This window comes from Malus sylvestris, chromosome 6, assembly GCF_916048215.2.
Source record: "Malus sylvestris chromosome 6, drMalSylv7.2, whole genome shotgun sequence".
NCBI lineage: Eukaryota > Viridiplantae > Streptophyta > Magnoliopsida > Rosales > Rosaceae > Malus > Malus sylvestris.
Window position 1 is genome coordinate 23678028 of NC_062265.1, and position 144179 is coordinate 23822206.

The window sequence follows — 144179 nt, forward strand, 5'->3', positions numbered from 1 at the left end:
TAATTATGTAATAAATAAAGGGGCAAATATGTAATAAGTGAGGAGCCCTTATTCTGTAAAAGGGCCTCCTCACCTTCACAAATCTCAAGCTCTCATCCTCACATACAGATGCCTCACTCTCACATTCAGAGCACAGCTCTCCCCAACTCTCTCTTTCTCGGGGGGACTCCCCATCACCCTTGTAATCCATACATACAGTTAGAGAGAAATACAATCAATATCAGTGTGAACGTAGCCCAAACATTGGAGTGAACCACGATGCATCTTGTGTTCTTTACATTCTTGCAGATTCACAGTCGGATTTACGTTGTTCCAAGACCCCTCCGGTTTTGTGCATCAACATTTGGCGCCGTCTGTGGGAAACGACACGAAAAGCTATGTTGGTTCTCTTTCATTTTTTTCATACCTCCACTGTGAATCTGCAAAAACCCAGGAACCAAACAACCCAACACCCACAGAGACACACCCATTCAATCTATAGAGGGAAGGAAAGAACGCAAGTGATGAATGAGTTCTAATAAGCGAGAAATAGTTCTTCCGAGAGACGCAGAGAGGCGATCTTTCAAAGTTCCTAAGCTTTTTCCCTCTGTTTCTTCTCCTCCAATCCAATCTCTATCCTCGTCAATCCCAATCTCCTATCAAAATCTACAAATTGAATCAAAGGGAATATCTTGAGAGAGATGAGGGGGAGAGAAAGATGTCAAAGAAGAAAGTGAGTGGGAATACCATGACGCTCAAGGACTTCCATGGCAGTTCGTTTCCCTCTGATCTCCCTATCATTTCTGCTCATGGGGTAGTTGTTAGGCATACGGATCATTTAACTTACGACCGACCCACCGTGTGGGGAAATCCTACAAGGCGGGCCGATCATCGTTCTTGGCCCCACATGTCTCCAGCCACGAGGCATTCCGATGACAAGACTCCGTTTCTCACTCATTCTGTGCACATTGGCCGAAATTTTGATGAGGACGAGCGCAAGCCACTTGATGGTGGGTCGATGCCACGCTAGACCATCAACGATGATAGCATTCGGGTTCCCTTGACCCGTGCTGAGCCCAAGCAGGCGTTTGTATCTGCAGGGGTGTCATTCGGCGTGCATGGGCAATGAGGAAAGGGATGGCGGGTATATCTGAGCCGGTGCAATCTTTTTGGTCTAGACAAAATGTTGTTCTAAAGTTGGCCCATGACAGTGCACTCGATAAGGTGTCCTCAGGTAGATGGCAATTAAAGCCTTCAATCAAGTACCAGACAAATATCGAGGTTGTGAGATCTCCCGAAACAGAGAGTGGATTGCAGTCCTAGGATTCTGGTAGTGATACTTACAAGAATCCAGATGTGATTGTTGAAAAGGAATATTATGATGCAGCCTTGGGCAACTGGGTTTTGCTGCCCTGTGGAAAAGACGGTGCAGAAGAGTCGGTTTGCGGCTCAGAGCGTCGGTTGTAGGCGGAACTAGCGACAGCGTTCAAGACGGTGCTTCTACGGTGGAAGACCAGCAGAAGGATGAAAATGGTGCCTTTTGGGCGCCGAGAGAGGCCGATGTACAAGGGTATGAACAAAAGCATGGTTGTTGTTCGCATGCAGCTTTACTTTGATGCTCTTTTGATGTTGTTAATGCTCTCGAGGTTGCTGCAATATAATATATATATATATATATATATAAGAAAACAGCCATCTGTTGGTGAAGAAAAAGGAAAAAGAAGTCTGGAGGTAAAGAAAAAGAAAAAAAGATATAAGAATAATGGACAGGAAGTAGAGAGCAAGCAGGGCTGCCCACCCACTCCATTGTCCAAAAAGATGGTGCGTTGTCGACCACCCACATGCAAAAGCAAGGAATAAGGGGAAGCTTTACTCTGCGAGAGCACATGGGAAAGCAAAAGCAAAGCAGAAAAACAAAAGAAAAGTAGAAAAACAAAAGCAAAAACAGAAAGCAAAAGAAGATAAAAAAGCAGACATAATTGCGGTGGTAATGGCATGCAGAAAAGAGAATTATAGGCGTGACCCATTGAGCTAAGGGTCGGATTTATTTTTGAATGATGTGATTTATTTTTCTTATCTTTCGGAGATATCTGTATAAACCCCATCAGAGGGTAATAAAAAAAAAACGGCAAGCCCAAAATAATGGGCTGGAATGTTATGTGGAGGGCCAAGGCCTATATGCCCAAAAGAGCCAGGCCCTATGGCTCCAAATTTATTCGGCAGCCTGCCGCTATTATCACCAGCCAGGTGATCAAAAGTACGCCCAGTACTACAAAAAATTATTCGGCAGCCTGCCGCTATTATCACCAACCAGGTGATCAAAAGTACGTCCAGTACTCCAAAATTATTCGGCAACCTGCCGCTATTATCACCAACCAGGTGATCAAAAGTACGTTCAGTACTCCAAAATTATTTGGCAGCCTGCCGCTATTATCACCAACTAGATGATCAAAAGTACGTCCAGTACTCCAAAATTATACATGAGCATCACTCATGTCAATCATACATAAACATTCATGAGTATCACTCATGTCAATCATACATAAACATTCATGACCATCATTCATGTCAACATCCATGAACATCACTCATGTCAACATCCATAAGCATCACTCATGTCAATCAACATAAACATTCATGAGCATCACTCATGTCAATCAGCTTCGAAAGCTTCATTTACAAAGCTCCAGCTTCAAAAGCTTCATTTACAAAAGCTCCAGCTTCAAAGCTTCACTTTCAAAGCTACACCTACAAAGCTTCAGTGCATGGTATACAAAGACCGCATCCGAACAACCGCCACTTCGGCCCATACATAGATTGAATTTGAAGTCTCTAGCCAACAAACTCTATTGACTGAAGACTTGGGGAACTACATTATGTACCATATATTAGGCCTCAACTGGGCCTTATGAAAAATACTTAAAGGACTTAGTCCATTATTTATGTACTGAGGAGTGAGCCCTTATTTTATAAAAGGGACTCCCTCACTTTCATTAGAAAGCACCCATTATTCATGTATCGATAAATGAACCCTTATTCTATAAAAAGGACTCCCTCACCTCCATTAGAGAGCATCTTCACCAACTGAGCAACCGCATCGCCGCAAGCATCACTCTTAACCCATCACTTATGTATCGAGGAGCGAGCCCTTATCCTATAAAAGGGACTCCCTCACCATCATTAGAGAGCATCAACTCTAGCCCATCATTCATGTATTGAGAAGCGAGCCTTTATTTTATAAAAGGGACTCCCTCACCTTCAACACCACAAGCCAAGCCAACCAAGGCAACATAAGCCACAAGCCGAGCAGCCGAGCAACATGTGCTACTTCTAGTTGAGCATCATTTCAAATTGGGCACCGTCTCATATCGAGTATCAGTTTTAGACGACATCTAGTTACTTCGGCCCACACATAGACTGAATTTCAAGTTTCTAGCCAAAAGACTGTCTTGACTGAAGACTTGGGGGACTACTGTTTGTACCATACTTAGAGCCTCCGTATTTAGACCTCGTATAAATACTCGGGGACTCAAATGTAATTATGTAATAAATGAAGGGGCAAATATATAATAAGTAAGGAGCCCTTATTCTATAAAAGGGCCTCCTCACCCTCACAAACCTCAAGCTCTCATCCTCACATACAGAGGCCTCACTCTCACATTCAGAGCACAGCTCTCCCCAACTCTCTCTTTCTCTGGGGGGGGACTCCCCTTCACCCTTGTAATCCATACATACAGTTAGAGAGAAATACAATCAACATCAGTGTGGACGTAGCCCAAACATTGGGGTGAACCACAATACATCTTGTGTTCTTTACATTCTTGCAGATTCACGGTCGGATTTACGTTGTTCCAAGACCCCTCCGGTTTTGTGCATCAACATAGAATTTTATTGGGTACATATTGATTGTAATGCATATAGAATTGTCGATGCATTAGGATTGTCATGACAATAAACCAAATAAACCACGCTCGTTTAGGATATAACAAATCACCACCTCCATCACAACCCCAAACATATTACATACAACTCAAATCACAACGATACCTAAATTATGGCAAAATTATACAAGAAAAAAAAGTATAGATCATCAAATTCTATGGTGATGCTAAAGAAAATGTTGATGAAGACACTGAGGAAGAAGGGATAGCAAGAGATGAGCCCTCGGGTGAATTTCGACAAACGGGGCACGTTGGATTCATTTTAAGCCATTCGTCTATGCAACTAGCATGGAAGTAATGGTTACACTCTGGTATGGTCCTCAACGCTTCCTTGGCCTCGTACTCACTTAGACATATTGAGCACGTGTTGTCATTGGGTTTGGGCAATCTCTTGCTATCCCCGAGAAATGTCTTCGGGTATGATTGAATGGTTGGGCCATCAAGCCCTACTGTGACGAAGTCAGGTTGCCGAGAAGCTAAGGTAGAGAGGTCCACACTTGGTTGGTGGCGACGTCTGCAAGCCTTTATCCTGCCGAAGACATAACTTGCGAGTCCAATGATGCATAAGAGTCCGGGTATTCCCACACCTACGATTATGCCATATTTTGCACTTCTTGGAAGAGCTGAAAGTGAAATCAATGGAATTGCAATTGGTTAGTTCATATTCACTTCGTTTTCAATGGAATGGACCTCAATATTAATCGATAACTTTCATTAATAACTAGATGGCAGAACATCTGTTTCTTTGGAGTTTGACATATATATATATATATATATATATATATATATATATTTGTCAACATAATTAAGTTAAGAAAATGACATAAATTTGAATATTTTGCTAAGTACAGGCGTTCTTTTAAGTTTTGTTTTATAAATCACATTATATGGTATAAGTGACTCGCTTATCTATACAGTGTAAAAAATGTAATGCATTCAAGTCAACACACACAATTTCTTTGAGAGGACATGATCATGACGTTAAAGATTTTGAATCTGTAAGATGGTAAGCATGGAAATAATTAATAATCCAAAAATCAAAGTAGGCACTTTAATTAAAGCCGCCATGCTACGTGCCATTACCTAATGCCACGCGGTGGATTTGTTAATGACCGAAAGACATGAAATAAGCCCCCTCCCCAAGTATTGACTTATTCAATACGGAATGTGATATCCACACATTCTATTTTACTTTTTATATTTTTTTTTAATTTTCAGTCGTTTGATCGAATGAATTGAAGAAAATCAACGGATAGAAATTATCAAGGATGTGTGAGAAGTAAAATAAGATATGTGAATAGCACATGCTATTCAATATTTATGTACTTGACTAGACATTGTGTCGTACGTTCTCTCTTGATCGAGGTTCATTCAACTCAGGGCATGTTGGCATTCTAAGTCACAATAGTCAACAAATTTCTAAACACAGAAAACGTGGAGTAATCTCACATGAAGGTGGATGGAGTTCAAATGGCAGCACATTTTGCCCCATATATAGCACCGATCGAAGTAGTCTAGAAAGTTAAAAATAGTAACAAAATTGTAGGAAACTCTAATTACAATAAATCAACTAAGTTTAATTAGTCTTGGCTCACTTTAACGAGAGATTCTTCAGTTTGACCAGTACATAAGGTGGTACACCACGTGTCACTATACAAATTGTGAGATATGTGTTAAAAAGTTAATAACTTAAAAAATAAAATTTTCCACCACTTCTATAAAAACACTGGTGTACCACTTATGTTCTAGTCATAATGAAAAATTTGTCCACTTTAACAAGATCATACGACAAATTAATTAGTTTTATGTATCTTTCGTTTTTAAAGTTTTCTTTATTTTGACATGTAAAGTTTATGTCTCTAACTAGGTGTAATTTTCTTATTCTAATTTCTTTCGTATTGCTAAGTTTATAAAAATAAATTAAGGAAATTTGTCTTACTGCCAATTTGAATTATATTGTTCGACAAAACCAAACTTGATCAACGATCTAGATCAAAAATTTTAAACTCTAAAAAACATATATATCGTACTTATGTTGTGTACTTATAGTCACCCAAACTTGTAGATTATAACCAAGAGTGAGTATTATTAATAATTTTGAAGATGTGTTTAAAGATTAAAGATTTATTAGTATAAGCCATGAAAATCAAGAGTAGGGGTAGCAGCTTAATTATATGCAAGTAACCTATAAAATAGTACAATGTAGTGGAGTCATTGGAAAGTTGACCTACCTTCCCTCTTAGCCTCAGGAATATTCGAGCACACAACCCGATCCGCATCTCTGTTAAACCCACAATCTCCACCACGGGCCTCACAATCACGACAATCAGGCGTTGACCAAGTCAACCCAACACCACTCCTAACATCCCCAGACATATCCAGCATCTCATTAGCAGCTGTACTCGGAACCAAAACACTCGAAATCACCGGACACAAAGCCTCTGACGGTGACGGTGACGGTGACGGTGACGAAGATGACGTTGACTGAAGCCATTCTTCATAAGCCCTCGATGGAACAGCAAAGACCGTGTGATTTTCAGTGCTGAGACATGAAATACTAGTGGCCATGACGGGTAACGACGTCGCTTGGCTTGCTCGTGTCTGAGAGGAGCAGTTGAGGAAGGTGAGGTTCTTGAAAATTTCGATGTGAAACGGCGTGCCTTGGAGCTTGAAGACGTCGTCTAGGAACCGTTTGGGGAGGCAGCGGTTGGGGTCGTTGATGTAAAGCGTTTGAAACTCGTAGTCGATGAGTTGAACTATGAAGTTGTCGGTAGCGGCTGGGAGGGTGAGTGTTGTGATCAGGGTTTGGTTGCTGCATGAGAGGTCAAAACTTGGATTGTACCCACATCGTGAGGGTTGGCGGTTCCGAAGCCGGAAAGGGAATCGAACCGGCGGTCCGTCGGAGCAGTTTGATGTAGGGCAGATGGAAGAAACCCTTGTTAGATGGACGAAGAAGATCAAGAAAAGTAAGAATAATGAGAAGAGTTGTACGGTAGCCATTTGATATGGTACTGCTGGAAGTTGTTTGGTGAAAGCTTTAGCTAGTTAGGCACAGGGTGGTTCATAGCTAGCCTAATGCTATATACGCGTGGGTCTTAGAAATGGACAAGGATTCTCTACCCTCCCAGTTCCACTGTCCTCCTGTTTGTGTAGTCACGGTTAAATCACGTCAACATTTTATATTACTATTCATTTGTGTCTTATTATCTCTATAAAAAAATAATATAAAATATTATGTGGCTTAACCGTGAACACACAAAACAAGATGGGACGGGAGGGCACTGGAAGTGAGAGGACAGACAATTCTTGTCCCTTAAAAATAAGGGTAAAAGACTGACACGAACACATAGGTAAAGGTGATGATATTTGTACAAGGGTAGCATTATCTTAATTTTCAACTTTCGAGTCGAATAAATTAAAGAAAATCAATAGATCAAAAATTAACAAGGGTAAATGAGGCAAAAATAGATGTATGAAAATAACTTCCATACGTACAAACAAAATCGACACATTTGTTAATATATTATTAATATAGATTGTGTCACTTCTATCTATACAGTTACACATACATTTAATATAAGACTATATCTTAGAGAGAGACCAAAATTTTTTATTTATTTCAAAAATGCACAAAATTTATCTATGTAACAGGTAAGGTCAATGTCATGATTGATTTTTTTAGGTAAAGCTCCGTAATATTTACACATATTCATTTCATCTTTCAACTGAACTATTTTACTAATAAACATCCCAGATAAGATTTATTGTTAAATATATTCGAGGTTCGTCAGGTAAAATGGATACTCAATCATATTTTGATCATAATTAGTGTAATAAGTGGACTAGTCCAAATATCTAAGGATGTGACAAGACAATTAAATCCTTTGACATTTTAGCGGGAAGCAGTTGGACATGGGGACGTGCATGTGGGCGCCGGTGGAAACCGGGGGAATATGTCATTGGCTTCAGAGTTCAGACTGTATACGTATTGGGATGGCTTGGAAGAAGTAAGCGTTTGATTATTTCATATAAAAGAAAAACTAAAGAAGTTGGGTCTATGAAGGCATTGAATGTCTTTCAAACTGACATGAAGTGAGAGGAAAGTCTAATCTTTGGTTTGTTTTGGAAAGGTTTACACTTTACCAACACCTAATACTTCTTCTTAATCTTCCAGATTAAGAAAGAAGACTGGAATCATGACCTTCTGGATTCCTGGATCTTCCAAAAAATTGATTATTAACAACAAGAAACCATATTTGACAAGATCAAATCTACTTTAGAGTATTTTGGATGGTTTTGGAGAAACTAATACGTAATATTGTAATATAATAATGTCACATCCCAAATGTTTTGGGCGAAAAAACCCATTGCTCTAAATAATCCCATGGGATTGAAACTGCACATATATGGAGGATAGAGTCAACTTATTTCATTAATGAGGTATGCAATTGGTCACTATTAACATTTTTACTGAATACTATTAATACCTAAACAAATAATTAATGGCAATGATTAATATTAGTAAGAAAAAAAAAACTAGCAATTTACGGCTGGTTTGTGGTTGGTTAAACTTTTGAAAGCACCTCCTTAAAAAAGTTGGGGACTGAATTGTGCTTGATAAATGAAAATAAAAAAAAGTGTTATTTTTCACAATCATTAGTCCAAAACAGCAAAAATTAGAAGAAGCTCTACACATGCTTCTTAAAAAGCGTTTTTTTCATTGTAGACAGACGAATAATACCAATTAATGAAACTTTCATATTAACAATCATATCCCTATCTTTTTCTTACTAAAAGTACTTTTAGCAATATAGTTTACTAAACATATGTATTTTTTCACAGCTGTTTATTCTTACAATACAGTAAAAATAATGTTGAGAAAAGCACAGTAACCCGAACTGGCGCCCATGAGTGATTGATCGAGTTATGTTTAATTTTCAATAGTCTTACCTTTTTGTTTTGATTCTAAAATATCTTGATGTTTTTTTCTCTAAAGGCGTAAGCCACGTACAAGGCTAAAGCCACGTACAAGGCTACTTTAACACACCTAAGCGGTGACGTCATGGCGTGGAGTTTGGCCGTGGAATCCATGCCATGGGCATCCAACGAAATTGACAAGGTCAGGGATCGAGGGCTCCAGGCTTCGGTAGCATGGAGGCATTCTAGCTATGTGAGTTCCATGAGTAGGACACGGCGTTGGCAGCTGAGAAGAGTGGAGGGCATCGTTGTGCATGTATGGCGCTGTTAGATGACATTAAGGAATGCCTTTGCATGATTGAATACACATGGATTTCAAGAATTTTTATGAACTCCTCTAATTAAATTTATGTTTGCAAGTATAGTAATTCCTATATATGCATGCAGCGTTATCCAATTCGGATTTGGCCAATACCTGGCTTAATTAATCCTTTTCATGTACGCAGAAATGGGCGTCAGTAATAAAAAATGAGAAGAACAAAAATTGTGGCATTGAAAGTCCGCATAATAAAACAGAAAATATTCATACCATTGACAAAAAACACAAATATTTTTTGTTAATTGATATTAATTGTTTGGTTGGATAAGATATTGAAGTCGCTTACATGACTACTAAAAACTAGACTTGGCATTCGTGTCCTGTTTTCCGTGTTCGTGTCGTTTTCGTGTCATACCTGATATCTTAACGGGTCGTGTCGTGTAACACCCGTTAAAATAAACGGGTAAAATGACCCGACCCGAAATCGACCCGATAATATTAACAGGTAATATGACCCGACCCGTTACCCGTTAAGGAAAATATATTTTAAACCAATAAATAATCAAATGAAAAACATAATACTAAATAAGTATATACATTCCATATTATCACATCCAAAACATAAAAACACAATTTTGTTTTAAGTATATTTTCGCTTACCTAAAGTCTTTAATAGTTTTTTAATTAATGTAGAAGTGTAAAAAAATATAGAAAAATATATATAAACACTCGTAATGACAAGCTTTATAACTTTCATGAAGAGCTTAACTTCGAAATTCGCCACTATAATCATATAATTCATAGATCAAAATTTAACCGTTGATTGTTGTTTACATTTATGCTTCATTGTTCTCATCAAATTTCGTTTTTTTAGATTTTCTTTTTTGAAAACATGATCTATTAGAGGGTGCAGGTAGATGAACGGTTTAGCTCGTTGATATTATATTTAGAGTTTTACGGTTAGTGAAAATATTACTTGATGTTTATAAAGTTTCTACAAATTATATGACATTGACTCATATTTCAGTTAACCGTAAATATCGAAACGTAATATCATCTTCTTACATCCGCCAGATGATCATGTTTTCAAAAAATAAAATTTTAAAAATGAAATTCAGTAAGAAGAATAAAGCGTAAATGACAATCGACGGTTAAATAAATTTAAGGTTTCACTACTACAAAATTATCTATTGCTGGCGGTCCAAAAACTTTTTTCAACGATCCAACCGTCAAACTTATTTGTACACATTCCAAGATTGCATACGTAAAAAATCGTAAAAAAAAACATTCAGATATTACGTAACGAAACAAAAGTTTTCGACGGTTATAAACGAAAAATGACAATTTAATGGTTATTTTATCTCTGATTTTGATACTTTTTTACAGATAGACTCCTCGACCTATAAGAATGTAATGAATAAATTTGATCTTTAATTTAAAGTATTTACAATAGTGAATACCACAAAAACTTATTTTATACTTAATAGAAGTATAATATTAACTCTAAGTGTTTGTTTAATCTACCGTTTTGACACAATATGCATTCTACGAAATTTTTTTCAACGATCCAACCGTCAAACTTATTTGTACACATTTCGAGATCGCATACGTAAAAAATCGTAAAAAACAAACATTCAGAGATTACGTAATGGAACAAAAGTTTTCGACGGTTATAAACAAAAAATCACAATTTAATGGTTATTTTATCTCCGATTTTGATACTTTTTTACAGATAGACTCCTCGACCTATAAGAATGTAATGAATAAATTTGATCTTTAATTTAAAGTATTTACACTAGTGGATACCACAAAAACTTATTTTATACTTAATAAAAGTATAATATTAACTCTAAGTGTTTGTTTAATTTACTGTTTTGACGCAATATGCATTCTACAAAAAATATTTCAACGATCCAACCATCAAACTTATTTGTACACATTCCGAGATCGCATACGTAAAAAATCATAAAAAAAAAACATTCAGAGATTACGTAATGGAACAAAACTTTTCGACGGTTATAAATGAAAAATCACAATTTAACGGTTATTTTAGCTCCGATTTTGATGATTTTTTACAAATACACTCCTCGACCCTATAAGAATGTAATGAATAAATTTGATCTTTAATTTAAAGTATTTACACTAGTGGATACCACAAAAACTTATTTCATACTTAATAGAAGTATAATATTAACTCTAAGTGTTTGTTTAATCTACCATTTTGACGCAATATGCATTCTACGAAACTTTTTTCAACGATCCAACCGTCAAACTTATTTGTACATATTCCGAGATCGCATACGTAAAAAATCGTAAAAAACAAACATTCAGAGATTACGTAATGGAACAAAAGTTTTCGACGGTTATAAACGAAAAATCACAATTTAACGGTTATTTTATCTCCGATTTTGATGATTTTTTACAAATACACTTCTCGACCCTATAAGAATGTAATGAATAAATTTGATCTTTAATTTAAAGTATTTACACTAGTGGATACCACAAAAACTTATTTTATACTTAATAGAAGTATAATATTAACTCTAAGTGTTTGTTTAACCTACTGTTTTGACGCAATATGCATTCTAAAAAACTTTTTTCAACGATCCAACCATCAAACTTATTTGTACACATTCTGAGATCGCATACGTAAAAAATCATAAAAAACAAACATTCAGAGATTACGTAATGGAACAAAACTTTTCGACGGTTATAAACGAAAAATCACAATTTAACGGTTATTTTATCTCCGAGTTTGATGATTTTTTACAGATACACTCCTCGACCCTATAAGAATGTAATGAATAAATTTGATCTTTAATTTAAAGTATTTACACTAGTGGATACTACAAAAACTTATTTTATACTTAATAGAAGTATAATATTAACTCTAAGTGTTTGTTTAATCTACCGTTTTGACGCAATATGCATTCTACAAAACTTTTTTCAACGATCCAACCGTCAAACTTATTTGTACACATTCCGAGATCGCATACGTAAAAAATTGTAAAAAAAACATTCAGAGATTACGTAATGGAACAAAAGTTTTCGACGGTTATAAACGAAAAATCACAATTTAACGGTTATTTTATCTCCGATTTTGATGATTTTTTACAGATAGACTCCTCGACCTATAAGAATGTAATGAATAAATTTGATCTTTAATTTAAAGTATTTACACTAGTGGATACCACAAAAACTTATTTTATACTTAATAGAAGTATAATATTAACTCTAAATGTTTGTTTAATCTACTGTTTTGACGCAATATGCATTCTACAAAACTTTTTTCAATGATCCAACCGTCAAACTTATTTGCACACATTCCGAGATCGCATACGTAAAAAATCATAAAAAACAAACATTCAGAGATTACGTAATGGAACAAAAGTTTTCGACGATTATAAACGAAAAATCACAATTTAACGGTTATTTTATCTCCGATTTTGATGATTTTTTACAGATACACTCCTCGACCCTATAAGAATGTAATGAATAAATTTGATCTTTAATTTAAAGTATTTACACTAGTGGATACCACAAAAACTTATTTTATACTTAATAAAAGTATAATATTAACTTCAAGTGTTTGTTTAATCTATCGTTTTGACGCAATATGGATTCTACAAAAACAATTTCAACGATCCAACTGTCAAACTTATTTGTACACATTCCAAGATCGCATATGTAAAAAATCGTAAAAAACAAACATTCAGAGATTACGTAATGGAACAAAAGTTTTCGACGATTATAAACGAAAAATCACAATTTAACGGTTATTTTAGCTCTGATTTTGATGATTTTTTACAGATACACTCCTCGACCCTATAAGAATGTAATGAATAAATTTGATCTTTAATTTAAAGTATTTACACTAGTGGATACCACAAAAACTTATTTTATACTTAATAGAAGTATAATATTAACTCTAAGTGTTTGTTTAATATACCGTTTTGACGCAATATGCATTCTACGAAACTTTTTTCAACGATCCAACCGTCAAACTTATTTGTCCACATTCCGAGATTGCAAACTTAAAAAATCGTAAAAAACAAACATTCAGAGATTACGTAACGGAACAAAAGTTTTCGACGGTTATAAACGAAAAATTACAATTTAACGGTTATTTTAGCTTCGATTTTGATGATTTTGTACATATACACTCTTCGACCCTATAAGAATGTAATGAATAAATTTGATCTTTAATTTAAGGCATTTACATTTTTTTATATATGAGTGATTGTATATATATATTTTTACATTTTTTACACTTCTACAATAATTATTATTAATTTTATTAATTTTGCCCTCAAATAAAAAACATTATTCATGAGGGTTTGAAGGATTTTAAAAATCTAAACGATAATATAAGTGTAACAATTATCTATTCGTAGAGGAATAATGATAAATCACAAGTGTTTATATATTCTTTCACATTTTTCATACTTGTATGTGTGTCTTCTTAGTTCTTGCATATACAAATACTATACTAGTATATTTTAATTTTGGACAAGAATATGTTATGTAAAATTTATCCTAGTAATGATAATAAGGAACTCTCATAATAAAAATAAATAATGACTAAAACTTTTTTTTTAATTTTTTTATAATTTATATAGAACGATAATACAAAACTGTATATTTAATATAGAATATATTGTATATATTAATATGACTATTGTATTTTATAATAAATCCTTTAGTAATTAAACTTTAAAATTATTAAAATAATTTTTTTCTTAACGGGTCGAATCAGGTTACCCACGTGTTACCCACATGTATACCTGTTAAGAACCCGTTATTAACGGGTTCTTGACGGGTCACCCGATAGTGACCCGATAAGTTATCGTGTTGACCCGAAACCCATTATTTTCGTGTCGTTTTCGTGTCGTGTCACCGTGTCGTATCAAAAACTGCCAAGTCTACTAAAAACACCGATATATACATATACATATATACATATATATATATATATGTGTAAAAAATTGTTTACTACGTTCATGTTTCATGGTTTTCAACATTCAGTACATCAAGTTTTTTTCGTCTCAGAGTCATACCTAAAGTGTAAATTTTGGGACAGTCTCATACATCCGTTAGTCAAACTGTTAAGTCTCCCGTTAACTGTGACGTGGCACTCATGTGGACAATGATTGGGTGCCACGTGTCATCTACGTGGAAATTAAAAATAAATAAATAAAAAATATATATATTAATAAATAAATAAACCCTCATCTTCCCCAAATTCGGAGGAAGAAGAAGAAGGAGAAAGAAGAAGAAAAAAAAAAGAAAAGTTGCAGTCGGAGGAAGAAGAAGAAGAAGAAGAAGAAGAAGAAGAAGAAGAAGAAGAAGAAGAAGAAGAAGAAGAAGAAAACGTGGATGACACGTGGCGTCCAGTCATTGTCCACATGGACGCCACGTCATAATTAACGGCAGATGTAACAGTTTGACTAACAGATGTATGAGATTGTTCCAAAATTTACAAACAGTTTTTTATCCATATATATATAGGGTTGTGATTTTCACACACCCTTAACTACTTTTCTCTCACACCCCTTCCTATTTTTTAATAATTAATTGATATCCTACTATTTAATCTTCCATATCACAACCCTATATATATATATATATATATATATATATATATATATATAATTTTATTTAATCAACCAACCGTCCCTCTACCCAACAACCATCTTTCTTCCCCACCTTTTCTGTTTTTTATTCTTTCTGTGTCTGTCACTAACCTTTCTTTTTCTTATTTTGTTTCTTGATAACATCACTCCCACAGACAGCCATTGACTCTCTCTCTCCCTCCCTCCCTCCACGGTCCACCGGCTCCCTCAATTGCAGAAGCAAGCCTAAATGGCAGCTACACCCGTAGCCTGTTCTTCCCAAAACACCATACCATTGCAGCCTTCGCCTGAAGAACCCAGTCATTCTTCCAAGACATCAGATCCATCGCTGCAAAGTAGAGTAGCCCTCTGATGGCGATTTTGTTCGGCAAGACATGGAAAAGCTCACACATCAACGAGGATCGGTACATGATTCTGTTTGATGCACTTTGCAAAGCCATCCGACTCCCGAAGGCAGCAAAGACAAGGTGTGGGGAGGTCGACGAATCTGGGATGAGGTGTGGCACGAGTATTATTCATAAAGTCACAAAAACAAATGAGACACCAAAAACTTAGGATTCCCACGCCTACCACTATGCTAAACTTCGCAATTCTTGAGAGACCTGAAAAGACTGAAATTGCAAGAATATCTTCATCATGTAAAAATCTTGGGGCACCAACTCATGTTTTAACCTTTGAAACTCCACAACTGATCATGTGACATCATTTTATTTGTTTAAATTTGAAGCATCTTCATCAACTAATATGTTATATGTCACATCTGTTGCTATTAGAAATATTGGATAAGAATTAGTGCATGTAGTATTAGATCAACCTATGGGCATTGTATTCCTTATGCTAATTTATGATTTGAGATTTTGTTCTCACATGATCTCTATATAACATGAATTTTAATAATTTTATTGATCTATATGTAATCGTGTAGTTTTAGATGAGATCGGACAAATGCTTGAGGTATACTTATTGTTTTGCGATTATTGATACTTGATTGTATTATTTTTAGATCTAGTTTGCAAGGATCTTTTTGGGGCCAAGTTCTCATGATATTATTTTCAATGTTGTTTTATCAGTGAAACATCGTAATCTTCTTCTTAAAGAAAATCTACGAATATACTGAGTGAAAAGTACTGTAATTTTGTCCAATAATTTTCTATAAGAATGTGGTAGTTTTCTGTAAGTGTACAGGCTCTGAATGAAGAAATATCAAAGCAATTTGCTTCCAATTAATCACAATAAATGCTTTAAGAACCGGAATATTTTTAGGGGTGTGCTATCCACACATCTCAAATTATTTCTCACACACCCTTGTTAATTTCTATCCGTTGATTTTCTTCAATTCATCCAATCTAATTGCCGAAAATTAGAAGGGTGTGTGAGAAGTAAAATGGGGTGTGTGAATATCACACCCCTATTTTTATAAGAGTAATGTTAGGGAAATCATCTATTTAAATCATATTTTATAAATCATATGACCATGTTGATATTTGGATTATCACTTAAGAGTTAATTAACGACATGTTTATTTCCTATTTGTTACACATTACACAATTTGCAAATTTAGTCTGAAAAGTTGATCTAACATTACTCTTTTTATAACATGCAATTTTGATGTAATTCAGTGTCACATATAAGTTATCAACTCAGCTGTAAGTTTAGCAAGGAGCATTTTTTATCACTACCATTAACTTTAGTATACGCTCACCTCCCTCTTAGTAGCTTGTCATGTCTCCCACTAACTAACCAAAGTTAGCTTCAATATTAATTTTTTTAAAAGAACTAGGAAAATAAATTATACATAACCAAAAATAAAAATAAGAAAACCCAACAAACTCAACCCTGAGAACCGCCCTCCTCTTCCTCTCCCTTCGACCCTATAGCCACCACCACCCCATCTCCCAACGAATACTGCAGAAACAAGAAACAAGATAAGCAGTGAAACGAATATTCATGGAATTTGCACTAGAAATTTGGTTAAAAGACACCATTTTCATTGGTGTCTATTGTCAATTGTGGTTACACTTATTGGTGGCAAACCTCAATGGCCACCAAGCAGCCACTAAATTAGAGAACATGTCCTATGTAGAGGACTCTATTGTTACAAGCACCACCAATTAGATAATGGTAGCACAATGAATAGTTACACCTTTGAAATATTATATAATTTTTATACATTGGTGGCCATATTGTAATTTTTTTTTTTTTTTTAAAAAGGGCCATTAATCTGGGCACCCAAATATATATATAGTTAATAGGCTACATAAAATTGCAGTTTTGCTATAGTCCTCTATAACTAATCACATATTCAAAAAAATAAGGTCTAAAACCAATGAGCTATACTAAAAAATATGAAACTAGCCATCAAAGTACGAAACAGGCACCAAATTTGAAGGAAATTGCCACTTAAAAGACTTCACATTTTCTTGAACACCTCCAATCATGTTTTTTAAGAGTGACATGCTCCTCGTAATGCTTGAGCCTCAGTAATTGTTATCTCTACTTGCAAACACATAAGCACATGGATCAAATGACTAAAATACACACAAAAGTATGCCTTTACAATTTTATTGTTTCCTACAACCTGCATAAAAAGCATATACTTGCGAGTATGAGTCTCTAACATTCCACACAAAAAACTGATGTGGCAAGTAGATCAATTTTTCAGCAGATAAATTCATGAGTCTCAACATATTTCACAAGTGATATACTTGCGAGTAGATAAATTTTTGATCAGTGGATATGGTTATCAATTATGACATCACAAAAACATTCTAAAGGTAAGACTCACTGTTTTGAACTAGTGGCTTGATGTTATCAATTTACGTCAAAGTGAACCATTTATCTAATTTTGGGGTCTTAATATATTACAAATTCAACATCAACACAAGCACCAACAAATTTCAATTTGTTTTCATTTCTTTTTATTCCTTTTTTTTCAACCCAATCAACTTCCTTGAGAAATAAAACAAAAGGTAAAGAGAGGAAGAGATGGACTTGGTGAATATTGATAGACTTGGTGGCTCTGAAAACTAAGTAATAAGATAAATTTGTTAAGTAATTTTATCATGCTTAGGTTTTTTTTTTCTTCACAAGCTATACAATAAGGATAGAATAATCGCCCAAAATTAAAAGCAATTGAGAGCGAGATTGAGATAGAAAGACACAGATGTTACACTTTTATCGTATGAAATACAACTTGATATGTATACTCTTAACTAGAAGATTGAAAACCATGCTATAACCAAAACTGAAGAGAACAGTAATGTCATAGAATGGGGAGAAAAAGAAGGAAAAGAACATACTTTCCAGCTTCACCAAGTATACTCTTAAGGTTCTCCACTTAGTGATCCTCAGGTAGGTTCTCTACCAAAATAGTGCACTATAATGCACAAATTAGATGCTTGAAGTTTCTGAAAAATAATACTTCAAAAAATTAAGAACAAAAACTAAAAAAATTAAAATCAAGTTCGAAAGGATACCTTTGGATCCCTGTTTTCAGTTAATGGAAGAGGATGAATATGTTACACCTTCCCATTCGAACTCACAACCTACAAGAAAGAGATTTAATATTTATGCTTATCTTTAGCATATTTGCCATTCAACTTGCACTTAATTCTATAAAAGAGAACAAACTTAGAACATTACAAGGAGGGAAGACTCCCTCAATGCAGTCGCTATTGACAAATTGTTTCAAACGAGCCTTTTCATTTTTCTAAAAGAAGCAACAACTGAAATTGGAACTGCAAAAAGAAATGCCAATAATTAGTGAAAACTGTTAATATGATAGTGTGAAGAAAAGGAGATTTCTAAGCGATGCACAATAAGCAATATTGTTATAGATAAAAAAAAATAACTAGAACTTATTGATCTAAAAGATTCAAGATTGGGAGTTCAACTTTAACTGTTGTTGATGCACAAAATTAGTGAGGACTTGGGTACAACAGAAAGTGTTAAGCTTGTGACCTTCGCTAGATTGCTCCGGCCACTAGTGTGGATAAGTATGTAAATTGATAGAGACAGGGAAGCAAACACAAGATGTACGTGGTTTACTCATATTGGCTATGTCTATGGAGTAGAGGAGTTCTCATTAATTGTGAAGGGTTTACACAAGTACATAAGTTCAAGCTCTCCTTTTGTGAGTACTAGTGAATGATTTAGTATAAATGACATTAGAAAATATTGTGGGAGAATGATCTCCTTTTATAGAAGAGAGTTTCTAGCTTTGTTCTGACATTGAAACGTGTCGTGTTGTGATTGGCTTCTGATGTTAACACGTGTCATGCTATGATTGGCTTCTGATGTTGACACGTGTCGTGCTGTGATTGGCCTCCTGGTTGGAGGGAAACTCTTCTGGGTCCTTGACGGTATAACGTTGACTAGTGCTCGGTAGTTTTGGGATTTGTCAAGTATGGTACAAACAACTGTAATATCAGTTACCTTGTGGTTAAGGAGAAAATCACCCTATTCACCTTAGTTTCACCCACAACATTCCAAGGCTTCCATTCTTCTCGACCCAGGTTGGAAACAACCTTGGTTAACCTTCTTCGTCCCCAATCTTCGACATGCATAGAGAAATGGAATTAAAATTCGAAATCTAGAATCGATCCAAAAACTAAAAGTTTTTATTTTGAGAAATCACTTACAGTAGGGAACAGCCACGAGGAGATGATCATTTTTACCTCTTGGGTTGAGGTCCAATTTTGGCAGACTTTGCCGAAAATTGGCCAGAAAACCCGCGGTCACCGCTTCTTAGATATGAAATTCAAAAAATTCGACTACGAATTTGTAGAAACTAATTTAAGGGTTGGAAAGAGGATGGGAAGAGGATTCTGGAGGTATAATTTGATGGTTATTGGTGACCGGAGGACAGAGGCGCTGCCGCATGAAAGAGAAGAGGGAGAGAGAGGATACGAGAGGGAGGAGAAAGAGAATGAAAGGGGAAACGAGCAGAGAGAATGAAGGGGAGGAGTTGGACTTTTGTGAAGGGGAGAGAGGTCAATTGTTTTTTTATTTGTTTTATTGGTGCCCGATAAATTCTATTGGTGACCCATTTAATTACAAATGCACAAGAAATTATTTTTTTAAGAAATTAAGCTATTTAACAGCCACCAATCATTGGTGTCTCAATGTTGAAGGCCACCCATATAAGTGGCATCCCACTGTAAAGACACCAAAAAATAGTAAGAGTGAGTGCTTTATATCTATGGCTACCAATTGCAAATGGTGTGCAAAAAATGGTGTCCTATAAGCATAGTTCTAGTAGTGTTGAAAACATAAACATAAAATAAGAATTCAAGTTTTCAAATAACGCTTTCGTTTGCTATCCATTTGAATACGTTCATTCATTAGCTTTGAAATTATTCCATTTTCCGGGAAAATATTTTCCTGAAAGTTTGTAGTTGAATTGATTGTTTGGTTTGTAGGTGGAGGAAATTTAAATTATAAAGGGAGGTGGAGTTTTTTGGCTACATCAAAGAGTTTTTTGGCTACATCAAATGTATCAGGAGTTTAGACGTATAATTGAATCTGTAAAAGCACTTTTGATTCAATTGCGGTGGGTGAGAGAGGAAGATGAGTGTGTATTTCTGGATTGAAAGGGAAAAAGATGAAATGGGGTTTGATCTCAATGAAGAAGCTAAGGTTTCATTGTAAAACTAATTGGCAATATGGGGAATAGCCCAACTTACTTGTAAGTACATGCAAGGTCCATCCTCCCATCTATGTGGAATTAATTCTTAGCATACCATTTCAGGTGTGACGAATTTTCAAGAAAAGTTATGTTATTGTTTTTTTTAATCTTTTATAAAGAAGAAAATAAGAGTGATTTCTGCAATGACCTTCTGAACACTATTTTTTTTATTTTAATTTTCAAGGATAAAAACTTAATACCCTCTAATCTTTTAGTATTATTCTAATTGGTTTCAACTTTTTTAAACATTACAAACAAGTACTCAACCTATAGTAAATGTCACATCCCTTATGCCTTAGTTAAATTTTTGTTAAATTAACTATAACTTTGTCTCTAAAATCAATAGAAGGTCATCAAAGCATGGTCTCCATCAACTAACGGTCATCACCTCCCCCATCATTCTATTAACCTTTAAACCCAACGCACTATCACCAACTTCACCCTACAACTTAAGCCGCCAACATCAAAAAAATAGTCATGGAGGTTGCTAAAATGGTATGGACTGCCATGATGCAGTTGTTACCATCTTCACCACCCACAAAGAAAACTGAAAGCTTTACGAGTCGAGAATCGACGAATCAAATCACATGAGTAGAAACAAGATCCTTGAAACCCTATATGAATTTGTAACCCTCTTCTTTGTTAGTAGATTGCTCTTCTGATGTAATTTCAGTTTGAGTCCATTTTCGATTTAATTCAATACCCCGTTTGATAATTGGGTTCCAAATTATATAACTTATGTTCGAAATTTAGATTCTAAGACAACTAATATTAATGTTGGCAATGATATACTCAGTTAGTGAGTTTTGAATATAAAGGGTTGGGATGGAGTTTTGGTGGTTGTAGGTTAAACTTGGAGGTGGCCAGGGTTTGATATTTTTCGATCTTCATTTTTGTTTTCATTTTATCTATGCATTTGTTAATTTATTTTTTTTTTTTATATTCATGTTTTTCTAAAGATATTTTTATTGTTATTTTAGTTTTCATGTAAGCTAAAAAGTAAGACCTATTGTTGCCACTTGTACACTTGCTGAAAAATCTAACTAGGACTTAACGGATACGACATTTTTAATAAGTTAGATACTTGTTTGAAATGTTTAAAAAAATTAAAACCAAATTGAAATGACACTAAAAATTTGAGGGGTTTTAGGTTCTTAACTAGCAACGGTGCCCGCGCGTTGCTGCGGGATTGGAAATTTATTCAAACATATGCAAATTCATTCACTTCATAAACAATGTTTGAGTGAAGAACTGAGCATTACAAATAAAAAGTAGAATGAAAATTTAACTTGGCAAAGAGACCTCAATGATCTGGCTCAATTCATCATTCAAGACTTGGTTGACTTGTGATTCGCTCACTCTATCCCTAAACAAAAGTAAACCAAACCAAGTTCAGCAAGAATTATGCACGATCTTTGTGAAACTATATAATGAATGATACAACATTGTTAAACAAACATAGACCGGAGCTGATCTTAAAATTCATTTAAAAGGGAAGTGGCAAATACCGTTCGCTTGAGATGCTAACTTAATGTTTCCTCATTCAAATGATATTGCTTTTGAACCAAAGTATGTGGAAAAAAGAGTGGAAACCTGATTAGCAATTACCACTTCCAGCGGTACAGCGCCGCTAAGTTTTACTCTTCAAATCTCCAACAAATAAGCTCCTTTGTAATTTCTGCCTGAGCAGTAAAATAAAAAAATTGGCACAAGACTACCTACCACACTAAGACAAACACCCAACCTTGACAACCATTAAATGACTCCGCCTGACCATTTTGTTATCATGGGTAATCTCTATTAGAAACATTGTATTCATCTTTTTATTTCACCACAATTTTAACACATTGGTCTGCAATGTGATTTGTTTTCTTTTCAATGGACATCGGATTAGAGTTATAGAGTGTTCCTTCTTTTTTTACTTCACATATAATATAGGGATTGATCATGACATCTAGCAACTGATAATATATGCATGCTCTAACCCAAGAATAAAATAAGAACATACAGTGTTGTGAGCTGCAGAGCCACCATACTGCTGCACAAGAGGCTCTGGTACAGATCCATTCGAGCCGCACCAATTGTGCTATCAGGATTTACACAACAATAATTATTCGAAGATTAGAAACAAATTATATAAGGTTTATTATTTACTTTAATCATTTTATTTTCATCTTGACTGAATTATTTTCCCTAGATTACCAGTGACAACTGCCTCTTTTGTAGAGAAACAGATTTTCTGCTTGTCTTGACATTGTTCCGACTTTTAATTAGAGTAAAACTCAAAGACAAACAGAGACGTGCTTATTTTCATTCACGAAACTATCTAGAGGGGTGATAAGAGAAAAATCACACATGGTTTCTAGTTCACATAACTAAAAATTATTGTAGACAACCAAGAACATTAAAAGAGATTAGCTTCTTAAACCGGTTGTATTTTTATATTTTCATTTTCATGTACCAGCAAGGAAACGATAATATATTCCAAAATTAGCAGGTAATAGAGAAATATAAATATTGTGTTCAAGGAATTAATATGATTGCAAATGTAATAGTTCCATATATAGTGAGGTTGGAGAAATGATGGAAGACTCACTGAGATCTTGAGGTCCATAGGTTGAGAAGAGTCCATGGCACTGATCCATATATGGATATTTTGCAAAGATCTACAGTTCAAGTTTTTAAACAAAGAATATCAGCAATTGCGACATTCATTATTTGCAAAAAAATTATTGATTCACATATAAACAAATGAAAGCAATCCAAAAATAAAGGCTTACCACAGGCTGGCTGAATCCGAGCTCGAAATGATTGGATTTGAAAATTGTATTAAACGTTGTGTTTGAAAGATGTAAAAATGGTATCACAAAACATTAACATTATTGAGAAAAAAGAGGTTAGAAAACACAATCAAACAGTTGGTATTTGGCAGCGACACTTAAAAACAAAAAATGCACTTTAACGTCCTAGAGAGAACAAAATTGTAAGCAAAACGTAGAGTATTGAAAGAATATTGTGATAGTCACGAAATAAGTTTATGGGCTTGCGCTAATATTGATTTATTAGGTTCCAAGTTTGTCTCAATTTATCATTTTCTGTTAAACTGAAAAGTGTAAACATTTAGGTAGTCACCAAGAAAAAAAGCAATTAATTGATGCTAAATACAAAACCGGCTGACCTTGAAATATAAACCAAAGAAACTAATTGAAATAATCAAATCCCAAATTCAATTTCAAAGGTAGATAAGAGTCATGCAAAGGTGTGGCATATGACTACAGACCATAATGAAGCTACTTTTATAGTTGTTTACTTACTTACATGATAATTAAGGTCTAGCTAAGCTTCTATACCTTTTTAGTAGCAGTTAGCTCTGCTTCCAAGGCATCCACCCGACAACCAACAGCATTCGGCAATTCCAAAGGGAGTCCTCCCGCAAAATCCTCAAAACAACTCAATCAAAATGAACGTAGAATGAAAGTCAAAAGTAAAATCAAAATGAATGTAGAATCAAAATAAAACACTGGATTTAACACTATAGAGTCTAAAAACTGAAAGGATTAAAACAGTCCACTGCGAACTGATTACCTGAGAATATGTTGAGTGGTGAAATCTGTGAAGTGTAAGATTGTGAATTTAGGACAATAAATTGTATACCAGTATACCACTCAAATAGAAGGAGATCGAAAGCAAAAAAAAAAAAAAAGAAAGAAAAAACAGTCAGTAACAAAACTAACACAAAACTGACCCGGCAAAATTGTTAATATATTAAAAACTAAATATTTCAACAAATTATATACCTTCAGCAAAACCCCAAAATAAGAACACCGGCGTTTCCTGAAAGCAAAAAAAGAACGAAATCAAACAGCCACACACAACATTCGAGCACACAAACAAAACCCCCAAAATTATAAAAAGAAAATTCAATAAAAAAAAAAAAACTGAAGCAAAAGAAAGGATCTCAAATCTGAGAGACATACATACCTTGCATGTTATGAGTTTCATATGCAATGTTAAGGCCGACCTTGATTCTTTCTGGGAAAAAAAAATGCAAAAAAGGATCTGGAAGAGAATAACAAAGAAATTTCAAAATCAACGGGACTCAACACAACAATCTCAAGCATAAGTCTTCACCGTGTTCAGATCTCATCTTATTGAAGCACTTCAATGCGCTGTCCGAAAGTGAAATTGTAGCTGCAAGCCCCTCGGTTTTTGGCACCGCTGAAACACAGACAAATCTCAGTACCACTGCATTATGAACCAAATGTAAAAAATGAACCTGTTTTATCGCAGGACTCAACTCAACAATCTCAAGCTGCTGCTCCTCAGCTTCACAGACGCGAAGAAGCCTTCCAAATAGACCCAAATCCCAGACTCAGAGAGAGACAAATATTTGGAATTTTTCTATACAACCCTCTCACAAAAAGACAACAACGTTTTGGGATGACGATTCTCACAAAAAGAGAACATCGTTTGACAGCGAGAGAGCACAAAGCAAAACGAAAACGAAAGTTCAACCGATGGAGGATGCAGGTGGAAAACGTCTGAGAGTGTGAGAGAAACACAGAGCGGAAAACAACTGAGCAAATTTGCGAAAGAGAAAAGGAAAACGAAAGGTAAAGCAAACATAGTCAAAAGAGGGCATCCAACGATGATGATCGATGCGTGGACGAAATCGAAACCTCGAGAGTTCGTATAGCACACGGACGCGTGGAGAGCAGGGGCAAGGTAGTAATTTCACTGTACCAGATATTATCTAATATCGCAATATGAAATTCAAAAATACTTGAAAATTTCTAAAAAATCTCCATTTTGAGCATACACCATAGAGGGATTCGAACCCCTCGAATTCAACGCCTTAACCATCATATCACTTATGTTTTTGTAATAATATGCTAAAATATTTATATATATGGTTTTGTTTTGAATTCTTTTTACAAGAAACAAATTTGCACATATTCCAAATTTTTTGTGGTATTATATTTTAAATTATGTCAATTAATTACTTAGTCAATGACATGTGGTTTTTAATTTTTCTATTTTTTATTTGGTCACTTACATGGTAGGGTTGGAAAAAATTCCCAAAAATACCGAAATTTTCGATATGGGATTGGTTTCCAAATCCCATTTGTTTGGTAATCCTGAAATCTCAAAAAATATCGAAGTATTCGGTTTCCTATTGACTTTTGGGTTTTGGTTCTTGAAAGTCATTGCCATGATTGCTAACTACTATTCACAATACACTTACTCTACACATAGAGATGATGAAGATAGTGAAAATTTTGAACCGCATAGGAACTCTATGTGGTACTAAATCACTCATATATCTTACCATGCAATGTATAAAGTGTAAAATATTGTACTAATTCATTATATATAAATGATTATGGTGTGTTTGAACTTCTTTCATTAATTACTACATATTTTCTACACTCATAATGTTTGCCAGCTCGCTATATAATTAACTTAAATCAGTTAAATCCATCATGCAATGCATTTTCTTCCAATTTTTTTGGATAAATTAATAGATAATTGACTAAATAAAGATCCTGCAAAGTTTCAATAATTTTTTTTAAGTTTTTCTTATAATTTCCGTGGTTTTTATTCAATTTTTATCGATATCGATAATATCCCGATATTTTTATCTAAATTTCCATGTTTTTAGATTATCGACATTTCTGATATCATCGATATTTTATACCTTGGTGGGAACGGCATGTGAAAAACTCACCGCTATTGCTCAATTTTTTTTAAATTTGTTCAATTAAAAAATGAAAAAAATAAGGAAATCATTTAATAGATATTTCACATATTTGGAGGGAACGGCATGTGAAAAACTCACCGCTATTGCTCTATTCTCATTTTAGTGGATCAATATGGCGGGAAAATGTCCTTATAGTCCTTTAACAGAAATAAAATCCCCAACCCTCTTTCTCTCCCTTTTCTCTCTCCGAAACCCCTCTTCCGTGCTTCAATCCCACACCCGCATCAGCATTCTCTTCGATCTCTGAGTGGCCTAATCCAAGTCGCCCGAAAAATTGGTACCTTTCTCGACATCCCCCTTTCTATTTTTCGAAATCTAGGGTTCTTTCTGTTCTACTGCGAATTAATCCTTTTTTTTTTTTTTTGCAATTATGTAATTGTCGGTTAATTTTGTACTAATTCTGCTTTTAAATTTTGGGTTTTGGATGCAGAGGCTTTGGCCCGAAGCAATCGGTTGTCTTTGCGAAGATGGACAATGCATTCGAGGATGAGGCTGAGCACACCGTTTCGATCCAAGAGTATCTTAAGGATGTTGAGGAACAGGAACTGGTGTGCCACTTTGATCATAATTAATAACTAATCTGTTCATGTTCAAATGGCTTGTGGAATTAATTAGTGTGATTAAATGGTTAAAAATGTAGCATTTTTGTGTTTCTGATATTTTGAAGACAATATTGTGTTTATTAATGAGTAGATTTTCTGTGTTACTTGTTATAATAGGCTAATCGGATCCCAAAGGAACGATTGGCATATGGGGTTGTGTAACTTCTCTTCCATTGAGTCGTCCTTTAAAGATTAAAGATTGTATTTTCACCATGAATTTAAGAATGTTTGTTTCTTGTAAATGCAAAATAAGTATATGTTGAGAATGGCAATTTTTAAAGACAATAAACTTTGTAAGGAGGGATTAAGTTGCGAGGAATTGCTGCTTTTGAGGTCAGTTGAGTTAAGTTTAATAATTTTGATATCTTGGTAATTTATCTAAGAGCTTCTCTAGAGATATAGCTAGGCACAGAACAGCCTGGTTCACAAGTCTTGACTAAGTTAACAATGGTCATGTGTGGTACTCTAGAGCAAGACGATGAGGAAGGATTCATCTAAATGACAATGGATTCTGCTTTAGGGCTAATATAACTATTGAGCTTCAAAACAATGTCCTGTTTCTACATTTGTTTAATCAACGAGCCAAGACAAATCGTTCAAGGATCATGAGCAAAAATCTTCCGGGACTGCTTTGTCTCTCTTCGTAGTCTTGTAATTTTAAATTTGAATAGAATACAAACAACGAGTTACTAATGTTTTCTATTATTTCCAACTTTTTGGTGTTTGATCACTCTTAGGAAGTTGATTTGGTTTTGGGAGGCGATGAAGGCAAGGTGTGTACCTATAATAATGGTTATATGAAGAGGCAAGCAATTTTCTCATGTCTGACATGCACCCCAGATGGGAATGCTGGAGTTTGCACAGCTTGTAGCTTGTCTTGCCATGATGGCCATGAGGTATTTTGATATCTTTACCAGTGTGAGCCATTATCCAAACTCAATAAAATTAAAGCTGGGTCTTTTGTTTTGTGATGTGATTATTATTTATAACCAAACTAGTTGCACAATTCAAATCACTCCAACTGAGAAAGAACCTCATATTGACCTTGTCGACTGAGGGAAGTGATGAATATCCTTAGAGGGTTTGCAATCTTTGTTTCCATATTGGCTTGAAAGATTTTTGTTCTCTCACCAAAACAAAAAGATTTTGTTCCAAAAACACAAAAAGGTGGTTAGTAGCTTATTAATAGAATATGAATTGATTTAAATTTAAGACATAGAGAGGAACATAGATTATATGGAGCAAGACTGGTGGAATTTATTGGACTGGGGTGGAAAGCATCTTAGATGGTTGTCTCGTACCCTCTGAGTCTCAAAAGATACCTTTCAAGTTGAACCCTTTGGTTTTATTTATGTTCTTTCTACCCAAAACTAGTAGCTCTTGCTCCCCCATTCTAAAACTGTTCAATTTTTGGGATCTAGGATTCCTGGTTTGTTATATGTATTGCTTTAAATTTCTATTGTGCAAAATTATTATACATTGATGTATTTGTGCTTTATTTGACTAGGTTATTTCTAATGGTGGCTTTTATTGTTACTTGGAGCAGATTGTAGAACTGTGGACCAAAAGAAATTTTAGATGTGATTGTGGAAATTCAAAATTTGGAGAGTTCTTTTGCAAGCTTTCCCCCAATAAAGATGTAGAAAACGTTGAAAATTCTTACAATCAAAATTTCAAAGGATCATACTGCACCTGCAGTCGCCCGTATCCTGATCCAGATGTTGAAGAACAAGTAGAGATGATACAATGCTGTGTGTGTGAAGACTGGTTCCATGAGGAACACATTGGTCTTGACTCTTCTGATGAGGTTGGTAGCTTGGGATACATGTTTGCCTTGTTTTCCGCTGCTTTTGTATTATGTTGTAGGCGTTAGCTCGACATTATGCTTGTTCATTCTATTAGGCAAGGCATGTTCAAGTGGTTTAATTAGTATAATGGTGATGGGCTTTGGGTCTCTCTGCCATTTTGAACTGCCAAAGTTTAGATGTAACATAAATGAAACTCATTCTGCCATTTTGAACTGCCAATGTTTAGGTGATAATAAACTAAACTCATATTTACGAGCAGGTTGCAATTTGAAGCATTGGATGAACCTCACAGTTTCTCACTGTTCTGCTGATTAATCATTAGAAACAGTGAATCTAATATTTTGGGGATCACCCTATGCTCCTGATTGTAATTTGATCTCTGTTGACGGGCTATACTCTGATACTGTTCCTTATCAGTTAATCAATCAGTTCTCCATTAGTCTGGAGGAAAGTTGATAACGTAATGATAATTTTAGTATAGTTGTATAGATCACCAAGTCTTTAGCTTCTTTGAATCTAGACAGTAGACATTCATGAAAAATTGAAATTTAGTATGAAGACTTATCGGACTGTTTGTATACGGTTAGTCTACATTGTTGGAAAGAAATTATCTCACCTCTCTCAATTGCTAAGGCCACATCCCAACTTTTTATCAATTTTCAAAATGGCTGATATTCTATCCAAAGTACTTTGCTGACATTTTACTTGTCCCTTTATGTACTACAGATTCCAAGAGATGAGGAAGGTGAACCACTTTATGAGGATTTTATTTGTAAGGGATGCTCAGCAGTTTGCTCTTTTATCAGACTATACAATCAAACCATCTTGGCATCTGGCAGACAAAAGGATGCTCCCATCAAGTGTGACAAGGATAAAGAGGTTTTAAGCGATACGCCTTTAGCTTGTGGATCTAGAAGGCTAGAGAATGATATTTCTCAAACTTGTAATACCATTTCTGAACCTGTATCTGGTGGGGATAGATTGCTCCTTGGAGAAAATTCTGGGAAGAATACAGATGCGGGTCAATGCACTACAGATGCCAATCCACCTGTTACTTGCGTTCTTGGAGTTAATCTGGTGGTTGCTTCCCCTGTTTTAGAGTGTAAGCCAATGTTTCTTTCTAAAAACTGGAGGGATGCACTCTGCAAGTGTGAAAAATGCAGTGAGTTTTACATACAGAAGCATATTAGGTTTCTGCTTGACAAGGAAGACTCGATCATGGAGTATGAGAAAATGGCAAAGCTGAAGAGAGAGGAAAAATTGCAGGAACAGGAGGGGGCTGAGTTGACTATGCTCGATAAACTTGGCCATGTAGAGAAAATGGAGATTCTGAGTGGCATTGCAGACATGAAAGATGAGCTTCATTCTTTCCTGGTATGTCCTCGATGATTATAAACTTTAATTTTGTTCCAAGCATTGCTTTTATGATCTAAAATCACATAAGAGACCATTTAAGTTCTGATCAAACTATGTTACCTAATTTTGCAGGGATCGTTTGATCCGTCGAAGACAATCACCTCTGCTGATGTCCACCAGATGTTTGAGAATCTAGCGAAGAAACGCAGGCGTGTAGAGTGAGTCATAACTGGATCTTTACTGCAGTCATAAGCACTAGTTAAATTAACCTTGTATGGTTGCTTTTGGAGTTAATCCTGGTTTCAGTAACATTAAAAAGCCTACGTAGCTAGGCTGTTCTAAATTAGAATGCTGTACTAGTATCGGTGTTGCTACCTTGCAGACTTATCTTCTAACAAATTACGAAGTTTAATTTGAGGTGCTTTTTTTCAACTGCTAGACACGCAATGCTTCTATTGACACAACTGGATCATATAATTTTGTATCTTTGTGTTGCAATCTATGAGTTACCTTCCACACTATTCGCAGTATGAAATGTTCATTAATTATGCATAGTTTCGGGTGTGTGCTTCGCACGGGTGCATGCATCGGGTTGCGTTTGTTTAATCACATGATTGTATATGAAGCATGTGAAACTAAACTAGACTGCAGAAGTAGCAAATTAATCAAATCTTGTGAGAAAAATAGTAGGAACCATACCTAGTTAGCGAAGCTTCTGCATCATTTACTGATTCTGGAGAATTTTAAGTTTTGGTTGGTTTCATGCTAAAGCATCCTGAATGTGTATATGACAGTAAGCGCAAGACTCAACAAATGTTGTGACAAAGTCGGGTGACTCCTAGCCGTTGATATAGTGTGGTGATCATACTGCACCAACGTCTCGGAATCACCCACGCTCACGTGTGACTTGTGACCTCGTAGCATTCTTCTTAGAACCTATGTGACACTTAAATATTGGGGTGGGGCGACTTGGTAAATCTAGGGGCCGTGATTTTCTGATTGACAGAAACTTTTCTCCTTGTAAATTGCAAATTTGTCAAACACCTTTTCAACAAGAGGGGACAAAAGTAGGTAGTTTTTTTTCTCCCTTAGGGTTAGTCCACCTAGGGTTGGAAAAAAATTTCAAAAATTTCGAACCAAACCAAAAAAATCCCGATCCCAAACCAAAATTTTCAAAATTTTAGGGATGAAATACCGAATCAATCTCGAAATTTCGGTACGAAATTTGGTATTGTCTACTCAATCTTTCGGTAATCCCATACTGAACCTAAAATAAATAATATATATATTATTATTATATATTTATATATGTATTATTATACATTTGAATTGTTACTAACTACTAGTAGCAATATAATTGGTGTGGTCTAATGTAGTAACCATAGCTTTTTATTGCCACATTTGCCGGTACAAACCTCTCACAAATATGTCTATTTCTTCAACACGAAATCAAAAAATTGTATTGTTAGTTTTCGAACATATTAGGTTTATAACTTATTTTTTTGCTTTTGGGTTTGTTACTTATTTTATTTTGGTTGCATATTAATTTAACTTGGCATAAATTATTGTTATTTCAATTTGTATGAAATTTGGGAATACCAAACCATCCTAAAATACTGAAAATATTTTGAGATTCCCAAAAATTGGGAAAACCAAAATTTTGGTTTGGGATTGGTCTTCAAATTTTCAAGGGATTCGGGATCCCATTTTCGGTTTGGGATCCCATATTGAACCAACCCTACGTCCACCCATTGGGATTAAGAGGGCAATGGCATGTAAATTATCCTCTAAAAAGTGATTGTCTTTGTGCAATTTCGCCCCTCAGACTTGGGCAAGGGTAATGATGATTATATATATTATATCTTATAAGTTTGTTTAAGTGTGAACTTTGTAAAGTTTACTTTTTGAAATAAAATTCCTGTGAACTTTACAAGTTTTTTTTGTTTTTTTTCCCCATTTGTTTGGTGTGTTTAATTTGAAGTATGCTGTTTGTGAGTGTAGTGAACTTTGTAAGTTTGTTAAGTGTGTTTAAGGAGTCATTTAGTACTACAGTGTGGTAGTATTCTTCTTCACTTATAAATGAGTTATCTTAGATTCGATTCTTGCCAAATGTGAAGTTAAATTACATTATTATGGCAAGGCCATTGTAAAGTTTAGTCCACTCCCTCATCCCCTTAATATAGATACAATCATAAATTGTGTTTTAAGGAGATTGTAGTAAAAATAAGTATTGAATTGTGTTGTGGGGAATGAATATTGAGTTGTAGTAAAAATTTCTTTTTATTTTATTTTATTTTTTATTTTTATTTTTACCTTTGAATTAACCATGCCGATTGATGTCCTTCCTATTTGAAAATCAGACACCCCAAGTTGTGCCACATGGCAAAACTAGAAATTTTCAAATTTTTTTGCTGTTGGATTTTATCAAACCATCGGAAATCCAATGGCCGAGGTGATAGGCATAAAGAGTTGTTGCCTCGGGCGCCCCAGAGGGGTGGGGTCTCTGTTTGCTCCGTGATGTGCCTAAACCCTGCCATAATAGCGAAAGAATTCACTCTTTTATTTTGTTTAATAGAGATTTCCTAGTTAGTATTAGTAACCAGGAATATCGATAAAAAAAAAATCCGGATGATTCTTTCTACAGTTCAATCTTGTATTACCAAAATCAAAACTGACGTCGCCAGCAGCCTCAAGGCTTAGCAAAAAAAGGTTGGGCAGTTTGACAGAGTCAAAAACTTGGGGAGCTGGATGTAGTTTTGTGGGTTTTGGGCAAGGTTCTAAAAAACGTTAGGCGCTAGTCAGGCGGCGGGCTAGCGCCTAGCGCCTAGGCGGCCTAGGCAGATTTAGGTAAATTTCTTGTATATCTTGTAAATAAATGCATATTGACACCTAAAAAAAACTATACTTGTATGGATAATAAAATAATGATAAAATACAAATTAGGTACACAATTTTCATAAGTATTGGATGAACTTGTAGTAAATCCATCATTTGCAAATTAGATACACCATTTCCATAAGTATACCACCATGAAACCAAAAAAGAAAAAAGCACGTAATTAATAAAAAATAGATAAAAAAAAACCTCCTAGGACCGCCTAGCCCGCCTAACCGCCCAACCCGCCTAGCCTGCCTAAGCCCAACTCGATTTTTCCGCCCGATTTGCCCAAAAACGCCTCGGTTGCTAGGCGCCCAGTGCCTAGGCGGCCGCCTAGGGCGTTTTTTAGAACACTGGTTTTGGGCAATACAATTGTCCTTGCTTTGCCTTTTGCTCAACGGTTCAACTTACTCTTAAGAAAGGGAAATGACTGTATGCGCGTTGTTAATTTTTATTTTACGGTTGATCGAGTCTTAATCGATAATTAATTAATAAAAAGTAGTCATTTTCTTACCTAAACAATGGAGACTGTCTGAGTGTAGCATTGAATTATGATAGTGAAATTCTCTTTATTTTTTAACCCCAAATGGAGGAAAATCTTGTATTTTTAATTACAAACTTTGAAATTTTAATCAGATATTGTGGAAGATGCATATAGTTTATAGTTTTTGGTTGTTAGTGATCTAGTTATGTTAAAAAATTATCACTGTTCACATGAATTATTCCAAAGTCACCTTCCATTTTGTGCAAGTCAATTTCTTTTCATGTGTGTTATGACTCGTACGTTTTTTTTTTTTTTTTTTGTGCAATTACCATCGTCTTCTGTGTCGTGTTTCATTGAAGTTTTGAATAGAGACTTAGTTTACGTAGATGAGAAACTTGCATACAATCGACGATATAATGAAGCATGGTGAAAACTTTTTCCTTAATTAGTTAGCAAGGGACTTACGCCTCATTTGCAGACCCAATACAACGTTCTGTTGTCTTTGATTTCAAACATAACTTTTTTCCTGAAATCTGATGACATTGTTCTTCTGTTTGTTACAACATTTGCGCTGCCTATCACTGTATTTAGAGAGTGACTAAAGTTGAACCTCCTTTTAACGAAATAAATTAAGATTACTTTTATCATTGAAAAGAATATAAGCCCCCCTTTTCACCAGATTATGTCTTCAATCAAAAGCTAAATGGTAATCATTTTCTTGCTTTACGATTTTCTAGTTCTGCCCTTGAAATTCTTTATTCTTTCACAAAGAATAAAGGGTAAAGTTATTGGGAACTTTAACGAAAAGCACCTGGTACTGTTCACTTTAACGAAAAACCACATTTTTACACTAAAAAGCCAATCCTGGTACTATTCACTTTACCCTTTATTTTGTCCTTATCATTAAAACTCAAAGTTTTCAAACCCTTTTCATTAGTTTTTTTAAAGTTATTTGCATTGTCCAGCGAATGTTGATCATAGCAAATATGTCACTGTCAAAAGTGGCATTTACTTTAACAAAATCTCAGATAGGTAAATCTCTTAAAAGACTTTTTCTACGTACATTATGGTACACCACATGCACAGTATGAAAAAATGGACTTAACTTTTCCTTTTCTCTTTTCTTTTCCCTCGTGGGGCGACGGATGACCGGTTGTCTTGAACAGTAAAAGGGATAGGGATAAAAATAGAAGCCAGACCAAGTCTAAGGAGATGGAGGGAAATATATATATATATATATTAAATATATTTTTACTTAGTGCTACAGTTTAATAATTTTCTTTTTAATTATATGTGAGAAGTTTTGGTTTGAATTCTGTAAATAACAAGTTCAATATCAATTTATTCCCTTTGATATATAAATATATTGTTGTACCAAAAATTAAATATACTTCACTCCTATCTTGTAAGGATTCTTTCTTTCTTCCAAACAAATCACAGTTTCATACCTTTACAAAATCATAATTTATTCTACAGTCTCCCTCACCTCCTTAATACTGAATAAAGTTAGGGCTCCATCATAAAACTAACTAATTGGCAATATGGGGAGTAGCTCAATCTCTTATAAGGCCATGCAAGGTCCCTCCTCCAATCAACGTGTGACTCATTCTCAACACGCCCCCTCACGTATGACGAATTTTCAAGCCTAACACGTGAACAACACAACGGGGGTGACGTGGAGCGCGTGTGGCCGTTTGGCTTCAAACGTGAGATAACCTGCCCTGATACCATGAAGAAAGTTGGGGTTCTACCATAAAACAAATTGGCAATATAGAGAGTAGCCCAACCTCTTATAAGTCTATGCAAGGTCCGTTCTCCCATCAGTATGAGACTCATTCTCAATATTGTCAATAATTCTATACTATGATGTACTAAGAAAAAGAAATTAATTACATGTAAAATTCACACGATCAAACCATGTTTAGTTATTTTTCAATAGATCCTCGTGATTGCTTTTGGGTTACCGGAAGACGGAATCGGAGAATCGGAACTAGGGATACTTTGATTCCACGAAAATGAGGATGATGCTGGTTAGACCCTAAATTTGATGGAACAAGAAAATGGAGGCATTGCCATAATTTTGGCGAGGGAGAAATGATTTTCAGTTGACAACAAATAAAGGAAATTGTAAATAAGAAATTGAGACGTAGGTAAAACGTAGAAATATATAAAGGGCGTCGGTGACTGCATAATTTTCAGCAATATATACCATGCATTCATGCATAAAACAAATACTGTATTAGATAGTTTACGAAAAAGGGGCATACCTACTGCCTGTGACTGCATATCTGTAAATTTTGGCACCTTGTCGTCGTGTTGGTGGGCAGGGAGGTTAGGTTTACAGATTTCCTGCATGTCCGTGACATGTCGGGGAAGGGGGCCTCTATTAATGTGAACATGAAACTTCTATTATTGATACTGTTATTACACTAGTAAGAAATTGACAAGAGAAGAAAATAACAACATTAATAACAAGCAAAAATTCTTATGTAAAGTTCTTCTGATGTCTCGGTATCTAAGATTCCACACTTTTAGAGAGAGAAATTCAGTAATGCGTCTGATACATACAAAAGTTTTTCCTGAACAAAGTATTGTACTATCAGATTCTAATTAGTCTCTCGATCAAGAGGTTTTTTTTTATACAAAAGATGGTATTTTCTTTCCCTCTTGTTGTATATCCTATATATCTTACATTTTTCAAAATTTTCAATCAATTATTTGGTGAATACAAGTATAATTTCAACTGTTTTATATGAAGAAAAAAAAAACAATAATGAATCAATCAGCCCGAAATTTGGGGGCGACATATGATTATGTTCTTTGATTGTTTTTTAATCAAAACACAATAAATTATATGTTCCAAGTATTATAAAAACAATAAAAAAATAGAATTTAAAAAAATATATCGGACAATAGTTATTGACTCGTGAGAGCTTTAGCTGTACATCATGGTCCCTTAAAATATCACAAACAAACACATATTTACATGACTTGGGCAGTGAGAAAATAATTTTCTCACAATATTTTATGTAAGAAGAATCAACACTCGTGAATAAATAAAACAAGCGTAGGTAATCTTTTTCTTTGTACTTATTTAATTATTGGATTTCACACCTATATCAATAGATGGTCTCCCTTCACATGAAGCAACTATATATATAGTGGTTCTCTTGTTTCCAACTAATGCTTTACATGGTTTGATTTAAACAAAACAAAAAAGTTTTATAATTTCTTGTAGAGGAATTAAGGTGGTTAATCATGGGAAATTGTGTGGAGACATGCACACAAAAGCAGGAGCAAGAACATATTCAAATGCAGCAGCAGCAGCAGCATGAGCAAGAAGATTATGAGAGAGAAAATGATGGTAGATTTGTGAAAGAAAACATTTTGGGGAAAGATGGAAACATAAGAGTTAAGATCGTGTTGACCAAAGAAGAGCTGGGGTGGTTGATGCTTCAGCTGAAAGATAGTGGAGGCAGGAACTTGGAAGATGTTTTGCAGGAGATCCAGAAAAGTAGAGCCAAAGCTATTGAGGGATGGAAGCCTTCTTTGGAGAGCATCATGGAGTGCCCTGAAGTAATTGAGATGGATAGATGAGTCTATGAATATTCCAGACTTTTACTTCTTCTTCTCCTTCATCTTCTCTCTTTTCTTTTCTTTTTGGTTGTCTATTTTCAACTTGTTTTTTTGGTTTTTAAGTGGGTGATGACCCAACTGTGTAATTAAAATTTTTGTGGAATGGTCAGCCCTGAAGTTGTTTGTGAGATATCCATATAAATTGAAGTTGAAAAGTGGTTTATAATCCTCATGGTCCAAGTTGGCAAGTCCTTGACAAACTTTTATCAAGAGAACTACTTTATTTTCCTGTCAAGATTGTTGATATATTTCTAGAGAGGAATGCTCGGCTCCTTAAAAAATGAGGAGAAATTATTTCTCATTTCATTTCGCCGGTTAATAAAAATTCTTGTTTATGATTGAAATAATTCATATTATAAATCATTCTGATCATTTATGCAAAAATTCAATTAAAGTAAGTCTGTTTATTCAATAAGTAATAACAAATATATAAACGATTTGTAATACTTTTACTGATTCCAACCATCTATTTTTATACAGTTCGATGATTAAATGTTCTATATTTTATTAATTTTTTGTAAAGATAATTTTTACAACAGTAGTTAAGATCATATGCAGTGAATTATGTGAATTGGCTACAAAGTTGTATGAGGGAATTCATCCTCATCCTTTCGAGGAGTCAAGTTAATTCTGTTATTTTTATCTACCATTTTCTAGTATCTGGTTAAGGTTCATCAACGGAATTGCGCGTGGTTTCATACAAACGCTCGTCCATAGCAACAAGTTCTCGACTCACATCTTCAAAACTTGTTAGGTTTGGTATTGCAACTCGCTCTTCTAACATCAAATCAAAAACCCGAAGCTCGGATACCAATTGACACAACAGAAGTATTCGGTTAAGGATTAACGAACGAGTCTCCTTTGAAATGACTATGGAAATCCCAAGAATTGAGAAAAGCTCTCATTTAATTGATAATACGATGAAAGTTGAATCAATGCAACCCTAAAAGTCGATTAAAAAGTCTTAGAGAAAACTCTCGTTGCAAAAGGAATTAAAAAGGAATATTACAAATTACTCAAAACTCCCAATAAATTTGAAATTTATTTTTGACCCCTTAAATGATGTTAAAACGCAAAAAAACGTCTTTTGTCACATAAAAGCAGTGAGTTGAACTCATCTCGCCATTTACTTTCAAAAAATATATCATGGACTCAAAACAGACATAGGAAAACCAAAATTCACTAATAAAACTTGGCACTTGCCGTTCGAATCACTTATTCCAACCCCTTATCATATATACCTGTTAAAATTAACCCTGAGAGCTTAGTTAATTTTAGGGTTTAGAGTTGGAATTAACCTTGAAAGAGCTACCTGGGTTGATTTTGGGGTTACAGAATTTCTCAAGTATGTTTTTCTATCTTAGAATTACGGTCACTCCAAAAGAACTGAATTCAAGGATCCAATTATCTGTTAGTCTGTTACGACTGAGGAGATAGTCGGTGATAAAACTAGTTAAAATTCAATTACTCCATCAAACTTCCAATCATAAATCAAATCAAACTTAATATTTGGGGCCCTGTATGTCGAAGTAAGCAGGCAAAATGCATGTGGCAGTTGAATTACGAGTAATGAAGCAAGTGATGTGACATGTCTCAAAATTATTGCCAATTTGGCGGATTTGTATCCTCTCTAGATCCAAAAGATCTGAGCCCGCGGATCAAGTGATCCAAACCGTTTAAATTTGATCAAATGGCTACAATTATTTTAACTTTTAGTGCGGCTCTCTATTTGTAACTACTGGATCAAATTTCGACAGCCCGGATCCGCAGTCAGATCAAGTGGATCCGGAGAGGATCCAAATCCCAGTTTGGCACCAGCATTAATTCCGCACAGATTTGTAGATTAGCTGTCTATTTCAACAATTTAATCAATCATACGTAGCAAGTTGACACGCATAAATTTCAAGGAATCTGTGGCCTTCATGCTAGTCTGCTACACTTGATCTTAGCCAAACGCCGAGAAAAGTATATGATAGCTCTGCTATTAATAGCCACAAACTCGGTTATCAAATAACAAGGTTCTAAAAGTCGCTAGGCGCTAGTCGGGTAGCTGGCTGGGACCTAGCGCATAGGCGGACGCCTAGGCGGACTAGGCGGATTTAAGTAAATCTATCATATTTCAGGTAAATAAATGTCTGTTTCTACTTGAAATATATATAATTTCATCATAAACTATAAAATAGAATGCATATATATCATGAAGTATTGGAACATAATGAAAACATGTGAAATAAGGATATAATGTTTGTTCATTCAAGTATGCAACAAGTCTCTTACAATTTATTGGAAAAAAACAAAATGCAAAATGAAAGTTATGTATTTTTTGTCTAAGTGAGTTGCAACCTAGGCGGGCTAGGTGGGTGCCTAGGCGGGCTAGGCGGGTGCCTAGGCGGGCTAGGCGGGTGCCTAGGCGGGCTAGGCGGGTGCCTAGGAGGGCTAGGCGGGTGCCTAGGTGGTCTAGGCGGTCGGCTGGGGCCTAGGCATTAATTGGGGCGGTTGGTTGGGGCCTAGCGCCTAGGCGGGGCCTAGGCGGCGCTAGACGGGGATTTTTAGAACAGTGTCAAATAGTAATAACTGATGCTAACTAGGTGTTTGATTTATTTCATAATTTCAAAGACATTAAAGTTTTTGGCATTGAATCGAGATATCAAGAAAGAACAAGTTGCTCCAACTTGTACGGTCAAGAATTTAGATTTTTTTTTAGTGAACTTTAACGAAAAGCACATGGTACTGTTCACTTTAACGAAAAATCACATTTTTACACTAAAAAGTCAATCATGGTACTATTCACTTTACCCTTTATTTTGTCCTTATCATTAAAACTCAAAGTTTTCAAGCTCTTTTCATTATTTTTTTTTTTTTAATTAAGTATCATGATCATCTCAATTTTTTCAAACGAATGATTTTTTTTTGTCGAAAGATAGAAATTTATTAAGATTAAATACGAACGGTTACATTTGCATCCTCTGCTAAAATATTGAACATAAACTCTGGACCTAACAAATCCCAATCAAATCTCCCAGTATGCTTAACAGCGTGCGCCGCCACCGAATGAGCTGCACGATTGCACTCACGATTGCACTGCCGAGGGGTGAAGCAAAACCTCACCAACTAGAACAAATCCGCCATTCTCCAAATGTCTTGGAGATAGATTTCAAGAATCAAATCAGCCGTGACCTCCTGATTAATCATTTGAATCAAACCTTTTGAGTCCGATTCAACCACCAAACTACCCCTAGATTCCAAAACCCCACTACTAAGAACCATCTCTAATCCCTGCCTGACCGCCTCCGCCTCAGCCATTATTGCAGCTGCAAACCGTTGCCCACCCACCCCCGCCTACGAGCTTAGGAAGCTCTGCAAAATCACGTATGATTTGAATACCTATTGATTATAGTGGATAATCTTTATCGATGCATCAAACAGGGGCCATGCATTTGTCCAATTTAATTGAAATAGTTAGTTCAAGCCGTCCTGCTAAATGAGAGGTTAAAAAAATTAAAAAAAATTAAAAAAACAAACATTTGAGCACAAACCCCCTATTTTACCTCTCGTATTACAAAACAGTAGCTAGTTGGCTTTTGATCGGTGGACACCCCCACAAAGTTGAACTGAAGACAAGTTGTTGAAGGTCAAGGCCCAATTAACAGATATGTCTTACTGTTTTGCCTATCCAAACCATGTTTGGGTAAAAGTTTGAACTCAATTAATATCAAATTAAGCCCATTCAAAAAACTGCAAACTGTAATTATTTGGAAAACAGTATTTACAGCTTAAGCCTGCATGATCAGTTAAAATCGATATTGCAAGTTCAAATTTCAAGTGTAATTCCACAGCTAATAAAATAACTATTCCGACATAGTTAAGAGTGTTTACCCATATACTTACGGTTCTGTGTTCGAATCTCCCCTACCTCAATGCTATGGGTATAGGAAAAAAAAGCCAGAAAAAACTAATGGTACTAATCAAGAGGGCTAGTAACAATAATAATTATAAAATTCAGAAAAAAGTTGCAACACTGAAAATTACAAATAAACATCTATTAGAATTCTTCAGGGATGCTCTTCAGGACTGGACCTACAGCACATAAAGTGCTAGCTGGAGACGACTCAATAGTAATACGACCTGTCGGAATTTGCGTAAGCTCACGAGCTACATCCTTGAAATCAAGAATGCCTCCATTTTTGCACTTCGAAAGCATTCGTGCCGCTTCTTGCTTTGTCATCTTGACTTTCACTCTAATCGCCCCTCTTTTCACATCTTCTATTTCCTCCTTGATCAGTGGTTCCGAATTTTCATGGTAAGTGCAACTGCCATTAACTTTTTGCTTCCTCGACAAGGGCTTGTTACTAATTAACTCATCTATGTATACAACATTCTTTACGTAGGGTTTCCTAAGTTCTAGCATGTCATCTATATGTTTGATCCTACTGAAGAAAGAAAGCAAAGAATTCAACATTGTTGAGAGAGAGAGAGAGAGAGAGAGAGAGAGAGAGAGAGAGAGAGAGAGAGAGGGAGGGAGTTATGCAACATGTTAGCTAGGGTTGGAAAGTATATATAGAGAGATTAGAGAAGCCATGTAATGTGGTAAGAGAGATTATTGGCAAATGGAGTGTTAATTGGGTGAAGATGTGGTTCACAAATGTTAATTCACCTGGCGGGTCAAAAACTTCTACAAGTGGATGGACGAAAAGTGTACAAGTCTCTGAATTGTGTAGTTTGGTCAAGCATAAGTGGTAGACTCTTTATGACAAAGGGGACCCCGAAGTACAAGCAAAACTAATGTTGGACAAGAAATCAGACCATAGTTTTGGAATTGGTCAATACTCTTCGAATGTGTTAGTATTAACTATTAATGCGAGTAAACTGATAACACTTCGTGAAAGTGTTACAATCAACTGAGAATTTCTCCTACATTACTAATGCTTATCCATTTTTGTTCTCATTTATTGTTCTCGTCTATAATTGTATTTCTAAAACTGATTTTTGATTCCGATATAAAAGATTAATAGTAAAACCAACGTAGTTTTAAAAATACACATTAAATCATCCAAGAAAAATCTTATGTAACCAGATTGAGTTGGAGAAATTCTCTAGCTAGTGCAGAGTATAATATGATATATGTATATTTTTTTCCAACATTGAAAACAAAAGCGCAATCTTGCAGTGATAAAGAAAAAAAAATAATATTATTATTGGTTTTATAAGATCATGCACAAAAGCAGGAAATTTAAGAAAATATAACTTATGTTGTAGAAATTTCAAAGCCAAATTAATTGAAATAATTATATCAGTGCCTCTCATGTGCCCCATGAAAGAAGGTAATATAGGTAATATTAACACTCAAAAGTCTAGTCAGCTGGAAGAAGTATATGATTGGTCATCGTGTGTTACGTTCTGCAATTCTAATTGATTATACGCGCTTTCGATAGTTGTAAAGTCTTACGACTAATGGTGCATGAGGCTGACTTGGTAATTGTCACGATCAGTACTCAACTTGATCAAAGGGGCAGGGTGAGGTTGGACATGATAAACGAAGTTTGTTCGACTCACTCAAATTACAGGCCCTAAAATTTATTCGATACGAAAAGTAAAAGATATCTAATCTAATATTACTGGAAAACTCTCCAGTTCTTCAAATAATTATATTTATTTATGAGGTTTATTAAGAGAAGTAAAGAGCGAGAATCGAATTCATGCTAAGTATAGGTACTCTACTATATATTAAAGTTGATCACGACGGTTATAGTCAATTTGTATTTTCACCATTCATTACATCTAAATCTCAGTATGCCTGAATAGGGTTTTTTCTTTTACAAATTATAGGTTTTTTTTACAAGAGAATACATTCACAATATAGAAATGTTACATTACAATGACACAACTTACTTAAGTATTGAACTTATCACAAATTTGTACTGTTGTCGCATCCACGTCATTAAGAGAAAAATGTAGATAGATTGCAGGTTTCAATCACTTAAGCCTAATGGAATAAAGGTCTAATAGAAGAATCGTTAAAGAAGACTAATTCAATCACGTAACCTATACACTGCCAAATTAAGCAGAGGAAATTTCCACTTGTGCTCTCATATTATAAAGATTGTGATTTGGTAGACAAACTACATTAATATCAATATCAATAGCAACATTCTACTAGAATCCAATGACTTCACCCCATGAAAGTGATTCAAAGACTTTTTCTTCGTATTTTCAGGGAAGTATTAACAAGTACTTTTTGGGTCTTAGTTGGAAAATTTGCAGTAGAAGACAAAAGGAATTTGCACTTTAATTTCCACTTTGGTTTATCCAAGTTTAATTGTGCGGTGGACACGTAATTTGGAAAATTTAGGGCACAAGGCGTCGCAATTTCTTACACGACTTGTAAATCGGACATGAAATGACACGAAAATAACAGGTTATGGGTCAACCCATTAACGAGTTGAGTCATCTTCAGGTTACACGTTAAAAACCTGTTAAGATAACCGGTATGACACATAAATGACACAAATACGACCCATTTGTCAAGTCTAGACATTAGGCATGCAATTTCTTGCATGACCTATTAACTCGACACGAACGACAAAACCTGTTAGCGAGTCGGGTCATTATCAGATCACCTGTTAAGAACCCATTGAGATAACGGGTTTGACACGATATAATCCTCTAAGATAACGAATATGGCACAAAAACGACACGAACACAAAAACACAACCCATTTGCTAGGTTTCAAGACAAGTGGAATTTTGAAAAACGAAGGTTCTAAAAGACGCTAAGTGGTCTAGGCGGGTACCTCAGCAGGTCTAGGCGAGGATTTTTAGAACAGTGTGAAAAATCAATGAAACAACAAGTTTCATACGTACAAAGGTCAAAAATGTGATTGGTGCATGCGGAGTTGAGGATCACATGCAAAGCTCATTTGGAAGTGCTTTTAAAATGGTTGAAAGCGTTTTTAGTGAAAACAAATATTTTTGGAACTAATCTTTATTAAAAATGCAAGCAAATTCCGGAAAAGTACTTAAAGTGTTTCATAGAAGAAGCACAAATTGATGCTTCATGCAGAAAACACTTTTAAGTGTTTTTGGAACGCAAAAACATTTTCGGTAAAAGTAGTTTAAGTCATTTTAAAAGCATTTTCAAACGAACCCGTAGACTACTGCATGCTAAAACAATTTCTAGGTAAATTTTGTACTAACTTAGTTAGGTTCCAATGGGTTAAGGCTACGAACTAATTAGTTGAACCAAAAAACTGAAGCCTGTGCCAACCCTTTCTAGCTATATTAAACCATGGCCCAAATTTTAACGAGGGATGGCCCTGGCCCAAGGCAGGCCAAGCTACCATCTGGGGCCCTAAAAAATCGGAGTGGTGGTTTCTTTAAAATTAAAGAAGAAATCTCGGGTCTAAAACGTTAGGTGCATTTATTTACTTTCCATTTTTTTCAATTTTTACGAATTTCTCTTCATAAGAGTATAAATTTGTAAAATTTGGTCAAATGATCAAACAGTTTAACTAGAAGTGTTGGTTTTTGCTTTTTAAATTAACGAGAAGGTCTCGACTCAAAACTCTATGTGCGCTTTTTTACTTTCCAATTTCTACAAATTTCTTTCCATAAGAGTATAAATTTATAAAAGTTGATCAAATGATTAAGAAGTTTAACCAAAAACAGTTGCTTTTGTTTTTTAAAATTAAAGAGGTCCTGAGTTCGAAATGCTATGTGCATTTTTATTCTTTCCAGTTTTTACAAATTTCTATTTGGTTGTTGATTTATTTTGATCTCGTGTTTGATTATAAGACATTCATTCACATTCGGTACATTTTGACCGAAAGTTAACTCTCGGTCAATGTGGTAAATGAACGGTCAACAGTCTTACATAATTCAATCCGAAAGATCCGTACGTCAGATTTTCTATTCGTGAATTCCTAAGATCCTCAAATATTACATATAACCACATACTATAATTTTATGACGATCTAACAGTCAAATTTTCATCTACAACGAATGCCAATAATCTAAGATTCTTCAATTTAAAATATCCAAGCACAGGATTTTCCATTCCACAATTTCTTAAAGGTCTGTCAATTGATAACTAGCATGCTTATTAAATTTAATGACGATCTAACAGTCGGATTGGTGTCAATTAAAAACCGAATGTCTGTATAATTGCCTTATAATTTGAATAATCGAACCATCATATCAAGTTTCAACAAGCGAACCTTGATCAAAATTTTCCTAAAAGGACAAAGTCAGCCCACTAACCACGTTGCGGTTTTTTTGCCAACATAAACTTAGTTTTCCGACCAATTTCAATTTATACCAAATTTTACAGGCAAGTGGATCTCGGTATAATGAACAATTTTCATACTTGTGACGAAGTCCAAGAAAGGTCGCGGGTGGTTGGAGGAATCAATGCGTCACAGCGCCGCCGTTGTTGTGGAGCCAAAAATAATCACAAGGCGACACGTGGATTTTTTAGCAAGAAATGATCAAAATACCCCTGAGGTACACCGGGATCTCTACGCGTGAGCAGTCGACAATCTTTTTTCAACAAAGTCAAAGATGCTCCAAAAGAGGTAAACAATTCAAAGTCTATCTCATCAAATTCCCTTTTGCAAGGTAACCTCCAAATTATTATGTTAATTGGTTAATTAATGAATTAATTACCCAATTAATCCATTAAATATCAATTAAATCATCCAATTAACCACAAAAAAAATCCCATTCAATCCCAAAGCTAGGCAATGGCCGACCATCTCCCATGCTCCTTACCTTTCTTATTTTCCCCACTTTATTGCCCAAATTAAATTAGATAATTAACTCTATAATCCCCCATTTATTTCTTTCATATTTAATTAGCCAATAAATTGGCTAATTAAACCAAAAATTTAACCCAAAAAACCTAGTGTTGGCTAGCCACTTCCTATCTAAAATTGACCAACCTAGCCCTATAAATAGGCTCCTATTTTCACTAAATACTCATTCCAATCCTCTGACAAAAAATCCTAAATACTTTAAACATTCTTTCTCTCTAAAATTCTAACTTTGGCATCGGAGGTTCTTTGGCCAAAGCCCCCCCATTCTTCGTGGGCGCGTGAGGCTTTTGACCTTAACCTAAGGTGCTAGTTGTTTTGTAGGTGCAAAATGGTCCAAGATCGAGGAGGAGAAAATTTGCATCCACAAATTGGTGTTGTCATTGAGAGTTGAAATCCATACTCGTAGAAGATTCTCGCATAAAAAGGTTTTTCTCTATTTTCTAGTCCATTTGAATATTTTTCATACGTTCTTATTATTAGAATTTTTTATTTGGAAAGGTTATTTGATAAACATATAAGAAAAATATAATGGCTAGAAATTTAGAAAATTCCATAAGTGAAAATTCCAATACTCAATAAATGGGATCGCGGAGATCTATGAGGCAAAATGCGATCGTAAGCAGAGTGGCACCATCACTACAAGGTTCCACCATGGCCCAAGCCATGCCATCCAAGCTTGCATGGGCCCGAGCTCAAGCCTCGCATTCGCATGCACCACGTATTAAGTAGCATGCTCCCGTGACTCAGCCTACTCTCGTAGCCCAGCCTAATCCTACGATCCAGCCTGCTTCCGTAATCCAGCTTGCTCCTGCAGCCCTGCCTGCTCCCGCATCCCTACCTCCTATGGTTTCCCAAGCAACTCAAGTTGTCCCGAGAATATCTCAACTATCTGGAGCAACCATCGAGCTGGGGGCATTTTCACTATATTTCTCTGCAGATTTGACATTTCCTAATTCAAATATTGCAACCGGAGTTTACCACACTTCCACTGCTCAAGGAGGCACATTCATTCCAAGCTCTTCCAATCCAAACGGCGAACAACACTTGTCTCGATAAGTCATAGAGTTGACAAGTGCCATTGCACAGCAGACAACCTTGGTGAATCAACTCTTGTAATGCACCGAGATCCAACGTGTTTCGGACGAGGTGTCCTGAAGTAGGACACGGGCAGACGAACCTCTCCACCAGTGTCCCGACAAACAGCCCCTTAACCAATCACATTCCAAGCGTTCTGGTAGTTTACGCTCTCGCCTGGGTCCTTGGGATAACGTATACTCTCATCTTAGGGCACGGAGGAGCGTGCATTCTCAATCAAGCCCACGAACGAGCATACGTTCACGGTTGAGGTCACACTCTGATTATCAACATGGACAACCTTCTAGGCGAAATGTTCATTCATAACTAGGCTCGCAAGGAGCATTCTCCACCTCACATCGGAGTAGGCAGCACGACAGACGGAGAGAAGCAATCACTCAATCTGACTCAAGTTCAACTGGCAGCCTACGAATGGCCCGTTTGCCTGCCAGGTACATGCCACATACACCGTAGCCAAGACATGGATGAGTCGAGCATAGGTAAGAGCGGCCTAGACCCATAGGTCACGATTGTAAGTAGCCGAAAGTTCCACTACCCCAGCAGAGGCAAATTCAAGAAGAAGTTAAGAGACTTATAACCGAACGATTGCACAATTTCCAACATAACGAGGCTGCTAACGATACGCTTCGACGAGACATGACCAACATAAACATGTCACCATTCACGAATGAGATTGAGCGAACAGATCTACCTCACGGGTTCACTATGCCTCACTTCATTCCGTACAAGGGAGATAAAGATCCAGATTGACATCTCAATCATTATTGCAGTACCATGATCCTCTACAGGAACAACGATGCGCTTATGTGCAAAATTTTTACCACAACTCTACAAGGCGAAGCGCAAGACTGGTTCACACTTTGCCGCTGCAGTCGATCCGGAGTTTTAACAAACTTTCCTTTGTTTTCATTAAGGAGTATTTGTCTAACCGCTCAATCAAAAGGACATCCGACCATCTCTTCAGCATCGTAAAAAACCCTTAGGAAACAATTCGCGACTATGTCAAGAGATTCAAAATGGAGAAGGCCAAGATTATTGGTTGCAATAAAGACATAGCAACGGCAGCCTTCAGAAATGGACTTCCCACCGAACATCCTTTATTCGGAAAACTAATCATGGGAGAAGAACTAACCCTAACAACTTCGTATACTTTGGCAGAAAAACATGCACTATGGGACGAGGCCAAGCAATCTAACAAAAACGAGTCGGAAAAGAAGCATATGGAACGTTCCCCAACCAGAGAAGACTTAGCGCCTGAAACATTTACCGAATTCATAGTTCCAATCGACCAAATTCTTCGCAAGCTAAAGAACGAACCTTGGTTCGAATTGCCGCCACCCATGAAAGACGATCATACCAGGCTGGATCATACAAAGTATTGCGCATTCCATCAAGGACCAGGTCACACTACCAACGGCTGCCTGAAGTGGAAGCAGTATCTTGAAAAGCTGACAAATAAGGGCCGATGAGACGAGTATCTTGACAAGTCAACAAAACGGCCTACACAAGCAGAGGAAGTCTCCATCACCCCCTAAACCTCGTTTGGGATTTTTCCAAATAAGTTTGAAGTCTCAAGCAGCTCGATGAACAAGGCTTCACAAGCCAAAGATTATCTAGTTTGTTATGCAGTTTCTACCTTTCAGCACAGTTGATTTATTTCTTTATTCTCAATGAAAATTCAAGAAGTTATTCACAAGCATGGCTCAACTGATGTCCACAACGACTGCTAAAAACCCATACGGGTTTGCTCTTCAGTGCGAGAGGATAAACTAATTGCTCTTCAGTGTGAGAGGGTAAACCAATTCCCCGACACCCAAAAGGGTCTGCTCTCCAATGCGAGAGGATAAACAAATTGCTCTCCAGTGCGAAAGGGTAAACCAATTCTCTAACACCCAAAATGGTCTGCTCTCCAGTGCAAGAGGTTAAACTAATTGCTCTTCAGTGCGAGAGGGTAAACCAATTCCCCGACACCCATATGGGTTTGCTCTCCAGTGCGAGAGGATAAACTAATTGCTCTCCAGTACGATAGGGTAAACCAATTCCCCGACACCCATATGGGTTTGCTCTCCAGTGCGAGGGGGTAAACTAAATCCCTGACACCCATCTGGGTAAGCTCTCTAGTTTAAGAAGGCCACATAGTTCAAAAGATTGAATGCTTAAAGATCAATTAGGCAGCAAATGGTAAGGGGCAACAGCCACTTTTGCACTTAACAGTTCACTTATCTGACACTTCATCTTCAGCAGCTCCGATCTTGGCAGCTTTATCCTTGATTGCTCCATCTACGGCAGCTGAGAAATCAAACTCAAGTAGTTTCCTCATTTTTGGCAAGCAGCCCAGACATGGCAGCCTAAACCGTTACCTATGCCACGCCACTTCCTCAGGCCCATGTCGAGTTAATCCTTGGCTTCAATCGAGCCGAGCAGCACAAGCAATGGCCCCTGCCACACCACCTTCATGACAAGCCGACTCCTGGCCCCTGCCAGCCAATGTGCCGCACCACCCCGATGGCTGCCTCGTGGCAACACCTCCTAAGAAGAAGACAAGGAGAATTAAGTTTTTATTACATTGGTGCGGCACGGAGAAGATGAAGAAAGCAACGAAATAAGGTCATTTGCACGGGCAAGATGTAGAAGATTGCTAGAGGAGGGGGAACAAATATCCTCTAAGCTTTCTCTCTCTTGTAGGGTAGAATAAATCACTCTCCAAAGTTGATTTAATAACCCACTTAAGGTGGACTTAAATAGGCTTTGAGAGAAATTTACTTCCTTTTCCTAGAAGGATCTAATTTCATATTAAAGAGGGAATCTACATCAAAACAGGAAGCAGTCCTAAGTTTCCTAAAGCAAGAAGATCTCTACACCTGTTGTACTTTCCGACGAGCAGCCCAGCAGGTGTGGGGGCATTTGTGGAGCAAAAAATAATCACACGGCGACATGTGGATATTTTAGCAAGAAAGGACCAAAATACCCCTGAGGTACACCAAGATCTCTACGCGCAAGCAATCGACAATCTTTTTTCAACAAAGTCAAAGATGCTCCAAAAGAGGTAAACAATTCAAAGTCTATCTCATCAAATTCCCTTTTGCAAGGTAACTCCAAATTATTATGTTAATTGGTTAATTAATGAATTAACTACCCAATTAATCTATTAAATATCAATTAAATCATCCAATTAACCACAAAATATATCCCATTCAATCCCAAAGCTAGGCAATGGCCGACCATCTCCCATGCTCCTTACCTTTCTTATTTTCCCCACTTTATTGCCCAAATTAAATTAGATAATTAACTCTATAACCCCCATTTATTTCTTTCATATTTAATTAGCCAATAAATTGGCTAATTAAACAAAAAATTTAACCCAAAAAACCTAGTGTTGGCTGGCCACTTCCTCTCTAAAATGGACCAACCTAGCCCTATAAATAGGCTCATATTTTCACTAAATACTCATTCCAATCCTCTGGCAAAAGATCCTAAATACTCTAAACATTCTTTCTTTCTAAAATTCTAACTTTGGCATCGGAGGTTCTTCGGCCAAAGGCCCCTTATTCATCGTGGGCGCGTCAGGCTTTTGGCCTTAACCTAAGGTGCTAGTTGTTTTGTAGGTGCAAAATGGTCTAAGATCGAGGAGGAGAAAATTTGCATCCACAGTCGCTGCATGAACGTACCATCCAAGGCTAGGGTTTTTCTCCATACGTCAAAAGCTTCTCAGGGTGGTGGTGGTGGTCGACAGCGTTAACAACGGGATGGTGAGATCGCCCTTCATCGGTCCTCTAACTTCGTGTCGTCGATTTGCCTCATATGGTGGTCAAACGGTGTAAATAGTAGGTAGGTTTTACTCGGGGTAAGGCAGGACGTTGACTGGAAGTGGTGACCAAGATCGGCGCAATCGAGGATCGTTGAAATTGGCATTTGAAATCTTTGCAAGGGCAAAAGTCCGAGTGAGGGAAACCGAGTCGTGGGGTTAAAACGAGTCGCAAGAGTTCAGCTATCTTACACGGGATTAACTGCTGTCCCACTAAGGGCTGGTTTGGTGTTGCTGTACTTTGAAAAAAAAAACTGCTTCTGCTGTGCTGTGAGAATAAACTCATTTTTGCTGCTTCATGTTTTCAGCTTTTTTTTCACCCAAAACTATGAAAATAAGCTGTTTTTAAGTGTTTACCAAAAACCTTTTTGAGTTTAGCTTTTTTTATACCCACTTTTTTTTTTTTAAATCACCTCAGAACCAAAGCAGTACTAAATAGGACTTGCTATTTATAGTAAGTCCCTAGATTACTATTTAGGTTCAACTTTCGTTGCTCGTAACTTCTTCATTATAACTCCAATTCGCAAACATTTTTCACCCACACGTTCATGGAATCGAGCTATATTCGAAATACTAAATGTGACGCCGAAAGGTTTACGGATTTTAAATGACTATTTACAAAATTTCAAACTTTGTAACTGAATAATTAAAATTCTAAAATTAAGGAAAGCAAAAATAAAAATAAAGGACGTAAATACTATTAGAACGAATCAAAATATCAATCATAATATATATATAATTGCACAGTTTAATATGAGTTACAATTTCACTATATACAATCTACTAGAATATGAATAATTAATAAAATTGCATATAAAATCACAACAATAATCACTCACTTGATTTCGAAAGATAGAGGCTTGCAGTAGCAATCTCCTAAGACAAAAATACGCCCTTACACCAGTGTAGTAGTTCACAGATGTCTATCTTGCAGGATACAACTATCTAAGTTCTTGCACTCGAACTTGGATTCTTGGCGAATTTTCTATGTGTTTCTCTGTGAAGGATCAAAGAGAGAGGGATGGAATTGTGTTCTTCGTTTATGATATCACAACCATATATATAATGGCTTTTTTTGCAATAGTTATGGCTGTTCATTCTTATCCTTTCAGAAATGACGTAACTGTTTTTTGTAAACAATCTTATCATTTAAAAAAAAAAACTAAATCCTAAAATCAAAAACATAAAAATCGTATTTGTGTTTTTCGTCCATCCGAGCCTAAGGCCCATCTTTGACATTTAATATATACACCCAAACCTTCCAAGTCCAATGCCCAAGGTCCATGGCTTTGACCCAATTCCTTCCAAACAATAAGTGAGTGAACTCACTTACAAAGAGGAAATAGGGAGAGTTTATGGTCGATGTGGGACAATTGTCCCTCACAAGTTCCAACAAATACGAAATACGTAGTTAAATAATGAAATCGGGGGATGGGATTTCACATAACCCCTTTACAAAATTCTTGTAGGAATGATCCCATCGATCACTCAAGATAGGTGACTTCCCATTAAGAGAATCCTACAATACTCCATTTGGACTTTTAAGTCTTTCAAGTTATAAGAATCATTAAAAACATAAAGCTTAACCTAATCTTAATGGTAGGCAGCACTAGTATATCACGGGACATGGGTAAGAAAGTATATCTCTGCATTGCTACTCTGAGTTGTCATAATTTAGTTGTCTCTTTTGAACCTAGATTTTGGGATCTCCAGTCAACTAGGTTGAGTTTCCACTATGACTACTCTGATTACGGGCGTTTAGCTCATTCCCCTTGATGATACAACTTACTTTATAATCAATCTTTTAATAATTAGATCCATTAGGTTGATTGTTTCTTATGGTATGTTATGAAATTATATTTCATTCGAGAGTAGTTGTTTTCCCACATTAAATCGTTGATACATATGCTCCTTGAAGCATATGTTCAAACTTACTAAGTAATTTGCTTTACTAACATTTGGGTACACTCCCCACATTTAAGGTATTTATGTAAAGAACTCCAATCTTTTCATATACCTTGAAATATTACTAATCATAAGAGATAATTTATGAAGTTTAGTGCATTATCCACTATGCATTACAAAGCAAATTACTTTTTCTTTCTTCTTAAGGTGATATGTAATCTCAAGATATAGCTAAGTCATTGATGCGAAGAAAGTTAAGGACTCAAATTAAACCCTCTTTTGACAATTGTAGTATATGTATAAGTAGGGATCGTTCTGGACCAGAGATTATGAGGGATTGCTAATCTAAACTAAACTGACTTACAAAAAGAAACTTAAAAACACTTAACTAGACTCTATAGACTCAAAACACTTAAAAACACAAACTAAAACAGATTCTAACCAATTAGACATACTAAAGTAAAGGGAGATTGGGTTTTGGACGAAAATAAAGTAAAACAAAACAGAAACTAGAACTAAACAGATTTGCACGAAATTGGTTGTTTTGGATGGATGATGGGCTAGCTAGAAGGTCTTTCTCCACACATGACACACTTGCATACAAATCAATCTCCAATTGCTTTTCAATAAACTATGATGCTCAACACCCCAGATTAACCGTGATGCACAAATTAACCCTCAGATTTTCCTTTACTCATTGAATTGGATGAATGCATGCGGCAACCCAAATCATTCTCTAAAAGTCCCCTATATGAATGCATAATAGAGATACAATTAAAGATCATTAAGTTCCATGAAAATCATAAGCGTTGACGAGACAATTGTAACTATGAATGCATGATACGTTTGCCAAGAATTCAATTAACGCGATTGTGACAAGCAACCTTCACTACTCATGAATATAAACTTGTAACGATTAGGTGAAACTTATTTATATCCTAACATCAAATTCATGCATGAAAACTAAGTATGCATCCTTAATAAACATACACAAATCCGTTATGAATAAAATAGATAATTGAATTGCAATCACAACTTATCAAATCATAATTGGAAGAAATCAATTCATATTGCAAATATATTCATGGTTTCGAATTCTCCTCTAGCCAAAAGAGGTTTAGTTCCTCATACTTGCAATTAAACAGAAACAATTGAAATTAAACATTGAAAACCAAAGTAGAATACACCTAGAATGCTCCAGCAATCCAAATTGAATGACTAGCACAACTCCAAGCAATCCTCCTTCCTTGCAAATATGAGGCACCAAGGTGTGAGTGGTGAATGGATGGTCTCTTGTGGTGGTGGATGGATATAGGTGAGTTATGGTGAAGGGTGGATAGTTGTGTAGATGATGTGGTGTCTTTGGATGATGGCCCCCAAATTATGGTGAAGGGTGGATGTATTTATAGGCTAGGGAGAGGAGTGTATGGAGTTGTAATGAGTGGATGTAATGGGTGTAATGGGTGAGTGTTGTGGTAATGAGTGGATGTAATGGGTGTAGTGGGTGGATGTTTGGTAATGAGTGGATGTAATGGGTGTAGTGGATGAGTGTTTGGTAATGAGTAGTGTTTGGTAATGAGTGGATGTAATGGGTGTAGTGGGTGGATGTTTGGTAATGAGTGGATGTAATGGGTGTAGTGGGTGGATGTAATGGGTGTAGTGGATGAGTGTTTGATAATGAGTGGATGTAATGGGTGTAGTGGATGGATGTTTGGAGAATGGATGTGTTGGGTGAAATGAGTGGATGTAGTGGTAGGTGAATGTGTTGGGTGAAATGAGTGTGCTAAAATGGTTATTTATAGGGAGAGGATGATGCACAAACTTCAAATTTCGTCCATTCCTTTTGCTCCAAGCATATGCTATCCATTCCATGCCCAAAATGCTCTAAAATGTTCCAAAATGCACTTCTTTGCCACATTAACCCTTTGGACCTACAAACACACGAAAATAGCTTAAACTACTAAAATAACTACGAACTAACAACATAAATGCCAAGAAACAAGCTAACTAAATCGCATAAATATGCTCCTATCAAATTCCACCACACTTAGCTTTTGCTAGTCCTTGAGCAAAACAAAACAAACAAAACAAAACAAAACATAACCTAGACATTCCAACAATTGCCTCATGGATTTTTAATGGAACATGACATGTTAAAAATCATCATTCCCACAGTTTTTGGTCATCCTTACACTTGAGCACATACTTAGAGTCACCACTTACTAGTTCACAATTAACCAATTAAAACGATGTTTTGAATGTAGTAACATGCCTTAAAGAATTTACTCAATTCCTTACAAGATACTCTCTATTTTCACACACATTTTCTGACTACACACCCTACACTAGTTATATGTGAGAAGATTGATGTAAACATGAAAACGAACACTCACATATATGTATAACAAAGAGGGCAATTTTCTGGAGTTATTCAGCATGTTTAGATATGATCTCATGAATGGAATGCTACTACTTAGATGCAAGAACCAATGACACCATATGCTCAAACCAATTCCAAACTCCACATATTGAAACGCATAACACTCAAGATAAAGTTAAGGGTTGTAATGGGGTTTAAGGGTAATGGCTAACAAAGAAATGATCAGGATAACAAACGTTATGAAAGTAATAGCAAGCAAAGTAATGAAATAGACACTTGGAATTCACTTAATAATGCAGAAATTAACTTTTAAACACAAAGAGAAGATTCAAGCAACACTTAGGGCCGAATTCAATGTTTTCCCTTTGTTGGTGTACTTCTTTTCCCTTCACATATATCTGCAAAGGGTAATACTAGGGAAACCAAATTTCTAAACCAAATTTTGTAAACCAAATAATGTGGATGTTGATGATTGGATTATTACTTAAGTGTTGATTAATGTACTTATTTCCTATTAGTGACACATCATTAGGTTTGCAAATTTGGGTTAAAAATTTGGTCTCTAACATTATCATCAAGCATATAGCATACTTAATTAAGAACAAAACTATTGAGTTCTGTTTCTTTAATTTTGCACCTACGCAGTACAAGATACGTGGAATATATATATATATATATATATATATATATATATATATATATGGTGAAGGTGGAGGGGATTTCGGTCGAACTCAGAACTTCTGCGAATTCTCCTAAGAACATAAGCCATCTCTGAGCATCATCTTCATCCACCAAAATATTAAACACTTGTATTTTTAATTTTCAATCAAGGATGCCTGCGAGCTCCATTGTTTTCTCAATCAATCGTCAGTAGACGAACTGTAAGTTGGTTTCCAATTTGAAATAAAATTACTTTCAAATTTATATTTGCATCATTAATTTTAATTCATTATTTCATCATGTATACTACATCTACTTTTAATTTAGTTTTATTTGTTTATGTTCTTTTAATTGATTCATTCAGATTCCAGTTTCCTATTAATCATAATCTGATATTAATCAAATTCTTTGATCTTTTAGTCTCCTTATACATATTCAGCTTCCGCACCCATTTGGTATCAGAGCCAAGTGAGTGGTAATTGCATTTGCATCTTTATAATCTTCATTATAATTCTCACTTTCAAGCTTCCATTTTACAGTTTATCTTATCTCTCAGTCCTCATAGTCGTTTGTCCAAACTCCCAAACCAAACAGTAAGGCGTGTTCCAAACAATAAGACCCAAGAAAGGCATGAACGGATAGCATGAGCGGGAAAGGGGTTTAGCTAGCGCACGAGGAAGGTGAATGAATATAAGTTTTCTGTATTTTGTTTGCTAGAACTGTGATTATTATGAGTAGATTATTTAGATCTAATTTAATGGCCAGCACTAGCTCTAGAACTAGTTTGGGTACTATACCAGATATTGTTAATGAAGAACAAAAACTTGATTTTCAAACTGATGATAGCATAGACTTTGGAGATTGGAATATCCCCAAGGTTTCCAGTAAAAACATTTATAAAAAGAAATGGTTTATGACCTCATTTAGAAGTGAACATCACGTAAAGACAGTTGAAAAAGCTTATGCTCTTAGTAAAGAACATGAGACTTGTCAATTGTTTTCTCCAGAACAAATCAAATCCCATAGGAAAGATGGTCATAATTATATCCATATTGGATTAGTTCAAATAGCTGTCAAACCATTAACACGAAAAGGTCTTAACACCTCGACTTTATTATGTCTCCGAGATGCTAGATTCACTAATTTTAGTGATAGTATACTTGGAATAATCGAGTCAAGCTTATATAATGGACCTATCCATTTTGATTGCTTTCCAGATCTCACCATAAGTCTTTCAAATCCACATATGCTGAAAGCACTCACCCTAAACATTAAAACTTCAGGATACCAAGTCCTTGAAGGAACCCAGCCCTTGGCATTGATTTATAGAGTTTACTATAAGGTCACTGGCACAAATATGAACTTTCAGGCTTTAACCAAAAGTTCGAGAGATCATACACTTTTGATTCAAACTAATCAAGAAAATGCAAACATTAAAGACCCTAGGACTATTAGATGGTCAAACATTAGGTTACCCTCAGATTGGTGTTTAATCAATGAAAGTAAGCCAGTAGCTATCCAAAACAGTCTAGTTAATTTAGACAACATAGAACAGTACTTTGACGGGACTGTCAAAATTAATTTTGATCGTCCAGCCAGAAGATCTTGTGAATCAGTTCATTCACAAAAATCATTTGCTCCTAGCAAAAATTCTTTTTCTGGATCCATACCAACCGATAGGATGGGTCAAGATCAAGAGCTAATCAATTCATTAGCCAATAGGAAATTAAAATCTGTAGACACTAGCTCATCTGTTACTCAACAGGAATTAGTCAATGACTTAATTAACATAAAATTAAAATCGGTAGAAACCGCTTCTCAAGTTACTCATCCAGTTTATCAACCACAAACTAAAGATCAAGGAGAACAGACTTCTCCTACTGAATCTGACTTCGAAGCAAGTTATGATCATCATCAACTTTTAGTTTTAAATAAACCATTTAAAAGAATAGTAAAAGGCTCAATGCTGATATTGAGGCTGAAGAAAATATTCCAAGAAGGAATATTTTCAGAAACAAATATACACAAGAAGAAAAATTAGTAATTCTAAAGAAATGGAATGAATTCATGGAAAAACACAGATTTGAAGTATTTTTCTTCGATTATGTTGAAAAATATTACGAGTCTGATAAAAAACTTGAGGTAATAACCAAAGAAAATTGGCTAAGACAAGACAAGACTATTGTCTCCTCTAGTCATCCTCCCCAAGAAACCATTTTAATCACAAAAGGTAATACCCAAATTCCTGCTACTCCTTTCAAGATTCCTAAAGATGACCTAGGAATTGCAAAACCCATTTTTGAACAAAACAATTTTACCAATCAAAGCCTTCATATTATTGGTAAACAACTTGATAAAATCGAAACTAAAATTGATAAGATTTCTCAATCAAAACCATTAGTCAAAGAAAAACCTTTGATTAATTTCCCAGAAACTTCTTCAAATGCAGTAGCTTTGAAAACAACCTCTGCTTCCACAAATCTAAAAATTGAACAAAAGTTATTAGAATTAAAGAAAGAAAAAACTATCCATACCATAAACCATCCTGAGGATTCCGACCAGGAAAATTCTACATCATCTTTTGAGTCAGAAAATGATTCAAATTCCATCCAAAAAGTTGAACAGGCTTTCCAACATCTTGAACTAAAACGTATTAACAACAAAAGAGTCAATCTTACATCTCTCACAAAAAACTGGTATCCCAGACCAACTCCTTCTGATATTCAATTTGAAGAAAGGAATATTCAGAACCAATTCTCTGTCTCTTCTGACAAACTCTATGAATGAAATATAGATGGATTGTCGGAACAAGAGCTTCTCAATAAACTCCAACATATTTCCATGGTTGCTAATAGTTATATTACCAATCATAATCTTCCCCAAACCACCATCATTGACTTATTGGTCACTGGATTCACTGGAATGCTTCATTCTTGGTGGGAGAAACATCTCACTGAAGAATCCAGAAATGAAATAAAACATGCTGTTAAAAGAGATGAAGAAGGAATACCTATCTTTGATGAACAAATAGGACAAGGCGTCCCTGACGCAATTAACACATTACTTTTTACAATTATAGAACATTTCATAGGCACACCTAGTAATGTCACTTCTAAGATCCATGATCAACTCAGCAATCTGAGATGTCCAACTCTAAGCGACTTTAGATGGTACAAAGATGTATTCATGTCTAGAGTCATGCTCAGAGAAGACAGTAATCAACCTTTTTGGAAAGAAAAATTCATAAATGGATTACCAAACTTATTTGCTCATAAAATCCGAAGTGTTTTGGTTAATGAAGAAGGTATCATACCATATCAAACTCTCACTTATGGAAATATAATTAATATTATCCAAAAGGAAGGTTTGAAAATGTGTATAGATATGAAAATTTCAAAACAAGTCAACAAAGATAAATCTATCGCTAAGTATGAATTAGGAACGTTCTGTGAACAATACAGATTACCTCCTATTGCTCCTTCAAACAAAAAGAAACGAGCAGATACCCATAATAGGTATCCAAGAAAATATTCTGGTAGAAAATATTTTAAACAAAAGAATTTTAACAAAAATGAATTTTATGAAAAACCCACACATTCCAAATGGAAGAAGAAATCTTCCAAGAAATTCCAACCCAATGACCAAAGCCAGAAAGGTAAATGCTACAAATGTGGAAAATTTGGTCATTATGCTAATAAATGTCGTGTAAAGAAAACCATTAATTAGTTGAAGATTTCTGATGAAGAAAGACTTCAATTAATTCAAGTTTTGGAACTCAAAGACACAGACCATAGTCAGTCAGAAGATGATTTGGAATTATCCTCTTCTGATTATCAGTCAATGAGCAATAGCTCATCTCCAGACATAAAAATTGGTTGTACTGATGCTTGTTGCAAAACAAGATTTCAGTCATTAATAAACAAGAAGAACAGGAAGATCTTCTGCTCGAATTAATTAGTAAAGTTGATGACCCTGAACTTAAAACTTTTTATCTTAAGAAACTAAAGAAATTAGTTTCTTCAGAAGAACCAGGCACTAGCCACACTCCAGTAACTCCAAAAATCTCTCTTAGCACAACCTTGGAAAGGTTTAATAAGTCTAAGAAAGAAATCACAGTTAAGGATCTTCAAGTTGAAGTGAATAAAATAAAAGATGAAATTAAATTTTTAAAATCAGAAAATATAGAAGTCCGTACTCGTCTTGGTGAAATCCAAACCCAGTCATTAATAAACCCTCAAGAAGAAGAACTTGCTAGTTCTTCCTCTAGTTCTGAGTCAGGATCTCAATCAACTGAGAACCTAATTTTAAGTCTTTTACACAAAATAAGAATTCAAAAATGGTATTCTGAAATTACAATAGTAATAGAAGATTTTCATTTAAAAACAATTGCTTTGATTGATTCAGGTGCAGATTTAAATTGTATTCAAGAAGGGTTAATACCTACTAAATATTTTCATAAATCAACAGAAATACTTAGTGCTGCTAATCAATCACCTATGCATTTGAAATATGAAATACCTAAAGCGCATGTTTGCCAAAATAATGTTTGTTTCAAAACCTCATTTGTTTTGATCTAAAATGTTTCTGATTCAATTATATTAGGACTTCCATTTTTAGCACTCATATATCCCTTTAAAGTTTATCATAATAAAATTACCACCAGAGTCTTAGGACAGAAAGTCACATTTGAGTTCTGCCTGGAAACAGACCTAAAAAAACTAAGACACTTACAGAAAAACAATATTTCAAAAACTATTAGTATTATCACTAATAAGTTACAGCATATTAATTTCTTAAAAGAAGAAATTAATCACAAAAGAATTGAAGAACAGCTAACAAATAAGTCTTTGTTAGAAACTATTAATAATTTTCAAAAGAAACTTATTAATGAAGTCTGTTCTGATATCCCCAATGCTTTTTGGCACCGTAAGCAACACATAGTTAAACTTCCTTATATAAAGGAGTTTAATGAGTCTAAAATACCTACTAAGGCTAGACCCATCCAGATGAGTCAAGAAGTCATGGAATTCTGTAAAACAGAAATCCAAGAACTTCTTAATAAAGGAATTATCCGTAAAAGTAAATCACCATGGTCTTGTCCTGCATTTTATGTTCAGAAAAATGCAGAATTAGAAAGAGGAACTCCCAGATTAGTTATTAACTATAAACCTTTCAATGAAGTTTTGGAATGGATTAGATATCCAATTCCCAACAAAAGAAATTTAATCAAAAGACTTTCTCAAGCAGTTATTTTTTCAAAATTTGATATGAAATCAGGCTTTTGGCAAATTCAAATCAATGAATCTGATAAATACAAAACAGCTTTCGTAACTCCTTTTGGACATTATGAATGGAATGTAATGCCATTTGGTTTGAAAAATTCTCTAAGTGAACTTCAAAATATTATGAATGAAATTTTTAATCAGTATAGCCATTTTTCGATTGTTTACATTGATGATGTGCTTATTTATTCAAGGTCTATAGACGAACATTGGAAACATTTGCATTTGTTTGCCAGAATCATTAAGTCCAATGGATTAGTAGTTTCTACCTCTAAGATTAAACTGTTTCAGACGGATGTTAGATTTTTAGGATACAATATCCACCAATCTACCATCCAACCCATAGATAGAGTTATCCAATTTGCAGAAAAATTCCCAGATCAGATTACTGATAAAACCCAACTCCAAAGATTCCTTGGATCATTAAATTATGTATCAGAATTTTATCCTCATCTTCGTCAGCAGTGTAAACCATTATTTGATCGTCTTAAAGATAATCCTCCATCTTGGTCTCCAAATCACACCTCCATTGTCAAACAGATTAAAACTCATGTTAAGACATTGCCCTGTCTTGGCATTCCAACTCCCAACTCTTTTAAGATAGTTGAAACTGATGCATCTGATATCGGTTATGGAGGTATCCTCAAGCAAAAAACTTCTTTCGATACCCCTGAACAAATTGTCCGTTTCCATTCAGGAGTATGGAATTCTGCACAAACTAATTATAGTACTATTAAGAAAGAAATATTATCTATTGTATTATGCATTAGTAAATTTCAAAATGATTTATTAAATCAAAAATTTCTTGTTAGAGTTGATTGCAAATCTGCAAAACATGTTTTACAAAAAGATGTTCAAAACATTGCATCAAAACAGATTTTTGCACGATGGCAGGCCATATTAAGCATTTTTTATTTTGATATAGAATACATTAAAGGCAGCCATAACTGCATTCCAAATTTCTTAACAAGAGAATTTTTGCAGGGAAAGAATGTCAGGAAAGAACAACAATAGCAGCCAGATGAGGCTTCCAGCCACTCTGCCATCACCACCACCAAAAAAGGAATCTATTCCTGATTCCTCATCATCAGCCTTAGCCATAACAAACAGATTTGTTCCCTTAGGATCTCCATTAGGATCAACCGTTGGCCAATTCAGACCAAACTACCAAACGGCTTTAGCCAGTCCCTATGACCCATATTCTTCAATGCCATCACCTTCAACCCAAAAAACACCTAGCTTTGCTAAAACATCCCCTTATGTCAAAAAACATCCTATGGAACAACTTTTTTATATCCCTCATCATATCAATAAACGGCAATCGCCAGACAAAATCGCCAAAACCATTTTTCCCCCAAATCTCCATTACATGCATACTGAAAATTTCAAGTCCCTTCAATATTATCAAGCTATTCTCTCTGCAACTGAAGGAGTTTCCATCAAACCCATTTATAGCACTACCCATCAAACTCCTAAACTTCTGTACCATTCAATCCACATTGGAAAATTCATTACTGAACAAGAATGGGGAATCCCCCTCTACCATACCAAACAATTAGCCATCCAAAATGAACTCATCCCAAACAACAGATATAATTATTTTGATTACATCCAAGCTTGGACCAATATTTTCCTTCACCAAACACCTGATTTTTCTCATTCATGGTTCGTAACCTTTGATAAAAATTTCAAATTAAACTTCCCAACCTGGTTTCCAAATTGGTGGTCCACTCATGGCCCAACAGCCAGTTTACTCCCAGAAAATCTCATGCAATTTCTTTCATCTGGTTTCCAACAGCATTTTGACAGAAGTCGTTTTGACTCTAGAATCACCCTCCTTTCATTGTTTATGGCAAAATACAGAGTCCCTTGGATATTTAAATGGAATTATGAGTATGAAACAGGAGAAATTTACAGAGCCCGCTGGGTCAAGCGGTGGGATAAATTCGACTGTGGCAGAATTATCAGCCTAGTCTCATCGGAATTCCCAAGCTCTCCTGCTCCAGCTTTAACTCCATAAGCAACAGCTTCACATGCATTGCCTTCTGCATCACCATCATCTACCCAAGCATTGCCAGAAATCCCAGAAAACACTCAGTCATTATCGGACATTAGTCCCTCATCCTCTATCAAAGGCAACCAGTCCAAGACAGCAAAATCCTCCAAATCTTCCAGCTCAAAGAAAAAAGGAAAATCTTCCCAACTCCTGAAGATGGCCGATAAGCTCATAGCAAAAGCAGCTTTGCTCCAAAGTTCTAGTGAAGAAGAAGATGTTTCCAGCTCAGACTCATCAAACGTTTCGTCTCAACCGAAGAAATGGGCGGATCGAGTAGAAAGATATCCAGATGCCCAAGATCCGTATCCAGATGCCCAAGACCCCTATGATTTGTAAATCGCACACTAAAGGTCAAGTGAATTCCACAGTAAAAACAGCATTCAGCAGTAGCAGCAATCATTCACCCAACAAGTTACTATTCATGAATAGTAATATTCACTTTTTTACTATTCATTTACCACTCCAGACATCATCATCGTGATTTCACAGTGAAAGCCTCATCATTTCTCAGCCTTTACAGCCTTTGGCACATGCATTAGGCAGAGGACAGCGAGATTCCCGAATCTCAATTATCATCCTTCTCTCTACAAAAGGAGGTTGGATTCAAGGTGGAGGGGACTTCGGTCGAACTTAGAACTTCTGCAAATTCTCTTAAGAACAGAAGCCATCTTTGAGCATCATCTTCATCCACCAAAATATTAAACACTTGTATTTTTAATTTTCAATCAAGGATGCCTGCGAGCTCCATTGTTTTCTCAATCAATTGTCAGTAGACGAACTGTAAGTTGGTTTCCAATTTGAAATAAAATTACTTTCAAATTTATATTTGCATCATTAATTTTAATTCATTATTTCATCATGTATACTACATCTACTTTTAATTTAGTTTTATTTGTTTATGTTCTTTTAATTGATTCATTCGGATTCCAGTTTCCTATTAATCATAATCTGATATTAATCAAATTCTTTGATCTTTTAGTCTCCTTATACATACATATATATATATATATATATATATATATATATATATATATATATATTCATTGACAGACGTAGGTAACTTCTTAGGAAACAAACTTATGTAAGTATGTTTCAAAAATTCCTACATGCAACCATTGCCAACTGATTTAACTTCACTGCTAGATACCACCGCCTGGAACAGGTACTGCCGTATACCAATTTTGCAGTAGTCATGATATATCATTGTAAGTTTTAATCATGTATGTTAAACACGAATATGCAACTGCAAAACATGCAGGGGATGCAACCAAACGCCACACTAAGGGTATTACAAACCAAATTTGATCATCTCTTTCTCATGCAACTGCAAAGATACCAATCGCGTCCTTTGGTCAAACGATGTAACCCTTACAAGAGTTGGAGTAGTTTCAAAAGGCACTTGAAGACTTCCAGTTGGCCAGCCAAAACTAATCAAGAATATATACCACATTGGTGTCTCATTTGATGTAATAAGTAATGTATACATGTCATTTCAATTAATTAATTTATCTTAATAGATGTTGATTGATGCATTATTTATCATATTATATCGTACACCAATGTGGTAATACTCATTAAAAAAACATAATCTCCCTAACATTTTCTTCTCTTTTAAGGAAAAAAAAAATATTGTACGCACGGATATGATGTTCTGCAAGAAAAATATTTGGCTACTCAAGAATGAAGATGAATTACCCCTCAAAACGCTGCGTGGCTAATTCACAGTTCTTTATGCTTAATTATTATGATTCGAACCGTTAATATTATAGATCATTCTGTAAAAATCATATCTCCTAAAATTCAATAAAATATGAGATTTTTTTTCAGAAAAAATACAGTAATTTATATTTTAACGGATCATAGTCAAAAAATTCTGAAAGTCGATCACAGTGTTTTGAAGAGAAACTACTCATCCATCGTGTAGCAAAGTTGAACTTGATTCCGTTATGAACTTCCTATTTACGACCCGATAGAACCCGAACTTGATCACAAGCCCAACCCAGTTTATGAAAAGGGTGGATCACGATTTAGATTGACGTTCCGACCCGGCAACCCGCACCCTTGAACTAACTGACCTTTGTAGCAACTTGTGTTCATCCCCGAGTAGCCAAACAAATCGCTGGTGGCAGATTTGAGCTCTTCTTTTTCAATCGTCGTCTCCGGAGGAACTGGTACTACAGAAGAGAGAGAGAGAGAGAGATGGGTGCAGCCCAGGCGATGAAGAGGATACCTCGCATCAAGTTTCCTCAGAGACACCCCAAACCTTCTGGTCCGTCTCTCTTTTCCTTTTCTCAAACCATTGTTTCGATTTTCATCTTTAATAAATTTAATTATTTATGCATGTTCGTATTTTTTAAAATTTAAGCTGTATTTATGATCCAATTTAATGGGTTTCTCTTGAATGTCCCAAATTTGTGTGCTTTTCTTGTAAATTTAGAAATATATCCTTCTCTGTATTTAAATTAAAGCATAGATTGGATTTGTGATGTCATAAAAAACGCCTAATTTTTTAACAACAGTGTGATTTCAATGGGATGGTTTGTTAAGATTGGCTGGCTCGATTTTTCGATTGAATTTTCCGCTTGTTTGAGCTTGAGTTCATGAAACAGTTCAGATTGGCTGCATCAGGCAAATGCTGAATTAAGGGTTAGGGTAGTGCTAAAATCCCATTAGGAAGTTATTTCATTTAGATTAGTGATTATGACGCGGACATTGACGATGCCAATTGGGAGTTTCTGAATACACGTTTTGAATTTCTGCTGGTTCTACATTGTTTAAGGTCTTGAATTTTACTTTCTGAGGTTGGGGGTGGTGGTGGTGGTAATGCAGCATCCAACATCCAATTTTATCCGTAGTAGCTTGATCTTTAGTCCGTTAGGCAGTTTCTTGCTGATGCGTCGATAAGTAGGTGAAACAAGTGGGAAATCCCATAATGTTAGAGAGATAACATGCAGTCATTTGTTGAAAAATATCAGAAGTTCATTCACTGTTTGCCCTCATGCTGGTAGTCACGTACTCATGTTTGTTGGGTCATAATTTGTTTCCGTTTAACACTTGTAATTGTTTACTTGCAGGTACTGAGCCTCAGACTCAAGGTTTGGCTGGTGATTCTTCTCACACTTTCTTCTCAGGTTCAAAGGCCTCAACCACCTTGGGAGGAAAAGCTTCTGAACAACCCGAACGAACACCATTGTCCAAAGAGGAGATTGAGGCCATGATGGTATGTGGAACTTGTGCTTTTGCTGTGAAATTTTCTACACTATTGATTTGATATATCAACTATCCCTGCAATGAATTCTTGAGCCTTAAGTGCTCCCTTTGTCTCATGATTTGTAATCATTATTCTTTACTAATCATAGGAAAAAAATCAGCTTGGTGAAAAAGAATAATGATTACCTATTGACTGGCTACCAATGTGGCATATATTTATTCAAATGAATTGGTGAAAGTGGTGGGAGTCACCCTTTTTCCCAATTCATGCAAATAAATTTATGTCAAGCCAGCAGTAAGGAGGAAATTCCTCCTCACCGTTTAATAGGCGAGTTCTGTTCGCCTGAAAGCTATGCTATACAATGGATGGTGATTCATTTGATGCGTGAGTCATAAGGCAGTGAAACCGGAATTCTGACTAGATATTGCTCATGAAATAGTGCGGTAGGCTATATTCATGTAAACCATTTAGAAGTTAAAATTTCCATGCAGAAAAGTTATAAGTTAATCTGCATCTTAGTTTGGGGACCAGTTTTGGATGATATTTGGGCTTTCCAGATGTATGATGGCTGAAAATAAACATTGTCAGGGGGAGTAAATAAGTATAATTTCTTGTTCTCACGTTAAGTAGCGAGTATTCGTTGCTTGATGTTCACATTTTGTTATGAGGTATCGAATGTCTGAACTAAACATCTGATCTTGATCAGTTTGGGGTGGGTACTTGTCCATTTTGAACCACTAACGTCAAGATTTTTGTAAGGCTTATGATGAATCATGAAATTAATTTTCTTGTCTGTCTTTCCTTTAGGCTTGCAATTCATTTACTTATATGTTGTAACCGTCTTTTGGCAGTTAGGTGGCATCATCTGAACTTTTGTGGAGCTTCAAGAACATAGGACTATGTGTTGGATATTATTTTGACAATTTTTAAGCACCTGGAAGTATCCAGAGTTTGACGTCTTTACACTGACGGAAGGAATCAATTTCTGTGATACTTTCTCTCCAGTCCCTTCAAAAGACTATGAGAGTGATCATGGCTTTAACAACTTATTTTGATTTAGAAGTGCATCAGATGGAAGTCAAAACAGCTTTTCTCAACGGAGAATTAGAGGAAGACATTTGTATGCGGCAACCAATTGGATTTGTTGGAAGGGGGAAGGATAACATGGTCTGCAAACTCAATAAGTCCATTTATGGACTTAAACAAGCAAGTAGGCAATGGTATCTCAAGTTTGGCAAAGTGGTTACAACAATGGCTTCATAGAGAACAAGCTAGATGACTGTACATATTACAAGTTCAAGGGTACCAAGTTTATTTTCTTGGTTCTATACATGGATGACATATTGATAGCAAGCTCGAATGTGCAATTGTTGCATGAAACCAAGACAATGCTCAGTACCAATTTTGAAATGAAAGATTTGGGGTAAGTTCACTATGTACTTGGTATAGAGATAATTAGAGACAGGAAAAAGAATCCTATTGGGGCTTTCACAAAAGGGGCACATTGAGAGAATCCTGGCTAGGTTTAACATGGAACATTGCAATAGTGCTGATGTCCTTGTGAATAAGGGTGACAAATTTTATCAACAGCAAAGTCCAAAGAATTTGTTAAAGAAAGAAAAGATGAAATTAAAGCCATATACCTCTCTAGTAGGCAATTTAATGTATGCTAATATTTGCGTTTTTGATAAAGCTGTTTTAAGAATTATACTTGGTTATTCATATTGGTGAATAGCTTTTTGCATTGTAATGGATGAGTTAACAGGACATATTCAAGATGATATTACTTGGTGTATGCTTTTCACAGACAATAAAGTGTTGATAGATGAAACTCAGGAATGAGTAAATGCGAAGCTTAACATAAAAGTGATCACATAATTTGAGATGATTATTTATTGTGGTGAATCATACTCAAGCGGGAGAATGTTAGAGTATGAGTGTGATTCACACGGTTTAGTTATTTTAGATTAGAATGAAGAAGTCACAGTGTGTTTATAAGAGTAAATCCAGTTTTGGTTTGGATTAGAACTCTACTTGGGACTTGAGTTTAGTACTCATGATTATACAAGGATTTAGTTTCATATTCCTTGTAGGATTGTTATAGGTGATCCAGAACTTGTAGTATTAAACCACAAGCCCTTGCTTTCACAAAGATTACACTTTTTTTGTTCCAATTGCCTGTAATTTGGAGAGTATCGTGCTTTGCAGAGAGAACTTTGTGTGTGTTTGTACTATACTTGACCAATCCTGAAACTACTGAGCACCGATCAACGTTATATCGTCAAGGATCCAGAAGAGTTTCCCTTCAACCAGGAGGCCAATCACAGCGTGACACGTTTTGACATCAGAAGCCAATCATAGCGCGACACGGTGTCAACATCAGAAGCCAATCACAACACGACACGTGTCAATGTCAGAATGAAACTAGAAACTCTCTTTTATAAATAAAGATCACTCTATCAAAATATTTCCGAATGTCATTTGTACTAAATCATTCACTAGTACTCACTAAAGGAGAGCTTGAACCTATGTACTTGTGTAAACCCTTCACAATTAATGAGAACTTCTCTACTCCATGGACGTAGCCAATCTAGGTGAACCACGTACATTTTGTGTTTGCTTCTCTGTCCCTATGTATTTACATATTTACCCACACTAGTGACGGAAGCAATCTAGCGAAGGTCACAAACTTAACACTTTCTGTTGTACCAAAGTCCTCACTGATTTTGTGCATCAACATTTGGCGCTGTCTGTGGGAACGACACTTATTCCCACTCTCTTCAGCTTTGCCAAGCTGGTTTCCACCATTCGTACACTGTCTTTTGATCAGGCATCCCTCTCCAACATGGGGAGCGAAGGAAACCACAACACACATAATAACACCCATCTTGCACCTAGTGCGAAGCAACAAAAGAATGAAGGAAATAGGGTTGTTTTTCAAGCTAAAGTTGATGAGCTAAAAGCTCAGAACAACAAGATAGCAATGAAGAATGAGGTCCTCCAGGAGCAGTATGAGAAGCTCTTTAAGACGCTCCACGAAACTAGGCGTACTCAAACACGCGAGCTCGTTGCCCATGTGGACATCAACCATCATCTGGGTGCCCCCTAACACGGAGGGTCACCTCCATTCGACATGGGTATCCCTGATGAGGAGCGAGCTAATCATCAAAACATTGATCAACATGAGACTTCTCTCAACCCATATGCTTCGACCCGAAGCAGAAGCAGTGGAGGAAGACACCTCATTGCAGAAGGGTTGGAAGGATCGAAAGCTGTTTATCGTGACTGTCGAGACTTCCTAAAGCAACGTCGAGAGAATCCCCTCCACATATGCTCGAAGATCAATGACCCAAGGGTTTCTGAAAAACTCGGTCCCCTTCCACAACCCAGGTTAGCTGCCAATCTAGGGAAGGAACGACAGGTCCTAGAGGAACATGAAGGTACATGGGACTCTAAGGTATTCGGACAGACTCGCCTTAGAAGTCAGTACGGCAAGTCTAAGAAAAAACCACATGCCCTTGCTCAAACTTTCCTACTTCCAAGAGGCGATGGAGACTTACGAAAGAAAATTCCAGTGGTACATGACTCCACTCAGGACCCCCTTGTCCTATAGCTCATTGAGGAAGTAAACACGTTGAAGGCCGAAAGTCAGGCCGAGATACCTGACTGGAACTAACCCAAGCCTGGCCCTCTCACAAGAAGGATCATCGACACCCCCTTCAAGCGAAGGCAAAACAAAAGCTTGGTTTACAACTCTATACTGGAAGGGAAGACCCAATTAAACACCTTACCCTTTTTGAGTCCACTATAGCATATCGGATGCACACCAACGAAGAGCGATGTTTTCTCTTCCCCTCCACCCTATCTGGCGGAGCTCTAAACTGGTATTGCAGTCTTCCACCTAAGACAGTAGACTCATTTGAGGACCTGAGGAAACTGTTTGTCTCTCAACACATCTTCCAGACCGATCGCTTGCATTCTGCAGATAACTTGTACACTGTTCGCCAGAAGCCAGACGAGTCACTACAAGAGTATGCCGGTCACTTTAGCCATGAGTATTCTCGCTGCGCTAAGGCAGTGACAAGACCGTCCTCAAGGCCTTCACGGCAGACCTACGTGATTGTTTCTTCAAGTACATGATCAATGCCAACACTTGAAAGACTTACTCTGAGGTGATGGCACAGGCTTACAACCACGCATCCGCCGAAGCAAGGACATACTAAGGGAACCCCTATCAACAAGTGGGAAGTGGAAGTCAAGTGGTACCAAGTGAGGAGATATTGACCATTCAGACACCCATTGCATCATCTCCTGCCTCATTTAGCTACTCGCTAAGTCACCAAACGTATCTGTCTCTTGGTAAGATGAAGGATTTTTACTCTCAGCAAGCCTATTACAATAAGAGGGATAAAAGTTCGTATCAAGACAACCATGGGTGAACGTACCATCGACTATTATGACTATAGGGCCAAGCCTCACTCTTTCAAAGTGGAGGACTAGGTACTGAAGGAAATGCTATTATAAGAAGGCATACATATTACAAATGTTTTGACTCTCAACCGCTTGAGATCTTTTGTCACACAAACCATTCGGCAAATATTTAAAGAAGAGGGAATTCAGACAACTTCTTCTTAGTCTTTTGCGTTCCTAGCACTGGAACACTTGGTCTATGCTGACCTACCCTTATATTCCAACTCAGAGCTTCAACATGCGTACTTAACACAAAATATGTGATACTAAGTGTTACAACCAACATAGTTCACATATCAAAAGCATGGATCCTTTCATGTATATCAAAACATTCATAAGCATCACTCATATCAATTAACATAAACATCATACATTCTAACACATTCATACATAAACATCATACATTCCAACACATTCATACATAAACATCATACATTCCAACACATCCACACATAAGCCAACTATGCTTCAAAAGGGTTCAACATACTTTGTTTCTTCGACACTTGCTACAATATGCCTCGACACCTTGCCCTTATTCTCACCAACCAGGTGATGAAATGTGAAGAAGAAACTCATCTTCATGCCACCAACCAGGTGATGAAATGTACAACCCGTACTCTAATATCATTTGGCAACTTGCCACTCATGCCACCAACCAGGTGAAGAAGGAACTCATCTTCATGCCACCAACCAGGTGATGAAATGTACAACCCGTACTCTCATTCATGTCACCAACCAGGTGATGAAATGTACAACATGTACTCTAATATCATTTGGCAACTTGCCACTCATGCCACCAACCAGGTGAAGAAGGAACTCATCTACGTGCCACCAACCAGGTGATGAAATGTATAACCTGTACTCTCCTTCATGCCACCAACCAGGTGATGAAATGTACAACCCGTACTCTAATATCATTTGGCAACTTGCTACTCATGCCCACCAACCAGGTGATGAAATGTACAACCCGTACTCTAATATCATTTAGCAACTTGCTACTCATGCCACCAACCTAGTGAAAAAGGAACTCATCTTCGTGCCACCAACCAGGTGATGAAATGTGATGAAAGGTGATGAAGGAACTCACATTCGTACCACCAACCAAGTGATGAAAGCAACTCACCATTCATTCCACCAACCAGAAAACGAGTGGTACAACTTGTACATGTGAACTTCTAGCATTCACAAATAATAAAAAACCATCAAGTTTTACAACTCAACTAAGGGAGCACTTATGCCCAACAAGAGTTATAGTCACCAACAAAGTCTTATTGCAAGCCGCCAACAACAACTTCAGTGCATGGCATACGAAGATCAAGCTATCCAACCCTCTTACATTTGCTTCAGACATTTCTCCTTTTTAACAATGCAAACACTACAACTCGTAAAAAGCATCACACATTCTTGATCAAGATAGTGTGAAGCAAAACCAATTTATGGTGCCAACAAGAGCTTCATCAATGGAGGGCAACCACAATTCTCAAAAGCTTCATACACTCTTGATCAAGACAGTGTGAAGCAAAACCAATTTATGGTGCCAACAAGAGCTTCATCAATAAAGGGCAACCACAATTCTCAAAAGCTTCACACACTTTTGATCAAGACAGTGTGAAGCAAAACCAATTTATGGTGCCAACAAGAGCTTCATCAATGGAGGGAACCATAATTCTCAAAAGCTTCATACACTCTTGATCAAGACAGTGTGAAGCAAAACTAATTTATGGTGCCAACAAGAGCTTCATCAAAGAAATTCAACCACAATTCTCAAAAGCTTCACACACTCTTGATCAAGACAGTGTGAAGCAAAACCAATTTATGGTGCCAACAAAAGCTTCATCAATGGAGGGCAACCACAATTCTCAAAAGCTTCACACACTCTTAATCAAGACAGTGTAAAGCAAAACCAATTTATGGTGCCAACAAAAGCTTCATCAGTGGAGGGCAACTACAATTCTCAAACATTCGCAGCAAATTCAAGACTGTTCGAAGCAAATTCAATTTATATGGTTCATCCAAACCTTTGACTACTACAAGATGTGGCTTGCATCATAATCTCTTGGTCAACAATATGGAAGCAAAATTTGTATATGTTGTCTCTCCTACATTTTCAAATTTAGTTTCCAAAAAAAAAAAAAAAAAAATTAGAAATTCAACAAAACTTCATCAATGGAGGACAACTACAAATTCTCAAAAGCTTCACACTATCTTGATCAAGATAGTGTGAAGCAAAATCAATTCATGGTACCCAACAAAAGCTTTAACTCCAAAGCTTCACCAACAAGAGCTTCATCAATGAAGGACAACTACAAATTCTCAAAAGCTTCACACTATCTTGATCAAGGTAGTGTGAAGCAAAATCAATTCATGATACTCAACAAAAGCTTCACCCATAAAAGCTTCAACTCTAAAGCTTCACCAATAAAAGCTTCAACTCTAAAGCTTCACCAATAAAAGCTTCATCAATGGAGGACAACTACAAATTCTCAAAAACTTCACACTATCTTGATCAAGATATTATGAAGCAAAATCAATTCATGGTACCCAACAAAAGCTTTAACTCCAAAGCTTCACCTACAGAGCTTCAGCTCCAAAGCTTCAACTACAAAAACTTCACCCACAATAGCTTCACCTACAAAAGCTTTACCCATAAAAGCTTCACCAACAAAAGTTTCACCCACAAAAGCTTCACCCACCACAAAAGCTTCACCCACAAAAGCTTCACCCCCAAAAGCTTCTCCCACCACAAAAGCTTCACCCACCACAAAAGCTTTACTCATAAAAGCTTCACCAACAAAAGCTTCACCCACAAAAACTTCTCCCACCACATAAGCTTCACCCACAAAAGCTTCCCCCACCACAAAAGCTTCACCCATAAAAGCTTCACCCACCACAAAAGCTTCACCAACAAAAGCTTCACCTACAAAGGCTTTACCTACAAAAGCCTCACATTATCTTGATCAAGATCGTATGAAGCAAAATCAATTCATGGTACCCAACAAAGCTTCAACATCAAAGCTTCACCTACAAAGCTTCAACACCAAAGCTTCACCTACAAAGCTTTAAAAATATATATATATATATATATTTTTTTTTTTTCAAAAATTCAAAAATTCAAAAATTCGGAAATTCGAAAAAAAAAATTGCCTAGGCCTCCTCTTCTTTGGGCCTAACAACTTTCATAACAAATATATATGAAGAATGAGTTTTGGGCTACCACTTAGAAAGGAAATGCCTCATTCGTCAACTCCCTCGACCAGAGACTTGAGGGACTCCTACCATATGCTACTACACCTTGATACTCGGAAGTCTCACGACCACTCAATGACTTGGATTTTTCAAGTCTCCAAACGAGAAGTTTTCCTCACTCGAGAAATTAAGGGAGCACTACCTCAACCTACATGCTTCACTCACAAAGCTTCAACATACAATCTTCAACAAAAGGAAAAATTCAAAGAACTGAGTGAAGAAGGTCTTGGTGTATTTAACACAATACGTTGAAATGAAGCAAAGCTTGTTTATTGATATCTCCGATAAGTTACAAATATGTACATATACATGAATCAAAATAAACAAACAAGAGGGAGCCTTCACAAAGGTTGCTCAGGAGAAGTCTTAGCAGTCGGCAGAGCCCCAGAAAGAGGAGGCACCCGAGGGTGATTATTCAGAGCGTCAGTACTAGGCAGAACCCCAGAAGGATGAGGCACCGAAGGTTGATCATTTGGAGCTTCATTACGTGGTACAGCCCCAGAAGACGAAGACAATAAATGCCTTTGGAACAAACCCACAACCTTTGATGATCAAGTAAAATCTGACCATCAGATTCCTGCAGCCGGTCGAGCTTCCTCTTCATGTTTGTAGCATAGTCATGTGCGAGCCTGTGCAACTGTTTATTCTCATGCTTGAGCCCTCTAATCTCATGTTTGAGACTTATCACTTCAATCGCCAATGATTCAACTTGGCGAATTCGAGCAAATAGGCGTTGGGCCATATTAAACACAGAACCTGCACATTGAACACTAAGAGCCAGAGAATCCTTAACAGCCAACTCATCAGACCATTAGGAAAGTAGTCTGTTATCTTTGGGAGTGAGAAGGTTCCTGGCCACCACCGCATCGGTCATATCATTCTTCATCACAGAGTCCCCAACGATAAGATGACCAGTAGGGGATAAGAATGATGGGGGCCATATGTTGTCTTGAGAAGGCATGGTTGCCTCTTCACCAAAGTTCAAGTCAAAACGACGGTTGGATGGGCCAGACATTCTCAGAAATAATGAAGGAGAAATGAGGTGCAATAAATCTCTGAAGTAATGGGAAAATTCCTACAAGCAATAACTCTCTGAATGTACTTCTTGCACACAATTGCTGCCCTTATAAAAGAAATGGCAACATGGCTGTTGGTTTAAAAATCGAAGAGGCACCACTCTCCAGATTCCGAAGAGGCACCACTTTCCACACGCAAAATCAGCTCATCAGGTACCACAGATAACTTTGCCAAAGATCTCTGACAAAGTTTAGACACATAAATTTTGAAGGTCCAGCTACCCTACTATTACCCACAAGGGTAAAGGAACATCAACATTGCTTGATAACTAGAAAGTTCCAATATGTGTCAACCTCCGTGCTCCGTGGCAATGCAGACTGGCAAAAATGCCCAACCTTTACTCATATTCGAGAAAACACTCCCAACAAGATTGCTTGCTCAAAAATCGAAGAGGCACAACTCTCTGAATCTCGAGAGCTAGACTCCCAACAGGATTACGTGCTCAAAAATCGAAGAGACACCGCTCTCCGAATCTCGAAAGCCAGACTCTCAACAGGATTACTTTCTCAAAAATTGAAGAGACGCTGCTCTCCGAATCTCAAGAGTCAAACTCCCAACATGATTGCTTTCTAAAAAATTGACGAGGCACCGCTCTCCAAATCTCGAGAGCCAGACTCCTAACAGGATTAAGTGCTCAAAAATTGAAGAGGCACGGCCCTTCAAATCTCGAGAGACAGACTCCCAATAGGATTACTTTATTAAAAATCGAAGAGACACTGCTTTCCGAATCTCAATAGTCAGACTCCCAACACGATTGCTTTCTCAAAAATAAAAAAGGCACCGTTCTCTGAATCTTGAGAGCCAGATCCCCGACAGGATTGCTTGTTTGAAAACCGAAGAGGCACCGCTCTCTGAACTTCGAGAGCCAGATTTCCTTGGATAAAGCTTGTTTGCAATCTTCACACGCAACATCAGCTTTCCAGATACCACAGACCACTTTTTTAAAGTGCTCTGACAAAGTTAAAACACGTGAAGCTTGCAGCTTCTACTACATTGCTATGACCAAGAAGGGTAAGGGAATAGCACTACTACTTGTTGTTAGGGAGACTCCTATATATGTCGACCTCCATCCTCCACAACCAGGCAGACCTGCAAATAAAAAAAATGCTCAACTTTTCTTCACATCCAAGAGGGCACTCTCAGCAGAGTTTCTCGAAATATTCAGTTTCTTTTTTTCCCGATAATACCTCTATAAACAAGCCACACTAGAGCAAGAGTATCTCATATCATCAGGGTTAAAAGCAAGAGTATCTCATATCATGCTTTTTCCCTATCTTTTCCTTTGACCTTGTTCTTACCTGCAAGACAAGGAGAAATAAAGCAATCAGTCAGCATTTGGAATCAAGCTTCCAGTCAAGAACAGACTGCCTAGAACCCCTTGCCTGATTACTTTCCTGGCATTGCTCTCGAGTACTCATCTTCAATATCTTATGCTTCTAGAGAAAATACCACATCTGCCTGATGAACAGATAGGGCAAGTGAGAATGATACAAGGAAGCATGTGGAGATAAGCGTAACAGAACACGTGCTGATACATCCACTACTTTGTCAACAGCAAAAGTATCCCATATCATCAGGGTCGAATGTACTCTAGATTTGATGGACTTGTTTTGACCCTCAAATTCTTGAGTCGGCCTTATACTCTTGAGGAAACTAGAAAGCCCTCTAACCCAGTTCAAGAATAAGACTGTGGAAAGTTACTTCTTCAAAAGCAAAAGTATCTCATATAATCTCTTCTCCATTTGCTTCTCCTTATCCGTGTTGTTGTTTACGACACAAGGAAAAGGAGAACAATCAACCGCAAGCCGAAATCGAACCTCCAATCCAGGTTGCTTGCTTGGAAATCTGATTGCTTACCTTGTCTGTTACCTACTTCGATAAATCTCCTAGCTTGGCGACTTGGGGGACTCCTACTATAGGGTTTGTATCACACTTGACCAAGCCCAAAACCACAAGTAAGCTTCAAGTGAAATTGATACATTACCTTGTGCATCTTCATCGGTTAAAGATACCACCCCTGGATGGAGGAAAAGCACTTCCAAAAAAGATGCCACATCTACATATGAGGCAGATAAGTCAAGTGAAAATGATACCACACTTCGGTACTTAGAAGTTTCGTGATTACTCAATGACTTGGATCTTGTAAGTCCCCAACCGAGGAGCTTCCCTCACTCGGGAACTTAGGGGAGCACTGTTTGTACCATACTTGACCAATCCCGAAACTACTAAGCACCGGTCAACGTTATATCGTCAAGGACCCAGAAGAGTTTCCTTCCAATCAGAAGGCCAATCACAGCGCAACACGTGTCGACATCAAAAGCCAATCATAGCGCAACACGTGTCAACATCAGAAGCCAATCACAACACGACACGTGTCAATGTCAGAATGAAACTAGAAACTCTCTTCTATAAATAGAGATCATTCTCTCACAATATTTCCGAATGTCATTTGTACTAAATCATTCACTAGTACTCACTAAAGGAGAGCTTGAACCTATGTACTTGTGTAAACCTTTCACAATTAATGAGAACTCCTCTACTCCGTGGACGTAGCCAATCTGGGTGAACCACATACATTTTGTGTTTGCTTCCCTGTCCTTATCTATTTACATATTTACCCACACTAGTGACCAGAGCAATCGAGCGAATGTCACAAACTTAACACTTTCTGTTGTACCAAAGTCCTCACTGATTTTGTGCATCAACAATGTGCAAATTTACATGGCTTCTACATCCATGAACATGTATGTAGGTATGTATCGACTTGTATGTTTCATGTTTTTACTTGATCAATGTTTATATAGTTCGAGATATGTGGTTTACTTAATTGATCCTTGTGTTCTTGATGGTTGTATCAAATCTTTTATTTAAGTTTATTCTAATAGGAACTCCTCCTCATCCTTTCGAGGAGTCAAGTTAATTCTTTTTATACCTACCATTTTCTAACAACCAGTTAAGGATCATCAACGGAATTGCGCATGGTTTCATTCAAACGATCTTTCATCACAACAAGTTCTTGACTCACATCTTCACAACTTATTAGGTTTGGTACTGCAACTCGCTCCTCTGCCATCGAATCGAAAAACCTGAGGCTTAGATACCAATTGACACAACAAAAGTATCCGGTTAAGGGTTCACGAACGAGTCTTCTTTGATAAGACTCTGGAAATCCAAAGAATTGAGAAAAGCTCTCATTTAATTAATAATACGATGAAAGTTGAATCAATGCAACCCTAAAAGTCTATTAAAAAATCTTAGAGAAAACTCTAGTTGCAAAAGGAATTAAAAAGGAAAATTTCAAATTACTCAAAACACCCAATAAATATAAAATTTATTTTTGACCCTTAAACGATATAAAACGCCAACACGTGTATTCTGTCACTAAAAAGCAGTGAGTTAGATTCATCTCGCCATTTACTTTCGGAAAAGATATCATGGGCCCATAACAAACATTGGAAAACCAAAATTCACTAATAAGACTTCAGCGCTTGCCGTTCGAATCACTTCTTCCAACTCATCATATATACTTATTAAAATGAACCCTAAGAGAGCTCTCTGAGTTAATTTTAGGGTTTATAGTTAGAATTAAAGATAAATTACACAAAACTACATCAATTATGGATCGAACTACAATTTCATACCTCATGTTTTAAAAATTACAATGTCATACCTCATCTTCCAAATTCGTTGCAATGTTAGACCTCCGTCAAATTTTCTTTAAAATTCTCTGTTAAATGCTGACATGACTTGAGGTGGACCCACTTCCTAGTCTAACTAGATTAAAAAATTAATTAAATATTAAAAATAAAATCATATAAATATTTTTATAAAAAAAATATGAAACCCACGCCTACTAACCATCACCCTCACCCTTCTTCTCCAGTTAACCCACGTCTTGCCACCGCCGTCTTCCTCCTCAAACCACCAGCAACAACCACCACCACTACTACCCAACGACGTCGTCATACTCCTCCTCCTTCTCAGCTCAAACATAATGAAACAACAAAAACAAAAATCCCATACAAAGCAATTTATCAGAATATGTAGGCAATCTGCTTTGTTTATCCAAATCCATCAAACAAAGCAAAAGCAACACCAATTTCACATCTTTACAAAAAAAAAAATTCAGAAACCCCAACAAGCTAAAATCCCTAATTTATCAAATTTCACCATTATTGATCGTTACCCCAACCACAAAACCCACATGTGGGTTTGCTCCGATTGCGACGATGAGGGTGTCCAGTCCCATACGAGATTCTTCAAGAATCTCTAAATCTTTTCGATCTTGCCTGAAAATATTGAGATAGTGCTTCAAGCGCGACTGAGGGAGGCAGAGTAATCAAGGAAGACGACGCCTCGAACTGGCGCTGCTAGCTTGTTGGAAGCGGTGATCGAATCAGGAACGGCAATCGATTTGGAGCGAGGCCTGCGTGCTCCAGTCAATTAGGCCATCTCTAACTGATGGCTGGCTAGAGGGCTCGTTTTAGCCCTCTAGCCCTCCAAGATCCTCAAAGATATTAATATTTTAATGAGAGTACATGGCCATATTTGCCTCCGTCTCCAACCGAGAGCCAAATGGCCAGAGGGCTCGTTTTAGCCCTGTCACAAAGAACCGTCTCCAACCGAGGGCCATAGGGCCAAACATAATTTATTATTTAAATTTAAAAACTACAACAACTTAAATTTAAAAACAACAACAACTTAAATTTAAAAACTACAACTTATATTTAAAAACTACAACTTATATTTAAAAACTACAACTACAATTTAAAAACGACAAATTAAATATAAAAACTACAAATTAAATTTGAAAATTATTGAAAAAAATTGAAGGATAGATTTTTGAAAGAGGAAGGAAAATATGAGAATTGAAATGGTGTAGGAATGGTGAAAATGTTGTGAGGAATGGTGAATGAATGGTTTAGGTATTTATAGGGAAAAAACATAGAATTTTTGAGATTTTTTTTTTAAAAAAGGCCCAAAAAACCTAAATATATATATATTTGAATCCAATGGTAACTGGCGCCAGCTAGCCATTGGATTCAAAATTCTTTTTAAGAATTCTTGTCGGTTAACCAACATGAATAAGCGGTTTTCTGGCCAGCCCCCGGTTGGCTAGCTGCAGCTTGCAGCCAGCCCTCTAGCCCTTTCCGATTCCGTGGGACCCTCTCAGATTCCACAGCCCTCTGGCCTAGCCCTCGGTTGGAAACGGTTTTCGAGCTATTTTTGACCATCTGGCCCTCGGGACCCTTTGGTTGGAGATGGCCTTAGGAGCGGTTGGTCAGAGGCCGTGATCGGATCGAGACGAGGAGGGTTCAAGAGATGCAGCATTGGGTTCGCCAGTTCATAATTTTCAAACAGTGGCAACAATGGTAGCCATTTGCATGGGCAAGCTTCCAGTGCACAAGGTCGGAAAGCTCGACTCGAGTTCATGGTGGTGGATTTAAGGTGGGAAGAAGAGTGTTTTTCTTTTTTCATTAATTCTTTTCGAAAAGAAATTCTTAATTTATTAATATTTAATTAATTTTTTAATTTAGTTGGGCTAGGGAGGAGGTCCTCCATCTGCCACGTCAACATTTAATAGAAAAGTTGACGGAGCTTTGACATTACAACGAATTCGTAAGTTGATGTATGACATTGCAATATTTAAAAGATGAGAAATGAGATTGATATGAGATCCAAAAGTTAAGTTAAGATGGTAAAATGTAATTTACCATAGAATTAACCTTGAAAGAGCTACCTGGGAGGGTTACAGAATTTTCTCAAGTGTGTTTTTCTATGTTAAAATTACAGTCACTCCAAAAGAACTGAAGCAAGTGATATGACATGTCTCAAAACTATTGCCAGTTTGGCACCAGCATTAACTAATTCCACACAGATTTGTAGTTTAGCAGTCTATTTCAATAATTTAATCAACCAGACGTAGCAAGTTGACACGCATAAATTTCAAGGAATCTGTGGCCTTCATGTTAGTCTCCTACCCTTGATCTTAGCCAAAACGCCGAGAAAAGTATGTGATAGCTCTGCTAGTAATGAACATACTTAATAGCCACAAACTCAGTTATCAATTATTAATATCTGATACCGACTAGGTGTTTGATTTATTTCATAATTTCGAAGACATTAAATTTTTTGGCGTTGAATCGAGACATTAAGAAAGAACAAGTTGCTCCAACTTGTACAATCAAGAATTTATATTTTTTTTTTATGAAGTATCATGATCGTCCCATTTTTTTCAAATGAATGACTTGAATACCTATTGATTTCAGGGGATAATCTTTATCGATGCATCAAACATGGGCCATGATACTTGTCCAATTTAATTGAAATAGTATAGTTCAAGCCGTCCTGCTAAATGAGAGGTTAAAAAATTTTAAAAAACAAACTCCTTTTTTTTTTTTTTGAAAAAACAATATTATTTACATTAAGGGGAAAAGAATGGGCTTAGCCTCACAACATGCTAGCAATAATGTAGTTTAAAGTCGCCTTTGGCGAGAATCGAACCTAAGACATCTCACTTCAACTGAAGATAAATACTACTAGACCGTAATACTATAGCAGCACACACTCCTATTTAACCTCTCACAGTACAAAACAATAGCTAGTTGGCTCTTGATCAGTGGACACCCCCACAAAGTTGAACTGAAGACAAATTGTTAAAGATCAAAACCCAATCCACAGATATGTCTTACTGTTTTGCCTTTCCAAACCATGTTTGGGTAAAAGTTTGAACTCAATTAATTTCAAATTAAACCCATTCAAAAACTGTACAAACTGTAATTTTGAAGACTGTATTTACAGCTTAAGCCTGCATGATCAGGTAGAATTTATTACAAGTAAAATTCCATCAAATCAAAGATATCGTATCAGTTAAAATCGATATTAGTTCAAATTTCAAGTGAAATTCCACAGGTAATAAAATAACTACTTCGACATAGGCTAAAGGCCTTAAAAACTGTAAGAAGTTTGTAGTTCAAACAGTTAAGAGTGTTTACCTAATAGAATTTTACGACTTAATTTTCATTGTACTGCATAAAGGAAAAATATATACAAGATACAATCTTGTTCTACAAGGTAACAATAAAGGACTCACAAATCCTTCCTAATAAAGGATTCCTAATATTTACAATATATTTATATGCCCTTTTTCTACAAAAAAACCCCTCACGACAACACTCCCCCTCAAGTTGGAGCATAGATATCACACATACCCAACTTGACAAGTGAGTCACCAAACAACCTACTACACACGGCATGAGTGAGGATATCTGCGAGTTGCTCTTCTGAGTTCACAAACAGTATTGACACAATTTTCTTCTCAAACTTTGCCTTAATAAAGTGACGGTCAACCTCCACATGCTTTGTTCTGTCATGTTGTACCGGGTTTTCTGCAATCTCCTGTGTGAACTTATTATCACAATACAAGCTTATTGCCTCCTTTGCTTTGAAACCTAGATCGCCAAGTAACTTACGTAACCAAAGAACTTCACATATCCCATGTGCCATACCTCTGAATTCGGCCTCAGCTGAAGACCTTGACACCACATTTTGCTTCTTACTTCTCCAAGTAACTAGATTTCCACTAACAAACGTAAAGTATCCAGAAGTAGAATGCCTATCAATCACATCACCTGCCCAATTAGCGTCAGTAAATCCCTCAAGCCTCAGATGACCTAAATTTTTATACAAAATTCCTTTTCCTGGAGCCGACTTCAAATAAGCCAAAATTCGCATAACAACTGCCATATGATCCACATTCGGCGAGTGCATAAACTGACTCACCACACTTACTGCATAGGCTATATCGGGACGAGTATGAGCTAAATAAATTAGTCTTCCTACTAGTCTCTGATATCTGCCTTTATCCACTCGTTCTTGATCCGGATAAATTCCCAAGTAATGTTTCTCCATAATAGGAGTATCCACGGGTTTACACCCAAGCATACTTGTTTCCTTCAATAAATCTAGAACATATTTTCGTTGAGAAAAGAAAATACCTCTGGACGAACGAGCAACTTCAACACCAAGGAAATACTTTAAGTCACCCAAACTCTTCATCTCGAACTCGGCATAAAGGTTCTTCTCAAGCTTGATAATTTCATCTAAATCATCACCTGTTATTATCATATCATCTACATAAATAATCAAGGCTGTCACTTTACCATTTCTCCGCTTCACAAATAAAGTATGATCAAAATGACTTTGAAAATACGCATTCTTTCTCATAGCCTGAGTGAACCTCCCAAACCATGCACGTGGTGACTGTTTAAGCCCATAAAGGGACTTCTACAATCGGCACACTCCCATTTTTCCTCCGTTGCTATACCTTGGAGGAAAATCCATATACATTTCTTCTTCTAGATGTCCATGAAGAAACGCATTTTTTACATCAAACTGTTTCAGTGACCAATTCAAATTTGTAGCTAGTGAGATAAGGACTCGTACCATATTCATCTTAGCCACGGGAGAGAAAGTTTCCTGATAATCAACTCCGTTTGTTTGAGTATACCCTTTCGCCACCAACCTTGCTTTATACATGTCGAGTGATCTGTCAGCCTTGTATTTAACTGTAAAAACCCATCGGCACCCAATTGGCTTTTTTCCTTTTGGCAGCTCAACTACTTCCCATGTATTATTTTTCTGCAATGCCCTCATCTCTTCATCCATTGCTTCGGTCCATTCTTGACTCTTCAAAGCGTCTTCTACTCGAGTTGGTACTTGAATTGAATCCACATTATTCACCCAAGCTTGGCGTTCAGATGAAAGGTTTTTACAAGACACATAATTGGCTATGGGATACTTCACTTTTCCCTCTGGAGAGAACCTGTCAGGAGGTACACCACGATTTTGCCTTGGTGGCAATTTATATGTACTTATAACATCATTAGTTACATGAGTATCACTAGTGCTTACCTCAGGGATATCCAAAGAAGATGTATTGGACAGTGGCACTGTTGAGCTAGAGAGATGAGAGGAAGCTGCTTCGGCAACAGCTGGCTGAGCATCAGTGCACTCCTCTTCTGCATCACTAACACACGAACTGGCAGCCTCTTCTTCGGTGAGAAGTTGCTAACCATTCACAACAGGCTCTTTGGCAAAAGGAGATCGAGCATCAACTGCATCACTCGGCACGGTACCATGTATTCCCCCTGAAACCGTTACCTTTTGTACATCCAACCATTCAAAAACACCATCAAGATCACAACTAGAACTCTCCCCCTTGTGATCGAAGGGTGGTGAGACGGGAGCATAAAAATATTCTGACTCAGAGAAAGTCACATCCATGGTTATATACATGTGGCGAGTTGCAGGGTGGTAACACTTGTAACCTTTCTGGTGGGATGCAAAACCCACAAAGACACACCGAAGCGCACAAGGATCCAATTTACTACGATGAATCTTGTGAATATGAACATAAGCAACGCATCCAAACACTTGAGGAGTGAGAGTATTGGTAGAAACAACCGGAACATGTTTCGTCAACACTTGGAGTGGAGTACGAAATTCTACAACCCGAGATGGCATGCGATTTATAACATACACGGCATAGGTGATGGCGTATGGCCAAAAATTCTTGGGTACAAACCCACCAATAAGCAATGCATGAGCAGTTTCCAAAATATGACGGTTTTTTCTCTCAGCTACCCCATTCTGTTGTGGGGTATACGAACACGTTGTCTCATGAAGAATTCCTTGATCACGGAAAAAAGTAGATAGCTCACAGTTAACATATTCTCCCCCATTATCAGTACGAAGAACCTTAATAACGGAGGAATATTGTGTAGCCACCATTTGAGAGAAAGAACGAATAATCATACTAACATCATTTTTATGTTTCAATAGATAAACCCACGTCATATGAGTGCAATCATCAACAAATGTAATAAACTATTTAATTCCCGAAGTAGTACTAATAGGGGAAGGCCCCCACACATCAGAGTGCACTAGCGCAAATGGAGAAGATGTTCTATTCATACTTAGAGGGAATGAAGCACGATGACTTTTGGCTAAAATATATACTTCACATTTCAATTCTGAGTCTTCAATACCATTGAACAAATCAGGTAATATATGTTTTAAATAACCGAACGATGCATGCCCCAAACGACGATGCAATAACAATACCTTCTGTAGATTACCATTATGTGACGTATGAACCAAATCAGCTCTTCCAGGAACCACATCATCCACATAATATAGCCCATCTCTCTTAGTGCCACGCCTAATGATCTCCTTTGTCTGAATATCCTGAAGCAAGCAAAATGAAGGATATATTAATACAACACAATCCAATTGTTCAGTGACTTAAGGTACAGACAATAAGTGATGGGACAATGATGGAACCAATAAACAATCATGTAAGGAAAGAGAGGGTGTAAAAAACATTGTTCCCGCTCCAATAACAGCAGCAGTAGTACCATTGGCAATTGCCACACACTTTCTATGAGGATCTTTCATGGCCTGAAACAAAGTTCTATCATACATCATATGATCCGTTGCACCGAAATCTAAAATCCAACCTCTATTGGTCATTGTAATCACACACACGATAATGATACACGGCAATTATAGTACCAAACAAATTACGGAATCACACGCTGCAAGAAAACACACAGAGTTCTCGTTTCAAAATTGCAATTCACACGGCAGAGCAGCAGACTATCCTCCAATTGCTTAAGTACAGCAATAATTCATGTCAAAAAGAGAAAAAAAAAATTGAAAGTAAGAAGTCAAGGCAACAATTGAAAGCTTCAATTGACACCAAGAATCCACGCTGCAATCGAGACAAATGGCACAAAATCCAAGGTGCTACAATCCACACGGCATAGCCAGAAGCTAATAGATGGCACGACCAAATTGTTACAGCAACTGAACACAGTACACCATTCACGGAACAATTGCAAAAGCACACAGCACCATACACGACAGTAGCAAGATCTCACTGTGCAAATCCAATGTACATGGCACAATTCACAGCACCCACGGTTTTTGATAAAACACAACTTACAACAGCAGCAAAACAAAGCTACTGCAATTTGAATAGGCACAACAGCAGTAGAACAAGCCTGCTATAATTCCAACAGTCACGGCCCAACTGATTTCTATAAGAGGTAGTGCAAGAACAAGTCGGACAAGCACACAGCAGAAGAAAAATATCATTTTATAGTTTCTAGCGTTACGGCAACTTGGCTCTGATGCCAAATAGAATTTCACGGCTTAATTTTCATTGTATTGCATAAAGGAAAAATATATACAAGATACAATCTTTCTTCTACAAGGTAACAATAAAGGACTCACTAATCCTTCCTAATAAAGGATTCCTAATATTTACAATATATTTATATGCCCTTTTTTGACAAAAAAAAACCCCTCACGGCAACATACCTATACACTTACAGTTTTGTGTTCGAATCTCCCCTCCCACAATACTATAGGTATAGGAAAAAAAGGTAGAAAAAACTAATGGTACGTACTAATCAATAGGGCTAGTAATACCAATAATTTTAAAAAATTCCGACACTAAAAATTACAAATAAGCAACTCTTAGAATTCTTCAGAAATGGTCTTCAGTACTGGACCTACAACACATAAACTGCTAGCCGGAGACGACTGAACAGTAATACGACCTGTCGGAATCTGTGTAAGCTCACAAGCTACATCCTTGAAATCAAGAATGCCTCCATTTTTGCACTTCGAAAGCATCCGTGCTGCTTCTTGCTTTGTCATCTTGACTTTCACTCTAATCACCCCTCTTTTCCCATCTTCTAACTCCTCCTTGATCAGTGGTTCCGAATTTTCATAGCAAGTGCAACTGCCATTAACTTTTTGCTTCCTCGAGAAGGGCTTCTTACTAATTAACTCATCTATGTATACAACATCTTTTACGTAGGGTTTCCTAAGTTCTAGCTTGTCATCTATTGGTTTGATGTTATTGAAGAAAGAAAGCAAAGAGTTCAACATTGTTGAGAGAGAGAGAGAGAGAGAGAGAGAGAGAGAGAGGGAGAGAGAGAGAGAGAGGGGGGGAGTTACGCAACATGTTAGGGTTTGGAAGGTGTATATATAGAGATTAGAGAAGCTATATAACGTAGTTAGAGAGACTACTGGCATATGGAGTGTTAATTGGGTAAAGATGTGGTGCAGACATGTTAAATCGCCTGGCTGGTCAAAAACTTGTACGAGTGGATGGACGAAAGGTGTACAAGTCTCTGAATTGACCTGTAGTTTGTGCTTGGTAGACTGTCTTTATCACTAAGGGGACCCCGAAGTATAAGCAAAACTAATGTTGAACAAGAAATCAGAACATAATTTTGGAATTGGTCATTACTCGTCGAATGTGTAATGCAAGTAAACTAGCAATACTTCGTGAAAGTGTTATTATCAACTGAAAATTTCTCCTACGTTACTAATGCTCATTCATTTTTGTTCTCATTTATTAGTCTCGTTTATAATTGCATTTTTAAAACTGAATTCTGATTCTGATATAAAAGATTAATAGTAAAAATGGCGTCGTTTTAAAAATACATACATTAAAAGAAAAACTAATGAAAAAACTTGAAAACGTTGAGTTTTAATCAAAAGGACAAAAAATGTGTTGTAAGTGAATAATATCATGAATGACTTTTTAAAGTAAAAATGTCATTTTTCGTTAAAATGAACAATACCGAAAATGTTTCGTTAAAACTCCCTACATTAAATCATCTAAGAAAAATCCTATGAAACCACAGTGAGTTGGAGAAATTCTGTAGCTAGTGCAGAGGAAAATATGATATATATATTTTCTCCAACATAAGAGCAACTTGCAATGATAAAAAAAAATTATATTATTAATTTTTATAAAATCATGCACAAAAGCTATATTGTAGAAATTTCAAAGCCAAATTAATTGAAATAATTTATGTCAGTGCCCTTCATGTGCCCCATGAAAGAAGGCAATATTAACACTCAAAAGTTTAGTCAGCTGAAAGAAGTATATAATTGGTCATCGTGTGTTATCTGCAATTGTGACCGATTATACGCGCTTTTGATAGTCTTACAACTAATGATGCATGAGGCTAACTTGACTTCTTGTCATGATCAGTACTCAACTTGATCAAAGGGGCAGGGCGACGTTGAACATGATAAACGAGGTTTGTTCGAATCACTCAAATTACAGGCCCTAAATTTTATTCGACACGAAAAGTAAAGGATATCTAATCTAATATTACTGGAAAACTCTCCAGTTCTTCAAATAATTATATCTGTTTTTTAGGTTTTATTAAGAGAAGTAAAGAGGGAGAATCGAATTCCTGCTGAGCATAAGTACTCTACTATATGTTAAAGTTGATCACGATATATAAAATATGTTACCAAACAACAACAGCTATAATTAATTTATATTTTCACGAATCATTACAGCTAAATCTCAGTATGCCTGAATAGGGTTTTTTTCTTTTACAAATTATGGGGTTTTTACAAGAGTATACATTCACAATAGAGAAACGCTACATTACAATGACACAACTTCTTAAATATTGAACTTATCACAAATTTACACTGTCCTCGCATCCACATCATTAAGAGGAAAATGCAGATAGACTGCATGTTTCAATCACTTAAGCCTCGTGGAATCAAGGTCTAATAGAAGAATCGTTAAATAAGACTAATTCAATCACATAACCTATACACTGCCAAATTAAGCAGAAGAAATTTCCTCTCGTGCTCTCATATTATAAAGATTGTGATTGGGAGACAAACTACATTAATATCAATATCAATAGCAACATTCTACCAAAGAGGATTGTTTCCTGTTTTGATGTAGATTCACTTTTTAATTGGAAATTAGATCCTTCTAGGAAAATGAAATAAATTACTTCTAAAGTCTATTTAAGTCTACCTTAAGTAGATTATTAAATCAACTTCAGAGAGCAATTTATTCTACCCTACAAGAGGGAGAAAGCTAGAGGATATGTGTTCCCCTCCCCTAGCAATCTTCTACACTTGCCCATGCAAAAGACTGTCTTTCATTGTCTTCTTTGTCTTCATGCCGCACCAAGGTAAGAAAAAAATTAATTTTTCCTCGTCTTCGTAATTTTTGGGAGCCTCGGGGCTTGAAATTTGGCTCGACAGGGATCGAGAAGGTGTGAAAAGTGTCTTGGATAAGCCATGGCACTGTTGTCGTGGGTAGCATGGTGCTACGGTGGCTCAGCTTGGGCCGAGGGCTGGCGGCGAGCCTAAGGCTTCAACGCGTGGCTAGCTTGGGCCAGGATTCTAGGCGCTAGGGCAACTGGGCCTGGCATGGGCCAAGTTGGTGATAGGCCGAAGCAGGCTTCCTTTCTTCTCTCTTTGTTTCTTTTGTTGGGCTCGAGCCTATGCATGAGAAGAGAGAGAAAATGGCAGAGAGTTGTTGGGCATATGGGTCGCTAGGCTAGGCCCGCTTGAATAGGCTAAAGGGCCCTTGCTTTTGATTTGGGTCGAGAGACTTATTAGGCTGAGTAGAGTGGTGCGGTCCAGGCCGTAAGGCCTGGCGCTGCTGCTGGGTCCTATGGTCTTAGGCCGTAGGGCCTGGTGAGCTGAGCCTACCCATCTTTTTTTTTTTGTGCAGTCGTCTAACGAATTTTCCTTGCATCTTTTTTGGAATTTCTTCGAGCATGTCTTCCTCGAGCCATAAAATTGATGATGGCGTGTAACAATTGTATCGTCAAGGCGGGTCTTTGAGTAAGGTAGGCTATTTCAAGGCTGCTCACTTCAAAATTAGCTCAAATGACTCGTTTAGAGACTTTCATGAGGCTTATAGGCATGTCATTTCGTCAAGGGTGCGTGTGAAGCATGTCAAGGATAGTAGCAACGTGAGCCATGTAGTGGGGCTCGGAGAGCCATCAAATTTCACCCATACTACCTTGTTTTGGGATTTACTTTTCCATGCCACATTTCTTCCAAGATGTGCTTTGCTCCATGAAGTGTGCCCCCGCTCAATGTTCTCTGAATACAGTTCGTGTGATGGTAAGGTTCCTCAATCTAAGCCAATTCTTTGACATGGATCTAACTGTCAATGAATTCTGGTACTTTTTGGACATAGGCCACATCAAGGGAGTTTGGCAGCTGCGATCCCGCTATAGGCTATTTGATCATTCAAGCATGGGAAATCATGATTGGCCAAAGAAACTTTGGAGATAAGTGGAGAGTGAGAGTCTGATTCTTCCCCTGAGTTACATGTTCCGACTGTTTTCATCACCAGTAAGTAGACTACTTAGTCTCTAAGCTGCCTTCTAATTTACTGATTATCTTCATCTACTCATGTAGATTCGGAATTCGGCTCAACTCCTAAGACTTCTCTGGATATGAAGAAGGTGGATGTTGCATTAGGTATCTCTTCTGAGTACCGTGAGTGGCATTGGCTGCTTAGTCTTCTTCGTCGGGAGAAAGATAGGCTGCCCCAGAGAGAAAAGATAAAATGGATCAAAGTGAAGGCACTAGCTTGTCTGATCGTCGTTGTGGAGCCTGCTGCAAGTGAATGTGGGAAAAAGAAATCTTTCCTGCCTGTTTAAGATATGCCGGCTGAGAAAAAGCCAAAGACTTCTTCCGTTGCTCGCGAGGGTTCGCCGATTACCCCTAAGCTTGTGATTAACTTAACTTCCTCCAAGGGCGAGAAAGATGAGGCTGCTAGATTTGCGCCAGTGACGCCTGTTGTTCTAAAGGTGGCTAGTTTGATTGCTGATATGATTGTTTAACGTAGAAGATCCGTCATGCCCCCAGTGTTGAAATTTGTGCCAAAAAGTCCGTCGGGGGCTAAGTCTGGTTCATCTTTGGAGATACTTGCTATTATGAAAAGTGATAAGGTGGACTCTGCTGCTAAAGTGGTGCCAAAACCCAGTCCCCTCATTGCTGAGACTGCTAAGAAAATAGAGACTACTTGTGTGGGCAGTTGTGAGAAATCCACCAAACCTATTTCCAGGGAAGCTACTGAGATTTGTGCGCTCTTAAAACTAGATCTGCTTGAAGACATGGATACGTGTGCCAAGTTTATTGATGGCGTTAAAGTAGTTGTTTGCCCAAATTCCTTTGCGAAGCATACGATCGAGTATGGGAAGACTGCTCTGCTTGCTATGATACAAAAAACAACGATTCTAGCAGCCGAGTCTATGCTCATTGACCAATAAGATACCAAGGCTGCCAAGGGGGTGGCAAAGACTATGGTAGCCGAAGCCTAATCCTTGGCCAAAAAGATCAAGAGGTTGAAATCTGAGCTTGTTGCTTTGAAATCTGCCCCTACTTCTCTACAGCTTGAGACTACTCACTAAGAGATCGTGAATTTGAAGACTAGGCTTGACACGATCCAAGTTAAGTATGAAAGTGTAGAGAATGATATTGGATGTTACATACCTCAGATTCAAGATCTTGAGTGTGTCGTCTCTGAGCTTTGTTCCGCTCCGCTGCTTATGCAAAGGATGAAGAGTTGATTGCTACTTATAATCAAGTGATCCACTTCAAGAAAGTCATTGATAAGCTTGAACCCCAAGTGTTAGAACTCCAAGGTGCTTTGAAGATCAACAAAAGTCTGAAGAATGAAGTGGAGGAGTTGCAGCATGCTAATGGTGGTCTGCTCGAGAAGAACGAGCAGTTGAAAGGCGAGAAAGCTGGGCTCAAGGCTTCGCTTACTTAGAGTCAAGCAAATTTCTACAAGTTGGGTCATGTATACCATCTCTTCGGTAGGCCGTCTGACTTTGAGTTTGCTGGGAAGGACTTCGAGAACTTCTCTATGTCTCCAAAAAACTTGCTTGTCTTTACTTTTGAGGCTTCCATTGGTGAAGTAGTCGGAGAATTTGGTGCCCAAGCTGGGGCAGTCAAGGGTGAAGTGTCGAATGATGTTGCTGCTGAGAGTGTCGCGGCTGTTGAAGGTGTGGCGACCAAGTAATCTTGGGTGTCCAAGCTGCTAAAGAGTAGTTTTCTAAATAGCCTTTAAGATTTTCTTTGTTTTCCTTGTTGCTTTTTGCTTTGCTTGAACTCATTCGGTCTTTGCTAGTTGTTTATCAATTTTGCTAGAAAATTTAATAAATTCGCTTCCCTGGCTTTTCTTCATCTTCGTGTGGCGACCGAGTAGTTGTGGGATGTCCAAGCGGCAGGCATGCTACTTTTCTATAAGCGGACAGGCATGCGTAGCCTATGTAACCGTAGGTGTTGGTGTAGAACTTTTGCAAAGTTGTTAGCCATAGGGTCAACAGCCGGACGCCTTACTTACAGAAGCAGACTAGTCCGCGTGACCACTTGGTTGTTAACCATGGCTTTCTTCAATCCTTTGACATGTGTGGCCTGCATCACAACATACTTTATTTAACCAATTTTTTAGGTTGCGTAGTAAGTATCACAACACTTTAGGAATTGGTGTAGATCATTATATGTTTTGGCAGAAATAAAGCTTATCGACTACATAGCATGTCGGCAATGAATGAAGCTTCGTATATGCACGCTAACTTGTTTAATCTTTCACAAAAACGTGCGGTTGTATAAGTTTAATATGACTTACTGCTCAAAGGGCAAGCCATAGGCAGTCTTATGGAAACCGTAGGCTATCATAGTGCACTCGGTAACAGCTTTAGGGTTCCAGGGCAGCCATCCATAGGATGTACTGGTTAATGTGCCTCATTCGTCTTTCAGGCCCGGTTCCTTGCATATTAGACCAAGAGACCCAAAATCCTTCAGTTAGCTAAGCCTTGAAAAAGACCATTGTGGCTACTTCTAAAAATCCTGGCGCAAGCCATCGTGTACCTGGTTATACTAGAGCAGCTAAAGTTTATCATCCTGCCTTGAAGAGCAAGCCCATGTAGGTGTCAGGGAATTGGTTTACCCTTTCACACTGAAGAGCATGGTTGTTCCATTGGGGGCACAATTCTTACGATGAGTCCTTAAGAAGGGCACAATCTTCTTTTAAAGTGCAGGAATGATCAGTTGCTGTAAACATGTAGTTGAGCAAAGTTGTAAATTACTTCTGAATTCCTCATTGAAACACGAGTGAAACGAACGAAAACTTAGCTGTAGAGTATAGACTGCATAATAACTGGATAATCTTTGGCTCGTGAGGTGGTGCCCGTTGAGATGCTTGAGTCTTCGGGCTTTGATGTAGCAAGATGTCACACATAGTACTTCCTCATATTGTAGGCGTTCCACTGATTTTCAATCTAATTGTCGTTTATGGTGGCGAAGGTGTAACTACCATTTCCTCTTACTTTGTTAATCTTGTACGGATCTTTCCAGATAGGATCCATCTTTTTGAAACCTTATCTGCAGGTAGTGATGAAGGCTTTTCTTAGGACTAGATCTCCGGCTTGGAACTGCCTAATCTTGGCCCTTTTATTGTAGTTGGAGATGAGCTGCTGCTGGTAGGCTGCGATGCGAGTGATGGTCTACTCGCGTTTCTCCTATGCCAGATCTAAGCTTGTGGCCATCTCCTTACTATTCTGCTTAATGCTTGGTAGTAGAGTGTTGATACTCGACATGATGACATTGGGAGGAATGATTGCTTCTGAACCAAATGCCAAAGAGAAATAAGTCTTACCGGTTACTCGTCGTTTAGTTATGCAATACGCTCATAGACATCTTGGGAGTTCATCTAGCCATTTTCCATTCTTGTCGAAGAGGGATTTCTTGAGGCAATCAAGAATCGTCTTGTTGGATGCTTCGGCCTACCCATTTTCTTGAGGATACCTTGGCGTGGACATGTGTTGCTTGATGCTATATTTTTGGAAGAATTTCGCCAAATCTTTGCCTACGAATTGCGGGCTGTTGTCTGTGATGATGGATTGAGGGATGTCGAATCGGCAAATGATGTTCCTCCATATGAAGCGTTATTTGTCTATTTAAGTTATGGTTGTCATGGGCTCTACTTCTACCTATTTGGTGAAGTAATCGATTGCCACGATCATCATGCCTCTGCCTCTAGTAGCGGGAGGCATTGGCCCTACCAAGTCGATCACCCACTACATGAACGGCCAATGACTCATCTGTGGGTGTAGTTCGCTGGCAGGCAGCGCTGGTACTGGCTTGTAGCGTTGGCATCAATCGTACTTTTGTATTAACTCCTTAGTGTCTTGAAGCATGGTAGGCTAGTAATAACCTGCGTTAAGGGCCTTATGTGCCAAGGATCGACCTCCGGAGTGATTTCCACAAACACCTTCATGGATTGAACTTAGAACCTTTAAGTCGTCGGGAGGTGCTAAGTAGTGGAGATGTGGTCCAGTGTAAGATCTTCGGATTAGAATGTTGTTCCACATGTAGTAATGTGCTACCTTTATTTGGAGCTTTCTAGACTCCAATCTTTTCACGGAGAGTGTGCCATTAACCAGGTAGTCTATAATGGAATCTTGCTAACTTTGAGTTGTACTAACCTGTGACACCTCGGTTACTGGATCCGTCTCTATGCTTGGCTTGTCTAGATACTCCACTGGTATAGAACGTTTGAGTTAGTGGTTGAAGGCAGAGCTTAAGCCGGCTAGCGCGTCCGTGTGGGCGTTATCTGCCATGAAACTTAAATGAGAGTGTAAGTCTGAAATGTCTCTAGTTGTTTTCGTACTTTCTCTAGGTATTACGCCATCTTTGGATGCTTTTCTGTGTACTCCCCAATAGTCTAGCTGGTGATTAGTTGGGAATCATAATGAATTGCGAACTTTTTCACCGTCAAATCTTTTGCCATTCAAAGGCCTATTAGTAGGGTTTCGTACTCTGCTTCATTGTTAGATGCTTTGAAGACTAGAATGATCGCTTGTTAGAGTATCGAATAGTTTGGGGTAACAATGATCACGCCTGTTCTCAAGCCCTTATAGTTGGATGTGCCATCAACATGCAAATGCCAGAAGTCTCCATTAGGTGGAGTAGGCGTGACTAAAGCGTGCTCAGCTGCCTCTAGGGCATCGTTAGGCCATTCTATTACGTCGCCTAGGCTAGGCACGAATTTTGCTATGAAGTCTGCCAAGGCTTAGGCCTTTATCGTCGTGCGGGGCCGAAAAACTAAACTGTATTGGCCAAGTTCCAATGCCCATTTCATCACTCGTTGAGAAGTGTCCAGACCATGTAGGATTGATTGTAAAAGATACTGAGTAATGATGATGACTATGTGAGCTTGAAAATATAGTCTGAGCTTCCGAGCCACAACAACTAGCACCAAAATTAATTTCTCAATCTTCGAGTATCTAGTTTTCGCATCGAGAAGAGCTTTAGAAGTGTAAAATACCAGTAGTTGAACCCCCAGCTCTTCAGGTATGAAGGTAAAACTCATTGCTACTTCCGAGACTACCAAGTAAATGTATAAGTTCTCCGCTGCTTCCGGCTTGGATAGTAAGGGAGGTGATGGTGAGATACTTTTTCAGGTTTTGGAAAGCTCTTTCGCACTCATCATCCCATTTGTCTCGCTGTGCCCTATTGATAGCTTTGAAAAAAGGCTTACATCGATCAGTGGACTGCAAGAGAAAGCAGTTGAAGGCGACTGCTCGTCTAGTCAAGCTTTGGTTCTCCTTCAAGGTAGTTGGAGATTTCATCTCTAGGATTGCTCAAATTTGCTTGGGATGTGCCTTGATTCTTCATTAGGTTACTAGGTACCTTAAGAATCTGCCTAAAGATATCAAAATATGCATTTGGTGGAATTGAACTTCATCTTGTACTCTCTAAGGATATCAAAAGATTTTGCCAAGTTGCATATGTAGTTTGACCGCTGCTTGCCCTTCATCATGATGTCGTCGACGTAGACCTCCATGGTTACTCCAATTTGCTTCTTGAACATCATATTTACCAATCTTTGGTAAGTGGCTCCCTCGTTCTTGAGGCCAAAAGGCATGACCTTGTAGCAGTAGCTGCCTCGCTCAATCACGACTACGGTTTTCTCCTTGTCGAGCTCATACATGGCTATTTGGTTGTAGCCAAATTATTTATCCAAGAAACTGAGCGGCTAGTTCCCAGAAGTTGAATCTATTAGCAAATCGATTCGGGGAACTGGATAAGGTCGGTGTAGTCTACGCAAACGCTCCATTTACCCTTCTCTTTCTTCATTACTAGCAGGACGTTGGCAAACCATGCTGAGTTCACCACCTCTTCTATGAACCCGGCCACCAATAACTTGTCAATTTCTGCCTCGATGATCATCACTTGCTCGGGTGCAAAATATCTTCTTTTTTGGATCATCGATTTAGCAGTGGGGTCGATGTGCAGCTTGTGGTAAATTATCTTGAGGTCGATGCCATGCATGTCGAAAGGTGACCACGCAAAGACGTCATGATTTTTCCTAAGGAAAACGTGAGTTCCTCATTTTCTTTCGAGCTTAGATATAAGCCAATTCTAGCAGTCTTCTCCGGTTGCTGGGTATCAAGAATGATGTGCTTGGCGTGCTCTTCGGGTTTCCATCCCATCTCATTTGCTAGCACGTGGGTTTGGACACCATCTTCCTGATCTACTTGTTGTAATTGCTATTTGGTAGCTTTGTTGTCCCTTTGGACCTCAGTAGCCTCTACAAGGGTAAAGAACTTCTTTTTTTACTCCTTCAGTATTTGCATAATGCATCATCAAGATGCAGCCTGGTCAGTCTTGATTTCTCCGACTCCTCCTCTTAGGATGCCGAATTGGATTTTTTGATACTTGACGAAAGATGCAGCCTGGTCGCTTACTATCATGAACGTCTACTTTGAGACAACTGGCTATGTTTTCACGTCAAGTGTGATGTGGCCAATGGCAATCGAGGTGTGTCCGTTGAATCCGGTAAGTACCTCCGCTCGACGTATGATTATGTTTTCCATGCCCATCTTCTAAATTACTGAGAGCTGAAGCAAGTTGACTGCACTTCCATTATCAACCATCATCTTGTCGACTATAGCGTGGGCTAGTTAGAGAGATACCACCAGTTCGTCGTCATGCGGGAAGTCGACATCTTCGGCATCCTGCTAGTGAAGCCAACTACGGGTCCAGGTTGGGTGTTAACTGCCTAGACCTGCTAAACCAATATATTCTTCTTCTTATAATTGATGGTGGTTCCCAAGTGCTCAGATTCAACAAAGATGCTGTTAATCTGAATCGTCTTGTTAGGCGGCTCTTCGTCGACATCTGTGTTCCTTCTAGGTTACGCAGCCAGCTTGTCCAAGTATTTGTCGACCTTGCCTTCCTTCACGAGCTTCTCTAGGTAATTCTTCCAAGTGTAGTAGTTGTAATTGTGTGACCGGGATCTCGGTGGAATGTACAGTACTTGGAGTGGTCCAACTTGGAAGTATCTCCTTTTGATTATTTCAGCAGTTTGGACCAAGGTTCGCTCTTGATGTCATGAAGGATTTGGTGGATCGGGATCGAGAACTTAAAATAGTTCTTGGTTGTCAGGCCTTCTTTAGTCGGGGATCGGTCCCTACGCTTGGCCTCCTGCCTGCTTTTGTTGTTGTACCATTTTTCGTCATCCTTCTTTTAAGCTATTGTCAACTCTTTTCGAGGTTGCTCGAGTGCCTTGTTTTCTCACCGAGCCTCGTCCCAAAGTGCATGCTTCTCTGCCAGAGCGAAAAAGTCTGCCAAAGTTAGATCTTCTTTCATGATCAATTTTCCAAACAGCAGGTGGTCTGCTGGGAGTCCTTTGTAGAAGGCTGCACTTGCTATCGAGTCATCACATCCGACTATCTTCACATTCTCTTCTTTAAACCTCTTCACATAGTGCGAAGCGACACCTTTGGACTCTTCTTCACATTGAACAAATGGTTGGACTTCTTCTTGATCAAGCGGTAAGATGAGTATTCTTTAGTGATAACCAAGGAAAGCTCATCAAAACCCCAGATGGATTGTGGCAGTAGGGTGTGGAACCAATCTTACACCTCGCATTGCAAAGTGGTTGAGAATATCTTGCATATAAGGGTATTATTGTTCCAATAAAGGACCATCGTGCTTCGGTAGTGCTTCAAGTGTCTCTACGGATCTCCATCTCCTTTAAAAGATGTGAAATGTGGCATGCTAAACTTGTGTCGAGGCAATACCTGCTCGATCTCGTCTGTTAATGATGACCTACTTATGTTGGTCATGCCCGTTGTAGTGCCTCATCAGTAACCTCGTTGCATTGGAAGTCATGCAATCACTCGGTCAAGAGTCTATCTACTTCTTCCTGAATTTGCCTTTGTTAGGGGTAGCTGAGCTCTCGACTGCCCCCAGTCTTGACTTGCTGGTCTAGGCTACTCTTCTATGTGATCGATTCGTCTATGCCACGGTTGTGGTGTGTTTGGCACATCTCTAACAGGCGAGTGAATTCCTTGCGGGCTGCCGGTTGAACTTGACCCGGATTGAATGACTGTTTCCCTTCGTCTGTCATGCTACCTACTTCGATGTGAGGTGGAAGATGTTCTTTGCGAGCCTAGCCGCAAATGAACATTTCGCCTGGAAAAGTTCTCATGTTGATTATCGAAGTATGATCCCAACCATGAGTGTATGCTCGTCCGTGGGCCTAACCGAGAATGCACACTCCTCCGCGCTCTAAGACGAGAGTATAGACTATCTCGGAGGCCCAATTGGAAGTGTACACAGCTAGAACGCTCGACTTGTGGCTAGTCAAATGGCTGCTTGCTGGGACGGTGCTGGAGAAGTTCTTCGTCTTTCCTTGTCCTACTTCGAGACACCTCATCAAAGGCATGGTGCATCTCGATGCGTTACAAGAGCTAATTCACCAAGGTAGTCTGTTGTGCGAGGGTGTTCGTCAACTCTATGACTTGTTGAGACAAGTGTTGTTCACCATTTGGGTTGGAAAAGCTTGGACGAAATGCGTCTCCTTAAGTAGTGGAAGTATGGTAGACTCCAAGCGTGAGATTTGAGTTGGGAAATGTCAAATTAGCGAAGAAATGTGGTGAAAATGCCCCCATTTCAATTGTCGGCCTAGAAATTTGTAGCCGGAACGGTTGAACTGATCTTGGACCGATTTGGGCTGCTTGGGACACCACGGGAGTGGGCTGCTCCACGTGCGACACGCGTGGGAGTTGGGCTTGGTCTCGGGCCCTTGTGGTTTGAAGTGGCGCGGGGTACTTGGTTGCTTTTTGCACCACTTGGGCTGGCGTGCCTTAGGTCGTGCCATTCGGTGGGATTTCACCTCTAAACCAGAACCGAAACCTTAAAATATCAACGATTTGGTTCGGTACGGTTCCACTTAAATTTATTATTAGAACCGTACGATTCGGTCTACATCGGTTTCGATTCTGTTCTTGCCGGTTTACGATTCCGGATACTATATTATTTGAACACCAAATCATCATGCACTCAAATACATCTTCTAAAGTAGCATTCAAATACACCAAATCATCATAAATTATTTGTATCTTGTCATTCACATACATATGGAAATTGATCCACAAACTGATCCCCAAGCAGCATCAATTTGAAATTCACATAAGCAAAGCCGTATAAAACCCGAGTACAAAACTTAGAGCAGATTCTAACAATAAAACAAAAAAATAACACTCACATAGCAAATGAAGAAAGATCAGTTGAGAAGTCACACAACTTGGTACAGGGGAGCCTCCAAATGACCTAATTGCATCAAGTAACCCACACAAAAAATATACCAGATACCCGGGTCAAAAAATTGCATAACAAGATACAAATCACTAAACAAAATGCAACAAATCCAACACCAGTGACCATTCAAGTGTTTTTGAATTACAAATTACAAGCATTAGATCTATCAAAAACACAAATTAGTACAATTAATTACTAAATAATTTATATGCAAGTTTAAAGAGAGAAATACTCCAAAATAATCTGAAACAAAAGAACCCAACACTTAAAAACCTATCAATTCTTAAAATCCCAAAACAATTCCACATGTTCATCCACATCTCGCATGAACAAATACAGGTTTAATTTAACTTCATTTCATTTTATTTTTTTTGGATTAGAGAGTACAACATATCTGATTAACAATTATAACAAAAATTAGAGGTTGGTCCAAAGATATCTCGAAACAGGTGGAGTTGTTGGCGAGTCCACAACAAGTCTGTGCTGCGAGAGTTGGAGTTGTGGGTGAACCAAATCTTAATTCAGGTATCAAAAATTTGAAACAATCCAACCATGAAGTGATAGAAATCAACCCAACAATATGGAACCAAAAAAAAAGGAACAAATCATGTTACATACCTTTACTCATAACACTAGCAAGGAACCCATCTGCAGGACAGGAGTTACATAACTCAATTAGATAGTGTTAATCACACATATATAGTGCAGGTAAAAGAGAATGGAAAACCAATGGAACTCAATCATATTCCTAATCTCAAATATGAGAAATGATAGAGAAAATACCAAGGACGAAGGACGGATGACAAAGAGTCGTGAGCTGTCACGAAAAAGGGATGATGAGGGTCATCGCAGAGAGCTGAGGTTGTGGGTTGCCTGAGGAATCGCTGATATTTTTGGATGAGATGAGGGTCAGCTATGTGAAATATGGGAATGCAAATGTGAGGGGTGAGGCCGTGTGAGAGAGGTGAAGGTGAGGCCGTGTGAGCCCTAATTGGGATCACCTACCTTGCAACTTAGTGAACCTAATTTTTCAACCTATTATGCCATGACATGTGTGTATATATATAATTTATTTATTTATTATTAACAAAACGGTTCGGTTCAATTCCGACCGGTTCTTGTTCATTTGAAATCGGAACCAGAATCGGTTTGAATGGTCCGATTCGGTTTTTGACTCAAAGTTGACTTTTTCGGTCAATAAGGTTCTTTTCAATTTTTTTTCATACGGTTTTGTAGTTTTGCTGTTTTTATGCCCACTTTTACTTGGGCTTGCGCTGCTGGGGCAATTGCTTGGGCTGCCCTTAGTGCCTAGGCTTACTGCTCACTGTGAGTTGTAGACTTGCCAATGGTGGCCACGATGGTGGCTACTACGATGGTGCCACTCCACTTGTCATCGCGTTAAGCCTCATGGATCGCTGTGATCCAAATTCTTGAACATTGGAATTTTCGTTCGTCGTGGTTTTCGAATCTCTTGTCATTGTACTTTTCTGTTACGTTTATTCAAAGAATTTTTGTATAAAAAAAATCTAGGAATAAGAACATACGAAAAATCTACGAATGAAAAAAAAACTTAGAAACTTTGAATGCGACAGTCTTTTACGAGTGTGTGAATCAAAACTCTCAATGAAAGCACTAATTTGTGGATGCAAATTTCACCTTCTTCTTCTTGGACGAAAATGCACCTACAAAACAATTAACACCTAAGATCAAGGCCAAGAGCCTCATGCGCCCACGATGAATGGGGGGGACTTTGGCCGAAAAGTATCCCATGCCAAAGTTAGAATTTGAGAGAGAAAGTGTTTAGAGAATTTTAGGAGAATAATGAACTTAGGTTGGTTTTTGGAGAAATTAGGGGCTATATATAGGGGTGTGGCCGGTCCTATTCGGAGAAATAGGGACCCGCCACTTATGGTGGAAATTGGCTCTAATTTCAAGATATTATGCCAAATAATATCTTGCAATCAATTAGGTAATTAATCAATTAATTTTGCTTTGATTAAAAAAAAAAATCAATTAATTTTGCAATTATTCCCAATTTGAAAAGAATAATTGGGAGTTACCTTGTGAGTGAAGATTTGATAAGGAGTGATGAGAGGGTTTTAAAAGAATATCATTTTGACCATCTTTGACCTCAATTGAGCCATTATTGTCCGTTCCACTTTGGTTTATCCAAGTTTTGATTGTGCTGTGGGCATGTAATTTGGAAAATTTAGGGCATAAGGGCTCGCAATTTCTTACACGACTTGTTAATCGGACATGAAATGACACGAAAAAAACAGGTTATGGGTCAACCCATTAACGAGTTTAGTCGTTATCATGTCACACGTTAAAAACTTGTCAAGATAACTAATATGACACATAAACGACACCAATATGACCCATTTGTCAAGTCTAGACATTAGGCATGCAATTTCTTCCATGACCTATTAACCCAACACGAACAACACAACCCATTAACGAGTCGAGTCGTTATCGGGTCACCTATTAAGATCCCATTGAGATAACGGGTTTGACACGATATAATTTGCTAAGATAACTAATATGACACAAAAACGACATGAACACAAAAACACGACTTGTTTGCTAGGTTTCAAGACAAGTGGAATTTTGAAAAACCAAGGTTCTAAAAGACGCTAAGTGCTAGTCGGGCGGTTGGTTAGGGCCTGGCACCTAGATGGCTAGGCAATGCCTAAGCGGATTTAAGTAAATCTATTATATTTCTAGTAAATAAGTGTCTTCTTATACTTAAAATATATATAATTTCATCATAAACTACAAAATAGAATTAAATTTATATTATGACACAACTACTTAAATATTGAACTTTTCACAAATTTATACTGTCCTCGCATCCACATCATTAAGAGAAAAATGCAGATAGACTTTAGGTTTCCATCACTTAAGCCTCATGGAATCAAGGTCTAATAGAAGAATCGTTAAATAAGACTAATTCAATCACGTAACCTATACATTGCCAAATTAAGCAGAGGAAATTTCCACTCGTGCTCTCATATTATAAAGATTGTGATTTGAGAGACAACTACATTAATATCAATATAAATAGCAACATTCTACCAAAATCCAATGACTCCACCCCATGAAAGTGATTCAAAGATTTTTTCTTCGTATTTTCAGGGAAGTTTAACAAGTATTCTTTGGGTCTTAGTTGGAAAATTTACAGCACAAGACAAGAGGAATTTGCACTTTAATTTATCCAAGTTTAATTATGCGGTGGGCATGTAATTTGGAAAATTTAGGGCACAAGGGCTCGCAATTTCTTACATGACTTGTTAATCGGACATGAAATGATACAAAAATAACAAGTTATGGGTCAACCCATTAACAAGTTGAGTCGTTATCGGGTCACACCTTAAAAACCTCTCAAGATAACGGGTATGACACATAAACGACACTAATAAGACCCATTTTTCAAGTCTAGACGTTAGGCATGCAATTTCTTGCATGACCTATTAGCCCAACACGAACGACACAACCCGTTAACGAGTCGGATCGTTATCAGGTCACCTTTTAAGAACCCGTTGAGGTAACGGGTTTGACACGATATAATCTGCTAAGATAACAAATATGACACGAAAACGACACGAACACAAAAACACAACTCATTTGCCAGGTTTCAAGACAAGTGGAATTTTGAAAAATCAATGAATGCCAATGACAACAAGTTTCATACGTGCAAAGGTCAAAAATGTGAACGGTGCATGCGGAGTCAGAATTACATGCAAAGCTCTTTTGGAAGGACTTTTAAAATGGCTAAAAGCGCTTTTAGTGAAAAATATTTTTGGAACCAATCCTTAGTAAAAATGCAAGTAAATCCTGGAAAAGCACTTAAAGTGCTTCCTAGAAGAAGCACATAATTGATGCTTCTTGCAAAAAGCACTTTAAGTGCTTTTGGAAAGCAAAAACATTTTCGGTAAAAGCGGTTTAAGTCATTTTAAAAGCACATTCAAACGAACCCGTAGACTATTGATTTTCGACTAACTTAGTTAGGTTCCAATGGGTTAAGGCTACGAACTAATTAGTTGAACCAAGAAACTGAAGCTTATGCCAACCCTTTCTAGCTACATTAAACAATGGCCCAAATTTTAACTAGGGCTGGCCCTGGCCCAAGGCAGGCTAGGCTACCTTTCGGGGCGCAAAAAATCGAAGTGGTGGTTTCTACTCTTTAAAATTAAAGAGGAAGTCTCAGGTCTGAAACATTAGGTGCGTTTATTTACTTTCCAATTTTTTCCAGTTTTTACGAATTTCTTTTCATAAGAGTATAAATTTGTAAAATTTGGTCAAATGATCAAGCAGTTTAACTAGAAGTGCTGGTTTTTGCTTTTTAAATTAACGAGAAGGTCTCGACTCGAAACTCCATGTGCATTTTTTTCCTTTCCAATTTTTACGAAATTCTTTCCATAAGAGTATAAATTTATAAAAGTTGATCAAATGATTAAGAAGTTTAACAAAAGACGGTTGTTTCTGTTTTTTTAAATTAAAAGAGGTCCCGAGTTCGAAATGATATGTGCATTTTTATTCTTTCCAATTTTTACGAATTTCTATTTGGTTGTTGATTTATTTTTACCTCGTGTTTGATTATAAGACATTCATTCCAATTCGGTACATTTTGACCAAAAGTCAAATCTCGATCAATGTGGTCAACGAACGGTCAACAATCCTAGGTAATTCAATTTGAAACATCTGTATGTCAGATTTCCGATTCATGAATTCGAAGGATCCTCAAATATTACATATAACCACATACTATAATTTTGTGACTATCTAACGGTTGAATTTTCATCTACTACGAATACCAATAATCTAAGGTTCTTCAATCTGAAAGATCCAAGCACAGGATTTTCCATTCCACAATTTCTTAAAGATCAATCAATTGATAACTAGCATGCTTATTAAATTTAATGACGATCCAACGATCGGTTTGGCGTCAATTAAAAAATCCGAATGCCGGTATAATTGCCTCATAATTCGAATAATCAAACCATCATATCAAGTTTCAACAAGCGAACCTTGAATATAGGTTTAGGACATTGAAATTTTCCTAGAAGGACAAAGTCGGCCCACTAGCCACGCTGTGGTTTTTGGCAAACGGAAACTCAATTTTCTGACCAACTTCGATTTATGCCAAATTTGCAGGCAAGTGGATCTAAGTATAAGGAACAATTTTCATACTTGTGATGAAGTCCAAGAATGGATGGAAGATGGCGTAGTTTTTCGAGAAAGGTCACGAGTGGTTGGTGGAATCGATGAGCCACAACGCTGCCGTCGTTGCACGAACGTCCCCTCCAAGGCAAGGTTTTTTCTCCAGACGTCAATAGTTTCTCAGGGGTGTTGGTGGTAGACAGCATTAACAACAAGACATCGAGATCACCGTTCATCGCTCCTCCAACTTCGTGCCGTCAATCCACCTTATACGATGGTCAAACGGTGTAAACATTGGGTAGGTTTTACTTGGGGTAAGGCAGGGCGTTGATTGGAAATGGTGGCCAAGATCAGCACAGTTGAGGATCTCCAAAATTAGCATCTAAAATCTTGCAGGGTGAGGGTCTAGGTGAGGGAAATTGAGTCGTGGGTTAAAACGAGTCGCAAGAGTCCAGCTGTCTTACACGGGATTGGCTGTTGTCCCACTAAATGGGACTTGCTATTTATAGTAGGTCCTTAGATTATTATTTAGGTTTGACTTTCGTTGCTCGTAACTTCTTCGTTATAACTCCAATTCGCAAATAGTTTTCGCCCACGCGTTCATGGAATCGAGCTCTATTCGAAATATGAAGTGTGACCCCAAAAGGTTTACGGATTTTAAATGATTATTTACGAAAGTTCAAACTTTGTAACTAAATAGTTAAAACTCTAAAATTAATGAAAACAAAAATACAAATAAAATGACTTAAATATAAAATATGTAATTAAATAATGAAATTAAGAGACGGGATTTCACATAAGCCCTTTACAAAATTCTCGTAGGAAGGACCCCATCGATCACTCAAGATAGGTGACTCTTGCAATATTCCACCTGGACTTCTAAGTCTTTCAAGTTATAGGAATCATTAAAACATAAAGTTTAACCTAATCTTAATGGTAGGCAGCACTAGTATAACATGGGACATAGGTAAGAGAGTATATCTCCACAGTGCTACTCTGAGTTTTCATAATTTAGTTGTCTCTTTTGAGCCTAGATTTTGGAATCTCCAGTCAACTAAGTTGGGTTTCCACTATGACTACTCTGATTACGGGCTTTTAACTCATTACCCTCGATGATATAACTTACTCTTTAATCAATCTTTTAATAATTGGATCCCTTAGGTTGACTGTTTCTTATGGTATGTTATGAAATTATATTTCATTCGAGAGTAGTTGTTTTCCCACATTAAATCCTTGATACATATGCTCCTTGAAACATATGTTCAAACTTACTAAATAATTTGCTTTACTAAGAGCAACTCCACCCATGGAGCCCTCCCCCTAGCAATCCAGTATTGAATTCACCCTATTAAACAGTAACTACCTTTAATGAATAGTAACTACCTCTAATGAACAGTAATTGTCATTTGCATGGCAATAAGCAATAAAATATTAGTTTTTTTGTTTGTTTAAATAATACAAAATAAAATTATTTGTAATTTCGGATAAAAATTTTTAAATCGTTCTCGTTGCGCCACATGTCATTTTATAAAAAAAACAATTATTTAGCGATGGATTTCGATAAGATTTTTATCCAATGTCATTGTGCCACGTGTCGTTATCTTTTGAGAATCATTGACGATAGAATCTGGTGGAGTTTAAATCGTTCAAAATTACGCCACGTGTCATTATCCGAAAAGATAATTATTGGAGATCGATTTCGATAAGATTTTTATCCAATACGATCGTGCCATGTGTCATTATCTTTTCAGAATCTTTGAGGATAGATTTCGATCATATTTTTAACGAATGACGGCATGCCACGTGGCTTTATCTACAATCCAATCATTTCTGAATCGTCCATTTAATCCACCATCCATCCTCACAAATCTCACACCAATTTTCTCAACATTTCTATCTCATTATTCATAGTTTCTGCTTCTTCTTCACCATCCATCCTTACAATGTCTTCTTCTTCATCAAGGATGATGTGGGAAATCGATCAGCAAGAGAAAGAATTGTTTAACCAATCTGAAGGAATGTTCAACCTTCAGATAGCCGAAAATGAGATGGAAGAGGATGAGGAGCGTACAAGGAAAGATGACGAAACAAGAATGGCCAGAGCCTCACATTCCCGTCGAGTCATCCAGACTGTTACTCATATATGCAGGCCCAGCCGTTCAAGAAACCTTGATAGAAGCAGGCAACGACGGGGTGAATAGATGTTGGACGATTACTTTGTCAATAACAGTGCATTTCCTGATACGTACTTCAGACGCCGTTTTAGAATGGAACGACATTTGTTCAACAGAACCATGACTGATGTTTGCAACCATGATTCTTACTTTGTGCAAAAGAATGATGCTTGTGGTGTTATGGGTCTCCTGCCTGAGCAAAAAAATCATTGTTGTGTTGCGAATGCTTGCGTATAGAGCATCTGCAGACCAAGTGGATGAGATAACGAGGATGGGGAAATCAACCATTCTTGAGGCCCTGATGAGGTTTTGCGGAGTAGTCGAATCTTTGTACACCGCAGAGTACCTCCGAAAACCTACTCACATGGACTTGCAAAGGCTTCTGAAGAAGGGTGAGATGCGAGGTTTTCCTGGGATGATAGGAAGCATTGATTGTATGCACTGGAAGCGGAAAAACTGTCCAAGTGCATGGCAATGCGCATATGGGGACAGAAAATGAGCAAAATATATCATTTTGGAGGCAGTGGCATCTTTTGATACATGGATATGGCACGCCTTTTTTGGGGTTCCGGGAGCTCAAAATGATCTCAACGTCCTTGCCCAATCCCCAGTGTTCAACGACGTCCTGCAAGGAAAGGCACCAAAAGTCACGTACGTCGTCAACGGACGTAGGTACAACGGGCCATACTACCTAGCTGACGGCATTTACCCACGGTGGGAAACATTTGTCAAAACAGTGCCACGTCCCCGAAGTGCAAAGGAAAAACACTTTGCAAGCTGTTAAGAGGGGTGCAGGAAGGATGTTGAGCGTTGTTTTGGTATCCTTCAAGCTCGTTGGGCGATCGTCAAGGGTGCTGCCAGAATGTTCGATGTCTTCAAGCTAAGTAGCTCACTTTCCCTCTGTTCAGCTTGAAATACTTGTTGAATAGCTGCAGTTTTTGCCTCATCTCTAACCTTTTCAGCCTCATATTTCGCCAATTCTCACGCCAACGTCAATTCACCTTGATGAGCAAGTTCTTGCATGTACTTTCCATAATCATTCTTGGAAGCACTCCCTTTCCTCTTTGAAGCCTTCTTACCTTGAGACCTAATTGGATAACGGGTCGACCCAGACGCTTGTTCAGGAATGGGCATTTCAGGCACTTCTTCTCCATCTTCTTCATCAACATGGGAGCCATGATCGAGTGTAGAGTGTGGAGGGGTGCTGTGTAGAGGGGTGCTGTTCATGCATACTTCTGGACCAACAGGCACAACTTTGAATTTAGACAATCTTTAACAATATTCCAACATTCCCACCAATTGAATGATACAACTTTGAATAATAATGAAATTATTAGGTAACAAATAAATAATACAAACAAATAATAATAATGAAATTATTAGGTCACAAATAAATAATACAAACAAATAATAATAATGAAATTATTAGGTAACAAATAAATAATACAAACAAATAATAATAATGAAATTAGGTCACAAATAAATAATACAAACAAATAATACTAATGAAATTATTAGGTAACAAATAAATAATACAAACAAATAATAATAATGAAATTTGGTCACAAATAAATAATACAAACAAATAATACTAATGAAATTAGGTCACAAATAAATAATACAAACAAATAATACTAATGAAATTATTAGGTAACAAATAAATAATACAAACAAATAATAATAATGAAATTAGGTCACAAATAAATAATACAAACAAATAATACTAATGAAATTATTAGGTAACAAATAAATAATACAAACAAATAATAATAATGAAATTAGGTCACAAATAAATAATACAAACAAATCATTATAATCAAATTAGGTAACAAATAAATAATACAAACAAATAATTATAATCAAATTAGGTAACATAATAATAATACAAACAAATAATTATAATATATTCTTACCTCATCCGCATAATTTGCCCCACTTCGAACATTACTACTAGCTTGTGTCAAGGCATCTCTCCATGTACTAAAGGAATGGCAAAGTATTTTCCAACGACTGGACATCGATTCTTTGGTTCTTTTCCCATCTATTTGCTCAAGAAATTTGGTATGAATTAAACTCCACATTTCTCGCAACTGCATCTCATTACCCGTAAGGGAATTATGAGTAACTTCAACCCAGCTAGTGCACAACACAACATCTTCAAGAAGCGACCAATTCGTACCTGCATCAGTAGTCATTTTGTGGAAAAAAAAATTGGATTGAAACTTTGAGAGAAAGATAGGAATTTGATTGAAAGTAGTTGAGAAAATATGAAATTGTGGTGTAAGGTAGATGGAGAAGAAGTGGTTTTTATAGAAAAGTAAAAACAATTTTTTACAAAAAAATTTCAGATTTTTTACAATTTTTTCGGATTTTTTACAATGTTTTTTAAATTTTTATTCAAATAATTAATCTCTGCCGTTGGATTTTAAAATTTTTGAATTCCAACACTCCAGATTGTGCCACGTGTCACAACGGTAACTTTTCTTAATTTTAAAACTATTTTTTTAATTTATAAAGCATATTAATATCAACCGTTGATCTCAGATCAAACGGTTGATATAAAATCAGCTTTTTTTTTATTACCGTTGCAAATCGGACGACTCGTATTAAAGAGTCGTTGGGATCGAACGGACCGTGGGAAGCCACATGGCTTCCCAACGGTCACTGGGTTTTCTACCCCGTGCGGGCCTGTGCCCTGAAATCTGGTCGGGCGACGCGTCCCCACTCGCGAGTGAGGGGCACGCGCCTAACACAAAAAAAATAAAAAAAAAGGCTGGACCCAGGCCTTGCGTCAACCTGACGTCACAGGCCTCGGGCACCAGGCCTGTCAATTTTCCACGGGCCTGCAACTCGGGCTCCCACCCTCACTTGGGCCCTCCAACGCTGGACCTCTTCCCACTGGCCCTCGGGCCCTTTCCTAAAGCCTGTCCCCCGAGCAACCATCATGGGTGGAGTTGCTCTAACACTTGGGTACACTCCCCCACATTTAACGTATTTGTGGAAAGAACTCCAATCTTTCTATATACCTTAAAATATTACTAATCATAAGAGATAATTTATGAAGTTTAGTGCATTAGTCACTATGCATTACAAAGCAAATTACTTTTTCTTTCTTCTTAAGTTGATATGTAATCTCAAGATAGCTAAGGCATTCCCCCATAATTGGCAAAACTCACCTTGTGTCTGCCATTAGTTTCTTCCATTTGCGGGAGTACTTCTTTTACCTTCACGTATATTTGCAAAGCATAATAGGGACCAAATTTCTAAACTAAATTTTATAAACTAAATCATGTGAATGTTAACGATTAAATTATTACTTAAATATTAATTAGCTTGTTTATTTCATATTGACGACAATTTGATTTATCATCCATCGTGTAGCCAAGTTGAATCCGAACTTGATAACAAGCCCAACCTAGTTTTTGGAAGTGTGGATAACGATTTAGATTTGAGTTCCGACCCGGCAACCCGCACCCTTGAAACAATTGACCTTTATACGCAGCTTTTGTTCATCCCCGAGTTGTCAAACAAATCGCTGGTGGAAGATTCTCGCTCCTTTTTTCATTCGTCGTCTCCGGAGGAACTGGTAATACAGAAGAGAGAGAGAGAGAGAGAGAGAGATGGGTGGAGCCCAGGCGATGAAGAGGATACCTCGCATCAAGTTTCCTCAGAGACACCCCAAACCTTCTGGTCCGTCTCTCTTTTCCTTTTCTCAAACCATTGTTTCGATCTTAATCTTTCTTAACTTTAATTATTTATGCATGTTCGTATTTGTTTGAATTTAAGCTGTATTTATGCTCTAATTTAATGGGTTTCTCTTGAATTTCCCAAATTTGTGTGCGTTTCTTGTAAATTTAGAAATCTATCGTTCTCTGTATTTAAATTGAAGCATAGATTGGATTTCTGATGTCATAAAAAGGCGTAATTTTGTAAACTACTGTGTGATTTCAATTGGATGGTTTGTTAAGATTGGCTGGCTCGATTTTTCGATTGAATTTTCTGCTTGTTTGAGCTTGAGTTCATGAAACAGTTCAGCTTGGCTGCATCGGGCAAATGCTGAATTAAGGGTTAGGGTTAGGGTAGTGCTAAAATCCCATTAGGAAGTTATTTCATTTAGATTATGATTATGACACTGACATTGACGATGCCACTTGGGGAGTTTATGAATACACGTTTTGAATTTCTGCTGGTTCTAGAATGTTTAAGGTCTTGAATTATACTTTCTGAGGTTGGGGGTGGTGGTGGTGGTAATGCAGCATCCAACATCCAATTTGTTCGTAGTAGCTTGATCTTTAGTCTGTTAGGCAGTTTCTTGCTGATGCGTCGATAAATAGGTGAAACAAGGGGGAAATCCCTAGTGTTAGAGAGATAACATGCAGTCATTTGTTGAAAAATATCAGAAGTTCATTCACTGTTTGCCCTCATGCTGGTAGTCACGTAATCTTTTTTGTTGGGTCATAATTTGTTTCCGTTTTAACACTTTTTGTTTCTGTTTAACACTTGTAATTGTTTGCTTGCAGGTACTGAGCCTCAGACTCAAGGTTTGGCTGGTGATTCTTCTCACACTTTCTTCTCAGGTTCAAGGGCGTCAACCACCTTGGGAGGAAAAGCTTCTGAACAACCCGAACGAACACCGTTGTCCAAAGAGGAGATTGAGGCCATTATGGTATGTGGAACTTGTGCTTTTGCTGTGAAAATTTCTACACTATTGATTTGATATATCAACTATCCCTGCAATGAATTCTTCAGCCTTAAGTGCTCCCTTTGTCACGTGATTTGTAATCATTATTCTTTACTAATCATAGAAAAAAAATCAGCTTGGTGAAAAACAATAATGATTACCTATTGACTGGCTACCAATGTGGCGTATATTTATTCGAATGAATTGGTGCAAGTGGTGGGAGTCACCCTTTTTCCCAATTCATGCAAATAAATTTATGTCGAGCCAGTAGTGAGGAGGAAATTCCTCCTCACCGTTTAATAGGTGAGTTCTGTTCGCCTGAAAGCCTACACAATGGATGGTGATTCATTTGATGTGTGAGTCATAAGGCAATGAAACCGGAATTCTGACTAGATATTGCTCACAAAATAGTGCGGTAGGCTATATTCATGTAAACCATTTAGAAGTTAAAAATTTCATGCAGAGAAGTTATAAGTTAATCTGCATCTGAGTTTGTGGACCAGTTTTGGATGATATTTGGGCTTTCCACATGTATGATGGCTGAAAATAAACATTGTCAGGGGGAGTAAATAAGTATAATTTCTTGTTCTCACGTTAAGTAGCTAGAGTATTCGTTGCTTGATGTTCACGTTTTGTTATGAGGTATCGAATGTCTGAACTAAACATCTGATCTTGATCAGTTTGGGGTGGGTACTAGTCCATTTTGAACCACTAACGTCAAGATTTTTATAAGGTTTATGATGAAGCATGAAATTAATTTTATTGTCTCTCTTTCCTTTAGGCTTGCAATTCATTACTTATATGTTGTAACCATCTTTTGGCAGTTGGGTGGCATCATCTGAACTTGTGTGGAGCTTCAAGAACATAGGACTATGTGTTGGATGTTATTTTGACAATTTTTAAGCACCTGGAAGTATCCAGAGTTTGACGTCTTTATATTGTTTGAAGAACAACCTATTTGCTGAAGTCAATGGTAATAGACAACACATTGAACAATAAACATGTGTTATAAGATGTGTTTTCCCTGGTTCATGCAATTGTCAATGAAAGTAATTGCCATTTAAGCTACGAATTTCAGTACTGCACATTTCGAATTTAAATACATATGCATGCGTTAGAGAAACTAAGAGAATGGCCCCATTCAGGAATCCGTCTGGAGAAAAGGTTCGAGGACGCAGGATTTGGGATTTTTCCCTGGAGGGCCCTTGTCTCTGCGCATGAGCTCTCCCAGTCGGAAAGTAATCAGCCTGTCCCAATTCCCGCCCTCAAAGAGAACCCCAGCTTTCCCATCGGTGATTCGCTGAACAATGCCACAGTACATGTAGTAAGGACTATTTGGGTTGTTGACAATGGCAATCATACCAGGTAGTAACAATGGCAGTTCAGGTGCTTTCGGCTTCTTTGTGCTCACAAGTGCAGCTGTTGATCCGGAAAGTGCAATCGACGACTTCTTGGGAGGTGGGTTTTTCTCAATGAACTTTCGCAACCCCTTTTCACCACCAGGAAATCCACCGGTAAGTCCCATCAGCTCCTTATCAAAACCATCTTCTTCAACACTTTTGATCGCAGCTGTTGCAGAACTATCTGGTTTTTCTTCCTCTGTTTTGGCGGCAACTGCTGCTGATACTTGTTCTTCTTCGACATTTTTCTGTTCTTCGACATTTCTCGTAAGCTCTTGCAGTAGACCTGCTTCACCATTGCAGAGCCCCCTGCCTCCCAAGATTTCGGATAGGTTAAATTTGGCAAAGGGTCTCAGGGAGTGCGTCGATGGCTGCTTGTGAACTGCGAAAGACGATTTATGAGCTCGATTCGAGAGATCATTTCTTCCAAGAAAATTGGATTTGAGAAGAGGGCCTTGAAAGCTTGGAAGAGTGATGCTAGAAGCCATTGTTTTACAGCTTCAATCAACTGAGAGAGAGAGAGAGAGAGAGAGAGAGAGAGAGGAGAGAGGGGTAAAGAAACGTATGTACGTTTATAATTTGTGGCCACAAAGTGACCCCTGTTGGCTTATTTTGCTGCGATCCTATCTTTCCCAACCATATTGATGTTGATTTTCATCTGCGATAAAAACCCACACGTGCCGTGCCAAACTTATTCATACATTGGAAATTTGGAAGGGTATTAAATGTTTAATGTGCACACATTTTCACTCACAATAACATTACGATTTAAAAGTATTCTTCTCATTATGTAAATAGAACTGTATGAGATCTTAGGTTTGACTCTTGTGGATGATATTTTTCTCGTTACGTGAATAGTCCTATGTTAAGAGAAGATTTATAAGTCTGATAGAAGGGGTAACGCTCATATCGCTGTGAGACTGTGAGGTCGATTAGGATGAAATGCAGGGGCGCCATACATTTTTTTAGAGGTGTCATAAGGATAATGCCAGTAATATGATTATATTCAACTGGTAATAGGAAAGTTTCCTCATGCAGAGGCTAGTAAGGTACGGTCATAACACTTGGGCTTGGACTTCGTAGATATTATCCAATAAAATTCAAACCCAAAAAAATATGTGGTCCAAAGAACCAAGGCTAACCTGATTGGATAATAATGGAGTTGAACCAAGTGAGGAGAGTATGACTTGGGAGAAGAGATCCGGAGTTGAACCTTAGTATATCCACTAAGGTCATCGAATCAAGTTATTCGGATCTTTGAAATTTCATCGAATGGTCAAAAATTATTATAGTTTTTAAAGGGTTAAAACAAGTGAGTCGTTGAATGAAATTTCAAAAGCTTGGTTCACTTGATCTAGTGATCTTAGTGGAAAAGAACCGGAGAAGATCTCTTCTCATGACTTGAAGGATAAATTTAGTATATTACCTATGGCTTCATCATCATCTTGGTGATGTTTCGTCATCATTTTGGTGATGTTACGTTACCAAATTGGTGATAGCCAGCGCTTCTTCGTAGTTGATGCAGTGGAAGAAGTTAGTGCGAAGAGGTCGTGTAAAGTGTATAGATGCTCTGCAGTGGTGGAGTCCAATGTGCCATCCAATCTCGATGGTTGTGAGTGAGGCCTCCAAATGATTTCATTATTTCTTGTTTACTAATTAACACATATTAATTTTAAAATAATCAACGTTTTATAATTGATATTTCAGCAACATAACCGGCTCGCATGGAAATGCATTTAAAACGATTAAAAGCGTATTTTATGAAAATATTTTTAGAACATATTCTTAGTAAACATGCAAGTGAATCCTAAAAGCACTTCAAATATTTTTGAAACTCGAAAACATTTCCTTTATGAACACTTTTAATCATTTTAAAAATATTTCCAAACGAGTCTAACATCATACTGAGCAGTTCAAGCACAAGCGAATACAATAAATAATGGATCTCATGGAAGAAAAAAAAATAACAAATGCTTGGGATTTGATTATCGAATATACAAGAAAATATCCAACAACCGCTTGGTGGATAATCACAACTGAGACATTATAATTACAAAGTTTGGGGCATAATCATCATTAAGGTTGTGTTTATCTAACCAATTAGCAATTCAAGGGAAAAAATAAATAAATATAAAAAACAATATAAGCACGCAAAATTCCCTCATACGTAACCAAGTGGAAAATGGTCTCGACGGGGGTAAAAGAGTCATATCACATCTAAAGCTGAACTACTTATACCAAATAGTCAACATCGAATGGCGTCAAACGTTTTCCCATGAACACAAGGACCCTCCTTCCCCACTCCCATCAGCTACCTTGTGTTCCTGTAACTCTCTCTTTCCTTGTACGGGCACGGTTCCATCTCTCTCCCCATCTCTTTTAGTTTATTTAATAACTTAATTTAATCCTTTATCTCTGTCCAAAGTATTTCTTTGTTTTTATGCTGCAATTTGCTTGGTGGTGTGCTGTATGAAATTCATGTAAGTTTTAATCTTGTGTATTTTTGAGGAATTTTGATTAGATTTATTTGGATTATGAAGCTTCTTTTAATTAGAATTAATGTATGCAAATTAGCAGATTCGGGGTTGTTTGTGTTCTTCTGCCCTTTAAATCATGTATGTTTTGCTGCTTGTTCTTTTCCCCAATGTTTTGATGTCTCAGCTTTTGGTGGATCTCATGTAATTTAGTTTGAGCGATGAGAACAGCTTTTTGGGTGATTGTATTAGAAGTGCAAGAGCATAGCTGTTTCCTGTTGGTAAGGTTGATGCCGGATCAGAAGGCGAAGGAAAGATTTGTTTTTTGATTCCAAGTAGGTGTTAAATTTTTATGAGGCGTTGTTGATTCGGGCTGAGTTGTATCCCAATACTAAATTACTTATAGATCAGCAACATAACTTATTTCTAGCCTCTATGATCGAAAACTAGGATTCCCATTTCACAGCATAGTTAATTACATGAGATCCACAACCATATTTCTCTGCAATTGGTCTTCATAGAACCTATGTACGTATATGATGATGTGGTTGGATGAATAAGTTGTTGTATGATAATTTACAGTTTGTTATTCTATACGTATTGATTATCGATTCTCATTGTTATTCTATACGTATTGATTATCGATTCTCATTAACATGGTATGAACGTAGGTTTGCACTCGCTTCTACAAGTGTAATTAAGCTTCATGGATGATCGTCTTGGAAATATAAAGATCATAGGAGATCATTTTAAAGCATCCGAACCCAATATCGACTCTTCTCAGGACATAGCTTCATCTATCTCGCGAGCAAGAACTGATAATTATCCAAGGTATTTCTTTTTCTTTGGAGAAAATAAAAGAACAAAAGAAAAAATCAAGGAGTTTTGTCATTCAAATTAAAAGATTGTATGATTTTAATTCACTTTACTTAATCTGGTATAGCATAGGTCTCGCTTGTGGAGTAGGAGAAAATTAAGAAGTGCAGCATACATGTTGAAATTGAACTTCTTTAGTCTCCGCGGACTGCCATGGGGGTCTAGCACAGATGGCGAAGAAAAGGTTGATTCAGTATCTCTTTCAGTTCCTCAATTGAGTCTTCTGAAATTTCCACGTTCCTAACCGCTAGAATTGTTCAGGTTGAGCTAACTGCTGTAGAACTAGAATCACTTCGATCGGAGCTTGCTGATTTAGAACAGAAGGAAGCGCACTTGAAAGCTCAGTAAGGGAACTTGATACTTTAAACATTAAAATGTGATTTGCGTCTTTGCACGCTACATGATAGTGCCACTTATAATGCTTTTGAACTTTTTTCAGTTTTTAACTGAGGTCTTGTACTACTTTGTGGTATTGGACCAGAATTTGTTTCCCTTTTAGGATAGGCTTTGAACTGAAATTCTGTCCTCGTCATATCAATCATGAACTGCTTATGTTTTATGCAGATTGGAACACGTTGATGAAGTTTTGCGATCTGCTCGTCTCGCTGGCTATTTGTACATCCGAACTGTAATGATGACCCCAAGTCAATTTTTTTACTTTGAGCATGTATTTAGTGCATATTGCATAATGCCAATTACGGTTTGCTTACACTTTCTCTTTTCGATTTGATAGAGGTGGAAACCACTACCAGGAGAACCTCCCCCTCTTGATGATACTGACATTGATGACTGGCTTCCTCGCTTTGTTGTCTTGCAAGGGCCGTGCATTTTCTTCTTCTTGTTTTCCACAGGTAAATATTCAATGAATCATTATCCCCTGACGTCCTAGCGCCATTCTCCCCATACGGACTTGAACATATTCTGACCGATGGGCTCTTTCTTGTTCCAGATTTGAGTCCTCAAGACTCCACCCTATTAGCTGATATTGTTGAAATAGGCCCCTTGCCAAGCATTACACGAGACGATGAAGGAACTCGACATGCATTTTGTATATTAACTCGTCAAGGACTGCGATTCGAGTGCTCAAGCGCTTCTAAGGAACAGGTAAGCGAGCTATTTTTGTTTTGTGGTGTAGTGTTCTTAAAGCTATGCCTGCATTCTATGTTGATTTCTTGCTTTCGTTTCTTAGATCCAAATTGTCTCATTCCGTATAATCAATCATACGATTAACTTCCCTCTGTTTTTTCAGGTGGACTCGTGGATGTCAGCATTACGAACGGACTGCAAATTCGAGGGTTCAGATGCCGCCACAGATCCAAACAACTTGTGAAAAACAAAGTTAGACAGCTCAGGAGCAGTAAGTTGTAGATATGTAGAAATTTAAAACCTATACTTACATTAGTTAATACTATACTTACATTAGTTAATCCGACTGTGACGTCATAAAATTCATTCATATTTTGTGTACATAAGAATTAATAATAGAATCTAATTGAAGCAGCAATGTCTAAATTCTTCTTCCTCAAGTCTTTCTGATTATCATTACATGTTTCCTTTTCATTTACTTCGTTTGAAGACATATCAGCTCAAAAATGTGTTTGATAAACAATTAAAAACAGCTTATTTTCACAGTTTTGAGTCAAAAAAAAAAACTGATGAGCTTATTCTCACAGCACAGCAGAAGAAGTTTTTTTTTTTTTAAGCACAGCAATACCAAACTAACCCTAAGTCGAGTGGTCATCCCTAATTTGAGAATAAATAGCAGAAGGCATTCGCCCTAATTGAATAAAAGCTATATCTATGGAATATACTCTAATGATGCAAAAACAGTATAAACACAATTCACTTCACCACCTAAACAATAATTAAGTAGAAAATGGCTCAATGCAAAGCGACACGCTAAATTTTCAACCTTTGGAATGAAGAAAGATTTGAGGTTGCGTCCGCCAGAGATTGACTGCAACGACAAGGCAGAGCTCTCTTGGGTTGGTTGGCCTCATCATTCATGCTGGAGCCTTTTTACCCTCAACTTCAGTGTGTTGACCTAACCGATTGTTCCTAGTTGTATTTTAAAGGGCCCCTTGATAACCACTAATCAAACTTTAATTAAATTAGCAGTTCATTATGAATATGTTACTCGGTATCTATATCTTTGAATTGATACATTTTGATGACTAAATGATCTTCGATTTGAATGATTTTTTTTATATAGATGATCTTGAAAAAAATATTAAAAAGTTTTATATTTTATTTTTTATTTTTTTTGTCAAACGATAAATTTTGTTAGATTAGATGTTAGATTAGTCACCGACGGGGTTTGAACTCACGCTGTCATGCAAGGGCTCACACATTTCCACCACTGTGGTAAAGGGCCACTTGCAAAGTTTTATTGTTCGATTAGAAAATTCTACAATGAAGATACATTATTAGAAAGTAGATAAATGAGTTCATCCCAAAGAGAAAATGCAATATTACTCATATATTCTTGTATTAATTAATTAATAATTTAAAATAAAAAATTTGTTGTAGACATAATTTACTAAACAATTATGGAGGCCTTAGAGAGAGGGGTGCGGCAATAGGTAGAGAGAATGAGAGAGATGTGTAATTGTGGGTGTGTATTATTTCAACCCATTGTGCCTTTATTTATAGTAGTAGGAAAGGTTAATTCCTTACCCTTTAGGATTACAACATTTAATAGGTAATCTACTCCTAATAAGAATATAAGATACATTCTCATATCTACTAGGATTTACACAATCACATTCTTATTCTAATAAGACTGCAACACTCCCCCTTGAGTGTGTAAATACTCAAGTAAATGGCGCATCAGGTCTTCAGTGATGAAGCAAGTACAGTTGATGAAGTCGTCGGCTCAATGAGCGAATGCGAGTCTCATATCAACAGAAGAATGCATAAAAAGGTCAAACTCACAAAACCTCGCTATGGTAAAACCCAAGGTGCGGAAAAACCTATAGTCTAAGGAGAAACGTGAGAAGTTGCATTAAGTCAAAACTATACGTTGTTTGGACGCAAGTAGAAGAGCTCACAAGGGTATGATCAGCCCAGGATGGGTGCCTTGTTAAAACCTAGTTAGGTAGCAAAAACCCAGTGGGAAAAATACTCCTAATAGTAGGGAAAACAAGTACATTAAGATCAAGTGAGTATACTTCTAGATACTCCCTCTGAATTTGACATAACTTCCAAATGAGAACTACAAGCATTGCATATGAATAGTTAGGCATACCAATTCCTCGGACAAGCTTTTGGAAGGTTGACTTCGGCAGTGACGTCGTGTAGAGGTCGGCAAGGTTGTCTAGAATCGGCTTGCATGACTTTAATCTCATGATGCTTTGCTGATGTAGATATGGACGCAATATGTCTTAGTGTTGACTTCGTTGATGTATCATGGCTTGGTCGGGTTGATGCATGTGGCATAATCTTCATGGATCATCGTTGAGACTCAACGATGGATGAAAACATAACAAGTACTTCAAATATGCTCAACAAGAACTCCTAACCATGTTCACTTGTGGCATAGTGTAGTAAGGTGAGTCTTGGAATGATTTGAAGATTTCACAACTAAGGTCATATCATGGACCTACAAGATATTGCGATATCCCTATTGGTAAAAACATGACCGTTTGGGGATTTTGCCTTGTGTGGGTTTAATAAGTAACCTGCGTCAGCATAACTGTGGGAGCCAAAAATGATTCCTCCACTAAATAAGCCACTAGCACACCAAACATGAGGAGTGGAGCTACAATGAAGCAACATAATACCCACTACATGAAACATGGAGAAATAGAAGGAGAGTGGAACTTGGAGCCCAAGACTTGAATGCCTATAAAAGGGCTATAATCCCATCATCATGCAAAGAAAAGGGAAGTATCAGATAGCTTTACAATGTCTTGCAATTATTTTGAACAACGACTGACTTGAGCGTCGGAGTGTTTTGTTGCAGGTCCCCTCGCTTTCATTGTTGACAAGCGAAGATAGTGTCCAAGGCTTTTCAACGTGTTCAAAATTACTTGTTGGCGGAGAATTTGAGTATCTGAAATTTTCCGCTCCAACAATTGGCGCCGTCTGTGGGAAACGTACAAAAAGCCGTATAGAGAAGTCGTGACGCTGTCCAAGCTACAATGGGGGCAGAATTAAAACCCCAAACAACGAGATTTTTTTTCCTCCATTATGATTTTACGAATTGACGAGTGGCCACTTCGCAAATGGCGTAGGATGGAATGTAATGGGGGAAAGGATCTTCAACAATTTGAGCGTTGAAGGAAGAAAATCAGAAATGCATAATGGCTGCTAGACGTGAGACTAGCCAAGAATTTTGGGGCACGTCTTGTACCATGCAAACAAGAAGATAAGAACTTATTTGCTTCTTTATGTAGTATTTATCAGCAAGAAATTAAAATTAACACTTGATGATAATAATATTATCCGAATTAAATATCAACAATACTAATCGTTGTTATCAATTCAGAGTCCTTGTATAAAGTAATGATTCAGAGTCAAACGTTGCACCAACCAACTTCGGCAGCATACGAGCCTCCATTTTCTGCAGCTGCTTCATGGATGTTATTCATGCTACAATGAGGGAATGAGTCAAAGACCCCAAATAGATAAGTTTTATGATTTCTTTTGCAATTTCATGAAATTTAGGCCTTTTGTCATTGCACTTCGTGCAGTAGCACAAGAGGAAAGGGATTCGCTCACTTCAAAATGTTTACAAAAGAATTTCCATTAAAATGTCTTCACAAATTTCAAGTAATTCAGTTAATAGAGAACAAGTTGATAGTAACAATTGAATGGGGGCAAGAACCTTTGACAATGCAAGTGTTGAAAGTGAAATTAGGCTGAAGCAGTCGCAACTCATCCCCAGCAACATACAAGCCTTTGTCATCTGCAGCTGTTCCAATCCACTTCACTGTCGTCTAAAATGAGACGATTTGTTGGTCTCAGGCTTGGAGCCATCCAACAATTCTAATCCAAATGAGCTAATAAAGCCATTAGACGCCAATAGGAAATGGGGCACGAGCTAAACCCCAAAGAGAAAAGCTTTCTATTCACTCTCTATTTAACATTTGACTCTTTGTCTAGTTGAGATAAGGCATTTCATATCATGATATATTGTTACTATGCACTGGTTGACATAGAAAAATGAATTGCTACGTGATTGATTGTCTATGTTGTCATATTACATGAGGTACCCAGCATGTTCTCAGGAAGGGAAAGAACATTGACTAATATAAGTTTTGCAACAACTCGTGGAAGACAAGACATGAATTGTGGAGCAGATTAAGGGCAGACGAATACGACCTGCGCTCAAGGCTCCTAATCAAAAGAAACATATTATACAACAACTCTCGATTGTTGACAGATAAGAATTTTTATCTTATCCATGCTCATTAGTAATATTGATATTACTTGAATTTTAATTACTATTGGGGGGGAGGGGGCATGCTATTACTATATAAATTGGTGATCGAAGATCATGAGACCGTGGATTGAAGACCTAGACCGAATACGAGCCGAAGGCTCAAGACCAAAGGTCGAAGACCCAAAATTCATGGTCGAAGACCAATATGACCGTGGCCGAAGGCCAAACTCATGGTCGAAGACCATATGATCGTAGCCGAAGGCTAAACTAATGATGAAATCTCAAGTCGAATGAATTATTGCGATATCCCTAATGGTAAAAACATGATCGTTTGGGGATTTTGCCTTGTGTGGGTTTAATAAGTAACTTGCGTCAGCATAACAAATAAGACAAGCATCATTTTGAGGATCATGGGGGTTGGATCCGCTAAGATGCGTTGGGATTTGTCTATGTAGTACCTTCAGGGTACGTCTTTAATACCAATTCAGTGGATGCGTGTAGGCGCGGTGCTGCATCTTTACCAAGATCAACAGCGAATGAGATGTCCTATCTAAATACAATGATCTAAGTATAACGAAGCGCAAAGTTGAACTTTAGATATGGAATTTCGAATTCCATAACCTCTTTAAGGGTCTCATTTGCATATAACGTATGGACGATCAAAGGTATACTCAAAGGTAACACATTCAGGGTTTATCTCAACTGGTAGACCAAAATAATGTCAGAACAATGCTTCAACTTCAGGTCAAGGCATAAATGAGTTTTCCTAAGACCCTTCATCTCAAATTCCATCTTCACGTGCGAAGCAATTTTCTTAAGCTCTTCCAGAGTCTTAGTGAGATTCGTGTTAACGACATAAACTGTAACCCTAGCAATTTGGAATAAGACTTCATAGTTTAACACACAAGGGCATAATTAATATCTCTGACCGATCAAATAATCACTTAGACAAGTATACCACATCCGTCAGATTGTAAGTGAATGCCTCAAATAAGTTAAGAGGGTGTTTTGTGGTTTTGGAACTATTTGAACCAGTCCATGTAATTATTCGAGAACTTACATGTAAATCTCCGTATCTATATCCCCATGGAGAAACGCTAACCACATTTCATAATGCTGCTATCAATCACAGAACGTTTGAGAGAAACTTTGCACCGTAAGACGTGCATCATATCGTACTATTTCCATTCATCTCATAACGCTTCCTTTCCCACTTGTAATACGACAGTATTACCTTGGGTAGTGTATGAACGACAGGTCCAATACACACTTTGGTAAGGAATTTGACCTGGATTGTAACTTTTGTTGTCTAATCAGTTCTACGTTATCAATTAATCAATGGAACATGGTTCGATATCGTTGCCTTTCATTTATGTAGATAGCTACCATATAAATGAAAACATCATCGATGATAATCTCATTTCAATTCCATTTAGCTCATCCAAACTAGTATACTGGGCCAAGAACTTCAAGTATCAGGAGAAATCCGGATTAATCTCATGAGATGGAAATGATTTGAGACAACGATCGAGTTTAGATTCATTGTTGTTCCGTATCTTCCTCTTCTAGGGAAGTGAATCCTACGAACTGAATGATCTGTCGTGCTCTAGGCCAAGACAGATTGATTGGCTATCCGTCGGTGTACCGGACCGTCCAACAGGGGCGGCACACCCTTCAAGGATGTTGACTTGACGTCTGTTAAGTACGTATATCCTTACATGCATGTTTGCAGCTGGTATATGATCTCGTCACTTTAGCTAGATCAGAGGAATGCATATGGAGTAACATTCTGAAAACTAGAATTCATCGCACTTGCTTATCACACTTGTGCGGTATGGGGATCGAGATGAGACATAGTGGGCAACGTCCACGCAAATTCGCGATGTTCTACAGGAACGTTGACGTTCTTATCTCCCTCTAACGGCGGGAATATTGTCTCATTAAAGTGACAACCAGCAAATAAGTGGTAAAGGGATCGCGTGCAAGGACTCTAAGAGAGCGAAGGTGAAGGAGAATCATGATTGACAAAAGATACACATTCTTCTTTGAGGACCCATAGTGGTACGTTGCGGCGGCTCAACTTGGCACATGGACTGCACACCCAAATGCGTAAATACGAAAATCGTCAGGTTCGTACCGAGTAACCAACTGTAATGTCATATAGGTTGGGTGGCAATGGGCCTCAAGGCGGACCAACATGACTGCGTACAAGGATTGCATAGCCTTAGGCAGAAACAGAAAACTTGGTACGTTTACCAAAATTCGGCCGATCATTCAAATTGCACTTTATGATCACTAGGCGAGTCTCTTTGGGGTGAATTGATCGGATCATATTTATATATATTTTTACTTCAAATTTACCCGTCTTTTCTTAGTTAGTTCCTTATATTTTTGAGCTATTTACGTTATTTTTGTGTTTATAGGATTTGTTATGCAAAGAAAATAAAAATAGAACAAGTTAAATTTTATGTAATAAATTCGTCAAAAGCAAATTTAAATTACAATATTGCTAATCCATTGTGACGCTAAATGATAAACCAATATTTAAACTTTATATTTCATCCTTTTATATGTCTTCTCTTGTCTAATTTAGTTGGAAGCTTTAAGTATTTATGATACTTTTGATATTTTGTGTTTGTAGGAGTAACATGATTAAAAGAACTTATTTTTCTGCTACGTGAGGCTGCTAGAAACTAAATGAAAATAAAGGTGCGTGGCTTTGCCAGAAAAGTGGGGATTCCACTTAATTTGCAGAAAATAGCAAAGAAATTAGAGAAGAAAGTGGAGAGCACGGGGGACATCAATGATGGGGTTTCCACTGGTGGCCTTGGGGGCTTTGAAAAGAAATCATTGCCTTTTGTTTAAGGCAACAGACGGAACAGCTGGTTTACATCGTGGGAGGGTGAAGAAAGGAATAAAAAAAAGAACCAAAAGCTGCCTTTGCAGCTGGAGAGAACACGAGAGGGCAGCGAGGTCAGAGAGAAGCAGCAAAGCTGCAGTGCCAGCGCGGGGAGACTGTCAGAAGCAGGAGATATAAGGAGGTGATTTTGGGGGAATTAGCAAGCTGCCTTGCGCAGCTTGAGCCTCGGGGAAAAAGAGAGTGCGACAGCCAGGGAAGAAGAGGAGCACAGAGGCAGAGGGCTTCACTCCGTTCTTATTGGTGTTATCTTCTCAAACTCATAATTTACGTTTGGTTTAATTTGTTAATAATGTGTAACTAATTTATTTTGGCTAGAGGTTAATTCAAAGCCATGAATATATTTGTAATATGAATTGATTACCTTCAGTTGTGATTTCTGAGTTGTGATTTAATTTGCTTAACTGCTTGATTGATAACTTATTTTTGTATGTCGATTAAGGATGCATACTTAATTTACATGCATGAATTTGATGCTAGAATATAAGTGAATTTCACCTAATCGTTATGAACTTATATTCACAAGTAGTGAAGGTTGTTATCCACAATCGTGTTAAGTGAATTCTTGGCAAGAGTATCATGCTTTTCATAGTTACGAATGCCTCGTCAATGCTTATAGTTTTCACAAAGTTTAATGATCTTTGATTGTATCTCTATTGTGCTTTTCACGTAGGGGACTTTTGAAGAATGTTTTGAATTGTTGTATGCGTTTTTCCGTCCAATTCAATAACTTAAGGAAAACTTGAAGATTAAAAAAGTGCTGTTCACGGTTAATCTGGAGTATTGAGATTCACAATTTATTGAAAGAACAACTGAAAATCAATTTAGGTTGCATATGTGTCATGTGTGGAGAAGAACCCTCTAGCTAATCCATCATTTATCATTTTACCTTAATTTTATGTTTTTGTCAATTCTGTAATTTAATTAAGTTTAATTTACTTTTCATCAAAACCAAACACCCATCCATTATTAAATTATATTATTTAGTTAGTTTTCATTGTTGTTAGTCTTTTAATTCAATTTCCGTCCATTTCAGTTCCTAGTGTCTAATTTGATTGTTTTCATTATTTTGAGTCATTCTAAGTGTGTTTCGAGTTATTAGAGTTTTTAGACTAGTTTTGTGTCCTTGAGTCTTATTTAATATTTTTAAATTAATTTAGAATAGATTAGCAATCCCTCCTAATCCCCGGCCTAGAACGATACCCTACTTACATCTATACTACAATTGTCAAAAAGAGGGTTTAATTTGTGTGTTAAGTAATTCTCACATCAAATTTTGGCGCCGTTGCCGGGGATTAGCAACTTTGCTAATCCTTTTATTTTTGTTTTTGTTTATGTTTATATTGGTGTTTGTGTATTTTACTTTTGATATTTGATTTATTTTTATTTCTTTGATTTTAGGTTCAAATGGAGCCGAGGGAAATTTAAAGGAAAGATGCGTCCGGCTAAAGACGTTAAATCAAGCGCTTCTTGGGAGGCAACCCAAGCATTCAACGAAGGGAGACTTTGGAATCGCTAACCCAATCAGCTTTGCATTCTTCCACCCTTATCTTTACTGCTTTCATTTTGTTTTGTTTAGTTAGTTGTGTTATTTGGTTGATTTTTGTAAGTTTGTGTTATTTAGTTTAAGTGTGGGGAAGGTTAACCAAAGTCTCTTTACATTAATTTACATAAAAAAAAAAAATTAAAAAAAAAAAAAAAGATAAAATTTAAAATTAATGAAAAAAAAAATTACATAAAAAAAAAAAGTACAAATATTTTACAATAATGTAAACTAATAGTATTCATTGGTCGGGTGGTGCTTCGGTAGTAGGCGGGGCTTCAGCAGTCGGCGGGGCCACAGAAGGAGGAGGCAGCAGAGGTTGATCAGTTGGAGCTTCACTACGCGGTGCCGCTCCAGAAGACGAAGGCAGATGCGGTTGGAACAAACCCACAAACCTCCGATGATCAAGTAAAATTTGACCATCGGTGTCCTGCATCTGGTCAATCTTTCTCTTCATGCTGGTGGCATAATTGTGTGCAAGCTTGTGCAATTGTTTATTTTCATGCTTGAGTCCTCTAATCTCCTCTTTGAGACTCTGTATTTCAGCCACCAACGATTCAACGTGACGGGTTCGAGCAAATAGGCGTTGGGCCATGTTGGATACGGAACCGGCGCACTGCACGCTAAGTGCCAGAGACTCCTTAACCGCCAATTCATCAGACCGCCTAGCGAGCAGTCTGTTATCTTTGGGGGTGACAAGATTCCGGGCCACCACCGCAGCAGTCATGTCATTTTTCATCACCGAATCCCCCACGGTAAGAGGACCGGTAGGGGATATGAAGGAAGGGCGCCATATGTTGTCTGGTGAAGGCGGAGCTGCCTCTTCACGAATGTTCAAGTCAAAACGTCGATCAGAAGGGCCTGCCATTTTCTGAAGGTGTTGAGAAAGAAGAGTCGGACTGATCAAGATTAAACAAGTGCAAGAGGGAGTGTTTACAGGAGGGAGCTCAAGTGTGTTGTGGAACAACATTAACGCCTCTATAAAAAGAAGAAATCAAAGAGGCGCTCCTCAGAAATCGAAGAGGCGTCCTCTCGCAAATCGAAGAGTCGGGGCTCCTTTCTCAAAAGCCGGATTCTTTTCTGAAAAGAGGAGTCTCCTTTCTCAAAAGTCGGATTCTTTTCTCAAAAGAGGCGTTTCATTTCTTAAAAATTGGGCTTGCTCAGAAACCACGAGCCGAATCCCGGATTTCGAAGGATCACTTTGTCCAGACGTGTCGTCACTCGTCACATGCAACCGGTAACTTTGCAGAAATTACGGGCAGCTTTGTCAGAAAGCGCGTAATTTGTACTATTCATCCATCCACCGGCTGCCGACAATGAGTGAGAGAACAGTTTCGGTTGTGAAGAAAAGCCCTATAAGTATCTACCTTCGCCTTCCACAGCAAAGACACACCCTCTCCGCACTTCTTCATCTCCGAAAATGCATTCCCAAAGAATCCTCCTAAGTTACTCTGTGTTCCTCATTCCTTGGGATACTCCTGAAAACAACCCATTCAAAGCAAAAGTATTTCATATCATGAAGGTTGAAAGCAAGAGTATCTCATATCATGCTTTCTCCCTGTCCTTTCTCCAGCCAGCACTTGCTCTCGAGTACTCATCATCTTGTGTTTCCTCTTCGTCTCTTACGTATAAGGGAAGTGAAGATGATACCTCGAAGCATGTGGAGACAACGTGCTGATTCATCCTCAGCTAGGGACAAGGAGAAAGAGAGCAAGAGGTGGGCACTTGGAAAGATTGAAGAAAGAAACAGACCAATACCTCTACCTCGTGCCTGCCCGCCATGCAGAGGAAACAAGCAGAGAAGAATGCAGCTTGCGCAATCATCCCAGCGGAAGGAGTCTGAGATGAAGAACAAGAGAAGCTGCCACATCTGCTTGGAGAACAAATAAGGAACTGCAACATTCCCAAAGAGCAAAGCCTTGCAGTACAATAGCATAAAATCATCACTTGCAAGTGAAAAGCTAAGTGTCACCCTGTTCAAGAGGAAAGCTGTGGAAAGTCAACAAGCACGACCAATGATTACTTATTAGTTTTATTCATTATCTTTTATCGTAATTTTCAATTTTTCGTTTGCAATTTTTTTTTTAATTAATTTTCTTGCGTTACTTAACTGAATTATTTCTTTTCTTTGCAAGAACTTTTGGTTTTTTCCACCCTTGAAGCTGATTGCAGAATTTTAACTTGGGGGTCATCGCTTGATTTTACTGCAAATTAGGGAAGTTTTCAGTCCACTTGTTTTATTTTGTTTCTTATTATTTATTTTATTTTTTATTTTTTTTTTGCATTATAGTGTTTTCTGACATTGGGGACAATGTCAAGTTTAAGTGTGGGGGTAGAAATCTCTAGAATTTCATTTTGTTTCTGTGTTGTTAGTTTTTGTTTTCTTAAAAAAAAAAAAAAAAAAAAAAAAAAATCGGAAAATTTAAAAAAATCCAAAAATATTGTCTTGTTTCCCTTATTGTTTTGAATTAGATTTTTTGTTAGTTTCCCTACCCAATGATATAATTGGATCAAATTTGAACCATGATCATCAAGAACTTAGTTAACATGTATTTTGTGAAATTCCTAATTCTCTTGTTAGTTTTGTACATGTTTGACCATCTTTGAAAAACCAAATGCACATAGCCTTGTTGATGTGAAACTAAAGTATGAATTAAAGCTTCATATGTGAATTTAGTGACCATATATAATTCCTATGTGAGTTTTTGAGCCTATTGAAAGTGTGTGCATTTTTCATACACTCCTATTCTTTCATGTGTGATGAACTTATGTGAGATACATCTCTAGAACTTGCGTAACGATCTTTCGAAATGTTTGTCATTGATTGCATGAACTTGGAAATGATAGAGGCATTAGGTTTACCACTATGGCCCAAATAACCATGTTTCCCAAAGAAAAATGATATAATTAGATTGCCAATTTGAGCCATGTATGTTGAGCCTTTTATTTCTTATCACCAGATATGTCTACCCTTATACCTGAAACATTTTTCCTTACCCTTTCCAAGCAAGCTAGTGAGCAATGTGAGATTGTTTTATGAGAAACGTTTGTGAAGTACTTTGAAGGTGTTTGGCAAAAGAATAAGTGTGGGGGTATTTCATGTTTGTAAAAAAAAAAAAAAAAAAAAAAAAAGAAAAAAAAAAAAAAGAAAGATTGTATACAAAGAAAATGAAAAGTTGTTTAATTTTCAGTTTAAGGGTGTGGTTGGAGGTTTAAGAAGAATCGCGGGAAAGCTTGAGTTCTTATAAATCTAAACAAAAGAATTGCTTGCAATGTAGCTTGGAACTTGTGTTTTCCTATTCTTTCAATAACCATATCCATAAGCCTCATTACATCCAATAAAAGTCCTCTTGATTTAAGTTTTGCAATTATGATTGTGGAGATGAGATCTTTATGCAAGCTTATAGTAGAAATTTCACATTTGATTCTTTGAGAGAAACACATTAAAACTAAACACATGTGTGATTGAGTGCATATCCCGTGAGAAGTTCGCTAGTTTGCATATGATGATTTTAAAAATAAAAACTTGAAATTGCATTAGCATGGCTATCTCACACACTACACTTCAAGGATGATTCAAAGATTACTGCTAATATTTGAATAAGGAAAATGAACTTGGATTAGTTTGTTTGGTGCTAGCTATGGTTCTTGATGATTTGTTTTCTCGAATGAAATTCTATGAGAGTCACATAGGGGGAAACTAATGTTTTTCATGTTATTACTTTTCATGTTTTCTTTGTTTTGCTCGAGGACTAGCAAAAGTTAAGTGTGGGGGTATTTGATCGGATCATATTTATATATATTTTTACTTCAAATTTACCCGTCTTTTCTTAGTTAGTTCCTTATATTTTTGAGCTATTTACGTTATTTTTGTGTTTATAGGATTTGTTATGCAAAGAAAATAAAAATAGAACAAGTTAAATTTTATGTAATAAATTCGTCAAAAGCAAATTTAAATTACAATATTGCTAATCCATTGTGACGCTAAATGATAAACCAATATTTAAACTTTATATTTCATCCTTTTATATGTCTTCTCTTGTCTAATTTAGTTGGAAGCTTTAAGTATTTATGATACTTTTGATATTTTGTGTTTGTAGGAGTAACATGATTAAAAGAACTTATTTTTCTGCTACGTGAGGCTGCTAGAAACTAAATGAAAATAAAGGTGCGTGGCTTTGCCAGAAAAGTGGGGATTCCACTTAATTTGCAGAAAATAGCAAAGAAATTAGAGAAGAAAGTGGAGAGCACGGGGGACATCAATGATGGGGTTTCCACTGGTGGCCTTGGGGGCTTTGAAAAGAAATCATTGCCTTTTGTTTAAGGCAACAGACGGAACAGCTGGTTTACATCGTGGGAGGGTGAAGAAAGGAATAAAAAAAAGAACCAAAAGCTGCCTTTGCAGCTGGAGAGAACACGAGAGGGCAGCGAGGTCAGAGAGAAGCAGCAAAGCTGCAGTGCCAGCGCGGGGAGACTGTCAGAAGCAGGAGATATAAGGAGGTGATTTTGGGGGAATTAGCAAGCTGCCTTGCGCAGCTTGAGCCTCGGGGAAAAAGAGAGTGCGACAGCCAGGGAAGAAGAGGAGCACAGAGGCAGAGGGCTTCACTCCGTTCTTATTGGTGTTATCTTCTCAAACTCATAATTTACGTTTGGTTTAATTTGTTAATAATGTGTAACTAATTTATTTTGGCTAGAGGTTAATTCAAAGCCATGAATATATTTGTAATATGAATTGATTACCTTCAGTTGTGATTTCTGAGTTGTGATTTAATTTGCTTAACTGCTTGATTGATAACTTATTTTTGTATGTCGATTAAGGATGCATACTTAATTTACATGCATGAATTTGATGCTAGAATATAAGTGAATTTCACCTAATCGTTATGAACTTATATTCACAAGTAGTGAAGGTTGTTATCCACAATCGTGTTAAGTGAATTCTTGGCAAGAGTATCATGCTTTTCATAGTTACGAATGCCTCGTCAATGCTTATAGTTTTCACAAAGTTTAATGATCTTTGATTGTATCTCTATTGTGCTTTTCACGTAGGGGACTTTTGAAGAATGTTTTGAATTGTTGTATGCGTTTTTCCGTCCAATTCAATAACTTAAGGAAAACTTGAAGATTAAAAAAGTGCTGTTCACGGTTAATCTGGAGTATTGAGATTCACAATTTATTGAAAGAACAACTGAAAATCAATTTAGGTTGCATATGTGTCATGTGTGGAGAAGAACCCTCTAGCTAATCCATCATTTATCATTTTACCTTAATTTTATGTTTTTGTCAATTCTGTAATTTAATTAAGTTTAATTTACTTTTCATCAAAACCAAACACCCATCCATTATTAAATTATATTATTTAGTTAGTTTTCATTGTTGTTAGTCTTTTAATTCAATTTCCGTCCATTTCAGTTCCTAGTGTCTAATTTGATTGTTTTCATTATTTTGAGTCATTCTAAGTGTGTTTCGAGTTATTAGAGTTTTTAGACTAGTTTTGTGTCCTTGAGTCTTATTTAATATTTTTAAATTAATTTAGAATAGATTAGCAATCCCTCCTAATCCCCGGCCTAGAACGATACCCTACTTACATCTATACTACAATTGTCAAAAAGAGGGTTTAATTTGTGTGTTAAGTAATTCTCACATCAAATTTTGGCGCCGTTGCCGGGGATTAGCAACTTTGCTAATCCTTTTATTTTTGTTTTTGTTTATGTTTATATTGGTGTTTGTGTATTTTACTTTTGATATTTGATTTATTTTTATTTCTTTGATTTTAGGTTCAAATGGAGCCGAGGGAAATTTAAAGGAAAGATGCGTCCGGCTAAAGACGTTAAATCAAGCGCTTCTTGGGAGGCAACCCAAGCATTCAACGAAGGGAGACTTTGGAATCGCTAACCCAATCAGCTTTGCATTCTTCCACCCTTATCTTTACTGCTTTCATTTTGTTTTGTTTAGTTAGTTGTGTTATTTGGTTGATTTTTGTAAGTTTGTGTTATTTAGTTTAAGTGTGGGGAAGGTTAACCAAAGTCTCTTTACATTAATTTACATAAAAAAAAAAAAATTAAAAAAAAAAAAAAAAGATAAAATTTAAAATTAATGAAAAAAAAAATTACATAAAAAAAAAAAGTACAAATATTTTACAATAATGTAAACTAATAGTATTCATTGGTCGGGTGGTGCTTCGGTAGTAGGCGGGGCTTCAGCAGTCGGCGGGGCCACAGAAGGAGGAGGCAGCAGAGGTTGATCAGTTGGAGCTTCACTACGCGGTGCCGCTCCAGAAGACGAAGGCAGATGCGGTTGGAACAAACCCACAAACCTCCGATGATCAAGTAAAATTTGACCATCGGTGTCCTGCATCTGGTCAATCTTTCTCTTCATGCTGGTGGCATAATTGTGTGCAAGCTTGTGCAATTGTTTATTTTCATGCTTGAGTCCTCTAATCTCCTCTTTGAGACTCTGTATTTCAGCCACCAACGATTCAACGTGACGGGTTCGAGCAAATAGGCGTTGGGCCATGTTGGATACGGAACCGGCGCACTGCACGCTAAGTGCCAGAGACTCCTTAACCGCCAATTCATCAGACCGCCTAGCGAGCAGTCTGTTATCTTTGGGGGTGACAAGATTCCGGGCCACCACCGCAGCAGTCATGTCATTTTTCATCACCGAATCCCCCACGGTAAGAGGACCGGTAGGGGATATGAAGGAAGGGCGCCATATGTTGTCTGGTGAAGGCGGAGCTGCCTCTTCACGAATGTTCAAGTCAAAACGTCGATCAGAAGGGCCTGCCATTTTCTGAAGGTGTTGAGAAAGAAGAGTCGGACTGATCAAGATTAAACAAGTGCAAGAGGGAGTGTTTACAGGAGGGAGCTCAAGTGTGTTGTGGAACAACATTAACGCCTCTATAAAAAGAAGAAATCAAAGAGGCGCTCCTCAGAAATCGAAGAGGCGTCCTCTCGCAAATCGAAGAGTCGGGGCTCCTTTCTCAAAAGCCGGATTCTTTTCTGAAAAGAGGAGTCTCCTTTCTCAAAAGTCGGATTCTTTTCTCAAAAGAGGCGTTTCATTTCTTAAAAATTGGGCTTGCTCAGAAACCACGAGCCGAATCCCGGATTTCGAAGGATCACTTTGTCCAGACGTGTCGTCACTCGTCACATGCAACCGGTAACTTTGCAGAAATTACGGGCAGCTTTGTCAGAAAGCGCGTAATTTGTACTATTCATCCATCCACCGGCTGCCGACAATGAGTGAGAGAACAGTTTCGGTTGTGAAGAAAAGCCCTATAAGTATCTACCTTCGCCTTCCACAGCAAAGACACACCCTCTCCGCACTTCTTCATCTCCGAAAATGCATTCCCAAAGAATCCTCCTAAGTTACTCTGTGTTCCTCATTCCTTGGGATACTCCTGAAAACAACCCATTCAAAGCAAAAGTATTTCATATCATGAAGGTTGAAAGCAAGAGTATCTCATATCATGCTTTCTCCCTGTCCTTTCTCCAGCCAGCACTTGCTCTCGAGTACTCATCATCTTGTGTTTCCTCTTCGTCTCTTACGTATAAGGGAAGTGAAGATGATACCTCGAAGCATGTGGAGACAACGTGCTGATTCATCCTCAGCTAGGGACAAGGAGAAAGAGAGCAAGAGGTGGGCACTTGGAAAGATTGAAGAAAGAAACAGACCAATACCTCTACCTCGTGCCTGCCCGCCATGCAGAGGAAACAAGCAGAGAAGAATGCAGCTTGCGCAATCATCCCAGCGGAAGGAGTCTGAGATGAAGAACAAGAGAAGCTGCCACATCTGCTTGGAGAACAAATAAGGAACTGCAACATTCCCAAAGAGCAAAGCCTTGCAGTACAATAGCATAAAATCATCACTTGCAAGTGAAAAGCTAAGTGTCACCCTGTTCAAGAGGAAAGCTGTGGAAAGTCAACAAGCACGACCAATGATTACTTATTAGTTTTATTCATTATCTTTTATCGTAATTTTCAATTTTTCGTTTGCAATTTTTTTTTTAATTAATTTTCTTGCGTTACTTAACTGAATTATTTCTTTTCTTTGCAAGACTTTTGGTTTTTCCCACCCTTGAAGCTGATTGCAGAATTTTAACTTGGGGGTCATCGCTTGATTTTACTGCAAATTAGGGAAGTTTTCAGTCCACTTGTTTTATTTTGTTTCTTATTATTTATTTTATTTTTTTTTTTTTTTTTGCATTATAGTGTTTTCTGACATTGGGGACAATGTCAAGTTTAAGTGTGGGGGTAGAAATCTCTAGAATTTCATTTTGTTTCTGTGTTGTTAGTTTTTGTTTTCTTAAAAAAAAAAAAAAAAAAAAAAAAATCGGAAAATTTAAAAAAATCCAAAAATATTGTCTTGTTTCCCTTATTGTTTTGAATTAGATTTTTTGTTAGTTTCCCTACCCAATGATATAATTGGATCAAATTTGAACCATGATCATCAAGAACTTAGTTAACATGTATTTTGTGAAATTCCTAATTCTCTTGTTAGTTTTGTACATGTTTGACCATCTTTGAAAAACCAAATGCACATAGCCTTGTTGATGTGAAACTAAAGTATGAATTAAAGCTTCATATGTGAATTTAGTGACCATATATAATTCCTATGTGAGTTTTTGAGCCTATTGAAAGTGTGTGCATTTTTCATACACTCCTATTCTTTCATGTGTGATGAACTTATGTGAGATACATCTCTAGAACTTGCGTAACGATCTTTCGAAATGTTTGTCATTGATTGCATGAACTTGGAAATGATAGAGGCATTAGGTTTACCACTATGGCCCAAATAACCATGTTTCCCAAAGAAAAATGATATAATTAGATTGCCAATTTGAGCCATGTATGTTGAGCCTTTTATTTCTTATCACCAGATATGTCTACCCTTATACCTGAAACATTTTTCCTTACCCTTTCCAAGCAAGCTAGTGAGCAATGTGAGATTGTTTTATGAGAAACGTTTGTGAAGTACTTTGAAGGTGTTTGGCAAAAGAATAAGTGTGGGGGTATTTCATTTTTTTAAAAAAAAAAAAAAAAAAAAAAAAAAAGAAAAAAAAAAAAAAGAAAGATTGTATACAAAGAAAATGAAAAGTTGTTTAATTTTCAGTTTAAGGGTGTGGTTGGAGGTTTAAGAAGAATCGCGGGAAAGCTTGAGTTCTTATAAATCTAAACAAAAGAATTGCTTGCAATGTAGCTTGGAACTTGTGTTTTCCTATTCTTTCAATAACCATATCCATAAGCCTCATTACATCCAATAAAAGTCCTCTTGATTTAAGTTTTGCAATTATGATTGTGGAGATGAGATCTTTATGCAAGCTTATAGTAGAAATTTCACATTTGATTCTTTGAGAGAAACACATTAAAACTAAACACATGTGTGATTGAGTGCATATCCCGTGAGAAGTTCGCTAGTTTGCATATGATGATTTTAAAAATAAAAACTTGAAATTGCATTAGCATGGCTATCTCACACACTACACTTCAAGGATGATTCAAAGATTACTGCTAATATTTGAATAAGGAAAATGAACTTGGATTAGTTTGTTTGGTGCTAGCTATGGTTCTTGATGATTTGTTTTCTCGAATGAAATTCTATGAGAGTCACATAGGGGGAAACTAATGTTTTTCATGTTATTACTTTTCATGTTTTCTTTGTTTTGCTCGAGGACTAGCAAAAGTTAAGTGTGGGGGTATTTGATCGGATCATATTTATATATATTTTTACTTCAAATTTACCCGTCTTTTCTTAGTTAGTTCCTTATATTTTTGAGCTATTTACGTTATTTTTGTGTTTATAGGATTTGTTATGCAAAGAAAATAAAAATAGAACAAGTTAAATTTTATGTAATAAATTCGTCAAAAGCAAATTTAAATTACAATATTGCTAATCCATTGTGACGCTAAATGATAAACCAATATTTAAACTTTATATTTCATCCTTTTATATGTCTTCTCTTGTCTAATTTAGTTGGAAGCTTTAAGTATTTATGATACTTTTGATATTTTGTGTTTGTAGGAGTAACATGATTAAAAGAACTTATTTTTCTGCTACGTGAGGCTGCTAGAAACTAAATGAAAATAAAGGTGCGTGGCTTTGCCAGAAAAGTGGGGATTCCACTTAATTTGCAGAAAATAGCAAAGAAATTAGAGAAGAAAGTGGAGAGCACGGGGGACATCAATGATGGGGTTTCCACTGGTGGCCTTGGGGGCTTTGAAAAGAAATCATTGCCTTTTGTTTAAGGCAACAGACGGAACAGCTGGTTTACATCGTGGGAGGGTGAAGAAAGGAATAAAAAAAAGAACCAAAAGCTGCCTTTGCAGCTGGAGAGAACACGAGAGGGCAGCGAGGTCAGAGAGAAGCAGCAAAGCTGCAGTGCCAGCGCGGGGAGACTGTCAGAAGCAGGAGATATAAGGAGGTGATTTTGGGGGAATTAGCAAGCTGCCTTGCGCAGCTTGAGCCTCGGGGAAAAAGAGAGTGCGACAGCCAGGGAAGAAGAGGAGCACAGAGGCAGAGGGCTTCACTCCGTTCTTATTGGTGTTATCTTCTCAAACTCATAATTTACGTTTGGTTTAATTTGTTAATAATGTGTAACTAATTTATTTTGGCTAGAGGTTAATTCAAAGCCATGAATATATTTGTAATATGAATTGATTACCTTCAGTTGTGATTTCTGAGTTGTGATTTAATTTGCTTAACTGCTTGATTGATAACTTATTTTTGTATGTCGATTAAGGATGCATACTTAATTTACATGCATGAATTTGATGCTAGAATATAAGTGAATTTCACCTAATCGTTATGAACTTATATTCACAAGTAGTGAAGGTTGTTATCCACAATCGTGTTAAGTGAATTCTTGGCAAGAGTATCATGCTTTTCATAGTTACGAATGCCTCGTCAATGCTTATAGTTTTCACAAAGTTTAATGATCTTTGATTGTATCTCTATTGTGCTTTTCACGTAGGGGACTTTTGAAGAATGTTTTGAATTGTTGTATGCGTTTTTCCGTCCAATTCAATAACTTAAGGAAAACTTGAAGATTAAAAAAGTGCTGTTCACGGTTAATCTGGAGTATTGAGATTCACAATTTATTGAAAGAACAACTGAAAATCAATTTAGGTTGCATATGTGTCATGTGTGGAGAAGAACCCTCTAGCTAATCCATCATTTATCATTTTACCTTAATTTTATGTTTTTGTCAATTCTGTAATTTAATTAAGTTTAATTTACTTTTCATCAAAACCAAACACCCATCCATTATTAAATTATATTATTTAGTTAGTTTTCATTGTTGTTAGTCTTTTAATTCAATTTCCGTCCATTTCAGTTCCTAGTGTCTAATTTGATTGTTTTCATTATTTTGAGTCATTCTAAGTGTGTTTCGAGTTATTAGAGTTTTTAGACTAGTTTTGTGTCCTTGAGTCTTATTTAATATTTTTAAATTAATTTAGAATAGATTAGCAATCCCTCCTAATCCCCGGCCTAGAACGATACCCTACTTACATCTATACTACAATTGTCAAAAAGAGGGTTTAATTTGTGTGTTAAGTAATTCTCACATCATGAATCATGGGAATTCGATGTTCAATTATAAACTCAAAATACATGCAATACTTTATCGAAAATCGTCAATATAAACTCTCTGACATTATCCAGTCTCCTGGACCTTAAGGGATAAGTAGAGTGGTGAACCCTTAATCGGCCATGAGGTTTAGCAATAATGTGTGTGGACAAACATGTGACCAGTTTGTCGATTCATCGACCAAAAACCATAAGTATTTATATGGTCCGCATTTTGGTTGGATTAGTCTACATATATTCCCTTGAATCCACTTATGAAAAAGGGTGATTTCGTATCTTTGCAAGGAATGATGTAAAAAAAATCAATTCCCTAATGAGCATGTTTCATAAAGTGTGCTTTTAGGCACAAGATCCTTTCTTCAGATAAGGAGATGCGTTGTAGCATCATTAATTGACCTAAGTGTCCCAAAAGTTCATGCTAAAGCAAGTAAACTGCTTAATCACCCGGCTCCAGGCCGGCCATATGTGTCGTGTGCCCTAGTTTGGAGACAACTTATTGGCCCCAAATCAAAGCTTCAGGCTCATTTGTGGAGGTGGTGCAAAGATATTTTACTCTATTTTCTTCAGTGGTTTCATTTATGATCATTGTCATCTCGAAATCCTTAAAAACTCAACGTCAGGGAGAATTTAAGGTCCCTTAAATGGTGATTCAGTACCATTCATACAACGAGGAGCGTGACAATGCTCTTAATTAGGTTAGATATACCTGAAGTCGTTGTTAAAGATGTGATTAGGTGTAAAGTTAGTGTGCGTAGTACGCATTCATCCAGACAACTAACTTTCCCACATTCCTACCTAATCACGTGTTGAACTGAATCGGTCACATGTATTAAGAAACATGATTCAATTAACTCATATTCGAGGACAATATCAATAAGATTATCCATAAGTAAAACATACACCAAACTTGAATCCAGGAACATGGAAAAATGTTCACAAAGTAAATCGTTTACTAAGGGATTGGGCCAACAAGGCATCCATGTCAAAATTCTGCTCTTTCAACGATGTTTGGTGGAGCAAAATTAGTGGAGCAAAACTAGTCTCACATATTGACTACTAGAATGGTACTCCTTAACAACATTGGTAGGGGCACGAACAGGTGCATAACCAATGATCTATTCCATCAAGACGGAAGTAGATTATGCAAGGTTGAGGTTTGGGAATACTATCCCTTATTTTTTAAGTTTTAGGTCTTAGGTTCCAAGGATCACGCTTCGGGCATGATGTCACACCTTGGCATACCCTGATTCTACCATATGTTTGTGGCACTAATCAGATTCCAGAATGTGGTAAACTTTTGTTTTCTACATTGTTGCGTCATTGGCGAGTTAGAAACATGGAAGGATGAGAAAAGTATTCTCTAGTCAAAATTCGATCGGATTTATAAACTTCATAATTGTACTCATTCATGGACATAATCATGGTTTGCTTCAGGCAATGTTTTTCATGATTAGACAGTCCATAGAAGCGAGCCAAAAAGCCATGGAATCTTCATTCGGGAGGTATTTCCATTTGTAATGCTTTGAGCATAAGTCTTCGAATGAAGATCATGGCGGAAGCTTATTCAGCTCTTCTATACCATTGTTGGCTTCAATGGTTTATCAGCTTCTTGATAGTTAAGTGGAGATTCATGTCTTATACCCCACATAAAGTGGTTTCTATTAGAAATGTCCAAATAAGAGAAATCGAACATGTGACAGTTCGACAATCCATTGAATTTGGAGGGAATAAGATTGTGATTGGTGCTATGGGAATGGATCATCCATAAGCATCAAAGTTAGAACATTCAAGTTCTAAGACATGGTTTTCATGAAAAAACGTCAGGTTTTCATGGGTGTATTGTTTTATAAAATCTTCGGGTTTCAAAGGCACTAAATTTGAAACTACAAGTTCAATTTAGTTTATGAACATTTAGTTCATAAAGGAGAGGTTCAGGCAAGAACACAGAATGTAATATGTTGATTTAAGTGTAGTGGATTTAAGGTTCTTCGGGAACTCAAGTGTGAGAGCTTCGTTACTACGAAAGTATGTGATGGTTCAAAGTATAAAAATAAATTATTGAATCGTTAATGTCCAAAAGTGATATTCATGTCAATAATTTTGGATTCATTATCAAATTAATGAACTGCAAGTCACTTTTAATTAATTCAATAGATCAGGACCATTCAAAGTCGATCGTAGAAGCAAAGTAATAAAATTTGTCTAGGCCCATATTATTTAATGTTGGCTGCAGGCCATACAAAAAAAATAAAAAAATAAGGTCCATGTTGGGCACGGTTTGGCTGCATTGAGCAGCCCAATAACAAGCAAAGCAAGCTGCATGCTTGTTGCAGTGTGACAGGCCGAGGAAATGAGTAGCCCAAGGCATGCTGGCATGCGGACTAAGGGCTGGTTTGGTATTGTTGTGCTTTGAAAAAAAGCTGCTGTGAGAATAAGCGGCTGTGCTGTGAGAATAAGCGGCTGTGAAATAAATCAGCAGAGCGTTTGGTAAACTTTTTTATAAAAGTGCTTTTGGAAAAAAAAGCAGTTTGATAGTGGGTCTTTTCATTAAAGGAGCACTGTAATTCCATGTGCTTTGAAAAAAAGCCAGTTTTCCAAAGCTGCAAATAGCAGCTTCAGCTTTTTCCTTTGATTTCAGCTTATTCTCACAGCAGCTTCCAAATTAAGCCATTTTTTTTCAGTTTACCAAACACCTAAAACCCTCACAGCTTTTTTTCATAGGTGCTTTTTTTTTAAACACCTCACTCCCAAACTAGGTCTAAAACAAGCGGAAGCCCAAATTGGCTTTGGTTTGTGAAAAAAAAAAAAAAACATCCCAGCCTTTGGATGTGGACCGAGCGAGAATAAGGCCCAAAAAGGAAAAAGGTCGGCTGTTGGCCTGTTGCTGAGCAGTGCAGGCTTGGCCCCGCGGCTTTAGGCCGCTACTCAACCAATTTTTTCTTCTTTTTTTTCGCTTGTGCTTTTAACAGATTTTAGGGTTTTCAGAACCCAAAAAAACTCATGCTTCTATTTTATTTAGATTCTTTGACTCACAAATTCCACATAGTAAAATTGCGTATTACATGAAACAAATATATATATGACAAATATATAAACATATACAATATATATATATATATCGGAAGAAAAATATAAACATAGGAGGTTCATGCATCATGGGAATGTTTTCATGCTTCAAGGTTGTTTCAAATATTTTACTTTATTTTAAGCGTACATGATTGACAGAAAACAACATAAGCCTTTGAATTTGTAGAATATCCTTCTCGAAAGCCGGAATTGCATCTTCAATGCGTTGTATCACGTTCAATAGAGAAAAATTAAATTGAATCAATAACATGTATTTCAATTCAAAATAATAAATTAATCATAAAAAGAATGATTAAAAAGTAATACCCCCTAATTGAGAATAAACTCTCTTTAGCGTAACGTTAAGAGTGTGTTGATAACGTGTTGTAGGCATAATTTACTGAACAATTATGGAGCCCTTAGAGAGAGGGGTGCGGCAATAGGTAGAGAGAATGAGAGAGATGTGTAATTGTGGATGTGTGTTATTCCACCTCATTGTGCCTTTATTTATAGTAGTAGGAAAGGTTAATTTCTTAGCCTTTAGGATTAGAACATTTAATAGGTAATCTACTCCTAATAACAATATAAGATACATTCTCATATCTACTAGGATTTACACAATCACATACTTATTCTAATAGGACTGCAACAAATTAACTTTTGTTTGATAACTATTTTCAGTTTTTAGTTTTAAAAATTGAAAATGAGTTTTTAAAATTTGGCCTTAAGTTTTCGCTTTTTTTTTTAACTGAAAATAGTTATCAAACAAGATTTCAATTTTCAAAAAAGTAAAAAATGAAAATGAAATAATTATCAAACATAACGTAGTGGCCCTTAGGAATCATTTTTGTTTATCTAGTGTTGTGTTTTAAAAAAAAAAAAATCATTTTGGTTTCGGTCCCTAATCAACTCAATTATTAGATTGAAATCTTATTATTTTTTATTTTTTTATCAAAGTCCTTTGACTTTATACACCTCAACAGTTTAGTATTACTATATTTCCATGTCATCTTTTTGATATCTTAAATAAAAAACTGTAATTTAAAATATTGATTGCAATCCAACATTTAAGGGATTTAAATCCAAGAATTTATGTAATTCAAAATCCTAGTATTATGAGATTCAATCAATCGATCAAGTCTAAAAGAAATTTTAAATTTTAAAAATTCAAAAATTTATGGGATCATATATGCATAAATCTCACGAATTATGTGTTAGATCCCACATTGTCCAGGGGAATGGATCATCTATGCCTTAAATATACATACCCACCTCCAATTAGCACGAGGCATTTTGGGAGCTCACTGGCTTCGGGTTCCATCGAAACTCCAAAGTTAAGCAAGTTCGTGCGAGAGCAATCCCATGATGGGTGACCCACTGGGAAATTCTCGTGTGAGTTCCCTGAAACAAAATCATGAGGGCATGGTCGAGGCCCAAAGACGACAATATCGTGCTACGGTGGAGTCGAGCCTGGGATGTGGTGGGAGCCCGGGGCGGGATGTGACATTATGAGACTTAAAAATTAAAAATAAAAAAAATTCTACAATAAAAATTCATGCACACTGCACATATTTTTGTGAATTTTATTGAGTAGTAGTATCCCATCCCAGACTGGTTATGCCGTAGCATAATATTGTCCGCTTTGGGCTTACCATTCCCTCACGGTTTTGTTTCTGGGAACTCACACGAGAACTTCCCAGTGGGTCACCCATCCTAGGAATGCTCTCGCCCGAACTCACTTAACTTCAAGTTTCGATGAAACCTAAAGTCAATGAGTTCCCAAAGGGCCTCGTGTTATATGAAGTGGGCATGTACATATAAGGCATATCACCCCCTATTCGTTGGTCGATATGGGATGTTACAATTCATCCCCCTTAGGGGCCCGACATCCTCGTTGGCACACTCGCACCGAACGGCAAAATGGCTCTGATACCAAATTGTCACATCCCAAACTGGTTCATCCGTAACATGATATTGTTCGCTTTGGGCTTACCATTCCCTCACATTTTTGTTTCTGGGAACTCACATAAGAACTTCCCAGTGAGTCATCCATCCTAGAAATGCTCTCGCCCAACTCGCTTAACTTCGGAGTTCCGATGAATCCTGACGCTAGTGAGTTCCCAAAAGACATTGTGCTATATGGAGGTGGGCATGTACATATAAGGCACATCACTCCCCTCTCTTTTGGTTGATGTGGGATGTTACAATGAATGGTATCAGAGCCACTCTGTCGTTCTGTGCGAATATGCCAGCGAGTAGGCCAGGTTCTCCTTAAGTAGGGTGGATTATAAGATCCAATCGATCAACGGAAAGGGGGTGATGTACCTTATATGTACATACTCCCCTTCTTATAGCATGAGACCTTTTGGAACTCTGAACTTAAGCGAGTTCGCGCGAGAGTATTCTCTTGATGGGTAACCCACTAGGAAGTTCTCGTATGAGTTCCCAGAAACAAAACAGTGGGGGGGGTGGCTGGAGCCCAAAGCGGACAATATCGTGCTATGGCGAAGTCAAAACTGGGATGTGACAAGTATTAAGGGAAATAATGTACCCCATAAATTCATATACAAAAGCAGTGTACCCACGAAATTAGACCAAAAATAATGTATGTACCTATAACATAAATAGCATCTGGGTACATAACAAATTTACAAGAAAACTCATGGGTACATTTAAAAACTCAAGGAAAAGAATGTGCATCATGCCACATTGTTTTATAGACATGCATATGTGGGTGCATAAAATGCAGCAACCTTATAAACCATTTTACATAATATTCTCCGAAAACTTTGTACCCATATATTTATGTAAAACGAATTTGAACCAACCAAAACATATCATAGCAATAGATATATTAGAACGAAACATGTAGATTAAAAATGTACCCATGGATATAAGTGTAGTCAACCAGACATTGAATAATCAAGACTAATATATAATAATAAAAGAAAAAGAAAAAAATATAAAGAACAAAAGAAGATGACTTCAGAATGGGGTACAGTTTTCACATAGCCCTCTCACTTTACAGTTTTTGCATGTTTGAATCAACCAGATTCCTTGAGAAAGCGATGCCTGCATTGCCTTGCCTATGCCACACAAATCTCATAAGCCGATAAAACCATTGATTCTAATTTGTATTTTAATCACAATAGGTTTATTCAACATATATGCATTGGATCAATTCAGGAATGGAGGAAAAAAATGGAGAAAATTGGGTTGGGGGTGTTGTAGATTCCGGATGTGCGCATAAGGGAAGAAGAAGAGAGGAGTTCAAATGGATTTTCCTTGTTTTAAACTTACTCATATAGTTTATTTTGCCTTAAATGCACAAAGGGATAATATTTCATTTATGATGACGTGTAATATTTTAAATACTAAAATGATGACATGGAATAATTCAAAGGACCTTGATCTAAAATAGAAAAATAATAAGGTTTC

At 37.2% G+C, this 144179-nt stretch overlaps 8 protein-coding genes and 1 long non-coding RNA gene across 17 annotated transcripts; 5 read left to right on the plus strand and 4 right to left on the minus strand.

Annotated features, from left to right (window-relative positions):
• Positions 1 to 3716: 3716 nt before the first annotated feature.
• Positions 3717 to 6989, minus strand: LOC126626033 (RING-H2 finger protein ATL20-like). The gene is made up of 2 exons (XM_050295193.1): positions 6152 to 6989; positions 3717 to 4543 (listed from the first exon to the last, which is right to left on the minus strand). Exons 1-2 carry the CDS (start codon positions 6918 to 6920, stop codon positions 4077 to 4079), a joined length of 1236 nt encoding a protein of 411 aa, XP_050151150.1. The 5' UTR covers positions 6921 to 6989; the 3' UTR covers positions 3717 to 4076.
• Positions 6990 to 17373: 10384 nt separating this feature from the next.
• On the minus strand, positions 17374 to 25123 carry LOC126625101 (uncharacterized). Of its 3 annotated transcripts, XR_007624321.1 has the most exons (13): positions 24774 to 25123; positions 24607 to 24693; positions 24457 to 24534; positions 24273 to 24309; positions 23826 to 24085; positions 23072 to 23141; positions 22484 to 22561; positions 22069 to 22157; positions 19430 to 21841; positions 19224 to 19341; positions 18432 to 18526; positions 18266 to 18334; positions 17374 to 18165 (listed from the first exon to the last, which is right to left on the minus strand). It is a non-coding gene; the product is annotated as an uncharacterized LOC126625101 (long non-coding RNA). The 3 variants fall into 3 exon arrangements; XR_007624323.1 differs by lacking the exon at positions 24457 to 24534; XR_007624322.1 differs by lacking the exon at positions 19224 to 19341 and having other exon boundaries at positions 17383 to 18165; positions 21778 to 21841; positions 24457 to 24693.
• Positions 25124 to 26346: 1223 nt separating this feature from the next.
• Positions 26347 to 30434, plus strand: LOC126627152 (uncharacterized). Of its 2 annotated transcripts, XM_050296576.1 has the most exons (6): positions 26347 to 26513; positions 26667 to 26784; positions 27576 to 27734; positions 28385 to 28645; positions 29373 to 30020; positions 30135 to 30434. In XM_050296576.1, exons 2-6 carry the CDS (start codon positions 26704 to 26706, stop codon positions 30222 to 30224), a joined length of 1239 nt encoding a protein of 412 aa, XP_050152533.1. In that variant the 5' UTR covers positions 26347 to 26513; positions 26667 to 26703; the 3' UTR covers positions 30225 to 30434. The 2 variants fall into 2 exon arrangements, with proteins under 2 accessions (XP_050152533.1, XP_050152534.1); XM_050296577.1 differs by lacking the exon at positions 27576 to 27734.
• A 6004-nt stretch (positions 30435 to 36438) lies between these two features.
• LOC126624950 (uncharacterized) lies at positions 36439 to 37165 on the plus strand. The gene has a single exon (XM_050294003.1). The coding sequence runs from the start codon at positions 36622 to 36624 to the stop codon at positions 36958 to 36960; it is 339 nt and encodes a 112-aa protein (XP_050149960.1). The 5' UTR covers positions 36439 to 36621; the 3' UTR covers positions 36961 to 37165.
• Positions 37166 to 40974: 3809 nt separating this feature from the next.
• Positions 40975 to 87056, minus strand: LOC126625317 (uncharacterized). 2 transcript variants are annotated; one of them, XM_050294406.1, is made up of 2 exons: positions 86575 to 87056; positions 40975 to 41076 (listed from the first exon to the last, which is right to left on the minus strand). In XM_050294406.1, the coding sequence occupies exons 1-2, from the start codon at positions 86954 to 86956 to the stop codon at positions 41042 to 41044; spliced, it is 417 nt and encodes a 138-aa protein (XP_050150363.1). In that variant the 5' UTR covers positions 86957 to 87056; the 3' UTR covers positions 40975 to 41041. The 2 variants fall into 2 exon arrangements, with proteins under 2 accessions (XP_050150363.1, XP_050150362.1); XM_050294405.1 differs by having other exon boundaries at positions 40975 to 41097; positions 86575 to 87054.
• On the plus strand, positions 64980 to 68017 carry LOC126625320 (uncharacterized). Its single transcript, XM_050294409.1, has 3 exons — positions 64980 to 65260; positions 66066 to 66211; positions 67054 to 68017. The coding sequence occupies exons 1-3, from the start codon at positions 65191 to 65193 to the stop codon at positions 67069 to 67071; spliced, it is 234 nt and encodes a 77-aa protein (XP_050150366.1). The 5' UTR covers positions 64980 to 65190; the 3' UTR covers positions 67072 to 68017.
• On the plus strand, positions 65060 to 112561 carry LOC126625318 (uncharacterized). 2 transcript variants are annotated; one of them, XM_050294408.1, is made up of 4 exons: positions 65060 to 65194; positions 110433 to 110502; positions 111333 to 111478; positions 112318 to 112561. In XM_050294408.1, the coding sequence occupies exons 2-4, from the start codon at positions 110433 to 110435 to the stop codon at positions 112333 to 112335; spliced, it is 234 nt and encodes a 77-aa protein (XP_050150365.1). In that variant the 5' UTR covers positions 65060 to 65194; the 3' UTR covers positions 112336 to 112561. The 2 variants fall into 2 exon arrangements, with proteins under 2 accessions (XP_050150365.1, XP_050150364.1); XM_050294407.1 differs by lacking the exon at positions 65060 to 65194 and having other exon boundaries at positions 110225 to 110502.
• On the minus strand, positions 112531 to 113491 carry LOC126625313 (NAD(P)H-quinone oxidoreductase subunit S, chloroplastic). The gene has a single exon (XM_050294399.1). It carries the CDS (start codon positions 113379 to 113381, stop codon positions 112635 to 112637), a length of 747 nt encoding a protein of 248 aa, XP_050150356.1. The 5' UTR covers positions 113382 to 113491; the 3' UTR covers positions 112531 to 112634.
• Positions 113492 to 115140: 1649 nt separating this feature from the next.
• Positions 115141 to 117769, plus strand: LOC126625315 (uncharacterized). 4 transcript variants are annotated; one of them, XM_050294401.1, is made up of 8 exons: positions 115141 to 115237; positions 116039 to 116198; positions 116316 to 116427; positions 116505 to 116587; positions 116808 to 116871; positions 116977 to 117094; positions 117193 to 117347; positions 117493 to 117769. In XM_050294401.1, exons 2-8 carry the CDS (start codon positions 116074 to 116076, stop codon positions 117571 to 117573), a joined length of 738 nt encoding a protein of 245 aa, XP_050150358.1. In that variant the 5' UTR covers positions 115141 to 115237; positions 116039 to 116073; the 3' UTR covers positions 117574 to 117769. The 4 variants fall into 4 exon arrangements, with proteins under 4 accessions (XP_050150358.1, XP_050150357.1, XP_050150359.1 ...); XM_050294400.1 differs by having other exon boundaries at positions 115159 to 115373; XM_050294402.1 differs by lacking the exon at positions 115141 to 115237 and adding an exon at positions 115392 to 115702.
• Positions 117770 to 144179: the final 26410 nt, after the last annotated feature.

Bases quoted from the DNA above. Each gene is read 5' to 3' on its own strand.
- LOC126626033 (XM_050295193.1), bottom strand. From the start codon at position 6,920: ATGGCTACCGTACAACTCTTCTCATTATTCTTACTTTTCTTGATCTTC. The intron at 4,544-6,151 runs GTAGGTCAACTT...TTTCACTTTCAG, and splicing joins TCCTGAGGCTAAGAGGGAAG to CTCTTCCAAGAAGTGCAAAA.
- LOC126627152 (XM_050296576.1), top strand. From the start codon at position 26,704: ATGGACAATGCATTCGAGGATGAGGCTGAGCACACCGTTTCGATCCAA. The intron at 26,785-27,575 runs GTGTGCCACTTT...GATCACTCTTAG, and splicing joins ATGTTGAGGAACAGGAACTG to GAAGTTGATTTGGTTTTGGG. The intron at 30,021-30,134 runs GTATGTCCTCGA...CTAATTTTGCAG, and splicing joins ATGAGCTTCATTCTTTCCTG to GGATCGTTTGATCCGTCGAA.
- LOC126624950 (XM_050294003.1), top strand. From the start codon at position 36,622: ATGGGAAATTGTGTGGAGACATGCACACAAAAGCAGGAGCAAGAACAT.
- LOC126625320 (XM_050294409.1), top strand. From the start codon at position 65,191: ATGGGTGCAGCCCAGGCGATGAAGAGGATACCTCGCATCAAGTTTCCT. The intron at 65,261-66,065 runs GTCCGTCTCTCT...GTTTACTTGCAG, and splicing joins GAGACACCCCAAACCTTCTG to GTACTGAGCCTCAGACTCAA.
- LOC126625317 (XM_050294405.1), bottom strand. From the start codon at position 86,956: ATGTTGAACTCTTTGCTTTCTTTCTTCAATAACATCAAACCAATAGAT. The intron at 41,098-86,574 runs GTCCAGTACTGA...AGTCGTCTCCAG, and splicing joins TAGCAGTTTATGTGTTGTAG to CTAGCACTTTATGTGCTGTA.
- LOC126625318 (XM_050294408.1), top strand. From the start codon at position 110,433: ATGGGTGGAGCCCAGGCGATGAAGAGGATACCTCGCATCAAGTTTCCT. The intron at 110,503-111,332 runs GTCCGTCTCTCT...GTTTGCTTGCAG, and splicing joins GAGACACCCCAAACCTTCTG to GTACTGAGCCTCAGACTCAA.
- LOC126625313 (XM_050294399.1), bottom strand. From the start codon at position 113,381: ATGGCTTCTAGCATCACTCTTCCAAGCTTTCAAGGCCCTCTTCTCAAA.
- LOC126625315 (XM_050294401.1), top strand. From the start codon at position 116,074: ATGGATGATCGTCTTGGAAATATAAAGATCATAGGAGATCATTTTAAA. The intron at 116,872-116,976 runs GTAATGATGACC...TCGATTTGATAG, and splicing joins GCTATTTGTACATCCGAACT to AGGTGGAAACCACTACCAGG. The intron at 117,348-117,492 runs GTAAGCGAGCTA...CTGTTTTTTCAG, and splicing joins CAAGCGCTTCTAAGGAACAG to GTGGACTCGTGGATGTCAGC.